Raw genomic sequence first — 144,179 nt, forward strand, 5'->3', positions numbered from 1 at the left:
AGGCAGCATATGGTTTCATATCCTTGAGCTCAGCCTTGTGGATGGCAGCATGGAGGGGACAGCTGGCGGCACTGCCCTGCCTTAGCTTCCTTCTGCAGTTTTGGAAGTCAGAGAAGACTCCTGTATTGTAGATTTGGTTGTAAATGATAGATTGTTCATTTTGCATTTATATTGTATCTTCTGTGCCTCCCTTGGGTGCTTCTAAGGCAGATGTTACTAACTGGTAAGCTCTGGATCAACTAGGGTTCTCATGATCCTCTCATCAGGTTGTCTGGGCACAATTTTCAGAAGGATCGTGGGTGTTGTAGTTGCAGGACAACTAGAGAAGAAAATGTTGACTATAACTGCTCTTTAGAAGATCTTATCAGTTTGCGAGATAAGTGAAGACCTTCCAGGGGCAACCAGTGCCACTGGTAAGGCTAATGAGGGTCAGAGGTGCCTATACAGGGCACTTAGTGAAATGTCTGCCAGAAAGCCTGTTGCTGAGTCCCCATGGACCCTTCCAGGGTTAGGCTATCCAAATAAGTCTGTTTTACTTTCCTCACCCCATGGCAGACCCCTTGAAAGCCAAAATAATTTATCTCAGGAAGCATGAATAATACTCAGCTGACTTCTTGGTTAACAGAACAAGTCCTGTTTATTTTTTATGGAGTGATGATGATGTTTCTCCTGAGGGTAGCAGAAGGGTATGGGCAATTTGTAAAACAAAGTATTTATTTGACAGATAGCACAGTGGACCAGAAGAGATGATCTGGAAGGTCTGTGTAGCCATATGTTTCAGATAGCAGAAGGGGGTCTGTGGAATGTTGGGGGGCAGGAAGCGGCTCTGCACTTCATCCGAACGCGGGACTTTACAGAACTGCGCTGCGATGATGACATAATGGCTTTGTTACGCCGTATGCTTTTACTGAAAATTGATCATCCTTGTATATATTGCAACACCCACAAGAAGAAACTTGTTATAAACTTACTATTGCCTTTAAAGGCGCTCGTCTTTTTCAAAAGGTTGAGTAAAATGTATAAATTATAACAAAAGTGCAGAGTCTGGCCCCTGCGCGCTACAAACCAGATACATTTTTCTACAACGGTTTACCCCCCCATAACTCTCTGTCCTTTTGAAGTGTCTCCCCTCTACTGAACAAATGAGCTATACACATATACAGTATCTACATACATTGGGGTGAGTCTCCAAACACCAAAGGCGATGAACAGATGCTGCTCAATATTTAATCATAATAATAATATTTAATAATACAAAACACTATATATATATATATATATAAAACATGTTGATTTAACCAGGTGCCTTCTGGTGATTTGCGGTCTGCCCTGTTACACCCCTGCCTTCTATACCTGCAGTGCTACCCCCTGCACTCTGTGTTGCCCTATTTTACCCCGTCCCCTATGCTACCCCTTGCCCTGATACCCCTGCCCTTCCACCGGCTTGCCCTCTATTACATCTTTCCCTCCATGTCTGCCCTGTGTTACCCCATTCCTGACTGTTACTTCTTGCTGCCCCCAGCCTGCCCTGTGTTACCCCTTGGCTGCTGTTTTTTCAATACCTATATGTTAGCGATATATAACAGTAAATAAAGTAGATCTGACGAAATATATGGACAATGCACATTTTATACCCACTCATCTTGCCACTTACATCATGTCTCACTTTAGACCTGATCTCAACCTACATCATACCGCCTTCTCATTTTTATAGATGTTACCGGTAGGATTGCTTAACTAACATTTTCATGACTCTTGCAGGGAACCTGTAGGCCGGTGCCATGGCAACCAAGAAAATCGTCTCAAACTAGTCACTGTAGGTCTGCGGCCCTTCAATTCCCCATCACTCTCAGCCGGAACACTGATGAGACTGCTGGGAGTTGTAGTCCTCAACACTGAGACGAGCACCTATTGGAATGCGCAGATATCATTACTGCAGAGAATATGAATGTATTGCATTGGGGGATGTTCTAATAATCCTAAACGTTACCCGGTTACCGGATATATAATTCAACACGGGGAAGCTGCAACCGTGGAATGTCAGTGTGCCCCCCCCCTCAGGGGCAGGAGGGGCGCCCTCAACATGTCTATCAGCACAGCCGATCGGTGCAGCTCACACTATACGGATATACGTGCGATAAACCAGCACGTATCGCCGATATACCGCGCAGCACGATAAATCTCCGCTCCCGGCGACTCGCAACACCAGGCAGAAATCACGCGCTAGCAATGCCGAGCGCTCGGTCACGTGATACACGATCACGTGCCCATTTCCCAGCCCTCCGCTCTCTTTACGGCTGACGTAAAGCACCGGTGGCTCTCGCAGACGGAAGTGGGTGAGTCTTTTGGATCGGTGTTTTTATGGCTGTTAATGGTTACATGTGAACGTTCGGGGCGATCTTTTGAAGGGGTCTATTTCGGGTTTATGCAGATATATATCTACTAGGAGCATCGGTTTCATGCCAGAGCTGGGGTATTCATTATTTATATGTGTGCGTATATAACTAACCCGACATACACAAGTACGTGTCCCTTAATATGTGTCTAATGTAGGCATATGATATATATATATTTATTTATATATATATATATATATATATATATATATATATATATATATATATATATATATATACATACACACACACACACACACACACACACACACACACACACATCTCATATCCCTATACATACATAAATACACACATTCCCTCTCTCCTTGCCTTTTAATTACAAGTTTGTTCCGTTTATGTGGATGCTCTGAGTCTGGGTTTCTGGAAGCATTATGTAGAAGAGGCAGAGGCAAATACAGTGAGAGAATTGAAATATACATGGGGCAGGCACGAAGCCACCCTGAATCAGAAAAAAGACCAAGGGCTGATTACCGTCCGAGTCTTTACATCAGGAAAACGGTTAGACCAGACGGGCCGGATGGATCTTATCTGCCGTCGGATTCTGTCAGGGACGGCAATTACATTCTACGCACTTTTGTGTGGGAATTATTATTTTTTAGTGTGCAAAGAACATAGGTATAAATATAAAACGTGCCGGATGGAGATTGTGACAGACGAGACTTACTGATTCTTTACATTTCTTTAAATGTGCACATCTTCATTAAAATATATGTTTAAACCTTAAATATGGCTAACATTAACAAGTGTTAAGACATATTGGTATATATCGGGAAGAAAGCCTTGCCCTTTGAGCTTACAATCTATTAGGAGGTTGAGAGGGAAGTTGAAGGTATTTCAGAATGCAGGTGTAGATTGTAAACTTCTGTGAATAGGTGGGATTTAGTGAGTGTTTAATGTGAGAATAGGTAGGGGAAAGACTTAGAGAACGTGGGAGGTAATTACAGAGAATATGTACAGCTCGGGTAAAAAGTGATAACGTGGGCAGGGCAAAGGGGGCAGTTATGAGGGTATTTGGATATGAGAGGATGTGGTGTTAAGTGTTACATATTCTGGAGCATCTGGGTAGCCAATGGTGTCACTGGCACAGTGGGACAGCAGATTAAATCCAGCATATAATCAGACAGAGCTTGATGTATGGAAAAGGCAGGTATTAAAATTGTTTCAAGATATTCCGTATGCGCCAGAAGGTTGGGAGAGAAGAAACAAAGTAAAGGTAGAATCTGAAAAAGCTGAAAAACAGTCAATTTAATTATCAATATTTAAAACAATATCATAAAAAAAAAAGGATCGAAAATGGTTTTTTGGTTGTTGTTTTTTTGGAAAATTGATTGGAATAACATCAAGATCAATGTTTAAAAACACTTTGGTAGCCACATTCATATATGTGCCCATATGGACTTATTGCGCTGTATGGCTCCACATCTGGGCTCGCTGACTGAGAAATCACAGAAGTAGCTCTGACACTCGATGGAACCAAAGTGAAGAACCGGTTAAGAATTGTGACAGCGATCGTTCTCCATCAGCTGAGAAGCTACCTGTTTGGACGCCAATTTCTATGCAGCCATGTATCGTGTTCAATGTTTTTAATGCCTATATCCTTTCTTTTGCTCAGGTTGTTCCCCCTCATGGCTATGAGACCACAGGCAGCCGTGGCTGGGAAGGTCTTTATCCAAAGGGACTACACCAATGGCACCTTGTGTCAGTTCCAGACAAAGTTTCCCTCTGAGCTGGAGAACCGGGTATGTTTCGAGAAGAGATATACAATAAAATGCTTTGGATTCACTGCGAGGACATGTGGTGTTAGAGCAGACGGTCTGTGCTTTTGGGTTGCGAGGTCTTTTGTCAAATTAAAATATGTTTATTAATGGATGGTGATAAATCTCTCTAGTTTGTTGAAAGTTCCTTATTTTTCCCACATGGTCCTAGTGAAGTTGGGCCCTTATGTGATACCTTTTTGGTTCCTTAAACCAACCATAAAACTTGTTCTTGGTCACTGTAATTTTGAAATAAATCACCCAGAGGTTGGAATCTCTGCCAGCTTTGGACTTTTATGAGATAGAGAGCTTGGAAACTTTTTTTTCCAAGTATAATTTATTTATTCCCCAAACAAGTCCTTCATTAAGGTCTCATCACAGAAGTTCAGCTGGTTTGTTTCCAATGTATAGCATTCAGGCTGTGAGGCTCCTTATCAAATCTGGAGGTGTTTAGCCACCCATCTCCTGCTTGGCGGATCGCTGGCAGTGGGGAAAATGGCAAATGCGGACCCCCCTCCCCAAATACATTTGCATCTATGGGATGTTTAAACCATGATGACAGCAGGTTATTTTTCAATGGGACACTTCATCCATTGTATGGACTTTAATACATATGAAAGCTGACTGTCCCTTTAAAATAGTTTTCTCCCCCTTGTAAGTGCAGGTAGGGATACATACCCCCTCCCCCCCATGCATTTTCCTTCGTTCCCTGCCCCTGCTCCTTGGGGACACGTTCAGGTGAAACCATTGGTTTCTTTTTTTTAAAGATCCTTTATGCATTCGAGGGGTTAACACACAAGAGAAAGTGATGTTTCTCTTTTCCAGTAACATAAGCCCCTGTTTCAGGCAGATGGTTGAATCATCTTGATTTCCAACCGAGGACAGAAATTCCAATTAATTAACATACTTTTCTAACATGCTCTTTTATCATATTATTCAGACTATTATTAAGTCTCCATGGAAGTAGCGGGCAGATTCTTCACTCCCTGTTGCGTTCTTTGTATTAAAGCAACCACTTGCATCTGATTAGAGCCGAAATGTCGCTCGGCGGATCCGAGTCCGTTCGGAATTAAGAGACAGCTTGGGGAGGTTGAGCTGCGATGCAGAAAGTTCATAACGGGCTGAAATCTGATAGTTTCCAAGTCCTTTCCAAGAAACCTAGCTAAAGAATTGACACAATCGTGGCTTGTGTGCTGCCCCGCTCTATCTGTGTGCGCTGAAAGCAAAGCTTCCACAAACCTGTCATTGTTTTAAAGAGACGGGATTGTAACCAGTAGCCAACGAGAGGGTTCTTCTCGCCAGTGAGACCGTGTTACATGTCGGTGGAAATTAAGCTGGAAACTCGGTGTCGGGTAACCACGGATCCTAGGATTTTACTGCTGGGGCTTATCTTGTATACCTGGTGTCTTATATTAATAATTGTGGAATTTGTCCCATGTTAGCCTGTAAAACTCAGAAGCTGGCTTCTAAATGATACGTCCTACCTACTGGGCGTGAGTTTCTAAAATAACGAAAAAAAAAAAAAAAGTGCGTAAAAACATATAATTTTATGGCAGGGGAAAACCATTTGATCTCTCATCTCTTGTGCTGTAAAACCTTGGTTTTGGGTATGTTCTGGCTAGCCCAATTCTTACCCACATAGCTTGTATTACCTACATGGTATTCCTGTAAAAACATTTCTGAATGGTGTCTGTAAACTGTATTACTCGACTGCCTGAACCCCACCATGTAAAACAATTCCTTTTACATTTTCATTACTAACCTCCTGTAGCTCCTTTTTTCGAAAAGTTTGGGGTCTAAAAACTGGGTGCGTCTTATACAGTGGTTGTAGATTGCAGTTACTACTTCCCAGTACCTCCCTGCAGTCACTCTGCTGATTGGCCCTGCCCCTTTCTGACTCGCTGCCGATTGGCCTGCCCCTTTCTCGCGCTTTCTGATTGGCCCACCCCTTTCCTGATAGCGTCCACACTGCTCAGCAACTCATCTAACGGTAAGTATTAAATAAATATTGGGCTGCTTATAGTTATGGGAGGTAGGGGTTAATTTAGAGGCCTTTATGGTTAGTGGGGTGTTTAGGGTTAATTTAGGGGCAGTTATGGTTGATGGGGTCTTTAGGGTTAATGGATGGGAGTGATGAGTGATTTTTATGATACTTTTGTTTTCAAATTTCGGGCCCCAAAATGAAGGTGCATCTTATACATGGGGAAATACGGTAAATATCAGCGGGTAACCAGAATTAACGGGATGGTTTAATGTCCCTGACACCCCTACTAAAGAATAATGTGCATTAATGTACTCTGAGTATATTAATGCATTCTTCAAAAAGTAAAAAAAAAAAAAAGACTTGTCTGAGGTAGAAGCTGCAGATCTGCAGCATTCCCCAATCCTGCGCAAGCCCCCGAGTGGAGGCAAGTATATCACATGCCAGAAGGTTCTTGTCCCCAACACATGCCCTCCATGGCAGATAGCTGGGTACGGGGAAAGGAGTAAATGTATATTACGGGGACAAGTTGGTGAACACACAACTTTGTAAGAGACTAAATAATTTCGTTTGAATTATTCTGAATAGTTAGACATAAATATCAAGTCGAGTTCATCGATTTGGATGCCGTGTAACTCGGGGGTCGAGAGTGGTCATTGCAGGTTGAGAAGTGGACAATGGCAGCTCCTTTCCTTTGGAATGAGTGAGAGGTGAACTTCAATGTTTCATTAAATGACATCAAACAATTCTATGCAAAGCATTTGTCTTTTTAATGAGCGTTGGGAAAGCTTTGTCACGCTAGCAGGTTTTCTTCCAGGTTGGGCTGAGTTGGGATCTCACTGGTGGATATCCTGGAGGTGGACATTCTGTGGACTCCTCTCTATCCAAACTTCTACTTTTTTTTTTTTTGCCAAAAAGTTAACCGTATTCCAAGTCATAACCAGTCACTTTAGAAATGATCTGCAGGAGGTTTGTGATAGTGAGTGAAAGCTGAGCGTATGGCATTTATGTGCGACATTTTATGCGGTTGGAAGAAGAATTTCTATTTCGCTGAAATATGGAAAATGTTTCTGTAATATTTCTCCTCTATAAATAACGCCAGTACTGCTCCTGGGCACCGTTATTTGAATTACTGTAGAGCTGCAGCCATTATCACCCTACTAGTATAGTATCACTAATTATTGGGGCTTCTTTATTGCCATCCCACCTTCATGAACCAGTCTACGTACCTCTGAGGGAGTGGAGATAGAGGGTTTAATGGCTCTGGATTCATGGGGGATATGAGCTTCCATTAGTATTTATCTGCTACCTCACCTTCTTGCCAGCCCACGCTGGTACCAAAGGCACAAGGTTATGACATCATAACCCAGTCCTAGTTCCTAGAATGTCATGGACCGAGGAGTATTATCCTGATGAAGGCCCACATCACACAAACCGAGAAGTAATGAGATCGCAGGCGTTACAGGGCATGCTGGAAGCCCCTGGCTGCGGTTACTGTTTGTCGCTGGGCGCACTTGTCTTTTCTCTTTACCTCCTTAACAGATCTGGTTGTTGTGCTGTCATGTTGTCGTGCTACAAAAGGGTAGATTGTCATGTCATATGATTAATGTTGAAAATTAACGTTTAATGTTTGGTTTTCTTTGAACTCCAAATCTGGAGACGTACTGAGCTGTAATTAAGCCAGGAAAGTCTCTGCGTTCCCAACATTCTGCGATGGTTTAGGAATTGGATATGTTTATCTGTGACGGGAATCCAGTGTTTTGCCTGAGTTTAATTGAGCTACAGTTTCTGACATACTTAATCAGTCAAGATCATTCCTACAAAGAATTTGATGGCAGAAAACCGCCTGGCCTGTGTATTCTTAGTCTATACAGCCCTCTCCTTGTTTGTGTTGCAAATAGCGTCTTCCCTACCCAATAAATTAATGTTTTCATTGACCTACGTTGGCATTGTGAAGGTCCTGACCCATTAGTCTTTGGGAATTACTCCTTGTGAGAATGATTGTGCGATGTCTGTTATGCTTTGTGCGGTAACTTTCGCCTGCCTCCCTCCTATCCCTCTGCATTCCAAGTTGCTCTCTTCACGCTGCCTCGGGGCTTCTCCATATCCCGTGCATAAAACTAATATTTTTTTTTTCTGTACGAAACCCTAAGTAGACTTGATTTCCTTGGCTAATCTTAACCTGAAAGCAAAGTGGCCGGTTTGATGATTTATAAATGGGTGGTGGCTGGGTGTGTGACCTAGGACATGGTGTGTGGAGTTGGTTTAGGAGTATGTGTGCCTATATTCTGTATATTTGGAATATGAAGTATATCCAACGCAATTACTACCTCTAATCCCGCCAGAAGTTGGGGTTTCCTCGTTACTCACTTATGTATCGTTAATTACGTTAAATGTTGCCCTGAAAATTCAGTTCTGGCTCCATGATAGTGGACCTTCAGACAGATCATAACCATGATTGCCTCCTAGGATCTCAGATGCCATGGGGTCTGAGATTGGGGTTAAGGACGATACAAGGCTGTCTTGGAAGACAGAAGAGGGCTTTATAATATAACGTAAGAGGTGAGACAAGCATGTTCAGATAGGGTCATGAGTGCATGTGAAACTTCAGAGGAATGCTCTTCTGGATGATGACCCTGCTCATCCTGTACTTGGATTTATTGTCATTGTAAACAATGCTTTTCGTTTTCTTTTTTTGTTCTCAGATTGATAGGCAGCAATTTGAGGAGACCGTGCGGACGTTGAATAACTTGTTTGCGGAGGCTGAGAAGCTTGGTGGCCAGTCCTACCTAGAAGGGTGTCTCGCCTGTCTCACAGCGTACACCATATTCCTGTGCATGGAAACGCATTATGAAAAGGTGAGTGGCTGCCAGGTTTTATACACACACACACACACACACAGATATTATATTATTGGGGGCTGCATGACAGTACTGGCTAGTGGATTGGTGGGGGCACAAATGAAGAGTTCATCCATGTGGATGGTCTGGAGCCAGAGAGCAGAGGTTGTCCAGGCCTATGTTACGGGCAAGCAAATGGTTCAGTTTGCTGGTTTATATATAAAAGCAGAGTCCAGATATAAAACAGCTCGTTTTTATCCCCGGTCAGCTGTGTTTAGATGAGGTTTTTAATTTTTTTTTGGGGGGGGGGTGGAGAATGAATTGAGACCTTTCACCAGCTTTCAGATGAAATGCTCTGCAATGTACAGACAGATCCTGGATTATTTATACAGGCAGGGCTGGCCAGCATCAAACTTTCTCCCTGCCGCAAGCTTCACTGAAGCTTCGATAGAGATGCGGATGCCCGCTTCTGCCCTGCACCAAAGGGGTTACGTGGAGACGGCATGTGTCCTCAACCCCACCTGAAGCGGACTGTAAATATTGGGCTGTTGGACAGCTCTGCCTAAGTGGTCGGAGGGAGCAAACGGTTTGGATGAATTCACCTCTGTGAGAGGTCTATGGAGCAGACACACAAACCTACTGTTAATAAAATTGGACATTTCTTTATTTACACATCACCTCCTTTCTGCTCGCTAAAGTTGGTTAACCCTTAATAATGCCCTTGGTAGCGTTCATGTGCCATTTTCTGTGCAGATGGCCTGCAGGAAGGTATCTCCTTCCATAGAACCCACTGCTGGTTTCATCCTATGAAGCGCTCGGCTATGGGCCTTATGTCTGACAAATGCTGTATGATGACCCTCGGTTGAGTACACCTATGGCCTCAACAGGCACGCCAAGGCCTCTGTTGTGGCGAGCGACAAGGTTGCAGTCTGCCCGGAGTCCGTTCTTTCCAGAGGCGGACTGGACTGCCTGCGGCTGGAGGAGCAGGTCTAGTTGGGGAGATCATGGATCTCCCACTAACCAGCCCCAAATTGGAAGGAGCGCAAAGTCTGTTCATACAGACCTCTTTCACTGGATATTGATGCTGAGCGCTGAGATATGACATCATATCCCAGCGCTCGGCACAGAAGCCGCATGCACTGTGATAGAGCAGTGATACAAGGGCTTTGCGCTTCCACCACAGACATGAGGAAGGTGAGTGATTGGTAGACATAGCAAGAAAATAAAGGAATATAGGGGTGATAATGAGAAAGAGGAGAGATGAGAAGAAAGGTGTGAGATAAGAGCACAGACAGGGAAAAAAGGGGGAAGATGATAAAGCAAAGGAAGGAAGATGAGATAAAGAGGAGGAAAGAGATGATGATAGAGATGGGGAGAAACAGATAATGAGAAGAGGGGAGAGATGGGATAAAGAAAAGGATAACGAGAGAGGGGGTGAAAGAAAAGGGAGAGTTAGAGAGAAAATGGAGAGATTATGAAAATGTTCAACATGTATACACACAGATTTTGTCAGCGAGAAACCACAAACCCCCAGTCATGTTTGTCAGCCTCTCGATGCCTTCTCCATAACACACGGCTATGTTGATAATCTAAGGTTCATTCGCAGGGGTGGAAATTTCCATTAGTCCGCACGCTTATTCTGAGCGAGAGAATCTAGAAAAGAAATTTTAAAAAAAGTTTCTTCTATTAACCCTTTCTTTGCTGGCTGTTAAGCCTCCGTGATCTCTTGAGACAAGCCTCACCTGGCGCCGTGGTTTGCTTTAAAGGAGCGTCTCTTATTTGGCTTAACTGAGTGGAAACCGCCATAACATTTTGGCGGTTAGTGGGTTAATACGTGAACCGAACGGATTATTGGTATATTTACACTAGTGTATGAGAAACCACTGTGTGTATTTATGTATAGATTAAATTAAAAGCTACATGTAGCAAACATCTCCTGCCGCTTGTTATCCTTACTGCCGGTCAGCTCGGGGGCTGCCTAGGCGAATGTCACGGAGGGATGGGTCTTATAAGACCCCCGCCATTTGCACATTCATGGAAAAATCTCTGATTTCAAATGGAGCGTTTTCCTGCTACTGACTGACTCTTCCGAGTAGTCAGTCAGTGGCAAGAATTGCCAGACCACGGAGAAGGGGATCTTTTGAAGCTGCAGCTTCTCCTTAAGGGAAGTTATTGAAGTTTTAAAGAACTCGTATTAAAGTACTCAAAGTATACATTCTTTTTTGATGAGACTGTCCCAGCAAGTGATCTGATCCCATGCTTCTCACACAACACAAGTTTCTAATACGGTATTCATTTCTGCATAGACATGTAGGATTTGGGGAAAGCAGATCCGCTTTACCTTCTTGTTTATCAGGATCTGCATGATTATTCCTCCCCGTTATGTTTTGCTTAGTTTTCTGCTCCTCTGAGTAGTCCCTTTTTAATGACTTCTAAGATCATTTCTGTGATTGACAGCATTACAGAGCTGCAGTCTTGCTAAACCAGAGACCTATACTTAAAGTTCAATGCAGCGTGCCGTGGGTTAGGCGAGAGAAGAGGAGGTTAATGAATTGTACTTATAGTATAGAGGTTCTCATACAGTAAGATGAACTATGTTGGACTGATAAAGCAGAACTGCCTTTGGCAATTGCTGGCTGGGTATAATGGGAGTTCTTCTGTAGCTGGTAGACAAATCTTGCCTCTGATAATTGTGGGAGAAAAATGAGTATGGAAAGTGTTAATGATGTTCTATAATCCAAGCCGGACTGGCTGGCGGGAGGCAGCTTGTCAGAACAATGGTTAGGGTTCGAGTTTCTCGTTACACCTTCATCCAACCCAACGGCTCCCATCATCTGCGCAATGAACAAAAAGCGTCCCGTCAGGTGCTTGTTTTTATAGAGCTGCTTCCACGTTCAAAGTCAAATTCTTCCTTCAATCATCAGCGCTATCAGCTCTTCAATCTTGGTTCCATAGTTTAGAAAAGGAGACAGTCACTCCTTTCAGTATTATAGGTAGTGCTGTGTGCTATATGTGGTTTTGGGTGTTAACCCCTTCCGTCCCTGGCATTTTCATAACCAGAGTTTTTTTTGCCATATGTTTGTTAAACGATGATCCCCTTTTTCCATATTTGATAAACCCGCACAAATTATACATTATTTTGTTCAGGAGAAGTAGGGCCTTCCTTTACAATCCTAGAAATACATAATAGGGATAATTGATAAAAAGCCTATTTTTTGCAGCTGTTCTTCTATTCTGTGAGCGTGGCGCTGGTCGTGTCCCACGTATATATATTTGAAGAGGACCACATGCATCTTTTACATATTATCATATTTTTTTATATTGTTGGCATAAAAGGTTTGGGGTTTTTAGAGTTTTTTTTTTTTTTACATTTTATATATGTAGGATTCGGGGGTAAAATGACATTCATTTTCATGATCCTGAAAGAAGATCGTCTAATTTATTCTTTCTGCAAAGACTTTGGTTCATGTTCCTTTTAATGATTTATTTCACTGGAAACAAAAATAGGGCAAGATCACCTGCCCTACCCACGGTAAAGGCATTGAGATGATTAAAACCTGTCTGTATAGCAATGTTATGTAGATATTTGGTACAATAACAAGAATTATAACAGTCTATTAAAAATGTACATTCTGTAAATCCCTTTTCTGTGTTGACGCCAAGATGAGTTTTCCTCTAATATTAAACCCTGGCTTCTTCTTGTTTGTTCAGTCTGCCGGATAAATAGTTCTCCAGAAAGGACCTTATATTGACCTTGAATATATTTGTACATAGTAATGAGATTATGTAGCGAAAATAAACAGTTTGGCTTGACGATATTTATAATAGATATCTTCCATTTCCATTTATTCCCCCCCCCGTCCCCTTTTCCCACAATGTAATGCTTATTCTCCGCTACGCCATTATCCTTCCACGCTCTGTAAATCAAGCTGCTCTCGTATAAAGTAGCTTTTTAAAAGCGATTAAAGAAGTGAGTAGATCACACAATTTTTACTCTGTCCCCCTGCAGTGGAAAAACATTTAAGTGCTTGCTCTGTAAGCAGACTCTCAAGTTCAGAATAATAAAAAAAAAAAAACAACATCACAATTTATTACATTTTTATATGAATAAAATAACGTCTCTGCAAGTCATGACATGATGAATATGGAGGAAATATTTTAGAATTTATGGAAAAAACGCTTGAGGTTGGTAACATATTTTATGAGCTTACACATTGGGGGGCTGTTACCTGTGAAAATAATGTAATACTCGGATTTAGTATTTGCTGAGCTGAAAGATCGTTAAACATTTTAACAAGTAATTCAGAAATAAACCAATGGACCCACACTCAGTGGTTCTAGTGAAGGTAACGAGAGCTTCTGTTCTCTTCCCGTTCGTCTTGCGGAGGTGAAGCCTGGAGAGTTGTAATTACGTTAAATTGTAAGTTAAATATAGCGATTACAACATAAATCTGTGTTTGTATCTCTATACATATTTTAGAAATGTCCACTCGATTCCAGTAGGCAGCAGGGTGGAAATGGAGTGCCCGTTCCTGAAAGCTTAGATGTTGCTGACCCGCGTGGCATGTTTGCATGGAGGTGATGGTGCTGATTCACGTCGCTACCCGTGACAGTGGCCTAATTATGCTTGTCTAGCATGGTGGTCACCATGACTCTATTAATATCTTGTACGTGGCCATAGTTAGAGGTGGGTGAGGAGGTTAAGCCAGACTTGCTCTCAGGATCCAAAGGCTCCGTGTTTCACAAGAGAAGAACCAAGCCAGGCATCCGGCTCAACCAGGTCTAATCATAAGGCGTTGGAATCTTCTATAGCCCGCATTGTTGATTTCATGTCCAAACGTTCATGGGACTTTTTAGTGTATATCAACATTGATGTATGGGTAATGCTGTCCAATTTCCTTGCAGTGTTTGTAATCTGTGGTCCCTTGTTTTCATTCTCTCTGTCTCCAGGTCCTGAAGAAAATTGCCAAGTATATCCAGGAGCAGAATGAGAAGATCTACGCTCCTCAGGGCCTGCTCCTGACCGACCCGATAGAGCGGGGTCTCCGAGTGGTATCCTTTGTACACAAGATCTTGTTACAGACAGTGCTGCTAATCTGAAATCTACTGGCAGGGCCTCTTCGTCTATAAAGGCAGTTTTATAAAAATGTTTTTTCACAGCACCTTCTGTGGCAGTACGTGGTTATAAGGATCAGTGGGTTATTTTGTGTGTGGGGCAGAGTGGTAAAATACCTGATAACTATAATTTTCAGAAGCATAGAACCTCCATGGAAGCTGTCGCCTACTATGAAGGCATACGTTGTGAACTTAAGTTCTTGGGTACTGTGAATTAAGGTTAGGACTGCTGTCTGTGTAGTTTTAAGTTGAACTCGGCATGGCTATAAAGTACAAAGAACCTTTGCTGAACATTATCCGCAAACAGCAGGATGACCCACTTGGTCCACCTCTGCTCTATAGAATAGAAATGCATTTTAATTTATATCATTATAGCAATACATTGGTATAAGGTCTGTGCCTTCCAGTAACACGCCTTTTCCCTAACAAGCATCATCTATAGATCGAGATAACCATCTATGAGGACAGAAGCCTGACCGGAAGATAGGACTCTGCAGGTACCTAGCGTCCCCTTACTCCTAAACCTTTACTGCTGATCTAATCTCTTTATAGGCACACGTTCCGGCCCCCGTGAGTCAATTCTGGCTCCCAAAGTCTAAAGGGTTTTTCCAGAGCTGTTTTTTTTTGTTATTGGTGTTATTTGTATCAATGATTTGTTAAATTACTATGTGACATATTTGTGCTTTGCGGGTAGTCATATCATATCCGGAGATAGCTTCTATGATGGGAGCACGGCTTTGGCGTGTAATAGACTAAGTGCTGTTTATTCTCTCAGAACACAAATCCATGTACCCTGGAGGAATTGTAACTGTTTGTTTAATGATCTGCCATATTTTGATAACCTGGCAATTTTTACTAATGTAGTTTTTTGGTAGAAGTAAGGCTTGGACAGCAGACCGAAGACTAATCTAAAATAGACATAAATTCAAGCACACAATGTTGTTCTCCTGTCAATACTTTATTCACATGGTGAAATGATGGCATCTGACATGCAGTGACTTTCTCTTTCCTAGGTCGTCGGTCCTTCTGTTTGTATATAACTTTTTCCGCTCCACGGACTGTCCTCCCATCATTCCTCCGCTCACCATTCCTGTATCCTCAGCCATCCTTTGATGAAACCTTTATGCTGTAACGGATGGCAGCCGTCTACCTGTGCCAACCTGTTCCCAGACCCTGTCACCACCGTCTGAGTGGGCGAGCAGCATCTTCTTATACTTACGGGACATCCATTCCCTCCAGGACCGGGGCAGGAATAAGGAGGAACCTCATCATGAGGGGGATTGGGGTTTGCTAATTTTGAGTAATGTATTTGGAGTCTTTTTGTTTCTCTCTTTGTGGCTGCTTCCCAGTGTACCCTCTCTTGTTAGTTTACCTAGTTAGAAATTGGGTGACCGAATTGGTATTACTGCAGGGGAAGAATCTTGACTTCCAATATTTGCCTCATGCGACCTCTTTTTCTTTCTTTAAATGGGCGGTTTATTGTCCCTGACACCCCTGTAGAGAAGAATGTATCTTCATAAATTAAAAAAACACTTCTGAAGTAGAAGCCCTGCAGCAGCTGCCATCCTTCATGGTCTGACTATTGACTCCTTCAAGCAGGACCCCCCACAGAAATTTAAATGCCTCAGATACATCAAATTGATGGAGAGCCCCTACCGTAAGAAATATTGTTTGCCGTTCTCCGATGTATATTTCTTCTTGATCTTTCTTGACCCAGCCAGTGCCCTGATTAGTGGGTTACTACCTTCGTATCTTCTCGGTATTAAACTAGTAAATCCTCTCTGTCCCCACCTCCGTTAAGGTGCACTGTCTTTCTTTCTTCTACATGGGTCACCTCTTCGATAGTCCCTTTTGTATATAACCTCTTTACTGTTTATATTTTTATTTTTACTCCCTATAATTAGTGGAAATAGTATCCTTTTCCTCCTTGCATTGATCATGTGCGTTACAGTCACCAAGGGACAGACTTTGATTTGCAGGATTGAATTTTGGTACTACCGATAGTATTATTATATTGTTTTTGACAAAGTCGGTGATAATATAACATGTTATGAGTTTCTCACTCTGCCCTCTGTGTGTGTATAAAAAGATTTAGCGCACATATCCTAATTCAAGGGCATCCTCGGCATCCCATATCCTATAATGTGCCTCTGCCAACAAATAGTTCATACCACCTCTATATTTTTGCTTCGTGGCACACCATGAAAAGAAATGTTGGATCTACAGTGTATGGTAATTGCTGGATGCGTTTCTGGTGTTGAGTATAATCCCGTTTATTCCTTCCTCTGGAACCACCTATCTTCTGTATATTAACTCACTGTAACAAACTATGTGCTTTTATGTATTGGATTTATTATGAATAAACCTTATTTATAGGGACACACTGCTTGTCTTTTATTCTTGGGTTAAAAATATGACTAAGATTATGAGAGTGACAGAAAGAATAGTGGGTGCCGCCTTTGATCTGATTTTGTAATGATGAAACTATACAGAACTTTCAGAAATATATTATGGTGTGTTCAGGGCAGCACCCATCGTCCATCAAAGAACATTTTCATGGATGGAGTTTTGCCTCCAGTTGCGCCCCAATAATTTAAGTAGAATCCCCTGTACGTCATAATGGAAGTATTGTAAATCAGCTTTAATGCGCTTTAACATTATATTGCACATATCATAGTTGATAAATATTGTATCACCCAAGTTAAAGTTAAGTTTACCACGGAAATTTACCATCTTGATTTGCTACCGAACATCATATATGGCCATTCATTAAAAGTGATGAAGGTTACTACAGAGGGGGTAGAAGCCTGCATGGGAGAGGCAGAATAGTATCCCGAATCTGAGGCCAAATCTGGTACTAGAAAAAAAAGAGTAGATTGTGGTAATGGGGCTAATCCGCTGCGATTTAATTCTAATTTATTCTCATGAGCGCTCTGTGTGTTTAGAAAATAAATCTGTTTCATCATACGGCTGCAACATACAAGAAAAAAAAAAAAAGATTAAACCCAACTTAAGTTTTATTATGTAAACTACTTGATTATCTAATAATGGAAAAAAACACGCAGCTGGATATAGATAAACCATCATATTCTGCGGTGCTGTACGATGGGAATTGTATACACTTCCAATAAATCTGACTTATACCCTTTTTTATATAAATGACCCGCTCTGTTTACATGTAACATGTATGTGAAGGAACAATAGTGCGTGGTTGGCAAGGCCCCCTATGGATAAAAATGGTGAACATGCAATAAAAGCCCAGGGCCGCTTCTAATGTAGAGTTACCGTGCGATGGGGACCCGTTCCTAAACTGTGTGCCGTGTTGTTGAGGTTCTGTGGCGGATTAGAGGAACTTTCCACCTTTTAATAAATCTGCCCCAATGTCTACACGGTGACTCAGGAGAAGTGGAATGTCGGCTGTGTATATGGCATCCGTGCCAGAACACATTTAATGCTTGGGCAGAGCAGTCGTTCCGTTTCCAGGCCTTTGTAAGCCAGAACATGTCTAGCCTGTATCCTAGTATAAGCGGCAAAGCCAGGCCAATACCCGGAGATCGCTCTGCTCCTCCTGGCAGCCGATGAGAAGCTCCTGCCAGGGAAAGTGAATGAGGAAATGGGGGAGACCAGGTTTAGAGCTTTAATTTCCTGCGCAATCGGCCGTTCCTGCTGCTTCCAGGCTGTGAATGTTGAACAGGAATCGTGAATAAGCTACGGTGACTGTGTTCATCTCGTTTGTGTGGGGGATGTGGCTAGCCCCAGCTAACAGAAAGGGTTGGAGAGTGGGGAGAGTCGATTCTATTCCTCCAAACTACCTAGCTGTGATGATGTGGACCCTCTGGGGCAAGGGGCTTCCTCAGCTTGAAGACCATGTTTAAAACATTTTTTTTTAAAAAGATAGCCTATGTGCCTTATGGACACCCACATCTGGAAACTGAAGAGTTTGTTACATCACATGTGGCCCTACCCACAATATATAGGCATGATAATGATGTCATACAACTTATTCAATCATACTCTAACCACAGACCTCCATATCTGGCCCTTTTCTCCATGCACTGCGGTGAGTGTGAACAGAAGAGCCCTAGGAAGGAAACCAATCTGGTCCCCCCTACATATATATATATATATATATATATATATATATATATATGCCTAGATTCTCCTTACTCTGCCTCTTCTCCTTGTGTGAGAAGCTGATAGGACCTCACATTTACCTCCAGCCTAGAAAAACACCGCAAAACGATCAATAAAAGGAGCTTGGACTATACGGCATCCCTATGTTTGCGGCTCAGTTATTAGCCGTAGTCAACAGCCATATTAACCTAAGAGAGAAATTGATTCTTTATTGGGCAAATATAGTAAGGATAAAAAGTTAAGTAAGCCTTAGGGATCTCAGAGGGTTCTGCAGGGGCCGTTCGAAGGGCATGAAGGTTGCCGGAAATCCCAGACATCCAGAGCAATGCCATGGCTGTGCCCCCCAAATTACTGGGGCCTTGACCGATGCCTGTGGTGATTTGTGAAGGTCTGGCGGTGACAGCAAAGGCTGCAAGCGGCCCAAATAAAGCGGACATTTGCTGGGACAACTAACTGCTTGGACATATGTCTAGCTTTCCAGACTTGCACGTCTATGACCTATTAATATATTATTATTATATATATATATAATATTATACGACCTATTAAATGGTAAAAGCATGATATATAAGAATCCCGACGGTGACATTTTACCCAGCCCTGTATAAGCACCCCCCATCGGTCCTGTTATTGGAGTTACTGGATAGTTTCCTCAGACCTCGACTTCAATTTCCTGTATCAGAATTAGAATCTGGCATTAAGATACAATGTCCTTTGTGTCAAGGTCACGACATTCCAGATGTCTTGCCTACACACAGCCCTCGGTTCACCCCCTTCCCTAATCTCCTCTTCTTCTGCTCAGTGTTAGGTTACGGTAACCATTATTTGGGGGGTCCTGAGAACCGGCTGTCAGGGGCAGTTTTGCTTCACTGAACACGGGTAACTTATATTGTTCCCCCCAATGTAGCCTGTGAGAACACACAAAGCACAATGTGCGTGTCTCAGCGACACATAAAGGGAGCCATTATTTCTCTCCCAAACTCCTTTGGAATCAGCAGGATCCTTTTACACGGCATGGTGTGACAGTCACTATACCCAAACCTCAGCCAGGCCACCCTTACATCGAAGCATAGACTTTGAGGGTACGTCCGCTTGGCTCGGATCTGCCCTTTGTCAGTCATTTATAATATAAGGATGGGTTGTTTTTATTAAAAACACAAGGTGCCATCTGAACCAGTTTTGGGCTATCACCGCGTTATCTGGGCTTAAGTTCCCTGCCGTGGTTCAGTATGGTGCACACTGAGGATCACGCGTTCCCATTTGCGTTCCAGGGAAAATTACTGATCTCCTTTACTTTTGTCTGATAAGTAAAGACTAGACCCCCATATATAGATGCCTAGGTCCTCCTCACACCCCTCTTCTGGGAGAAGCTGCACACCTGCAGGTCCTAACATTTCCCTCCAGACTGAAAACTAACTTAATTTCTTTTTTTTGACTGGGTAACTAAGAAAAAAGACTAGATTTCATTAAGCGGTCGACACTGTCGCCCATACAAAACTCTGGGTGTGGATGCCAGAATAGTTGAATGGATACGGCAGTGGTTGAGTGATAGGAGCCAGAAGGTGGTAGTTCATGGTTTATATTCAGAGGTAGGTTTTGTCACTAGTGGGGTACCTCAGGGATCATTATTGGGACCCATACTTTTTAATATTTTAGTAATATTACAGGAATGGTATGGTATGTCTTTTTGCAGATGATACAAAGGTCTGCAACAGGGTAGACTTTCCGCGTGTAAAAACTCAAATGGCAAATTAGAAGAACGATCGAGAGTGTGGCAGCCTGCATTGGTGGCCTACAATGTCTGCAACGTGGCCCCCGTGACACACGACGCTGCAGCTTCCCCTTTTGCTGCCGACAAACAAAGCTCAACAGAATGATGGCAACTGACACGTATTGTGGACTCACTGGCACATATAGTGGCATACTGGCATGTCCAAACAGGGTTGCCACCTTTGCCATTTCAAACTTGATGACTACACCTTACAGGACAGATAATGCCCAGCAATATGTACAGGACTGAATGCTGTGTATGGATTTACATTAATTCTGGGCCGCATTTGTCAGATTCTAACTCTATCCATAATTAACCGTTAAAAAACATTCAAGCGCTTTCCTTCTCACAGCCACTAGGTGTCGCTGCGGTAGCATCAAGACGCCAAAAACAAAAAAGAAGGAGCCAGCAGAGGGCGCTGTGCAGAAGTGGCTCTGCGGGAGAGTTAGGCAGCCCAGAAGCGCCGGTCTGTCACCGGCGGTATGATAGACACGTGAGCGAGACGGGAAGATTCTGCATGCGAAGAGACGGGCTGATAGTTTGCTTCAGTGATTGGCTCTCCGGGTCGGGTTACAAGAGACAGCCCGACTGCAAGAGACCGCGCGGGAAGGAAAGCATAGGCTGAGCGGGATTCCAAATTGTAAGAGACAGGCCCGCCTTGTGTAATATTATTTGGATAGTAACAGTCCAGAAGTAATGAAGACCCATAGTGACCATTACATTATATGCTGTATTATACTAATGTGCAGCCCAGGGCTCTGTCAGTCTCTGCACCCATACATTGATGGTTGTATAGTTATAGTTTTATAGCATATTTTAACCATATGTATTAAACCAGAATGCCAATTTCCATGGGGCAAGAGGGGCAGTTGCACCACAAGGTAAGGGGCACGAGCCGTCCCTGGGCCCATTTCTGTTTCCAGGAATAGATATAAAGTCAGCGAGGGCTTGTAAAACCGACACTGGCCTAGGTGCCAAGAGCCCCGTTTACAGTTCTGCATTATGGAGCTTCTTAGGAGTGAAGCTCTCATGGTGCAGCCCATCATAATGCATAGCGAGTAAAGACTGAAAGTCCCCCGCAAACTCCCGCTTTAGTGAATAAATCCGTTAAAGTCCCAGAAATTAATATATCAGCTCCCGTGCTGTAGGGTATGTATGAAAAGTGATCCTCGTGTAAAGTTTGGAAAGTGGTCTTATTACCGTAGCAACCGGTGGCATAGTCTCCTCGTCAGGAACATTCCATTGATTGCTGCGGACATACTGCCACTACTACTCTTTATACTTAAAAAAAATGTTTTTCCATATTGATGTGTTGATCGGGTACGGTTTCCATAAGCTTGATCTGTAAAAAAAAAAAATAAATAAATAAAAAAAACAGCTCAGTATCAATCCAGTGTCCATATATATATATATAAACATTAATAACTAATTTCTTGATACTTTGTCTGTAGGACAATTATTCATAGCTTCGTGGCAAGTAAACGGCATCCTGGAAGAGCACTGCGTGGACGGGTTGTATCTCTCCAGCTTGGAGAATGATTTCTACGGTCTGGTGGCCGCAGAGCTGGACCATTTTGAGCACGTGGGGGACCGCAGAAAGTGAGCAGTCTGTTAACTTGCATGTATTTATGGTTTGAAACAGAAATGACCACTAGTTTTTGACATTTGTTTACTTTAATTCAGGAGCAGGTTTGCACGATTTATGAATCGCCAACCCTACAAAACCTCTACATCAATAGCATAGAGCTGAGGTGGCTCTGTGTGATGATACGTTAAATTAGTGAGATGTTTTAAAAGTTACCTCACTTACTGAATGATGCACTTCAACAGCTGGTCTGTGCCATCATTGCCCCCAAACAACTTGTCTGTGCCTTCTTTGCCCCCTTTCAACATACAACATATGTAAACACACACAAATTATACACTTACTCATACTTACTAACACACTCTCCCCACTTACACATACATGCTCATACTCACACAAATTACACAGCCATGCTCACACACACACATGCAAGTACACACCCATGCTTACATACATACATACATATGTTTATGTTTTATGCCCCTGCTTACCTCTCACTGCTACTGCAGCTTTCTCTCCGGCTGCTTGCACTGTGCAAGCAGCCTCGGTTTCACCGCAGGGTCACACAAAGTAATGTGACCACGATACGTTCCTATCTTCCCGTGCTGGCTCAAAATACTTTAGAAAAGTGCCTTCTGACCTGGATCGGTGCGGTCCAAGTCGTAAGTTTCTAAACAATTTTGAATCGGTATGAGGAGACAGGAATAAGGGGTTGCTCCGGGCCCCCTAGAGGCACAACCCCTGTAGTTATGCCAGTGCAAACCTTATACGAAAAGCAGTGTTTCTCGATTACTTCCCGCCGTCTGTCTCTGACTTTATTGCCTGTCAGATCATCCCTTCCGACAGCGAGGATCCAACAGTGCGTCGTGGACACTGCTGGTGCCTGTGCTGTCGGAGAGAGGGAGCAGGCAGTGATATGCTGTAAGTAATGTGGATTTTTTACTCTTACTTTTCATATAAGTAAAGTTTACTCAATTGTTTTCTTAAAGGCGAAATTAAAGTTTATTGTTACTTTAAACATGTCATGCCCACAGAGTGGCAAAAGAAGATAAAGCTCCCTTTTCTCTTCCTTTATTTGTCCTCAAGGGGTTTAGCTGATCGAGATTTTCTGCAGACAAGCTGGTTGTGTTCTTTGTGTATTACAGGTTACCACCCAGCATCTGTCTTTCCTACTTGTTAATGGGTCTGACTCCCTTTATTACCGCAGGGTGCTGCTCTTCCCACCGGTCTCCAGCCGCCTGCGCTTCCTTATCCATCGGCTCACAGAGTCCCGCAAAACCCTAAGCAGCTTCTCGGTAGGCGAGGGGTGGCAGAGGCGCACAGTGATCTGCCACGCGGATGTACGGTAAGCGTATGTAGTGCCAACAAGTGTGTGCATCAGGAGTGTATTATTAAATGTTATTGCGAAATGTCTTACCTGTTTACCTGTCTGTGCCCTTCAGCAAGAGGATGTAGACAGGCTCTGCTTGCTGCAAGCAAGATTGTGGAATTAATTATATTGTTTCTGGAAATTTAGGTTTTGCATAATGAAACTTTGTTTAGGTGATTGTAAGATTGTCCAAGAGCTGAATATGAAGGTTATGATGCTATGGAACGTTTAGTAGAATCCTGTAGCTTATTCTACTGATGTATTTAAGGCATATCGAGTTTCATTTAGCTTAGACTCAAACGCATTTTATGTCGGCTGGCTCTACTGAAAGTAGGAAGCGTATTTAAGTGGTTTTCCACTAACATGCATGGTATTGGCTGCCTCTTCCATTATTTTCCATGGGAAGACTGCGGTGCATGTGCAAGAAGAGTACAGGAATAGTGAGATAAAGAAAACACATTGTCAATAAAAATATAAGGTTTTGGTGACTTAACCTGACTTAAGTCTACCCATATATAATGTATAGTGCCTTACATGTGTAGTTTAAGACTGTAAATGAGATTCATCACATCTCCAGTCCTTGAAGACCACAAACAAGCCTGCAATGTTATGTATATTTGCCTGAAAATGAGTAGTCTAATTAATGTTTAATTGAGATGCCTGTCCTGGAGATGGGATATTCTGAAATGATGGCTTTGCTTATAGCCCTATGGACTGGAGCTGTGCACCACTGATTTAATTCTTACGCATCAACTTTGGTTTCCAGAACAACTAAGTCTCTGTTGTTACGGTGTTTGTCATATATCTGTTGTATTTCAGTGCATTGTTGTAAATCTTGCCATGTCCCATCATATTTCCAGGCTGACTTTGCCCGAAGGAGATTCTGTACCCGGCACTCGTGAAACTAATCGCGGACAGAGTTGGTGGGGAAATTCATACAACAAGGCGGGGAGAGGGAGAGCAAACTACAGACAGCGAAAGAATGAGAGACCGGACAAGGCCTTGTATGTTCCGTGGGGGCTGAACGGGAGACGAGCGAGAGGAAGGGGCATGAGTGAGGATATTAAAGAGAGAAAGTGGAGAAGAGAGGATTTAGAAGAGGTGGGGAGATGGGGAGAAGGACGAAAGGGAAGCAGACGCGGAGAGGAGAAAAATGGAAAAGAGAAGAGCAATAGATTGGATGAAGGGGAGTATAGAAGTGAATTTGAAGCTGGACAGAAAGTGGAAGAAGAAGGTGGTCCTATGACAGCAAGAATAAAATGTAACGAGATGGTAGAGTGTAGTGCTGGTGGTTTGGAGGCAGTACAAACAAGCAGTTGTGGATTGGAGAACATTGAAGGTGTAGAAGAAGAGATAAAGGATACAGAACATGTAAAGAACAATGAAAAGACACTAGAAGCTGAGGTGGGAAATACAGAGAGGCAAGAGAGGTCGGAATTAGAGAAGACAGAGGACACTGAGCAGGTGAAAAATGAGAGTTTCAGTGCTGAGAGTGTTGAATCGGAACAAGTAAGGAAATGTAAGTCAGGTTCTGGTGAAAGTGAGGGTCAGGAGGTGGATTCAGGAATTGCTGAAAATAGGAGCCAGAGCTTAAATGTGGAAATGAAGGAGAAGCTGTTGGTTGAGGTCAGTTCTGCAGGATCTCTGCTAGATGATCGCATGGAACAAATCCCAGAGTTAGATGGCACCGGAAGTGACATTAAACCATCCCTTGTGGGCGTTGAGAAAGATAAGAGTTTAGCAGCGACTGATTATGCATCAACGCAAACTGAAGGTTCACAGAATACAGACAATAAGCAGATTGTTGAGGACCAAGAAACTGGGCTCGTTTTAACAGATCCCTTAAAACCTGACTCCCCTTACCACACTCTGGAGCCCAGAACTGATGTGGGTGAGTGTCTGGTGACCACAGGAAAACCTGCTTTGGAAATGGATAAAAGCAAAGAAGAAAATAACATGACGGAGGTGACAGGAGGGGGTCCAGCCTGCTATAAAAGCCCACCAGCAACAGAAAACCCAGATAACACAATTGAGCTGATCCTGAATGAGGTGAGATGGTGTGAGAAGGATGTGTTCGCTCTAGATGAGCCCAGGGTAGCTAAAATTGAGTAGAGAACCATTAGATGTGTGATTGTAACACAAATAGCAGATTATACAAAGTTATGGCAACTGTAAATCCTTAATATTGTGATGCCACCTAGTGGTAATGTTTGGGTAGTGCCAGTTGGCACCATATTGCATATTGAAGAAAATCTGTGTATTTCTATATTTCGGTACACTGTGTAAAATAAATCACCCCTGTTTACAGCCCTGGTCTCTGCATATAATGCAGTTGAGTGTTCAGGACACTATGGCGGATGTACAAGTGTTTGCTGCTGTAGGTCGTAACGATGTATTCTTTTAACTAGATCCGCACCCATTTATCTGAGAAAGATGTGCATATTCAGCCTCTCCTTGGGGATTTCTCTGAGTTTGCAGAGGTTCAGACCGACCATGGAAGATTCGGCCATGTTATTGAGGTGTATGGTTTTTCGCCAGATCTCTGTACTGACGATCTAATGGAACCGTTTGTGGAGTACAGGTAATTTGCAAGAGGATTATCCTCCCGCACATAACTGTTCTATGCAAGGAGTTTCTCAAGTCAGATAAGCCCATTACCCAATTTTTCTCAAAACCATCTATCAAGTGTACTATTAGTATTGTTTTATGTTACCTTTTGAGGTTTGTGCATTGTGGCCGAGGGTATGTAGTTATATGTATTGCCTGTAAATAGACTTTGCAGATAATTTACATTTTCTTTTCCCAGAGACCAAGGTTTCCGCCTGCAGTGGGTTGATAAGTCTCATGCCCTTGGAATATTCTCCAGCCCAGAAGACGGTAAAGCTTTATCCTAGCCTCTATGAATTCACTTGGCAAATTTAACAACTTCGTGTTATTTTTTGTTATAACTAGAATCTGTTAATGCAGATCATAAGGCACTAGTGAAGCCTGCTAGGCAGGAGCTGGCTGGGGGCAGCCTACACCCCCTGGGCACATTTAGGCAATGCGTATGGGTCATTGAGTGTTTTAGCAGTGTGTGTGTGTGTGTGTTACTGTGTGTGTGTGTGTGTTACTGTGTGGCTATGGGTGAATCTGAATGGCTGTGGAGCTGTCTTTTCCCTTTTCTCGCTTCCTGATACTTTTCTTTCATCGTCTCTCTTCGCCTGTTAGACACATAATCGGCACTAAGTCCTCACTCTATATCGTGAAAATGTTAACCGTCTGGCCCAGCTGAGTCTTGACTGTCTCCGTAGCTGAGTATTACGCAATATGTTGAGAAACAAAACAGGTCGGCCCCTTTAATATGAGGGATATTGGCCCTTCAGGTGCTCATTTTGCCTCTAATCTTTGGTTTAATGGTTGCGTTGCCCCTGTTTGTTCCCAGCTTATGCCGCCTCCTGCAGGACGCACTCCGCCATGAAGTTCCGGCCTCTGTCTCAAGGCAGCCGCCAGTCTAAGATTGTTGCACACGAGAAAGCAGGTAAGGCTGGATTTCAATTCAGGGACTTCTAAAAAGATTATCCTTTATGTATTAAGCACCTACATATCATGTAGAGCTGTAATTTAAATGGCGCGGTTGTACACATCCGTAACAAATATATATTTACACATGCAGACACGAAGGGCTGCCATCTAGCAGCTTACTTTTGTTACATTTACACAAGGTTCCTGGCAAGAATGGTGGGCTTACGAGGGCCACACTCGGGATCTAAATAAGGAATATATTAATGCTGTCCGGGCTAGCCTTGTGCTCCGCTGCGATCTCGTGGTGAGACATGCAAGGCAATGCTGTGCGTCTGCAGAGTGATGTCACGCCGTATGACGTCTAGGCGCACGCTGCCGCCCCTCGCTGATATTCAGCCGGATCGCAAGATGAAGCGGCAAACCTGGATTTTAAATAAAATTGGAGGCAGGAGAGGTGGAAATAGACTTATTCCTCCCCTTGTGTGGGTTGTCCAGACCGTTAGGATAGGACTATGATCTTTTTATTGATTCATGTGCAAAATTGAAATCTTTAAAAAAAAAAAAAAATAAAAAAAAAAATTGGAGGGAGGGGGGCAAGTGGATGCCCATGGGTGAGATCGAGGTTCGTACACCTAGCAATCATGCCCTGTTCTGCACCGCATCCACTACCACGCACTTTATGCTTAGCACTTTACGTAAGGCAGTGAAACAGTAAAACTATTATTATACTATAAAGTATTTATATAGGGAACTGCCTGGGAGACGGAGGCACAAATATTCATTCTCCTCTGCTTCCATCCAGTCTCGCAGATCCCAGCGGCCACTAAATACCTTTCTGGGTTTGCTACACATCTGTACAGACGTGGAAAGCTGCGGGTCTTTACTGTGTTCACATACGATGTTCTCTGTAGTAAAAAAATCTTACTAGCAGCACAAGAGCCGCTATCGCCACGGTCCCTGCAAATACGAGGCTGGTGATAACAGACGTACACTGAGAAAGCAGCCTTTGTTGGAAACTATTTCTCAATTTCTCAACATTTTCTGAATACTTTCCCTTTATTATAAGAAATAGGAGGTGAGGCAGAGTAAAAGATAAATTAAACACGTCCGCTTCCTTAACAAAGCTGAGCTGTCGATTAGAACGAGCTGGACCATAATGTATATATAGAATGTAGAGGATTTGCATGTATTGTTATAATAGTGTCTTTAACCCCTTAAGGACCAGGGCTTTTTTTTTTTTTATTATTACACTATAGGTTGACTAATCAACATGAACACTGCACCAGTAACTAGGAAGATTAGCTTTAAAACTTTATATATTCTGAAGACCAAGGACTGATGAACGCCTGAGTCTTTACATCAGGAAGAAAGGGGCAGATTAGACGGCCGAATGGGTCTTACCTGCAGTGGAAAAAAAATTGTAGGTTTCTAGGCGTTACAACGTGCTCCTTCCATAGCAATCTACGGAGGGATCATGGGAAACGGGGGATATTTTTCATGGAATGCCTTGGCTGAGATTTTCTCTCACTTGTGACGCTTCTCTTTAAGGACTGCCTTGTATAAGTGAAGCGCACATGGATACACGCCATAAACCCCATCTTTCTCTCTCTTTGCAGATATTTTGCTGCCCACCAAGGACAGACCTCAAACGGATGTTTCTGTCGCAAAGAGACTTTTGAACAGAGCCCTGGGGCTGCCGACGCAAGACCAACGTCTTCCAGCGGTGGAGTGATCTGGCACGTGGCTGGGAGTTACTTCTTCGGCCGCTCGCAAGGAGAGAGACGCATCTAGTTTCACTTAGCACTTTCTTCTAAAATCCTTTGTTGGGTAAGAGATGGGGAAGCGACCGGCACGTCCCTGATTTAGGAAGAAGGCAAGAAGAACTATGCATGAAAATCTATCAGCAAGTGATGCTGGGCGCGTGGCAGAGCAGTCCACATCTGCTAGAATGCAATATCTTCATCCTTTCTCTCTGTTTGTTTCGGCGTTCCCGTGTCAGGCTGCTGTTATTGTCCATGTTATAGCTCCAAAATTCTATATAATTACAGTTTCATGAGAAAATCTCATTACTCTCAGGAGGAGGGATGCCACTCTATACGCAGGAGAATCTTAGTGCAAAACTTTAAACGTAGTCTTATCGTCTAGCAGCCAATTAATCATCATGAAGACCCCACTGGCTGCTAGGAGGATTCGATCCGTTTGCATCAAAATAGCTGAGTAATCCGGTGGAATAACCGTATAAATGTTACGGTTTGTTATAGTGTTTGAGAGAGGACCAAGTTGTATATTTTGTACAATTTATTTGTGGAACATGGATTGCCCTATATCTGTTCTCCTCCTTCTGGATGAGTTTAGTTGAATTTTTTTTTGCTTGTTAATACGAATTATAGTCGGAAAGATATGACTTAAATTCTGTAAACAAGAATCTAACATATAAAGGACTGGCTTCTGTCTTCTCTTACGATAATCTTCGCTGCTGAGGTCTAACGACGTCTCTTGGCTCTGCTCCTTTAGGCTTGCCGGCACATTGGCCTGTATATCAGACTAGCAGAGCATTGGCGTGAATGGATGCCTTCAGGGACCGTGTCACTAGTGAATAAAGCACTAGGGGCATTGTGCATGCACACAAAGAGTGGGTCTGCCTGCTAGGATTGCCACCCCGGCGGCATGTGATTGACATTGGCACAAAGTGATTAACAGAACAACTGATAAAATAGTAATAAGTTATAATTTATTTCTAAACATACAAGGAGGCTTCTGTACCAGGTAAGAGCACCGCTGCAGCATGATATATCAGAGAAATGGCTCTTTAACCCTCTGAGTGCTACACAAGTATGGCTTGCAATGTACCTAGCAACCTTCTAGCGACATGAGGCTGCTCCAACACTTATAAGCAGCATGTGCCCCCCCCACACAAAGGAGGTACATGTTACAAACTGGGGCTTACAATGAGAACCCAGTACTGCCCCCCCAATCCAAAACAGATCTTGACCAGATTGATAACTAGGATAATTTAAAACACAAATGATATTTAAAGCACAGCATATAACAGTAATCTGTATAATAGCAAAGTGCGGTGGGCACCATGGGCAGGGAAGAGGTTTATAGCACCAACGACCAAGTGGATACCCATTTTGTGAGTAGGCAGTAAAGAGGGAGAGGGGAGCAAGACCAGCATTGATGTGAATGGGCCTAATAGATCCCTCCCGTAGATAAGATTCGCTAGCACCATGTTATTTGCCATTGCGCTGGGTCATGAGACCGTCTCGCGGTAGGGACACCGATAGTTAAAGATGGCAGCTCTGCCCCTTTATATGGCTTTTTCCTTAGAGGTTGTGAAATCAGCACATTCAGGGAGTGTGAATGAACTCCTGCTTAACCGCCCCAAATAAATTAGGGTTTTGTTTCCGCTGCAAAGTCTCCCTGGGGAAATCCTGGATCACAACATGTAATTAATGCATGGAACGTGTACGTTTAAACAGGAGATATATGAACGGTTACACAATGGAAACGTAAAGGGCAGAGAGTCTGCAGGCAGCCAACACGTATTCAAACTACTGATCACACCTGGGTCATTGTCTTTGGTGTCGAGGGAATGTAAAATGAGCTGGAAAAGTCCACTGCACATCTGTTCCCTGCGGTACAAGCAGGGGATAATGCCGTGGACCATGCAGTGGTTGTCCCCAAGGCCCTGCTGGTTGTGGGAACAAATTGATACTAGTTTTGTCCTCCCGGTAAAGAAGAGGTTAATTTTTTTTTTATCGTGTAGAAAGATGGTTATTGATGAGCCCGCTGTAATGCTCAAACTTCTCTTCCGTCTCAGTGCTGTATGATCCACCTAAGAGAGAAGCACAGGGGATAATGACATTACTATACAGAGCAGAACCTCACTGGGCTTTATTCACTAAGGCAGGGGAGTCAGTCTTTCAACTGTCTGACTTCGCTATACTGTTGTTATGAAGGGACCAGGTAGGTTGTACTGGCCTTTGCAGAAGCTGTACCCCTATGATCTACTCTGTATCTCTAGTGACCATGTCAGAAGCTACTTGTCAAAGTGTATGACGGACCTGTCTCCTGCTTCTCACAGACAGGGTCAGTAAGGGTCCTATAGGTGCTGATTCTATGCTTTTGGTGTGGGTTTCATGTTTGGTTCCGATTAAACCAAGGGGCTAATTAAAGACACGGGTAAGTAAGCTGCATCAAATAAAATAATACGTGGGGGAAAGAAACATGTCGATCACAAGGGTCGACTTCTCTGATTATCAGGTCGCCTAATTGTCCCTGGCACCGCGTGGTGAGTCTGAAGCCGTGTGGTATGTCTTTACCCAGCCCCAACACAACGTGATCAGTCTTTACCTAACCCTGGCGCTGTGTTGTGCATCTTTTACCCTGCCCTCGCACTGTGTGCGTTTGCAGCTTCTCACCTATATGGCAGTTGTACATCCATATTCGTTGGCCATCATATCTGCAGCGGCACTTCATGATGTTATTGGTAAAGTCGGACTCTGCCACTTCCTGATTGGGATTAATTATGACCTAAAGCGGGCAAGAAATGCAAAATGTTTACATGTAAAAGAACGCAGACTGAGCTGCAGTATGTTATCCACCTCTAGAGGGTGCTGTTCCTCCGCTACACTTTTACAAACCTTTCACATTGAAAGTGTAGTTACTAACAAATATTATTTATTGAAATGTGATTAATCTTTAACCCCCCCTCCCCGTTTTTAATCCTAAATAGCATCCAAAAACAAATTAAAAAATGACACTATATACTTTAAAGATTCCACAGAGAAATGAGAGGAGCCTCCCGTACCTGGAAGAAGTAATCCCCTGGAGCCACATCTGTGATATCGATCCATTGACAGTCAATGTCGTGTCTGTAGACGTCCCAACAGCCTACGCTAATTCCTTGCTCCCCAAAATTGGCGCATACGTACTGCTTCTGGGTCTCTGTGGAGAGATGGTTTGTGGAAGACAAAAGAGGGTTATTAAAGCTGCGATGGCGCGTTATATGAGTGCACAAAGGACATCAATAAAGTAAGGAGGTGAGGCATGAGAGACATAAAGTGAAGAGGATGAAGATGGAGAGTTAACATGAGGTTAATTAAAACCGGCTATAGGAGGTGGGATAGAAATAGAGTTGGAAAGGTTTGAGGATGGGAATGCAGAGAGAAGTATTTAAGGTTTAAAGAAATACATTCTTATGGCAGTTAAAAGAATCTCATAATGTTCTTTCACCATCGCTGAGCGATGTTTCTCTTACCTGATTCACACTCTGAATCCTCTAGACAGAAGCTGGCCTTGTGACCTTCTGCAACCTTGGTCCCATTTAGACTCAGCAGGTCGTAGTGGGTGAAAACCTCCATACTGTGGTAGTGACTGTATGGGTGAAGCGAGGAGACTATTACTATCATTCCGAGTGTACAGGGGAGAGTTACTATAATACTAACCGGATGGGAGCGTACAGGAGAGCGTTACTAGAATACTGATTCTATGGGAGCGTACAGGAGAGCGTTACTATAATACTGAGCCCAGCAGAATGTTAACACTGAAGGCTTACTGTGATATAGAAGCTATACATTGTCTATGTAAATATTCCCACTATTCATTAATCCTGGATCTGTAGGATCCACTGAGGATTATTATTTAAAGTCGCGGCTCCTGTTTAGCTAAACAACTCCACTTATGGGTAGCCCACCATCTCCTTATAATGCGGTCTCCTAGCCCTCTGTACACAATGTCCTCTCGAACCCAGACACCTCCTGAGTCCTGACTTCACCTATTTACAGACACCGGTACAATCTGAGAGCTGTGAAGTCACTTCCGCTACACAGAGTTGTCTTTATTTTAGGTCTGTTCCCCTTCCCCATCTGTCTGGGACACTCCATTTATCGGTTTCTGGTACATATAATTAGAGGCTAAAAATATTAGATACCTGACTGGTGCAACACCACTTGTACTATATTTAAGCCTAACATTTTAAATTTAGAATTTAGAAAACCTAATTCTGAACCGGCACAAATAAAAGGGAGGTGAATGCAGATACTTCCGAGACGGAGGTATTTTGTAACCAGAGAAGAAGCTTGGTTGAGTGAAATCCGAGCTATCGTCCCCTTAGATCCACAGAACGGCAATTACCCAGTTCGGAAGAAGATAATGGGGTTTATTTAACACTTTTGCAGAGGAGAGCTGCATTTCCAACTTAATGGCTTCACGAGAGACCAACCCAGTGATCTTCTGCTAGAAGAGGTTGGTTGGAGCTACACTATGCGGAGTGAGTGGTGACTTGCTTTACTGAGTAAACCCCAAATGTTTTATCATTGGTTTAGGTTAGGGCTTACCGGTGGCAGTCGTGCCATATCCATGAGTGGCGCCCATTCTTGGGCCGGAAGTCAGACTGTCCATTGTTGTGTATCTGAGAACTGAAACGCAGCAGGCGACGGAAGCCGGTGGTAGGACTGGTGCGGTCAGCAGAGGAGGAAAGGCAGCGTTCTTCGTGGGCACACAGCAGCATGAACATAGGCCTGTCCTCCAGGTATGTGGTCTGCTCCACCAGAGGGGCATTTAATACAAGATCAGGGGCAGCTGAGAGGGTAAACAGAACAACACATTACAAACCGAATACCTAGCGTAATCCACACAACCAAATAGGCACAATACTCGTTGGGGAGATCAGAGCTCTTCCTTGTAACCGGCCCATTGAGCAACAGCACACCAGGGGGCCTGATTGTGCAAGAGGGCGATCTGTCCCCCAGTTTTGCAGGCAAGGGACTGCCTCCTGTAGTTTGGCCTGGGCCAGGATGCGTCACTGTTTGCAAAGGCAGTCCATACAACCCCTTTTAGATTTCCCGTCTAGATAGAACCACACGCGTCCAAGAACACCCAGACAACATGGCTGCATTAAAGAAAGCCCAGATGAAGTCATATCAAACTGACCGAATCACAGACGGGCCAAATATCTGGTTTGTAAGGGAAACAGTGTTTCCTATATCCATATCAAATAATGATAATAATAATTAATGGTCCTAAACCATGCTATATTGTTTGCCATGGATTTAGGAACCACTGTTTCCCTTCGAAACCAAATCCTCTTCTCTACAGTCGGAATCTAGGATTACATTCTCTCTACAGCTCTGCAGATATGTTACCACTTAAATTAAGGCAGTGATATATTGTTTCATGTGCTTTTCAAACGCCCGATCATCTGGATTCCTGCAGCACTCCACCGACCTAGCTTTTTTAATGCGATATCTGGAAAAGTTGTTGATACCAGGAATCCCCCCCCCAATCCCTGTGCCTGCAGCTTTGCCTTATGCAATGTCTGTTAATGGGTCTGTCTTTTATTTAAGATGGTTTTATAACCATGGTATTGCTTTGTAGAGATTTAATATTAAGTTTCTTTCTATGTTATTGACGTTGCTCTGCATCTGCAGCGGTATTACTGAACTTGTGCATGTGTCCATGTGTGTAGATGTAGAACATGTGTGTGAAAACCTAAAAGAGACGGCCAAATACATTGCCTCGGCCACATTCCTAAAAGTTCTAGAATTTATCTGTTAAACAGTAAATTGATAGTCAAAAGTTGCAGCCCAACCATACTCAGGGCCCACAGCAGGCTTTTTCCTACTGACTGCTACTCCAAGATATAAGTGCTAGAGACGTAGAGGTAAATGTGGCGTATGTAGTCGCGTGGCGTATGTAGTCGCGTGGCGTATGTAGTCGCGTGGCGTATGTAGTCGCGTGGCGTATGTAGTCGCGTGGCGTATGTAGTCGCACTCAGGCAGGCTTCCAGGTGCTGGGTGGAGATGGTTACTATCAGACTTAATACAGGCTCCATTCTAAGGGGTCCCATCTCCACGCTCCGCTAGCCTTGCTTCCCCTACTTGACCCTGCTCCTCACATTTATATATGGAGAGCCCCAGGGATGAGCCTAGGGAGGCTCAACTTACCCACTAAACCAAATACAGAGAGGCAGCGCTGGACTCCTATCCCATACATGACGTATACAGCCAATAAAAAGGTATAACTGACTCACTCTCCGCACAAGACACTCCAGCAGCAAACCGTCCTCCACCTCTTGGGCAGTTAATGTTGGCCCCATCGTGTTTGCAGTGTGACAGTGACATCTCTGTGCCAGAGCACTTCACCCCGCTCATCATGACATCATCAGCCATGACATCACCCTGCCAATACCATGTCTCCTGCAAAAGAAATAGGAAGGGTGAGAAGTGCACTAAATAGCCCTACATCATGATATCATGTAGTGACCCACTTATCCACTGAAGGAGGGCTAGGAACCCTACTGTCAAACATTTTACACAGACGGTAGCTCTTCAACTATTGTAGAATTACAACTCCTATGGTGCTCGGCAAGCCACTTCTTTATTCTTAGGGTGCGGGTAAAGCACGGTGGGAGAAGTCATTCTACATCTGGGGAATTTTCGGTTGGGTAAACCCACTAACCCACTTATCCAAGTGTCATCTGGGGACACGATACTGCATGCAGACATTATCCAGAATTATCTTTTTCTACCACATACATTCTAGACCATAAAGAGGGTAAATTAATAAGAAAAGATCCCAGTGGATCCCAGCAGAAGTGGTAGATCTTAGTATGATGATGTAAGCTGCCATTAGACCCGACTTTCCAGTACAAAGTACCCTTGCTTAGGATCCATGCCTCGTTACACTGTAATCCTTGCACGCAGCACGGGTTTTAAACTGGGAATTTAGCACAAACCTACTAACCGCTGATGATCCAATAACTTTTTTGCCACATTCTGGCAGAATTGTCCTTCCCACATAAAAGTGGTAAAAGAGTCGCACATTCCATTGGTTTCTATGGTATAGACTTTTTGTACCAGCATTGCTCTTCATACATAACCCCTTTGTCTCATCCTCGTAACAGCTGTAATTTATGCCAAACGATAACTCTTCTCTTCCACGACAATTGTATTTTTTACCATGTGATTTATTCTGCTTATTTATGTTCCAATAAAACCAGACAAAAAAGTCTAGTTTATTGTTCGCAGAGAGAATCTTTATTTTCTACAAAAAAAAGTTTTATGTTGTCATTTCCCCTGAACAGCATGATGTGCTAAGATACCCAAAATACCCAAACCCTAAATTCTTTGACCAGGACTTGCCATTTACTTTTTTATTATTTTCTCCCAAATGTACGCACATCACACCGCAAAAGAACGGCCCTTATTAACCACACGCTACGTTTATCTGGTATATTTTCATTTTGTAATTAAGGGAAGCCCTGTTGGCTCACACAAGCTTTACTATCCTTGTAAACGGTCTTTTGCTTACCTGGAAAGCGTGGCTGGCGAAACCCAATCCCAGCTGGCGACACACAATCATGGCCTCCATCACGCCCCAGTCCTCGCTGCACACTGTCCCCCAGCGGAGGGTGCCATTCCTCTCCATCAGCACCTCCACTCGCCCCTCAGAGGGATTACGCCCTCCGCTGAGACGCACCTGTGATGGAAAATAATCGCAATGCGTCATTTTTCTAACAGGCTGGTCAGCGGCATTTCTTAAAACATCCAGGTTACGGGGAACGGGCGTACGGCCGATGCACGCCATATTCAGACTCTCCACGTAGGTCTCACCTGGTTCTGAAAGCCCATGGCTGGCACGTTGCACCTCACAGAGGCATCCTCCTCGTGGTTGCAGGACGGGGACAGGGCGTTAAATTTACAATCTGTGAGCGACTTCTCGAACCCGGTGCACTGAATCTCACTCATGTGGATGAGGCCCATGCCTAAGAGCACAAAATCATAATGTGATAAAGGCAGCTTCACCGACACCAATGTACATACGTGTCACGGTGTGAGTGCCAGGAGTAGCTTCACCGACACCAATGTACATACGTGTCACGGTGTGAGTGCCAGGAGTAGCTTCACCGACACCAATGTACATACGTGTCACGGTGTGAGTGCCAGGAGTAGCTTCACCGACACCAATGTACATACGTGTCACGGTGTGAGTGGCAGGAGTCTTTGACCTTACCTTGGCCCATCCGTGCCCCTGCAATGGCTTCCTTGGCACTGCCAAACCCAAGTTCCCTGCAGACCACGCTGGCCGTCACCAAGTTCCACTGATCGTCACAAACCGTTCCCCACTCTCCGTTTTTCAACACCTCAACACGTCCCTCTCCGATGTTAGCGCCTCCCCTGAGTCGCACCAGCGGCTGCTGTGGGAACAATAAATAATAAATAAACATTAAGTAGATCCCACTTTTGGCGTTGCCCAAACCACAGTGCAAAGCCCCTTGCGTCTTATTTTAACCCATTCTTGTCCCCACTTACCTCTTGACGGAATGCTTTCCTGAAGCCTGAGGCAGGACCCGGGGCAAAGGCTCTTCCGGCGGTGCAACTCACCACAACAGGGGCCCCGTCTTGGCACGTCTCGTTGGTTTTGGGATCAGGAGACAGAGTGCCCCCGATGCGGCATGAAGAAAGGTGGGCTTCGTTTCCCGTACAGTTTGGAAAGTACTGCCAATACGTGTGTTTCTTACGCAACGCAAACATCCTGAGATAGTGAATAGAAATCATTACTCGCTTGGCCCAAATGAACTACAGGAAAGGGAGCTTCGATATGTTATTAAATGTATGAAAAAGTGACAAATCCATATCAATAATTTTTCTGTAATAATCGCCATCTCTTACAAAAGCTTCCAAAACCAGTCAACAAGAATCAGGAACTTAACAATGTGGTGTACATGGGAGAATATTATATATATATATATAAATATATACATATACATATATAATATATATATATATATAATATACACTACTAACAATAAATTAGCTTTTTAAACTTAAACTTGGATCAGCAAACACAATGTGCCATTGGATTGATGGGAGTGATAAAGGAGTGATGGGAGTGATGGGAGTGATAAATGAATCCGCAAACACCATTGTATATTTTTAGTGTACTAAACTGTAAAATGTAGCATCTGGAAAAATCAGATCCGCTCTAAGAAAACATGTAGGCTGCCGGAAACTTGTGAAACTGCTTTGGGTCAATAAAAGAATTCTTCACAAAGTACACAGATTCCAAATTCTGATTTTGGCCGGACATAAAACCGCAATGTTCACAATAAACACGGGATTATGAGCACATGTTCTGTAAATGTACTCTGTGAGGTTATGTAAAGCTCGAGGAATTGATTTATGCGCAGTTATCAAAGACAAAAAATAAAGTACTCATGTAGTGTCATTACTGCCCGGGAGCATAGTATCAGATCATACCTCAAAAAGCAAGCTTTTATTATTATTATTATTATTATTATTATTATTTCATATTGACTATGTCATAACTAGGTTATCATAACTAAATCTACCATGGCAATGATTTCTTCATGGTTTTAGGTAACATCACGTGAGTGTAATTGGTTGGGCAGAGAAAGGCAGACTGAGTAGGCACTTACTTGTAAACCTTGTGGTTATATTTTCTCTCTCCTGGGAAGCCAAACATGCCACACACGACGCGATTGTTTTTATTGTTCCAGTGGGTGTCACATACTTGTCTCCAAACGCCATCTTCCTTGACTTCCACGTAGCCCTCCGTCACCGGCACTCGCTTGCGATAGGCGGACAGAATGGGACGGATACGCACATCTTCTACCTGAATGTTCAACTCCTGCGAGGTAAGAGAGGTGCAGGATAAACGAATGGAAGAACTAATGCCATTTCTAACTGCACTTACTCTGCCTGGCCACACGGGGGAGCTTTGTCATCAAATTACAATGCATTCAATTAATAACCAATCCCTGACACAAGACCTCTCCATCGCTTCATCAAAAAGCTGTTGCTTAACTACCATCATCCTCAGCCAGACTCTGTAATGCACTAACATTAACGGTCGTCTAACACCACTGAATTTATATTGTCCATATATTGCACAATACTTCATCACAACCCCAGTATATTTTTTTCTCTCCCCAAAGTACTCTTAGATACAGTTTCTTATGACACATACTTAAAGTTAAACTTGAAGTTAACCCTGGTATTGTATAATACCCTATTAGGCACGCTTCAGATTAACTGTTGAAGGTGTTCTGGGTTACCCTGCCAGAAGAATTTTTACAGCCTCAAGCCAAGACGGGGAAATTGGAAAGGCTGTGACACGCTGACCCCGGGGGTCATTAAAGGAACATTAGAAAGGGCTTTAGGGCAGAATAAGCAATAATGTTAATGAACTCTCTGGCAGGGTGACCAGTGTCAGTGCGGATATGATTTTTTAAGGAGTATGTAGTTAAAAAATGCGTACGTGTATGAAATCCGCGTATTAAATTGTCTTGGCTGCTATAGTATAAAGCAGTAAGGTGAGCTAGGAAGAAGAAGTGTATTTATGGAATGTCAGCTCTTCTGTCAAAGCTACACACAGCTTGCCCCATATGCACTTTGGTTCAAAAGTTTGGGGTCACTTCGCTGTTTTTATGGAAAATAAGGACATTTCAAACGATCAATTACCCTTTAAACTTTCAAAAAATTAAAAAAATAAAATAAAAATACTATTAAAACGTAATATTTATTATAATTATTCTAAAAAGAGAGAATACCAATGGTGAGTAAAGTTCTTAACCTGAAGTCCTAGGGTTAATCATATATATGAAAATAAATTTCCACAGTTCTGGACCTTCTCCCAGCAGTTTAACCCCTTGCCCTTCCCTGCAGGCTGTCTCACCTTGGGTTAACCTCCTGTCTATTCATATATCCTCCTCACGCCTCCAATTTCCTCAGTAATGAACTCGGTGCTATTACATTTTAGGTATTTAAGTTGTCCTTTATCTAATCTCCACATTCTGATTTCTAAACTATAATAGATATGAATTAAAAAGGCTAAAAATAAAAATAAAATCCCATGCACATTTCACAAAAGGGAAACGCAGCTTTATCAGGGAGACTTGGTGACAAGGTTTGCCCCTTTTAAACTTAAACTTGGATCAGTGAACACAACGTGCCATTGGAGCACAGCAGTGATGGGAGTGATAAGGGGCCTCTGTACGGCTATGAAGATATTCCATTAAAATCCAGCCGTTTGCAGCTACAATAGTCATTTACACCGTCTGTGCTAGATTTCTGATCCATTTCATGTTATTTTAATGGACAAAATTTGTTTTTCTTTCAAAAACAAGGAGATTTACAAGTTACCCCAAACCTTTTAACGGTGGCGTTCATGCACACCACGAATGACTCATGCCAAATGTTCCATTCTACGTGACCAAAGCAGTATAATGGGCGAGGCATGACGAGGGAAGGGGGGTATCCAGATGTTTTTTTAACACTTTCATTGCTAAAGATAGACCTAATACAACCCCCCCTCCCAAAAAATTACATTTCTTAGGAATGCTATCATCACAAAGAGATTTTTGCATACCGGAAAAGATGGAGTTCTGTGTCTAGAAGTAAAAATATTATTACATTGCAGTACTGTTACTTTTTATAATGAATCCCGATTAATTTAGTTCTAATTTAATTGCTCTATATCTCTATCAATTAATTGCGTATACTATACAAACCTCTAATTTACATAAATGACAAATTTGGCTGTAATAATAAAAGGTGACATTTCTTTTTCATTTTTTTTCAGAAACAAAGTACACTTTTGCAATCTATAAAATGAAAGCTTATGTTAAATAAGAAAATATATTACCTGTTCTGCAATATTAAAGTTTAAAGGAGATGGTTTGGACTACAGATTAGAGTCTACATGTATTTACTAAAGCTAGAGTTGTCCGGGGAGTCTGTAGGAGAGCCGTGATTTCAGCTTCTTGACTTCACTATACATGAAGCAGGGCCGGCTCCAGTGAGCTTTTGCAGCGGGGAGAGCTTGACTGTCCCTGTACAATGTATAGTTAAATCAGTGGGATGTCTTCAAAGTCTCCTCACCCATTAAATTATACATTATGCAGGGCCAACTCAGCCCTTCATGCTGGAGTAGCCTGCTAGTGTTTGCTCTTCAATACAAATAGTGAAGTAAGCAAGTTAAACTACAACTATCCTACCAACTCTAAACTTCCAAAGAAAACCATATGTTGGTGTGTGTGTGGGGGGCATATAAAAATACCCCTGCTTTTAACCTTGATGTAGATCAGTAATGTTACAAGCAGGATCAGAGAAATGTTCTAACCGCTTACCTCTAAAATATATTTACAGGGATGAGAAGAGCATTCCAGTGACATTCATCTTAGCCTACTGGGGACCTTCCAATTCCACACCAAGGTCGCCATATGTGGACTCCCCGTCCTAATTACACACCACCTCTACGAATAAATACCTCTCAGTGAAGCGATCTAAGCTTTGAGCTACGTAATACCACCTCCTCCTGGTCTGCACCCTTTAATCAAATGTCTACATGTCTATAAAACCTTATATTGTATGGGTAGGGCCAGAATATTGTCCAGAACATATCCTCACAGCGCAACCTCACAACATGCTTTAAAATCCTATGTGATATACATATATCGCCCACCTGTTTTTTTTTCCCCTTGTAACTTTTTTTTACTTGTTACATTGAGGGAAACTGATAGTTTGTAAACGTGGGTGAGAATGGTACGTTTCTATAGAAACATTTTGGGAATTTAACTTGACCGGTCATCCCACTGAAATGCTAACCCTTGGGGCTTCTGTATTTTTCCCAGAAAGAATGACAGGCAGTTTGATTTCTTCTATAGGGTTTTCCCGGCCATAAGCAGATTTTAAGCAGATTTTTGGCCATCCAGTAAAATAGCAGCTAGCTGGTTACCCTACACATGCCAGGATTTTATCCAACGCACTAATAAGATCACATTTGGAGTGGAATATCTAAAAGGGTTTCTTGTTGTATGTATTCTCTACCAGCTTTCCAGAATGACTCTCCCTACTGGCACTCAAAGAATCCATTGGAACTTTAATGACACTTGTAGAAAACCAATGTGTTCAATGCCCAGTCTAGTGGCCTTGATGGCCTCAAGCAGGCCACCATTTTTGGATACTGCAGACTGAGCACAGAGATCCCAATTAAAAAAGAATCAAACTCCCTTTTTTAGGCAGAATTCCTGACCTGGTTGCATTCCTCAGGGCCTGGAGTTGGGAAGAACTGGAACGGTCCAATCGCTGACCAATACAAATACAAATGGATAATATAAGTAGATCAGGGCATCAGAAAGACGTCTAATAGTCAATAGCTATCCCACTATATCTAATAGATAGATAGGTGGTCCCTGAATAACCACTGGAGTCACACAGGGCAGTAATTTAATAAACTCCATGAACTCAAAGATTCTCTGCTATTTCTAACTAAAGGTAAAGTCTTTTAGTGCTAAGAGGTTCCTCTGCGTGGAGGTACGGTCAGAAGCCAGTAAGGAATCAAAGGAGCTTTCATTACACTGCATGTGCCATAACTATTAAAACTAAGGTTATTTTAAATGTCTTAGAGGAACTTAGGGCAATGCAGGTCTGGTTAATATCTCACGCTGAAAATGTAAGTAGGGTGGAAATAATAGGCTATGTCTGGAAACAAAGTCTATCCAGGCAAAGATGGAACGTTACCCAGCATGAGCCAGCACTAAAGTCAGCAATTTAAAAGGACTGGGACTAATATGGAGCACACAGCCATACGGCTTTAACGCGTGCTAACATGGAGGCTCTTCTACATGGAGGCTCTTCTGACTTGGGGTTGGGAAGAAATTTCTGAATGAGTGGCGGAAAAAGTGAAAAGGCAAAAAAAAAAATTCAATGGGAGACGCAACGTCTACTTTACTTCCCGATTACCTTCTTCAGGACATAAAGCTCTAATTTAGAACACTCAGCGCCTACGATTCTTCCAAAGGACCTGTCAGTTTGTCTAACCTCCCTCTCACCTCACACTGTACTGTCATAAAATGAAGTGGGTTTCTAGTGTTTGTAGTGGGTAACGGATAGGTTTTGTTAAATCCAACATTAAGTTTTCACACAAGCACTTAAAAGTGCAGTAAATCATTATTTTCCTGGATAAGAGACTATAACAGAAAACTAAAACTTTTTCTGATGGATATTTTTTTATGGGATTAAATCAAACTATTGACTACTGGTTTTCCCATATATTCAATTACCAGTAACTTTGCACTCTAGATTAAAAAAATTGCTGTCAACAAAAATGTTGTAACATACGGTAATTCTTATGAGTATCCAGCACAGTGAGAGAATATATAAGATTTTTTCATTGTTTTTGATAGTTTACATTTTTTTTTTTATTTTAAAAATAGATTCAAATTAAACATTCAGCACTATTTGTTTTCATTAACATTCAAATATAAAATGTTTTAATGTAAGGTAAAATTCAAACACTGGAAGTGATATTCTACAGTTCCTATATAAACGCCCAAGCCCTATGCGTTTCAGTGGAACTGATTCTTTACAAGTTAGAAAATAACTCTCTACATATGGAGATGGGTCAAGGTTGCCCTTAAAAAGTAATAATAAAAATAATAGCACTCAGATATATAAGATGGTAAATCATACTTATAATTTTACCCATTGGGTACTACTAAAATAAATATCCACTTAACCCCTAGATAACCAAGGTTTGATGGAAGATTGCTCCATCTATACCTCATAAAAAATGTCAACAAGTTTAGTTTATAAACCCCCGAAGGTTAGGTTTTCTAACAATAAAAAAAAAAAAATGCCACATGAAATAAATTATGGGCACACCGGAACACAAACTTAAATATAAATGAAATCAACAGTCAATCCTCTAGTCACAAAATGAATATGTTTAACCTTTAGGCTTCTGGTTGCGCTCTCAAAATACCCTACTGCCTGTACATAATGCACAACGTGCAGGTGTTTTAGAGGACACACATAGACACAGCTGCTGTGCGGATACGCACACATAGTTTGCGGGATGTCTGGTAAATGCTAGTCCACATTTAGCTTTGACCACACACTCAGTAAACACGGCTCCTTCATGCAGAACAGACAGTGAACTTGTGAACCAGACGCTTCCCAGGGCATCCAAACCAACCATTCCGGGCACGCCAGACACTAAAGTCTGCACACAGGGTAAAAGAACCACGCATGGGCACACACAACAGTGACACAGCGCGGGCACAGAGCAAACAGTCTGTACAGACTGGGAACAAAGCATACTGACCAGGCTCAGCTTGGGCATGGAGAGGAAGGAAGAGGCCATGCATAGACAGGGATGGGAAAGATGAAACAGTATTGTGCACGCTAGATGTGGAGCACACTAGGTGTGGGAGATACTGGGGTGAGGAGCACACTGGGTGTGTGAGATACTGGAGTGAGGAGCGCACTAGGTGTGTGAGATACTGGGGTGAGGAGCGCACTGGGTGAGTGAGATACTGGGGTGAGGAGCACACTGGGTGAGTGAGATACTGGAGTGAGAGCACACTAGGTGAGTGAGATACTGGGGTGAGGAGCACACTGGGTGTGTGAGATACTGGGGTGAGGAGCGCACTGGGTGAGTGAGATACTGGAGTGAGGAGCGCACTAGGTGAGTGAGATACTGGGGTGAGGAGCACACTGGGTGTGTGAGATAATGGGGTAAGCAGCACACTGGGTGTGTGAGATACTGGAGTGAGGAGCGCACTAGGTGTGTGAGATACTGGGGTGAGGAGCACACTAGGTGTGGGAGATACTGGAGTGAGGAGCGCACTAGGTGTGTGAGATACTGGAGTGAGGAGCGCACTAGGTGTGTGAGATACTAGGGTGAGGAGCACACTAGGTGTGTGAGATACTGGGGTGAGGAGCGCACTGGGTGAGTGAGATACTGGGGTGAGGAGCACACTAGGTGTGTGAGATACTGGGGTGAGGAGCATACTAGGTGTGTGAGATACTGGAGTGAGGAGCGCACTGGGTGTCTGAGATACTGGAGTGAGGAGCACACTGGGTGTGTGAGATATTGGAGTGAAGAGCACACTGGGTGTGTGAGATATTGGAGTGAGGAGCACACTGGGTGTGTGAGATACAGCAGCGAGGAGCACACTGGAGGTGTGAGATATTGGAGCGAGGAGCGCACTGACAGTGTGAGGCACTAGAGTAAAACGCCCATTTAGTCTACCCACTATCCCTGCTGTAAAGAATTAAACCATAATCATCCCTTGGTTTTGTCTTAGATTCGCCATACGCTGACCCCATACTTACTGAACTCCCTCACACTATTAACGTCTGCAGCTTTAATCCCAACACACAGCTCCCTCCACCATGTACAAGTCTGAATGTGTCATGTTAATGATGATGATTAACGTGAAGCAGTGCTTTATGGCTATGTGAGGGTAATGATAGGGCAGATGAGCGCACGTTGGGTGGATGATACAGAGGCAGTGTGTACCGAGGGTGTGTGTGTGACAGCTGGGTGTTCAACGGAAAAAGCTGACATTACCGAGTGATTAATGTCAGAGAGTCTAGACGAGTCCTGGGGGTGTAACACGGGGCCCTGCAGTCCTAGAGGACCTGGGGACATCTGCAATATTTGGACTATCATGGGGCAGCAGTGCGGCATTAATCTGCCACCTTGCAATATTTCATGATGTAAAATGCGCTACAGGTCTTAATATAAGCGCATACTCTGCAGGTATATTATGGTCTACAAATATGTGTATAGTATATGCAGTGTTCTGCCAGATAATGCCCTGGTATCTGTTCGTTGTAGGGGCAGAAACCAGCAGACCGATATAAGACCTTTATATTGATTGTGAATTTCTCTGCAGAGCTTTGCAGACCCACATATTTAATTTGCAATGTTTTGTGTAATTGCAATGCCCTGCAGACATGTATATTAAATCAATTAATTTATGCCTTTTATGCCTCCTGCCACGCAGACGCCTCATTAATGGGGTCCAAAGAAGGCTTTAAATCACAGGAGTCTCAGTGTGTTAAATGCAATGCAGGGCAGTCCCACTGATTCAGCTCCTTAGTAAGCAAGATAGCCATGAAAATGTATTTAGGACTCGCCAAATATGGGGTACTTTGACGTGGCGGAGGGCTAAGCAATATATGGCCGTATAATGTGGAGGAATCCTGAATATTTAGGCCTCAGGGTATGCTCCAAATTCATGCTTTGTTTTATCTGTAGTGCTCTACAGATTCGTATATTGCAAATATAGTCCTGCTCAATAGTCCTTTGCCAACCCCTTCTTCTTTGGATCCCACCCGTCACCTCACCTCCAAGCGTCCCACCAGATCGTTGTTGAATTTGAATCCCGGGAGCCGTCGATCACTGCACTGCACTCCAACATCCTCACTGTGTTTGCAGTCCGTAACCCCCCATCCGTTGGAGCTGCAGGACGCAATGCTGCTTTCTCGCCCCGTGCAGTGTACATTGTCCAGCCAGATCCTGCCTGTGAAGACATCACCAGAAATATAAGAGTACCGAACGTACATGTCATGGTATAACCCATTCTGGGTCACCAAGTCCTCCTTTACCTTTCATTGGACTGCAGCACCTAATAGCTGGGGTTTATAGAACATCATGGGGACTGCAGTCTAACAATAGCTAAAGGGTTCCAGGCTGCCAGTTGCAGCACTAACATGAAGCTTCATGTATGTAGATACGGTGCATACGTTCCTCAGGGGACGTCCTACTCACCCTCTCCTTTGCCGTACTTGGAGCTGGGTGCCCATGACACCGCCTCGAGGTAGCCCAGTTCTCTACACACTATGTGGGCATTGTACAGGGAGAAATCGTCATCACAAATGGTTCCCCACTCTCCGTTGTAGTAAACCTCCACTCTCCCCTCGTTGTGCTTGCGCTTCTCCCCTGCCAGCCTGATATGGATCTTCGCAGGGCTGCTGGGTGGCTGAGTGGGTACGGGCTCGGGGGCTTGAGGCTCATGATATTCAGGGTAGTAGAGCCAGTGATCATACTGCCCCAGGGTGGGCATGCAGAAGGAGAGAAAGACAAGGAACACGTGTGTTGCCAACATCTTCTAACGGCCTTGGGCCCTGCAATGAAACAGAGAAATGATACTGATGACAGCAGGAGCTTTACATATACACTGCAAAAGTAGTCCGCCAACCAGTTACTCATATATGTTATTAACAGCGGTACATGCGTGTGATCGGGTACACAAAACAATGACCGGCTAGCTGCATTTTCATGGGTGGCCCCGGTTAAAGGGGACAATCTGGTCACCTTAGCCTAAGAATCACGGTGTTAGTGAGCTTCTCGTGGAAAGAGAAGGAGTGGAAATGAAAGCTGGAGGAGGTATAAAGAGAAAGAAATGATTTGGTCTCCTGGATCCCTGGGTCAATAGATGGGAGAAGATGCATTCCCCAGAATGTTGGAGACAGAATTTAACATAGAATTGAATGGCAAATAAGAAGCATTCGGCCGTCTAGTCCGCCCATTGTTCCTGATATAAAGACTCAGACCTTACTCAGGATTGTCATATGTCTGTCCCGTGCATGTTTAAATTCCCTTGATGTATTAGCCTCTACCCCTTCTGTTAGGAAGCTATTCCACGTATCTACCACCCTCTCAGTAAAGTAAAACTTCCTTACATTACATCTAAGCCTCTGATTCTCTAGTTTTAGATTATGGCCCCGTGTTCTAAATTAAATGAAATGTGTTCCTGCTACAAAACGGATGGATGTCCTGTCTAACAATTAAGACAAACATAAGTATTGCTCAATTATTTTTTTTTGTGTGGGATACTTTGTGTTGTTTTTGGTGGATTTATTTTATTGTCACTTTATAAGTTCAATATATACATTTTTGTGCAGCACTTTACTTCACACTTAATTAAGTGTGTGCTAATTATTATCGGGGGGGGTAATAATTATTAGTGGTCTTATGACAATAATCACGAAATGTCCAAATCATCAGGAACATTCCGCTGGTTGTTCCAGCGTGTTTTCACATTATGAGGGTCTAGGATCTCATCCATGAAAGTGCGCGTAAATATCCAGCAATACGAACTCCTCTGTAACTCCAACCCCCCCCTCCCGAGACATCCAGGACTCTCTCCCTCTCCCCTCCCTGTCTGACTCTCCCAGACTCCTCTGTGTACGGAGCGGAGGGGGGGGGGGTGCTGTGTGGGCTGAATATTTCCAAGGTGAAGTCATTCACAAATGACATCATTTAGGTAAAGGGATACCCCAGCATTGACCCTAAGCTGCCATGCGAAAAACTGCACAGCACATCCACCTGAATTCCTGAGAGCTGCAGACTATTGTCTCCACACTCGCCACTCAACTCGCTGATGGCTGCTAGACTTCTACTCATTTAACCCCTGCCCTGCCTGAGTCCCACATTGCATATATATATATATATATACAGTATGTGTATAAATATATATTTGCAGTCTAATAAATTTCCGGATACCGGTTACACAGCCCGCACCGGTTCCTCTGTTCCATTTCTACTTCTTTTAATCTGTTCATCTCGTTCCCCATTCTCTCCCCGGCCACAGACATAACTGGTACATGAGATCAGACATGTATGAGGTTTTGGGAGGAGGGTTACTCAGACCTGTGCCTTGAACCCAAGCAGAAGGAAACCCTGTAATGGGGAAGTGGGATTCAGACCAGTAATAAATCCGGCGGGATTCTCAAATATCCACATAAAGAGGCTCATTGTGTCCTTAGGGCTTTATTAAGACTTTTTATGGGTCTTTGTCTTCTAATGTTTATATCATTGAGTTAGGAATAAAGAAGAAGACAATGTGGTTGTTTACACAATTAAGTTTATAAACACAGATTATGTGACTTTTAGGGCTCTAGAACCCTGTGATACTCTCATAACCAGCAAACATTCTGAGATCCTACAAAAGAGAGACATCAAAGGCGGAAAGAGGGACAGAAGGAGTTTGGGGGGCAAAGAAAGACTCTTAAAGAAGGACACTTGGGAGATATGAAAATATGTCCAGAACCACGGTCTTTACCACCAAATAAGAACCATTTGACACGTCTATTCAGTTTATATTTCCGTTGCAGCCTTGTGTCCTGTATAGACGTATATCCCACACTCATGCATACTTAAATCCCCTCTGTGTATTAATCTAGAAGCAGAGATCTCCAACTCTGGTGTAAAAAGCCCATAAAGTACCAGACTTGAAGATGTCCCATAAACCCCGGGTGCTCTTCGGTTAGTCGGGGATTTAGGGGTCCTAAGTAAAAGGACGTCTCACCTCTGCCACATCCTCTGAGGGGGCTGCTTTGACCAACGTTTAGTCTTCCTTGTGGATGTGACAGAGAAGCTGACTATCTGGTTGAAATTCCCTTGCTTATGTTCAGTGATACAGTGAGAAGAGATGATTCCCATCAGTGAGATGACTCAATAATTCCCTCTACACTAACTATGCATTATACAGGGCCAGCTCGTCCCTTCTTACAGGAGAAGCTCACCAGGGCTAACCCTTCATCCTGCATAGTAAAGTGAGGGAGTTGAAAAGTTCATTGGATAACGGTAATAATTACTACTGTATGTTCCTCTGTTCTCCCCTATTCCCTATTCTCTATTCCTATCTCTGCACAGTCCTTCCCCAGTCATGCATGGATTGCAAAGCATTGCTGTAGGACATGCTCATAGCGGGGCAGCAGACTGCTCTCTAACCCTCACCATGCTCCATCAGCCACAAAACATACAAAACCGGCTAATGTTACACCCGCCTGGAGCCCCCGGTAATCTGCTTCCATTCCAGAGCTGACCTGGGGTATTATTACGAGTAAGACTGTTAAAGTCCTAGCAGCCTTAAAGCTGTATGTCCCATCTATTCATAGTATTTGACTGGATACCTGATTGACAGCTGTCAGACAACTAACTTTCTGGAACTGGCCATTAGAAGCTCTGTACCATTTATTGGGTTTAAAGGGACACTCCAGCCATCATATTCACTTTAATGTATAGTATATCCTTTAAAGGGTCCTACGGTGTTCTCCATGGTCCAGGAATTGTTGGACCATGGAGAAGGCGAGTAGCTCCAGAGCTCCGGTATCTAGCTTGAGGAGGTGGTTTTATTGTATTTATTTATTTATTTTTTAAAGGGGATGCATATCAAAGTATTCACAGATACACTTTCTAGGGCGGCAGGTCGAGGGGCGGCAGTCCCCCACCGCAAAACTAGGAGCTCCTCAATGTGCAGCTATTCAATACACCGGTCACAAGGGAGATCTCTGATCTCCCCAACCGGCCTATTTACACTATGGAGGCTGCACAGAGCCAGCACGACCTCCATAGACTATTTTAAAAGCATAGACGCCTTTAAGAGCCGGCATATGACATCATGTTTCAGCACTCTGCAGCGAGGATGGCCGCTGTGGAGGGGGTGGTTGGGGACGCTGCCTTGAGTCAGGCCTAGGGCATTGCCCAAAGTAAATAGTGAGGAATATAGCAGCCATTTTTTCCAGTTCATATGAGGTGCTCTCCTGCAATATGTCGGATGTCACTGACTCCTTCTATGAGTTCGCCAGCATACTGTGGGGCAGCACTTTATATGTGCCCCGGAAAGTGTATATGTGTCATAGTGCAGTCGTTGCTGTAGAGGGTTAAAGTTGTTTCAATTGATTCCTCTGTAATAGATTTTTTGAGCTAAAAAAAATAAATACATAAAAAAAAAGTATAATAACGGTTATACAACGACACTCCCAGGAACAAGAAGGCACAGGCTCGGTCACATTATAGGGGAGCCGTAAGTGCGCTCAGGCCTGGGGCAGACACAGAGGTATCTGTGATCAGAGGCAATTAAAGAATGTACTTTGCGCAGATTTGGAATCCAGGTGGTCTGCCCCTGCAGCACTACGGACTAAATTTATGAAACGCCATGAAAAAATGTAAAATTCACATTTTAGTACCAAGCGCCCATTTAGCCTCGTCGGAGAAGGAACTTGCTTCCCGGGGAAAACGCTATCAGAAGGAACATTCCAAAATGTAGCGTTTAACGGTAACCCGGCACAGGGTGCTTTACTTTAATTTACGGTGATTATAGAAAATGTAGGGGTGAATACAAAAAAATGTGCCGCATTTCACAAAAACAGTTATAACTAAGAGACTGAAACATTTTCAAGCCATGTTTTTGTTGCAAATGAAGCTTCAAGCTGCTGAACTCTAAGGAAGATAACATCTTTTGTCAGTTTATGAGAAACAGACACAAATTAAAAACACAGGAAATCAACAACACTATAATAAATAAGTGAACTTTATGCGGTTTTTTTTTCTGAACAGCCTCCTCCATAGTGTCAAGGAGCCCCCGATAAAGATAAGTTACTCCACTGACCATGTCCACCACCCTACAAAGAAATACAGAACTGGTGCAGAAAGGGCCTAATTTGTAAAAGTCTACTATAGATAGCAAATATATATGGTATATATTTGCCTCTATCTGCGTAGACATAGGCCATATAGTTTTAAATAGAAAATCTTGTAGAGGTTGGTGCATATATTTTTATATATCTCAAACTACTTACCTATGTAAGTTAAATAAATGACACCTGTGATTCCCCCAAGAGTGAGAACCACGGTAGTTCCGGTCCTACAGGCGACATCCACTGACTATCTCTGTATTCTGTTTAATAACTCCGGTAACAAATCAATCTGGCACATGCCTATTCTGTTTAATAGGAAACCGGCATATGTAAAGTTAACAATGATCACCTTTTTTGCCTCCATATCCACTTTATACGTGGATCCATTGAGGGCAAATGTCCGCGATACCAGGCAGTCTATAAACAAAGCCCAGGAAAGAGGTACAATAGCCAGATCACCACATACTCATATAGTATAACTACCCTGGGGCTTGTTGCTGTGCTCAGTGTTCCCTTGTTAGTGAATTTGACTGTCCTCACGCGGTCTTCTTCCTCCTACACAGCTGTTTCTCTTTCATTTAATGATTGTGTTCCAACCTACATATTACTTTGATGATCATTAGCACCGCTTTGGCATAATTGTTCAACTAACTGTATGCCTACAAAATCCATGACTCCATGTGCAAGTGTATCTGTGTATATTCACACCTGTCTAATACTTTTGCACAGTACTGTGTATATATATATATATATATATATATATAATTTTTTTCCCCATAACATTATAAGCAGGATGTATTGAAATATGTACCATATTCATGTAAGCGTAATGTCATTGTCCACGTGTTTTTCCCATTAACATCTGTTACACAACTTTTATGAGGAAGTCATTATACTGTGTATGCCGATCCAGTTTTCAGTAAGGGCAGATGTTGTTACAGTTTGAACGCTTAAATACAGTGGTCTGGAAGAGACTGACTCCATACCAATAGTAGCAGTAATAGTAGCAGTGATACTAGCAGTAGTAGTAGTAGTAACGGTAGTAGTAGTAGTAGTGGTAGTAGTTTAAGTAGTTGTAGTAGTATTAATAGTAGTGGCATAATACAGCAGTGATTATTTTTACATAACTGTTCCTTTTAGGTGAGGTCAAAGGAGAACTGGAATCCATTTAGTCTCAGTAATACATTTAGTGCCAAGTGTCCCAGTAATAAGTAGCCAAAAACATAGATGTCGGACAGAATGCTTAGTGTGTACTATAAAACCGTGTACAGCACAACTCTTTCCCCTCTTCTAGCTTTCCTGGAACACCACAAACCCCCTGCTAACCACAATCTTAAGCCAGGCAATAAACCACCTTTATTCATACGTTCTATTTCTCTTTTGACCCCTCCTTTTCTTTCAATTCCCTATATAATTCCTTTAGATCATGAGAGGATCCCTCATAAGCCCACCATTCTTGTCAGGAACTTTATTCCTGACATAAGTATTGTATGTACAGTATTGTACAGTACAGTATTGTTAAAGTATTGTACATCACTACATAATATGTTGGCGCTTAATAAACAAAAGATAATAATCCATGACAGATGTGCACAGAAAATCCATGAAGGAATGCTAAACACCCTGGGGGCAGTATGTGGTATGCACTTATACAAAATAATTGCCCCTCTTGTCCTATCAGAAGTGCTTATATTTTTTCATTCATCACTCTACCTACTTATTACACACCAACTGCTTCCCCCTATAGATTAAGAACCAGCCACTGTTCTTTCTTCCTCTCACCCATCAACCTGTCCCCCTGACCCTTCTTTTTTGCCTCTAAGTTGTTAGAGCGGATGGTGTACAATCGCTTAACTAACTCCCACTCCTCTTCTTCTCCTCCTTGACCCTCTACCGAAACAGCTCTTATAAAAGTATCCAATGACTTGCTCTTTGCCAAAGCCAATGGTCACTTCTCCCTTCAGAAACTCCTGGATACTTTCAATCACCACCTTCTTCTTGACTCGCTTTCTTCTATAGGAAAATGAGATACTGCTCTCTTCTGCATCTCATCACATCTATCTGTTTTCCAGCATTATCTATATGCAGATGATACCCAGAGCTTTCTTCCCCTGATCTCTCACCTTCTCTCATGTCCCATATTACCAGCTGCGTGTCTGCTATGTCTTCATGGATGTCACAACACTCCCTGAAACTTAAGCTATCTAAAACTGAACTCATTATCTTCACTCCTTGTATCCTCACTCCACTGCCTGATTTGTCTATCTCCATAAACCACTCGGCTATCTCTCCCACTAACCAGGCCCGATGTGTTGGGGTAATCTTTGACTCAAACCTCTCCTTCATCCCTCATATTCAGTCCCTCACCAGATCCTGCAGTTTCCACCTAAAAAATCTCTCACATCCGCCTGCTCCTTACTCAAGAAGCCACAAAAACCTTTGTTCATTCCTTATCATTTCCCGCCTCGGCTATTGCAACACTCTTCTCATCTTCTGGTTAGCATTTCTCGAATATGCTTCTGCTAGGCTTATCTTCCTTACACAACACTCTGTGAAGCCCTCCACTGACTCGCTATACAAAACAATAAATAATAATAATAGTAATAACATAAAGCCCCCCATAATACTGCTCCTCCCATACATTTCTGCCCCGTAGAAAAAAATAGTCCCCTACTCAATCCTTATGTTCTTCCTGTGGGTTAAGGCTTTCCTCCTCGCTTATAATATCTTCCTTTTCCTGCTTACAAGACCTCACTTGTGCTGCCCGGTACCTCTAGGACTTACTTCCACCGTCCCTCTCAATAATAAAGAAAAATCTCAAAACCCACTTCTTCAGAGAAGTGTACAAACCTTTTAGCTAGAACCACTGGTGCTACCGCCACTCAATCAACCTCCTTACCACCTCTTCTTTCTCCATACCTAATGTTTTTCTTTACCCCATACCCTCTAGATTGTAAGCTTGCGAGCCGGGCCCTCTCTCTACCTAATGTATCAGTTCATCTTAGTAACACATTAAGAAAGAAAGGATTCTGCAATTACACTAATAAAGGGGTTGCTGACCTCTCCTCAGGGTGCTTTACAGGTTAAGGGAACTTTAAGTGCTTGGAGGGTAATTAGAGATAATTTTGTTTCTATGGAGAGAACATAGAATGTGCAAGTAACACGTTTACTGAGAGTCCAGCTTGTGGCTCAGCAGTACCAGGTGTCAACAGGCAGACCAACAATAAATTAAGGCCCGGTTTAAGACCTCCAGGGACCCATAACAGCTTCCTGAAAAGTCAGAGACAGAAGGGTGGAGGAAGGGAGAAAGCAAAGGGAGTGCTGCTGAAAGGAGGTGAAAGTTAGTGGAGAAACCTGATATGGAGAAGAGTGGGGGGTTTGTAGTAAATGAAATGCCCCTTGTTTAGTTCACTAACTGTTATGTGTACTGCGCATGCACACACGTTCGCAGTTGCTCGATGCGCGTTCTCGATGCATTGAAGCCTGCCATTACGGTTCTAGCTTGATGGCACCCTTGTCGTTAGACAGGCTAATTGGCCATCAAGCTGAAAGGAAAATGGCATAAGCTCCATGTAGTGTCATCAAGACTATCCTAAACACGTAGCAATTCTTCACCATTTCTTTGTAGGTTACATTTAATTTTATAGACATGTTTCAATAGTGCTCAAAAGGCCAACACCTAATGTCAGTGTTGTGTTTATGAGGTTGCTGCTTTAGGCCTGACCTAGAGCAGTGCTCCAAACCATTCCATAGACCCACCAAGCCAAGGAGGACCTTCTCCTCTACTTTTTCAGTAGAGCGCTGGGGCCTCAGCATTACATTTGGGGCAGTTTTAAGAGGGATATCTAATTTCTCCAACTGCCCCATTAGGAGCTGCCTGCACTCGTGAAATCATTGGCCCAGGGGTTGCCTGCTCCAGGCCAACCAGCCAGAAAATCCCATATTTGGGAACCGTTAGGCTCCCGGAGCCCCCTTTACGGCATGGACTACCTGCAGACGTCAGTGGCCGTTCCAGTTGACGTCCTGTATGGCCCCACTGATGTTGGTGGAACAGCCCCTATTTCACTGGGAAATGAGTGTTGCCCATCAGGAACCCGCTCCAGCGACCTGGAGAGCCAAAGAATCAGAGCTACTGGGTATGAGAAGTTTAAGGACTTCTTAAAGTGGATCTGTCATATTCACAAATACTAAATGTAACTGTTATTCTTCACAATGTCATAAAATGGGAGCTTAAATATTAAAATAACCTAAATGAGCATCACATTATCTCTAAACCAATGAGGACAGTCATTTGAACATTCTATAGGAACATTTGAATGATCATTCCTCCCACTGGTGTAAGATGGTGGCTTTAGTAGGACAAATTAATACACGAGGCAAGGTCAGGACAGGGATGTATTTGGTTACGCAGGTTTTGCCCCAAAAGAGAATGACATTAAGTAACCAAAGGGTGTATATCAACAGCAGCAGACACGACAGCACTTTTCAGAGTGCTTGGTAATAATGACATGTTAATGACATGCTTATTAAGAAGATCTTATTATTATTATCTTTTATTTATATAGCGCCAACCTGTGACTATATATGTGTACTAATGCATACACTCATGTATATTGATGAACCCGGAATGATCATCATATACATACACAAGCTGCGTGTCCCTTTCAAGCAACATGGGGAAATCATAGAGGTTCTGTTTTAAATGGGCCATCTGGGTATCTATTTTGGGAAAATTAGTGGTTTCCAGGTGCCGGCACACCTTCATCTAGAGGTAAATTTTTTTAAACCATGTAGCTCAAATAATAAGGATTTAAATAAAAGTCTCCGCCTGTCTTTTCTGCCTGCCTGAAATCAACGGGCCAAATGTTGTTTCGTTAGGTCAGATCACTTTAACTCCTTTACACCTGTAATGACTGTAATATATATATATATATAATATAAATGTTATCTGACATAGTCTGCATGCTACCTCCACAACCAGAACTTATTACACCCCAGACAACGTAGGCATTCTTCAGCATTCTATAATACACATATTTTAAAAAAAAAGTTAACTAATATTAACAGAAATACTAGAACATCTTGTGGAATTAGCTAGTTCTTGCTATGAGTTCTGCTTGTTTTAACCACTTCTCCAGCAAGTTAGTGGTTATCGTTTACCAGATGTGTCGGGCTACCAGCACTCCTTTTAATCCCGAAAGAGAATTTCTAGCCGTTATGAGCTGATGAGAATTACAGAAGCTGTTCTGGGACAAAGTCTGATTTCTTTTCCAAGTACATTGTTCCTGCGGCGCAAACATCATATAAAGGAACATTGTAACCCTTTGAATGCCTAACCCTGCTGCCATGACTCTACTTGAGAAGATGGGGTTCTAGCACATGTGGCATTACAGCTACCATCATTAACAGAGCCTTAAGTGTGATGGGAGTTGCGGTTCCTCAACCATGGGAGACGCCGCATGCATACATTCTGAATTTCTCAGTAATGAGGCGGTTAACATGGAAAAAGTCAAGTTTGCAGGAAAATCCATCAGAGGCAGGAAGTAACCCAAATGGAGAAACCAGAGGTCCATGTATGTGTGCCCAGGGAGAGACATGAGGAGATCATGAATTGTTACCGTATGATAGAGAAGTAATATGGCACATTTAAGAACATTCTGCACTGATTAATGGTGCCGAGTATGACTATACTCTAAGATTACAGGACTCATTATATATATATATATATATATATATATAACGAACACACTGGGCTGCACAATGACACTAAGTTCTCACATGCCTCATAGGATTTATATTGAATATTTAGTGTTAGTGGAATGGTCAATACCCTGGTGTCACTGAACTACAACTCCCATGATGCACTCCCAAACAGCATTTGGCTGGACAGACACCCCCTGAACAGCTGGAGCAAACAAATGACCTCCAATCTAGTACAAAGGATATCAAGCTGGCTATCCTACAGCCCACCAGTCAATTGTAATAGACTCATGGCAGGCTTACTGCACTCTATAGCTCTGCTGAGTATCTCTAACCAGTACATAATCCGGCATATAATAATAATGCCAAATACATTTGTAGACCCAGAATGAAATTGTTGCACTGTAGAATAGTTCTTATATTTTTCAGTTTTCAGTGTTTGGCTTTATTCTATAACACTGTGCACTATATATATATATATATATATATATATATATACATATATATATATATATATATATGAGTGAGGAGTGCTTAGTATCTCTACAGACTGCTATGAAGATAAAGCGCTGCACAAACTCACTGACTATATAACTGTATTTCTATAAAACACAAAGTAACGGGAAAATGTGCAGTTTTATATGTTTTGCTATTAAATGCTATTTTCACATCTCTCATTGCTGTTTTTTTAAACACAAAACGCTCTGTTGTGTAATAATAGGAATTGTCACCGTGCCAACAAGATTTGTACTTGTACATACAAGCAGACGATTTCATTGTGGGGAGTTTAAAAAAAAATCTTCATAACTTATTATTCAACGCTGTCTGCAGGCTATCTATGGCTGGCTCAGCATGATAGGGGTTATAAACAAACTGCTCCAGGCTGGAATTTTAAAAAATAGAGTGCTATATGGATAAACAGTCCAGTGCTAAATATGGAGCAGTCACCATGGGAACTAAGAGAATGTTCCTGTTGATTGCTTCACATTAAGCAGTTTACACCAGAGCTTTGACCTGAAGTTTATGTATTATAAAGCTAACAAATAGCCTTCATCTGGCTGAGGGTGATGGGCAGAGCTGGGGATCCCCTGGCAGACCAAGCTATTAGAACACGGAATGTCAGATTCCACGTATTTGTGGAGTTGAACTCCAACAACAAAAGAAGAAGAGAAGCTTCTTGGAGGTAAAAGTGGATCTCTTATGAAAGAGCCTGGTGCAGAGTGACAGTGATCAGATCAGATGCCAGCACCCAAGCACCTCCATCACAATGACCTGTGCAGCATCACTAACAGGACTGTCACTAAACAAACCCCCTTACCCACCCATTACCCGGCAGTAATGAAACACAGACCCCCAAAGCACAGAATCTACCCCCTCCACTCCCAGTATGAATCTGTTCCCCCTCTAGGTATGAGTGACACTTACAGGTCTGCAGTTCCAGGCTGAGTGCGCCCTCACTCCTGGTAGGGACTCGTTCTTCCCTGAAGTTGGCTGCTGGCTGGAGTCTCCCTGATGTGCGGCTAGCGCTTCCCTGCACACTTTTTGAACACACTGGATTCCCTCCCTCCCTCTGTCTGTTTCACCCCTCCACCCCTCCTCTCCTCTCCAGCCCCCAGCAGACTCAGACATCCCAGCTATTGAGGGTGAGCTAATGGATATTATGTGCAGTGATCCCTGCCAGTAACTGTGAAATAGCTCAGCCAGCAGCTAAATGGTTAATTGTTAGCCCCCCTGTTCTCTCTGGAACAAAAGCCACCATTGTGTCTGTCTGTAGCACATAGTATGGCCCCTATAGACTGCAATACAGTGCATACTGACCATGCAAGCACATATACACACAAACACACAATGACCTGTATGTGGCAAAGGAATGTTGGTGAGAAAGAATGCATTAACAGTCAATATATAAAATCTGTACATGCTAAACTATAATACAAAGACAATATATGCTAAACTATAATAAAAAGACAATATATGCTAAACTATAATACAAACACAATATATCCTAAACTATAATAAAAAGACAATATATGCTAAACTATAATACAAAGACAATATATCCTAAACTAGAATACAAATATAATATATCCTAAACTATAATACAAATATAATATATCCTAAACTAGAATACAAAGACAATATATCCTAAACTAGAATACAAAGACAATATATCCTAAACTATAATACAAAGACAATATATCCTAAACTATAATACAAAGACAATATATCATAAACTAGAATACAAAGACAATATATGCTAAACTATAATCCAAATATAATATATACTAAACTATAATACAAATATAATATATGTTAAAATAGAATTCAAATGTATAACACTTTTATAAAGATGTACTATGTGGTTGCGTGTATTTATTTATGTATCAGTGTGGCAGTTTAGTTACCTACCTACTGTGTAAAGTGCTGTTTAAATTCTTGGTGTTATTATTATAAAATATGCTAACATACAATAAATAAAAGAGTTGCGCTGCGAGTGAATCAATCCCCTTCTACACAATACACAGGAATACGCGGCATGGTGTGTGCTGCCCACCTGCCCAGGTAGTTCCTATAATCCTGCCTGGGTAAGTGGAGGGGCCATAAAGAGACATCATTAGAGTGTGTGCTTATGGCAGCCCTATGGATTAAAAGGACAGCTATTATGAGCGCTTTAAGGCATATGATAGCTGAGTGGCCCCTTATGCATTCCCATATGCATTTGCCCCTTTCTCTGCCCCCCTGTCCACAGCTCTTTGGTATGTTGAAGATGTCTTCTGCTGCTTGTGCCAGGGACGTATTTATGTTCCCCCAGCTGCCCCCTTCATGGCCGCCATCTTTTTTGCGGAGCGCCGGGATATGATTTTTTTTTTTTTTTTAGTAGTATTGGGAAGCTGTGCCAGTCATGCACAGCCCTTGTTTTGTAAATGGACAGGTTGGGGAGATACAAGATCTCGCTTGTAACCAGCCCATTGAGCAGTGGCAGTGGCACACCAGCTGGCTGGCAGTGCCCCGGTTTGGTGCCCATGTGGTATACTCACCGCCAGTCAGCTCCACTTAAATGTATTTTTTTTACAGGTTCAATGTATACATATTTTACATATTAAAGTAATTCATTCTTCGCTAGTGATACAGCACGGGAATCTGTCCCTTTAAATCTGCCTGTACCGAAAGACAGGCCCCTCTTTTGGATGCAAATCCCCCCCATCCTTCTTTCCTTCCCTGACGTCCCTCAATTCCTGGAGCTCAGAATGTTTACCGGGTATGAGTGTATCCCGTGTTCTACAGCCATAAAAGTCTATGTCTAAAAACCGCAGAAAATGCTTTTATAAATAAAATTGCATAAATAAAATATGTTCTTAGCCATCAATAGGTCTAAAGGCTGAATTAAAAAAACACTAAACCCATCATATGCACTTCTGCTGAATCTCCCGTAATCATTTGCCCCTTTGCCCGCCCCCGGGTACTTTCCATGATATATTTACCACCAACTCCACCCCAGGCTCAGCGAACTGCGTGGGAGATTCTAATGAGACCCCCCCTGCAGATGCGCAGAAAGCATTCCCATTGATTTCAATGGGGGGGTGCTTTCTTGCCACTGATTGGCTGCTTCCGTTCAATGGCGAGGACCATTAGCCTATTGAGGAGGTGGATAGCTGCAGCTCCAGAGCTGCAGCTTCTACCAAAGGCAAGTCTGTAAGAAGCGATTACGCTGCCGAAGAAAAATACATTTTGTTTTCGGGGAGGCGGAAAGCCCAGGACAGAAGTTTGCACGGAATCCGCCGGAGAACAGGCTGTGTAGATTATCGCTGTCAGATTCTTTTCTGGGCTCTTATAAACACCACATGTGCTCTGTGTACGTGAGACACTTGAGACAGGAATTTTTTGTATTTTAAACAATTGCAGTTTTCTAGGAAGTCCATCAGGATATTTTGGAGAGAAATGGCTTAAGACCATAGAAAGTGTACGACGGGCTTTTAATGAGCACAGGAGGCTATCAGAGAATGAGGGGCAACATGACATTCATGCAGGGCCAGACTGGACAGGGACCTATTGAGTCCTCCAGGATACATAAATGTTGTAGCAGCGGAGATCCTAGTACCAAGCTGTCTGGGACACTTAAGGAAGGAGGGAGTAGGAAGGATTTTGCTTGATGCAGAGTGCGGGGCATTGAGGGTCAGGGCTTATGGATGAGTTTGGTGATTTAACACTTCAACGCTGAAACATCTGGACATTCCATGGACCAACATAGAGAAAGACACGCGGCAAAGCCTTGGGAGAGCCTCCCGCTCCTCGCACAGCACTGCGAAAGCCGTCCATGTATGAAGCATTCTCCCTGGCATGGAGGGCTTGGGTTCGCCAAACACAGAGTGGAAGTAGAAAGATGCATGCGTCTGGAACACGTAGAGCTGGAGCAAGCCTCTATAATGAGCAAAGCGGCACACGTGTGAACCATGCAGGGCGTTATTTGCCAGTAGGTTCCTGAAACTTGATGGAGTGCATTCTTCTGTCACATGGTCTCAAGGGTGGGATAAGTGGTGGATAAGTGCAACAGCCTCCCTGCAGAAGTGGTATAGGCTGATACAGTGAGGGAATTTAAATATGCATGGGATAGACATAAGGCTACCCTGAATCTTAGACGAGACTGAAGGACTGAGTAAAGTCTTTGCACCTGAAAACAAGCAGCCGGAAAAGATGGGCTAAATGGTTCTTATCTGCAAATTCTATGTATCTATAAGTATATAAGTTTTAGTTACTACAAGCCTATATTCTGACTCTCTATAATTACAATGGGAATTGTTACTACGATGAATTATTACATTACAAGGTCTTCAGTTGAGGGATTCATTTCCACCTCATGTGTCTTATAGCGTGTTCCTGTTAGTATCTCTGTCAGGCCTGGACTGGCCATCTGGCACAATGGACACATGCCCAGTGGCTTGCTGGTCAACAGCACCCCACACTTACTCCATCTGCCACTCTGGCTGCAGATATGGTGCTGCGGGTATGCCCAGCTGCGCCCTGCGTGAGGATAGACGTGTAATATGAGGCAGCGCATATCCGGCCAGCGGCCACACTTACATCATTTGGTGGCAAATGGCCTTAAAGTGGTAGAGGCGCCTAGTCATCCCTAGTCCAGCCCTGACCTCGGTGCATTACGCGGACACACAGGACGTCACTGTAACAATGCCAGCTGTGAAAGGGTTAGTAGTTGTCTGTGCGTAAAGCGCAACCAGTGGAAACTTGGCAGGGGAGCCGGAAGAAGAAGAAGATTGAGTGTAGAGTTGAAGATAAACAGGTTTCAACAAGGTTCAGACAGCTGCCTCTCCTCATCCCTCCTCTGGTCCCCTGGGCTCCTCGCTACTCAGCACGGCCTGGGATGGGTGACAAGGACACATTCCATCGGAATAACTTACTAGTGCTATGTACTCCTTTTGTAACCTCTGCTTGCTCTGTGACTCATGTGGATTCGACCAACTTCCAGGCTTTCCAGTCGCTGCATTTATTTCTGTTTAATACATAATATACCTTGTGTTTGGCTAACAAGCCACATGCCTCTGGTCATCTACATTGATGAGTTCGACTTTCCACCAAACAGAAGCACCAAGAATGATCAGCCAAAGATAAGAGCTGAATTATTAGATTATACAACGCCGGCAAGATCCATCATAGCATATTTACGATATCAATTACAGAAGAAAACAAAATTAAAAATAATATTAAAATGGATAATATCCGAAATTCACACTACCACGAAAACGCTCTGCTCTTTAGAGCTTACAGTCTATTAGGAGCTCGAGGGAGAATGGGAAAGAAGATGAGAGAATGTTTGGGCAAGAATGATTTGATTATAGCAAAGGTCAAGTTGAGAAGTCAATGGCCTGGAGATCTCTAATGTGGTTTCTTATTAGAATGCTGGTTATGGCATATTAAGATGATTGATTGTATACTTCTCTCAACAGTTGGGTTTTTAGTGAGCATTACAGTTACAATGAGTAGGGGAGATCCTGAGTAAGTAAGAGGTTAAGAATATCACGGTAGGTTCTATAACACATGGAGACTATAAAAACGTGACACAGAAGCGCAGATCAGGAGTTTGTCCTAAGGGTACTTATTTTATGAACGTCGAGATAGTATAAAAGCGCACCTGTGATTTTACATATTACGGTGTCAGCAAGTGACGAGTCGCGGACTCTGTATGGGAGCGCGAGTCTGCGATGGGAGCGTTTAGACATCCTTTTTATGTGCTAGTGGTCTGAGTACCTGTGGCTGAAAAATACCAAACGGTTTAAAGGTTACACGCAACTGAATGCAGCACTAGCGACGCCATCCCCCGTACTACTTCATGCCCAGAAATAACACTTTCATTGTGTAAAATTGTGCTACATTCAGAATTTGTGACATGATGCAAAGCCAGACACTGACAGGGACTTTCAAAAAGCTTTTTATAGTTTCTATGACAAAAACCTGGGCCGTTTTTAGGTGATTAAACCATCAGAGGTAAGAGTAAAGTGACAGATCTAGTATTATTGGCATTCATGAGAATTTCCCAACGCTGGGCGTAGGGGGCAGCATAGCTGCATGTAGGCATAAGGCTAGCTCCAGACAGCCTTTAGTGGGTGAGGAGCGGGAGGAAAGTTGGTAAGCAGCAGGTGGTGGTGGGGACTTCGGAGAGTTTATAGTTATGTATGTTGTCTCACCAGTGTAAACCAGAATTATTTATTTAGGTAGATTGTCCTCCATTGCACCATTGTTGAAACCCATAATAATTCTCCGTATACCTGCGTTTCCTGGCTGATCATCCTCTGCTTGATAAAAAGGACATTCTCACGTCTCATACAGCCCACCAAATGAAGAATGGATATTAAAGTACTTACACCTTGTCTGGTGTCTGTAGATGAGTGTTTAATAATGCTTCTACTACCCCCCTTATTTTAAGTGGAAGGGTTTTCCATCACCTTTACCCACCATAACTTTTGTTATTGGTAGTAAAGTACTTACAAAGCATTCATTGTTGAGGAGGATGTAGAAGAGCCGGAACTTTAGAAAAGGAAAGTTGGTGTTATTAGTGCATGAGATATCTGGAACACGCAACAACGTCTTCAGTATAATGTTGTGAATTATAGGTGATACCTAGAGTATTTGGCACCTGGGGCGGATCCTGTAAGTGGCACCCCCCCCAAATGTAAAGACATCTACAAAATTATGTTGGCAAGAATATTTATTGCACCAATTTGTAAACTGTATGTCAACTGTAAACAACAAGAAATCTGGAAAAATAAATTAATAACTTATAAGTAAAATAAACACGTTTAAATAACATTTACTGAACATATAATAGTGCTTTCTTTAATAACCCTCCAAAAAAAAAACAGCGTCCACATTGCCCACATAGAACCTGACCAGCACCCAAATTACACACACATAGGACGTGCCATCTTTGCCCCCAAACAGCCCAGCATGAGTCAGCATTGTTCACAAACAGCCGAGTGTACGCCATCTTTGTCCCATAAACACGCTACCTGTGCCATCTTTGTCCCATAAACACCCTGCCTGTGCCATTTTTGTCCCATAAACACCCTGCTTATACCATCTTTGCCTTTTTGACAAATCAACTATACACCTATGATTAACACAAACACTTTTACAGTCACTCACTAATTCACTTACATTCACACAATTCATTCACACAATCATTTATTCTTTCACACAAATTATTTACACATATTCATTGATGCATTCTCACAAATTCATTAATTCTCTCACTCATTCACACAATTCATCCACACATTAATCCATTCATTTTCACTCTCTCATTCTGACTCTTTATTTCAATATTCTTGCTACCCTCCTTTCTCCCTATCTAACCATTCTCACCCGCTTCTGCCCTATCTACCCCTTCTCACTCCCTTCTCCCTATTTACCCCCTATCCCCCCGTCTCACTCCCTTCTCCCTATCTACCCCCTCCTAACTATCTACCCTCTCCCCCCTTTAAAGTTCACTTACCTTTCAGGAGTCCTGCGGTGGGGGTGCAAGGCCTCTGTCTCCCAGCTCTGCCACTGTATGGAACAGCATAGAGTGATGGGAGTTATGATGTACTTTAGAGCATAATGAAAAAGACATTGGAAATGGTACAGCATAACACCCATCACTCTCACACATTTACCAATCCACACATATACTAATCCACACATATATACCAATCCACACACATACCAATCCACACGCATACCAATCCACAGATTCCACATTTACCAATCCGCATATTCCACACATACCAATCCACAGATTCCACACATACCAATCCACACTTACCAATCCACAGATTCCACACATACCAATCCACTCTCACTGTCACTCTCACTGAATGATTTCCTACCTTTCCTCTTTTCTTCTAACAGCAGTCAGCTCCTTTTCTTCCTCTTCGCTCCTCTTCTTCTATCTTCTTCCGGGTCAGAGGGCACGGACGGCGGTGGGCGCGGCTTCAGTGTTGTGCGCCGGGATCTGACAACAAACCCCGGCGCACAGCAGCAGTTGCCGCGCGGATCGCGAGGGAGCGGTATCGGAGGTCTTTAACAGACCTCCGGCTCCCTTGAGTGATTTTAAACCGGTTCCCGGCTTAAAATCACTCAAGGGAGCCTGAGGTCTGTTAAAGACCTCCGATAACGCTCCCTTGCGAGCATCCTCTCGCAGCGGCGGACATTACTGTCCGTCTCTGGAGGGGTGCCGGCAAGTTGGCACCCCCCTGATGACCAGCACCCGGTGCGGACCGCCCCCCCGCCCCCCGCTAGGTACGCTACTGCAGTAGAGATAACACTAATTATTGAATTGCAATGTCTAGTATGAGAATAACCTGACTCTTATCAGCATCCTGAATTTCTGGACTTAGGATCTATACTCTCTTAATGTACAATTATGCTTTTGGTTGGTCCAAGTGCATTGTTCCAACATTCTCACCAGGGCCATAGTGGGGATAACATGGTAGCCCTAATGACCATACCTGGGAACTTGTGGGCTCCGGCTACCAGGAGCCTACCCTTGCGTGACGTAGCCAGAACTGCCCATTGACGTTGGGGTTTTTTCCACTGATGTAAGTGGTCGTTCCCGCTGACGTTGCGGGAAACACCTCCCTTTAATGGGGAAATGGGCAGGGAGTGGGTTCATGGCACAACTCAGAGGAATCTGATGTTGACCCGGAGAACCGGTCAAACCCGGAGAGTTCCCAGGTATGCTAATTAGGTCAGCTCAGCCAATGGCTGGATATGCGCAGCCGCACATTTTGATGCTTATTCGGTTTGTGACTGGACATATCCAGCCGGTTTCCGCACATTACACGCTTTGAAGGCCCACCTGAAAGCTTTGTTGACTGTCCCCCTTCCCCGTGTTTGTATCTAAACGGCCACAACTTAGAACATATCACTGAGCATGTGTGACGTTTCCCAAACGTGCATGACCCAACATTGCTTCCCTGCCCAGAGAAAGGTAATCCTGAGACCCCGAGGAAACTCCACACACGATACGCATGCTCACTCCTTCAAAACCATTAAATGGAGCGCAGAAAGCCTGCAGCCATCACTGTAAATGCTGCCTAAAAGCCTTGTTACTTTATACATACACTGGTGGCTACATCTAGAATTACAACTTAAAGACAAGTAGTGCTCAAAACCTTTAGATCAGACCAGCCTTCTCCTCAAAGACACTTTATTTTAAACATTGTAACATTGTTATATATGTATGTTATATAACTGCCTGGTGAGGAGGCATTACTGTCTGTCCCTTAATAGAAGGATTTATGAAAAGTAATGGCCCAGTCAAAAATAAAAATTCACCCTCAGTTTCTTTGGCTGGTCAGAATTCTTTTCCTGCTTCCCCGAATCTTTTTACATGATTTTACGTTTCACATTTGCCACAGAGAAGGTTATTTTATTGGCTATGATTTTGTATTTTGTTTGCTTAATTTTATAGGGTTCTTCAAGTGAAGAGAGCAGATTCAACAAACAGAGTTGGGCGTCCATAAAGGGACAGACCTCATTTTAATATATTCAAAGAAGAAGAGCAACCTGAAGTTAGAGATTTTACTTTAGTACATCTTCCCTAGGGGAAAGACACCCAGCAAACATTGGGTATTAATACAATTAGGTAGAAAAGATGTGTTTCCTAAATATGTTGCCGTTCATTGGCCCTCTTTCCGTTTCCTCTCCTGGTGTTTGCAGGGTAGGAGTTACCTGGGAACTTCCCAGGCTGGGCTACCCAGAGCTCATCTGAAGGAATGGCTTCATGAGAGATTGGCTCCAGCTGTGCAAGGAGTGGGAAAAGGACTGGGCAGATCGATGCCCCGGAGAAAGAAGAGAGTGACCCGGAGATCCCGGGAAGCATCAATTCACTCAGAGACTCCGAGTCAAACCTGGAGCGTTCCCAGGTACAGGCACGAGGATATCACCGTGTTTTAGAGACCTAAAACGCATAATAAGGTGTATCGCACCTTATTGTTTCTAAACTATTGTACATTACTCACCTTCCAAATGTAAATCTGTTACATAGATAGCTATCAATAGATAAATAGGCCAAAGGTCAAGTAAAAAGTATCGGTAAGGTCCATACCCTTAAAACCAATCCTTTGCACTTGTTCATGTAAAATGTCAGTGGGGCGGGAGTACGTATTTTTTCAGGACATTCTAAAATTTTCTTTAACAAAATATGCTACCTTTAGGCGATTAAATCCCACAAAGAAATACCTAATTGTAGTTTTGTCCTTGTTACGGAGTGATACGTTGGAGACCTGGGGTATTTCAGGCAGGGTGGATGCGAGAGACTGGGTGGGCCATGTGGTTGTCGTCTTGCCTCTACACAGCTGGGTTGGGGGTTTTACATTAAAGCCCCACATATCTCATAGGGTACGTTTGTCCAACACATGCGCTATGTTCAGATTCAGTGTTTTGTAAGCATGTGCGTGTTCTTTTGTGAATTATTCCCAGAGAGGAGCTACCATAGGAACAGTGGGGCCTGATTCTGGGTTGTCTTGGATAACAATAACTGCATGTTAAAATATACTGTAAGTACGTTAATATGCATTCTTAAAAAAAATAAAATAAAGTGCTTACCTGGCACAGAAGAGACAGCCCTGCTGTAGAAGCTTCCCTCCATGGTCTGAGTATTCTTGCCACTGATTAAATGCATTGAAGTGTAAAGGAGTATCCCTTTAATAGAGCAATTTACATTTACACACAGTGAGAACTACTGGTACAGAAAGAAACAAAGACTCTACCCTCGGAAGCTCACACTCTATTAATATATCGGCAGGAATGCAACTTTCGACCCAATCATATTTTCCCTTTCTGTCCATTTTCGAAGATGGGTGATTTTTTTTTCACTGGGAACTCTTAGAATCTATCTTGGAGTCTGTGAGTTATCACAGCTAGTCACCAGACCTCCGGGTAGCCTTGGTTAAAAAAAAACCCCATAGCTTCCCACAGTCTCAACCTTGCTGGGACAATCCTGAAAACCTGGCTCATGTCCCATCCGTTGATTTACCTGCACAAATTAGGCATCGTGTATGCTGAAAAAGACGAGTGGCGGTTCAGGAGCTGCGGTGTGCGGCCAGTGGCTAGATATACCTGGCCACGCGCTACGCATGGGTAAATCAGGTTTACCTATGACCTGATTTCTATAGACATTCGTATATTTCCAAAGAGCACAAAATGTAAAAACACAAACGCGGGAATCTTAGCTGCCATTTGTTCTTTTTGTAATAACTATTGCCACCTTGTGGACGTGGAAACACGCGCATGGAAAGTGGGAAAGTAACAAATCCAAAATTCTCCAGACTGCAAATAAAAAATAAAAAGTCCTCTACACAGATCAGTAACATCAAAAACAAATATTGTATATATTTAAATGTGTGTCACTGATTTTTGTGAGTATTGGGAAAAAGCCAAACTGGCTCGTTCTTTATCTCAGTCCTATCAGTCAGATAAACAGATTCTTTTATATAAATGTACAAAGTTAATGTGCGTTTTATAAAGAATTATATTCCAACAAGTTACCCCAATGCAACAGGACGTGTAGATTTTATTTGGTGCACTGATTTGAATGGGTTATTTGTAAGGATAGTTTTCAATACAATAAATTAGTTGGTAAATATCTATAATGGTATTTAAAACAGTGATTTTCAAATATTTTAACTTTAGGCTTAAGGGGGTTTCAGGAGTCAATTCTGGAGATAAATAGAAAAGGGGGACAAGTCTCCATATGATGCCCTTGTCTTTTCCCTTTGTGTTTCGCCCTTGGATATTGGAACCACATGCTGATAACGTCACACGCAACGTTGTGTGTGATGTCATTGCGTAAATATGTCCAACATGTCATTGGGAAGTCCCATATTGTCAATAAAGCCAGTAAATACAGCTTTATGGTTACAAAGGGCATTGAGAATGACCACAGTATAGAAATAGATAGCCAATGAAAGTAGATATTTTTTAAAACACATCAATGACAAAAAATTAAAGAAGGCAACTGATTGAAGTCTGGAACTGGTCAGTTGGTGGAGATAAGAAGGAGGCAGAAGTCTTAACTCTTCTTTTTCCCCTTCTTTTGTATACCAGTGAAGGACCAATGTCTGCAGATTTGTGCAATAATGCTACAAAAAGCTTGCGGCGATCATGTGATTGGCGGATGCAGGATAGGGTGATAAAACTGCTCAATAAAGTAAAATAGATAAAACCGAGGGCCAGATGGTATACATCTTTAGGTACTTGGGGAACGTTGCCAAGAAATAGCCAGACTGTTGCTTTTGATCCTCGGGGATTCGCTCATGTCTGGCACTGTCCTAAAAGACTGCCGTGAAGCAGAAGTGGTACCGATATTCAAAAAAAGGTATTAAAGTCTCAGACCGGTGAGCTTGACATCTGTGTTTGCGAAAGTATTTGAAAGCATAAACGATATGTTTCTTATTGACATAATGTCACAGTGGATTTGGTCAAATTGGAGTGCCAGATGAGATTAATTGCTGACAAATGCAACGTTATGCATTTGGGGGGAAAATATATGTGTAAATTAAACCTCAAATGGAGCTGTGTTAGGAAAATCATTAAATGAAAAAGCATTTGGGAATAATTGTAGACAATAAACTTGGCAACGTGGTTCAATGTCAGTCAGCTGCTGCAAGAGCCGATAAGATATCACCATGTATAAAAACGGGAAGAAAATATCATTTTGCCTCTATATGAGTCAATGGTAAGACCCCACCTTAAATATGCAGCGCAAAAATCGGCCCCTGTTCTTAAAAAGGACATTATGGATTTTTTAAAACAAATTTAAAGGTGGCTACAAAGTTAATTAGAGGAATTGAACCTCTTAGTTATGAGAACGGAGCAGGAAAAAAAGAAAAAAAATCAACGATTTAAAAAAACAATAAAAAAAAGTTGAGTCCGAATATCCCTTAAGTTAAGAAATATTTTTTTTTTTAAAAAATAATAATATAGAGGGATGCATGTGGCCCTCTAGAACATTAAAACAAACTATGTGTGTGGGGTATTTTGGTAATCAGAGAATTTTGCTGACTGTAAATTGAGTCATTGTTTAGCAGTGACACATACCCCTTAGCCTACGCAAAATAGCATTAAAATAAATGTTTTTGTGTTTTAGTAAATATTTTTTACATAGTAGAACTAATAAATATTATGTTTTAGGTGCTACTATGGCTTTAAAAGATGACCCTGCTTATCCTGAAAAAAATGATCTGATCTGTGTGGGTTCATCAAACATGGAAAAGAGAACCAGAACTTGGTAAACAACTCAGTTATTTAGGGTATGGAAAGCCCTACGTCCTGAAGGGGTTAATAAGGCATAATAAATTGCACAGTAGGAGGTTAAACAGAACCTTTATCAGGATAAATGCATTTCGGGAAGAGAACTGGTGCTGGCCATATGAATGTTCTTTCAGCTAATATCGTTTTAATGAAGTCCAGCTGCCATTAATACCAACCCTAGGAAAGCAAAGAATTTTGGGTGTTACCAGGGAAACGCGGCACTTCGCAAGCATTCTACATTTTTCTACACGAGGGCATTGACGTGAAGCAGTGCATTCACTAACATAAACCTATAGGGGAAGGACATGGTGTAATAACGTGGTTATGCGTTGAGTAAGGTAGATGCGGAAGGAGAACCTTTTGTGACAATTCTTCCTACGATAGTTTAGCTGATAAAAAACTACTTTGAGTTTCTATTCCAGCATCTTGCGGAACTGGAGATCTCTCGGTGCTTGGGGGGGTCCAGGAAATCCAGGCAGAAAAGATCACGGAGGGCTACCACCAGGGTATCACCTGGCACCTTGTGGCTTGGCAGGGGGATCTAAAAGCAATTGACCCGCTTACCTCTGCAGCCGACCAAAACCAGCACACAATAAACACACATACAAGCACAAATTACTCTAATACAATTGTTTTAACACAATGGCACAAATGCACTCACACCGAGAAATAGGACATCCATTGGAGCTCCCGCCTGGCCACCTCGGGACCAGCCGAACACTGTGAGGGGGCTCCTTGGGTAGGGTAGTCGCGTCTCTGACCCTGACCATTCCCACCGCTGTCCCCATCCCTTCCCACCTCAACAGGGTGCCTGATTAATGGATCTTCACCTTGAATGTAAATGAGATCATGGTATTAGTAATGTTCGAAGTTCTGTATAAGAACCGTGACTTTATGTGCTACTTCTAGCCAAGGTGAGCTTGCCAGGAACTCTAGTTTGTATCCAATCCATGTTAATGTATGTGGTATGAATTTCCCACTGGCCTGGCTGTCATACATGGCTTATATTCATTTGCCAACTTTATTGTTGAAAAAAGTACAGCTTACAATTAGTAAATTACTACATTTACCATAAATTAAATCTTATTTTAACAAAATGAAACTTCCCCAGGCCAGCAAATAGAGGTCTGACTACGAGACTAAGATCCAGATCCACCAACAGCCAGAGGGTGTCCGCACAGACGTCTACTGGCTGCCCCCACTTGACACCAGGGAGTCTGGAGGACGGGGGACAAGTCTACGGATGCATTGGTAAGTCTGGGGGCATATAGGGGGTTATAAGGCATATTGGGATGGGGGCAGACTGGCAAATAGGGAGGAATAAGGCATATCTGGGGGGCAGAGTGGGATATAGGGGGTATAAGGCATATCAGGGAGGCAGAGTGGCAAATAGGGGTGTATAGGGCATATCTGGGGGGGCAGAGTAGCAAGCTGTGGGGCAGGTTGGCAAATAAAAGGAAATAAAAACAAAAAATGCATTTTCTCAAATTATAGTTTTTCTTAAATATGAAAAAATTGTTTACATGAATTAATATTTACTTCTAAAACTATTTTCCTATATGGTAGTCTTATATCCAGGCTTTTTCTATTTTTTCTACATTAATATTTAAATTTTGAGGGGTCGTCTAATAACCGAGCAAATAGGGTATATATGGTGTGTATATATATATATACATATAGTTAAAAAAACAACATTGAAAGATAATACCTATTTATACAGCAAGTCTCCCGTTGCAGCTAGACAAAACAAGCTATTCACTGATATATATGATATGTGTGCACGGCGAACATCCTATACTCAATTACACCGTCTGGAACCACTGATGTTTATGTCAGAGAGCTACTGACTTAATGGGGGGTTTCCAGCCACTAGCGGCAGGGGTGAGATCACCCAAGCAATAGGAAACCATTGTGTCAGTGGGGCTGGATGTGTTCTAAGCTCCATAGGGATACAAAAGTGAATATTTCAGCAATTAGGCATATTTCCACTGTAGGAGGTGCTTTCGTTTAACCCAGAAAGGACTGCGGATTCTTTTTTAGAATTTCTTTTCTAGTGCTGCCTCTAGAATGAAGTCATTCCACGTGTTTCATCTAGTGCTGGGTTCTCAGACAAGCCCCATAAACCTTCTAGACATCGCAGCTGGGAAAGATGGCAGTCAGGGCCAGACTGGGGATGACTAAGCCACCATCTGGATACCTCAGGCCGCATTTAGCATTGTGCCATGCGTATCCAGTTGGTGGCTGCGCACTACAAGACCAATCTTGCTGTTTGAGTGTCAGTATAAGTAAATATAAGCCCCTATGGACCACCGGTCATCGGACAATTGTCCAGTGTGCTAGATGGCCAGTCTTGGCCTGATGGCAGCGCCTTCAGAGCAACTCACGGCTTGGCTCGTCAGAGGAATGCCGGTCAGAGACATATCAAGTTCATTTGATCACTCAAAGGAGATACATCTACAGTAAATGACCGCTTGGGTTGAGGTCCCACTTGTGTAAGATACAAAACATGAAGGATTTGGGGAGGAAAAAAAAGCTAAGGAAAGACAAAAACAGTACTGAATATACAAGATTAGCAAGGATCAAATAACAGCTGTGGCATTCCATGAGGTATCTACCAGGTAGACTGGGAGGGCCAAACCAATCTTATCTATTGTCTTATTTAATGTCTCAGCTCCCCCTCTCCTTGTCTCCTCTGTTTGCGTTTCAGGGACCTGGGTAGCTGCTGACTGACACATTCAAGCAGCCGTGACGATGAGGGATTTTGGGTGTCACAGAGTCCCTGTGAGGTTTTGGGTATGGGGTCAGGGGTCAATACCTCTTCCATTGTCTGGCCCTCCCGTACTCTCTAATTAATGGATCCAGGGAGCCTGTGTAGACCTTGTTCGGGCATGTAAATAAACACAAACAAACAAACATAGCCTTTGTGAGGATCAATGCAAGATGTCTTTGAGAGGATCACTGTCAAAGGTGTGTGCTTTCACACAGGTAAAATACCTGAGGGCTGTGATGGCTGGGGCTGCGGCCGGATGGGACACAGTTCACAAGGATTACCGGAATCCTCTCAGCTGCCACTCAGCTCCTCCGAGCTGCCCCCCCATACCTGTCGTCCAAGGAATCAGGCAAAATCCGGGTGGGAAAAGACACACGTCAGGAAGGATAGACTACAAAGGAAAAAAAGGACTATCAAAGGGGCCGGAGATAAATCACCTCTCCGCGGTGTAATGTTCTATTCCCGTACCAATAGACTCGGTATGTTTTACGTGTATGTACAGGGCTCTGCCAAACACAAAAGCCTAATCTTGGTAATAACACTAATCTTCATAATTGGTAGAAAACATGTCGTTGCTAATCTTGCAAAGTTTGAAGACAAATAAAAAGGAATCATATCATGAAGTCTGACGACTCTCTTATAAAAGCCTCAGAATGTCATTGTGATCTGATTAACTTCTCTGTATGACTCAGCTCTGGTGGAACTACAACCCCCATAAATCTAAGCCTGTGGCATACTGAGTAGCATGTGTGGGCTAGTTCTGCACTAGTTACCTGGTAGCCCTATGTAATGGTTTTATATTGACAGAAGACAAAGCAGGGATCCAGCAAATACTATTCAAAAAACACCTATCTAAGGCATTGGGGATTTCGGCACATTATACGACCATATATTGCTTTGCCGGCCCCTACGTCAAAGTACCCCAAATTTGGCTAGTCCTATTTTTTCATGGCTATATTGCTTACCAAGGAGCTGAATCAGTAGGACTGCACCGCATTTAACCCACTGAGACTCTCAAGCAATTTAAAGCCCTCTCTGGACCCCATTAATGAAGCCCCTGCATGGCCCTAAGGTCAGAACCTGAACAAACATTTTTATATTTATCTGACTCAATATTTACCCCTAACATCTGAAGGGGCAATAATTTCTGTAAGCCTGCGTCCCAATGCTGGACGCTACATTTTCCAATGACTACTATAGGAAATAAAAAGGGGAGCGTGAGAGGTTTAGCAAGAAGCGGGATGAGGAACGTTGGTAAAATAGTTTGGCTATTGGGAGGTGGAGTGGATGACTTTTGGACGTCTTAAGCTCCTTTTTTTTTAATAAGTTCCGTTTTCTGACAACCAGTACATTCATTTCAGACGTTTGCATCCTCAACAGCTACCAGCTGGGAAGTAAATTGTCAGTCACTGTGACACCAAGGCTATGAAATGCTTTAAAAACCATCACTGGCCTTGGGCCTCATCTTTTCCCCCTTCTCCTGGGAATCCGTTCCTTCTTCCAGAACAGCACCAGGAGCGGCACGTGTTTCTGGACAGCGCCAGCGCTAGGGCTTGATCCAATAAATGACATTTTTCCCCCCGCAGCCACAACGCAAAGAAAAACTGATCTATTAAGAGATGCGAAGGCAGGTAATAATAACGCTGCAGGCACGCGCGTTTCCCCCGATTCCAGAAGCTGCTTGTTTTATGTGAAGATATGGAAAATCTGCACCAGTTTCTTCTCCAAGAAAGGCTGAGTTGGCCCTTAATATTGCATACTTTACAAGAGAATTCTTATTCTGGTGACTCCAGCACATAGCGAAAAAGGCTGAGCAAGTGTCCTTGGACACCAAGGAAAAGGACCCCCAGAAAGTAATGCAGACCCCTAGAAATTTTGAACACTGCCCAAGCAATCAACATTTTAAGCACCAACGAAGCTCTTAAAGAGTTAAGAAAGGAGCGTTTGAAATGTTGGCGTTATTCAAACATTTCTTCATTGCTTCGCTGGAATTTCTCTTTCCGACTTACGTCAGGCCCATCAGAAGCAGCTTCTCGGAGCATAGCAATTAGTAGGAAACAGGAGACAATTTAAAGCTGCGTTCTGTTCTTGAGGCTCTTATTATATGAGAACTAAATACCATTGAATAATAACCCCCCCCAACCCTCCATTCATTTCACGATTCCTACTCTGGAATCCTTTCAAAGAATCGGCTGCTTTTCTGGTTTTGTCTGGAAGAGAAATGTCCACATTGCAAAAACAGACCATTAAAAGATTGGAGAGGAAGACGTACAAGCCAGCAGAACGCTGAAGGGTAATAGCGTGCGGAGGATCAGTTTTGGGGACTGTAAAGGTGCAGTCATGCCCTAAATGTTCTATTAAGGGTTCCGTGCAGCAAAGTGTTTGACTTAACGCATGATAGCCGAGGAGTCCCTTTAACCACCTCCTGACATATGGCTTACGTATCAGTCAGCTCCAGTGCTGGGTCAGCAAACGTGATGGGGAGGGAGAATCTAATGAGTTCCCCTTGGCATGGGGGGCACTTGGCCGCAAGCTCCCACTGCTTTCTCCCCTTGTAGTTGGATTCAACAAAGCAAAATATAATTTCTTTCACCCATCAACCATAAGCATATTTGCCTGCTACAGCGTCTAGGGTAGAAAGCATTCTGTTAATCATACGCATCAATACTTGAATAAACCCTACAGATCAAACTTGTGCATCGCTATCTATGAAGGTCTCGCCAAGTTATGGGGGACACACGGTGGGGGGGGGGCAAAGCATCGGCTTGCACTTTGCCCCTGTGCCTTTTGGCTAAGATCAAGTGAGCGCCTATTATAGAAAGCTTGGTCGTCTGGCCTTAAGGCATTATGGAGCCTGAGTGATGCAACAGAGCCCCCCGGTTTGCTCCACCAGGGAGCTCGGCACAGCGGAGCGTGTCCTAGAATATCTGGCTTTGGTCGGCCAGGGAGGGATGGAAGGGGCTGCATATCCCCCTTGTTGGTAATGTAGCCCCAGAAGACAAAGATCGGGGGCCCATTTATCCACTGTGGCCTTATCACTTTGGAGCCCTGGAGCTCTGCACCTTCACTGATACCAGGTGAAGCGCGGGTCGCTCGGGCTTCTAGAAATGAAAAGAAAAAACAAATCTGCTTGCACTTAAACGAGGCAAGGGGAACATTTTCAAGCCACACAGGCAGATGTTGCTATAAATTGTACAAGTTCACCATTCAGTGCCATATGACAGCGCTGCAGGGGTTAAATTACACTCCTTTGATCCTAGCATTTATATGACATCAGCCCATGCCCAAAGCTGAGCACTAACATAAGAGGAATTAAAACATTGCTCAGCTTTAACAACGTATTAAGATATATCGCTCTGATATCTGTGAACATCTGTTTAACGTTTTTGATGTTCCGTGGACGATCCACTGTCGTGGCACTAAACGGGCTGAAAAGAACAAGTTTACCCATGTCCAACAAGAAAAGGACAACTTCTGGGGGGGGCATAGTATTTTAATTCCACTTAAAAAGGCTTGTGCTGCTTTGTGAGGTTTCAATCTCAATTTTCTTGCACAAAACAAAGACTTGGATAACCGTAGATCTTTGTTGGAAGGTGCGGACAGTGGAACCCTTAGTCCAGATCCGTGTTGTTGGGCGTGGGGAGTTGGGACCCTTATTCCAGATCCGTGTTGTTGGGATCCTTAGTCACGGGGAACTACTCCAAACAGAAACATTTGTAGGGCAACATTCTACAGAGAGCTCTTTATGGCCACAGTAGGACTACTTTTTACAACAAGGGCATCAGTAGGACTTTATAACATGCAAACTACACAACTCCAGCCGCAGTGATCTGATTTAATGCAAGCCGTCTCTTGTGAGCGTAACAATCCCAGTTCTGCTGTGTCCTCCATTCAAATTAAGACAAACACAACCGCAATTACTGCTTAGGGATGCAATGGGGACCCCTGAGGTAAAAAAACAAAACAAAACAAAAACCCTAAAAAAAAAACCCAAAGAAGAACAGAACATGGCTTAGTCTCCCCTCCAGTCAATTATGGCTGCTCCAAGAGCCAGATCGACCCACACACTGCCAGCCTTCACCCTCCATCCATGGTCACTGCTGGACAGGGGAATGAAGAACAGATTGAACCCTTCCGACCTGCAGACGAGGAGGCGTGCGGGGTCCGGATGGCAGTTTATCACAAAGGGCTTGGGAGCCCACTGGGCTGCAGTCCTTGTTCCACCCACAGAGCAGAGGAAGAGGTATTGCGCTGCATGCGACGGTGGATGCGTCTAAGCCTCAGTAGGTAAAGCACGATGGCGAGCAGGACAACCAGGAAGCAACCCAAGAACAGGTAGTGGTTGTAAACGAAGGATGCTCCTCGCCAGTGTGGATGGCTGCCACGGAAGTGATCCTGCTGAATATCCCTGTGAGAAGTTCATAAGAACAATATTTATGATGTCAAGACACAGAAACGCCATATTCTGCGATACATGATGATTTATATAAATCTCTGCTAAAAGGCACTGCCCTGGTTACACTACTTCTTTTATGATATTGTTCAATGCACAAAACCCTGCTCGTAAAAATGCTTTAATAATGTGAATTTACCCCACTTCCTGGGTTAATGAATATTCCCTCTAGTCTCTGCATCCCAATATACCCGAGGTTACCTGTCCCCGGCACACCTTTGTTCAATTCTCCAGGTATCGTTCATAAGCCGTGGTAGCGACACGACATGCCAGGATGGCAGGTATTTGGATGGTTAGAGTGTGGCGCACACTGTGCTGCACCGTAGAACGTTGTGGCAAAATATTTCTATAACAAGCGGATCAATGACCACATTAACATACGTCAAACGAAGACAAAAATTGTTCTCTACCTCAGGGGCAGGAACCTGGTTCGGTACAAAATGGCTCCCAGCGTCCACTGCACTTCCTTGTCGTAAACCTGCAGCACAGTCTTCAGATTGCTGTAATTAGCCGGGAAGGAGAAGCCTGTATGGAAAACCTCATACATCCAGGCAGACTTGAAGCACTGATATCTGAGAGGAGTCACAAAAATACCAACTTTTAGCTTTGTTACTCGGTCCTTGACTCTCTTATTTTACCCGGGGGGTGGTCAGGCCGAACAAGTTTGTGGTAACTATTAGTAGTCTAACTTTAACTCAGTAATATACGTTACTGAAGAAGGTACCTTTGAGACCACTAACACGTCCAAGTTTAGACTATTAGAGTAATTTCCTATGTAATACACCAAAAAGTGGTCTAAAAAAAGCGCTATCCTTCATTAACCTTTCTGCCCCGATTTCAAGGAAGTCTTTGCCGGTTCCCGACACTCACTTAAGCCTATGTAGGTCAGCGTGTGATGCATAAAGACGACGGTCAAATCTCTCCTTGAGCACAGACCATCTCGTAGAGCAGTAATCCTGGAAATACAGAAACAAAGAAGATGGAGACTCAAAGCAGCTGCTCACAGAGATATGGTGCTTGGCAGGTCCATCCCCTATAAATGCCACGTGATAACTACCCTCAGCAACCGTTTACCTGTGCTGCCCGCGAGAAGCGCGCGGAGCTGTAGTCTCCCCCCATGCGCAGTACATCCTCTGTGCAGTAGTAGAACTCCGAGAAGCCGTAGAACTCGCTGTTGTGGTAGGGGAGCGGCGGCTGGTAGATGCCATTCAGAGTGGTCTGAGTCTCATTGGACAAGTTCATAAGGGGTTGGATGACCCGACGGCACAGCTGGAAGTCTCCTGTGCCGCGCACATACAGGGTCTGTCCCCCCTGCTGGATTGTGTCGGAGATGTCCAGAGGAAGACATGGGTCCAAGTAAGGAGCATCCGAGGACATACCAAGCTGCTTGCCCAAAAGCCTAAACCGCAAACAAAGACCTGTGAGCGTGAGATCTAACGTGGTCCTTGGTGTACACTGAATACGACGGAGATTTTATAAAATTACACGGTTAATTTGGTTCCGTAAAAGCAACGCAGTTAGATGCGGAATCACTTAGGTACCAGTGAAGATTATCTAGTAATACTAAAAGGAACGCCGGTGGGAACTCACTGCGGCAAACAACCCTATCCAGCGGCATTGGAAATCTATCTTTTACTTTAGTTGTGGCTGCGTGGCTTTCAGTATTGGCTACTCAACTTGTTATCAAACATGTCACTGACTAAAGACCAGGAAAAGATAAGAGTTAAAACCGGTCATGAGGTGTCTGTTCATTCCTCACTAATCAGTTGTGTTTAATGGTCACACAGTGACACAGAAGCACGAGGCCCATGTGATCTCAAAAAGCGAGCGGTTAAAATCAGGACTGGGGCTCACCTGTTCTTTTCCATGGTGCTGGAAAAGATGACCCCCTCGTATCTCTGGCGGGCAGCATTGCCCCCAAAACCCAGGAAAGTGGCCACGTATACCCTATATACATGCTGCGTCTCGTGGGCATCGCAGCCAAGATTGAACTCTGCCAGCAAGTTCTTAGCCATCTCTTCCTGCGGGTATACGAGACGAGAGGGGAACATCCGGTAAACAGAGCAGAAATGAATAGCCACATCCAGAAAGCGGCAGCCAAAGCCAGAACATGCATGAAACTTTACCATATGTACAGTATAATCATATGTTTATTATATTATATATCTATATATATATTCACACATATACTGATTTCCCATGGGAAAGAACAGTCGACCTGTCTGAGCCGGAGGAAGGGGGGGGGGTGTTCAAACCGTTTGGGGCTGAAAAAGGAAGCTTAACTAATAACTGAAAATAATGAAAGCCGTCAAGCATGAAGCGTGGTTAGGTTTGATTACAAAATTCAGACAGGGGTTTATTAAGAAATAATCAGGACATAAATGAGAATGATTTATTCCTCCAAACCAGCCATAGCCCTGAACTGAAACAACAGTGTTTCCTAATGGCTTTTGGACGAATACCACCAGCAAACAGATATCTTAAGCCTTCCTATAAGCCCCTTAATAATGGTTTGCTACCAAATTCTTGAAGTCCCTGTCATTGCTTGGAAGTAACTCATGGGGTACATGTTCAACAGATCAAAAACTTTACGACAACAAAGACCCTTGTATAGGAGGTGAGTGTAACTCGTTTCTTCTATAACATTTTAGAATTACGGCTTTCAATAAGAAGCAAAGCGGCTATATAACATTACTCGGAAAGCAGCCGCTTATTCTAGAGCGGCAGCACCATGTCCCAGCGCTCGCGGTGTGAAGACTGCAAATTGGTAGGGTTTATTTAAAAAAATACCAAAAGGTGATTCCACCAGTACACAGATTCTGTACTCCACACCGCATAGGCTTGGAAGCTTTGGAAAGTAAAAGCTTAGACCCCCGTGTTTTATCATATTCTTGCTTACAGATGCAAGGACATATTCGTGGCACCTATCTCCTAGGAGAGAGAGTTACTATCCCAGTTATTAATGCCATAACAAGTTTAGCACATGTTCACAGAACACTTCTTCCTGCCAGAGGGGTTCTGATATATTATATTAATAACAGTAGCGATGGCTGCACCGAAGAAGACGGAGCAAGTCACTCACCAACCCGCAGGTCAGGCAGGGAAACGGGACAAAATGGGGAAAAAAGGGCTCTGGAAACGTGGTCTTGAGTAGGACACGTAGACACAGAAAGCTACGGTGGAAGCCTATTGCAAGATCTGTTACTAGCTGTTCTGCATTCAAAACTTTTCCTATAAATCAAAATCCTGAATATGCTTACAGAACAGGGAAGAGGGAGACGGGGGCTGTAATGTGAAACGGAAAAATAATAACCCTGTTTTCAAGACACCATTCTGTGTACTCAGCACAAAAAAGGTCTCAGTTTCCCAAACTACCATTAACTTGGCCTTATTTCTGGTTACTTGCCAGGGAATCCTAACAGACGTAAATTCTCTCACATTAGATAAGATCCTATGTATCAACAGGGTGTATATATATATATATATATATATAATCCTTTTAATTCTTCTTACATATTACATTATGGGATGCTGGCCTTGTAATATGTCCATGAAGTTATTAGCTAGCTTATCTGATTACATTAACCTCTACTACCGGTGCAACGGGTAAAGGCTATAAATTCCACGCGGTTCATGGAAAATAATGTTCCCGCACGCTTCCCCAGGAGCCTGTTACCCACAACTTCACAGCACGACCTCTGCCCTGTACTGGGATTTTCATCTGGAAGATGTTAAATCTAGCCGTTGCTATAGTGAATAAACAGGCTTTTCAGGCAAGGGGGGGGGGTATAGGTACAGTAGCTGGGATTGAAGCAATGGAAAAATATCTTGCGTGATTCAGTTACGCCAGCCAAAGATGGGATAACACAGGCAGCTTGGGATGGAAGGAACACAACTGAAAATAAAAATAGGAGCAAATTAAACAAAAGGAGTAAGATTGTACTGATAATGACCTGCTGGGAGGAGGTAAAGCTTACACTTTTAGGAACTTCGTATGCGATTTGGGTGGAAACCCCACCCATGTCCAGGATGCCGGCCGTGCGCTTGCGCAAGATGGCTTCCTTGTCTTCATTACCAGGTACGTTCACCTCTACCACAGCATCGTCTTCTGTAGGGATACACAGAGTGAGCATAAAAGGTATGATGATAAAGAACACGCAAACGCATTATTTATTAAGAATAATAGTAGTTTTTTTTCCCACTTGCCACTAAAACAGCAATTAAAATACAAGGAGCCAGTGCGACCCGCAAACAGTCGCGTGTTATCACGTGCTCACCGTCATCAATATGATCAAAGCGGCCGAGCACGAAGTTGATGCCGATCCAGGCGTACACACCTACAATCAATTACACATAATAATGTCAGCATCCTAACAGCGACGGAGCTACACGTAGAAAACTGTGTGACCACAATGCATGTTGCTATTAACAGAACCTGATGGACTGTATGAAGTTTTTTCGCATGATGCCACGAAAAATATACCCAAGAGCGTACAGTGGTTCTTGGGTTAAAGGGGTGGAAGAAAGGCGGTATTGTGTTGGTAAAGGACAGGCTTCTGTGGTGTGAAGTACGGGATGTGCCGGCTCACGTACCCTCCTGCTTCCCTGAGATGACCTCTGCGTGGGAGTCAGAGAAGAGAAAGTCGTAATGTACCGGGATGTCCGTCCTCAAGTCTTCCAGGATTGCCTCCTGCTGGCTGAAAACAAGAACTACAATCAGTGAGGAGGAAGAAGAGCGTTTTGACATGTCATGGATTCTGTACCTGTCTGTATGGCAGGAAGGAAGACAGACGAATAATTTCCCCTTCGCAGCTTACACTTGGCTAGTCTAAATTACCTCTCAGTCAAAATGCGAAGACCTGCTGTGCAGAGAATATACAAGGGGGTCTCTTTGTGCTTTTCCCGGGGTATGTGGCCAGCCGCAAACTCGAGCAGAGGGGAGATATAGTCACTTGCTTTCTCTGGGGTGGTTGCTAGTTCTGAAATGCCTGCAAGAGAAAAGCAAAGCGTTAGAACGTGCCGAGCTAGAAATCTGGTCGTCGGCAAGGCCCAAATACCATTCTGTCTCAGACGTGAGAACTGCAAGAATTAGGATTGTGTACCAGCTGTGCAAATACAGTATCAAAGAGCAATTGTATAAGGCTCATCGCCGCTGGAGGAAGCAAGTATACGTCAGCAGGGGTGATGCACTGACAATACGTAAAACATATGGTCTACAGAGTACAAGAGAAAGCACAGTCAGCCCACATACATGTGGAGTACCAGATGCGGCAATGGGTTTATGGCTACTGTATCTAATAAGAGACGGGTATCCGTACTTGGCCAACTCCGCTACGAATTTATGAAAAGGGGAAGGCCAAGTATTGGCAACCATTCCGGATTACAGTAATGGGTAGAATTTTACATATCCCTTGTTATGTGCAGTCAGCATTAACACTCACATACGAGTGAGATCATTTTACGTTTGCTTTCAAGAAATATGTAATTTTTACAGGGCCACCCAATGTACCCTTGGAGAAGAAGCTCATTGGCGTTGGCTTCTGCCAACATCTTCTGAATACAGCATCGCAAAATCCGTAAGCCGGTAGAGCAGGTTTTCTCGTTAACCGGTATTAAGACACACGGCTTTAGTAAACTCTTTAAAGCGGCGCCAAGGTTTCTAACACAATACCGAAAGGACCTGACAATTCATAGGACGCAAGTTGTCACGGCTGTCACAATATTACCGCTTCCGGTGCCTCATTCTTGTTCTATCTTGTCCTCGGTGTAGGGACATCTTCCAGCATTTCAAGTGGTCAATGGGGGACAACCTATTAACAGCCATTTCATCGACTGAGTAAAGCTAATAAATAACACATTTTATTCTGTGTAGAATTGTGTCTTTTAGGTCGCTGTAATATAGTAATAACCAACACGATCTGAATTTTACAAAAGAGCATCTGAGAAAAGAAGATGGGAGGAATTTGGCCTCTGAACAGCCTGGGGTTTAAATCCCTGGTCGACGTAAGCAAAAGAACACCAAGTGTCAATCAGTCCAGTCAGAGGAACGCATGAAACAGAAACTGAAGAGATAATCGGCAATTCCAAACTGATAGCACTTTTTTGAGACACAACAATCTGGTTTCGGAGGCAAAAATGGTTAGAGAACAAAATCATAAACCTCAGTTCAAAAAGAGGTCGCCAACATCAACGCTTTGAGTGGAATGTGAGCTCTGAGATAGAACCCGATTACGGCAATGCGGGATAGAAGGCGGGAAATCTGGCTTTCCATTATCAGGAGATGTATGAGACGGAGAGAGGCCCTCCACAGGCATCTTCTGCTGACAGTTGGATTAAGTCAACCATGTTTCAGTAATAGCAAACAGGTTTGGAGAGAAAAAAACGTGAAAAAAGCTCATAAAAAGCATGGAATTTTAACTCAGAAGGGCGCATACCACAATGCACAGGAGAAAAGACCGGGATTGTTCAGAGATTAGTGGGGTTTACCCAGAACGGAGCAGAAAAATGGAAGCAGAAAGGATATGGGCAAGTACAACAAGAGAGAGAGAGCCCACAAAACATGCATTATCACATGCAAGACTACGTGTTTACATGTTTGTGAGAGATCGCATGATGGCAGCATGTTTAGGCTACAACTACAGCTTTAAGCGCCATGAGTAAGTACCATGGTGCCATATGCCATTAGAATGTCCACCATCTTTAAAGAACTACCAACCACCCTAACTGGTGCATATAACACTGCACCCAATCTTGTACATACACCACCCCTCAAAAGTTTGGGGTCACTTAGTTGTTGTCATGGAAAACAAGGACATTTCTAGCTGTAACATAATTGCAAAAGTGTTTTCCGATGATCAATTATCATTTTAAACTTAAACTTGGATCAGTGAACACAGGAGTAATGGGAGTGATAAAGGGCCTCTGTACACTTATGAAGATATTCCACTAAAAATCCACTTTCCAGCCACAATAGTCATTTACAACATTAACACCGTCTGTGCTGGATTTCTGATCCATTTCGTGTTATTTTAATCGACAACATGTGCTTTTCTTTCAAAAAACAAAAAAACAGGAACACTTCTAAGTGACCCCAAACTTTTGAATGGTATTCTCTGTCATTTATAGATGGTTTTCAGCGCTGCGTTCGATTATGGTTTCATCAGACATACGGTGGTTCCTAAAAGTCTAAATCGGGGCAATCCAATCCAGGAAACACGAAGCACATGGCATACGGAAAGGCATTTTTAATTGTGTCATCATGCATTTGTTAGAACACTCTGGGAACTGGATCATAGCCCACAGAAGGATTTATTTTTGCTGATTGTATCTTGCTCTGCTCAATAAACCCGCCAAGGCTCCATTCCAGCAGACCGGCCGGATCGTAGTACTTCACGGGATCTTTGGGTAAGCGACTGAAGAAGCTCTGTGACTTTTCCCAAATCCTACACTTTACTGCCCTATACAACTAAACCGTACGACACGACTCCAGACTCCACTCCTCGAATGCCAGGAATCCTGCACACCCTTGCCTGACATTTTAGTTTTTTTTTATTTAAAAAGACATTCAGATCGCTTAGAGGAGACCTTTAAATAAATGAATGGACTTGGCACGGCGCAGGAGGGAAGTTTATTTCAAAGATGGAGAAATGTTGGAACAAGAGGCCATTATCTAAAACTAAAGGGTCAGAGGTGTAGATGTAATGCAAGAAAGTTTTGCTTTACTGAAAGGATAGTAGATACATGGAACAGCCTCATACTAGAAGTGGTAAAGTAAATCAGTGGGGGAGAATTTAGACATGCATGGGATAGGCATCAAGTTATCCTGAAGACAAGACCAAGGACTAAGGTCTGACTTCTTATATCAGGGAAACCCGACAGGGCCAAATGGTTTTTATTTGCTGCCAAATTTGGTATTTCTATGGATTACCAAATGTGGGTTACAATGTAAATCATGCTAAACCGCATTACAAGCCAACACACCGAATACACCTGTAATTATCACAATCTTCTGCATCCTATTCCTTATGGATCGCCCCCATACTTTAAGTCACACACCGGGCTGGCCGCATGCATGCCAGCAACTGTATAGCCGGTACGGCAATAATACGATCTAAACACAGTTTTGGCAGAATTTTGCACAGACTGAGCTTCCAAGTCTCACTTTGAAGGGAACCCTTTTTCACATGGTTAAAATACACAGACTTATCACATGGAATCGTCTCCCAGCAAATACATGTTTACACAATAAACGTGTATTCCTGGCCTGCATTCACATCAATAGGGGTCTCTAACAGCTACAGAGCTATACCCTCTATGACTGTTTACATTAAAGAACTCCCTGCCTCTCCATCATCACTCTCTTTTTTTTCTCGTTTTCTCCTCCATTCCCGTTACCTCTCTGTTGCTAATCCTCCCTAGTGGACAGGAGGGAGAGCTGTTACTGTTACTGAAATTACAGTTTTTATTGCCTGACAAAACGTATATTTAAACCTGTACGTTTGTACCAGTTTTCATCCAATGAATAGTTAATTTATAAAGAACACATACTGAATCGATAATGCTGTTATTTAAAGCCTCGGTGTAGACACAGCCACCTGTACGCTTCATGCACACATACAAAAGGGCTTTAAGTGGAACTGGGAGATTAATATCTCCACCTCGGTAATTACTGGCCTGGGGGAATTTGGCTGCGTTGGAGTAATGGAGCCCGCTCTGCCAGTGATCGCTGGGCCTGGAATTCCTTTGTTCTTCTAGATTTGCCCCTATGGAATCAGCCTCAGAGTTCACTCTCACCTGAATACCTTCTGCGCTTTGACCGTCTACTTCTGCTACACTGTTTCTCCAACATAGAGCGTCTTCCTTCTTATCCTGCACCTAATGACCCCTCATTGTTTTTAATGGAGAATATATTTGTCCATCAGACAGCATATTGCTCTATGACGGATAATTGTATATGAAATAAATGGGAGTAGCCACAGCCGATGGGAGAGTTAAGCGTTCATGGAACTCCCACTGGCTTCCATAATAATGCTTCAGTGCATGTATACAGGAGGTGTACTTAAGTATGCTTCCTGCTTTCAACAGAGCAGCCAGGGGGAGGAGGCAGCAGAGGTCTCATTTCCTAATGTCTACACTCATCTGTTTGCAGTAAAATTCACCATAGTCCATGCACAACGGACTCCAATATACTTTGTACATGAAAAGGGGCTGGGGTTGTTTAAATTTTTTTTTTTTTTAAACTCAACATGTTTTGGCAGGATGCAATCCCCATCACCCTCATCATAATTTTGGCTGAAGGTGATGAGACACGTAACAATACCATGTCCTTGATAACCCCCATCCTCTGTAAACATGGTAGCAAGTAGCCACATTAGGTTGCCTGTCAACTGGCAGATTGCTGCCTTTAGGAGATATATATTTATTCCTAAATATATACAAAATGCTTACTATTAAAAGTGCAAGACTTCCTCTGGTTACTGGAAAGAAGACTCTGAAGCTGATCAGCAGCCCCCATCCCAAGCCACAGGAGAGGCATCAACTTCACTACTACTTTTCTCATACCTATGTTACCTAATCCAGAACGTATAGCTGTCTAAAGGTTCAAATTCAATGAATATTTCAATAAACAAACGGAGAAAGTGAAAACCCTTCATCTACACTGCCTATGGGCAAGGAAGTCTATATACCAGGGGTGTCCAACCTGCGGCCCTCCAGCTGCTGCAGGGCTACATATCCCATACTCCTCAGCCAGCCCCTTAGCTGAAAGAACATTAAGGGAGATGTAGCCCTGCAGCAGCTGGAGGGCCGCAGGTTGGACACCCCTGCTATAAACTGTAGTTTTCCCTTATTGTCGTGTTGTGCTCTCCTAACCTGCTCAATCCCACAAAACCTCAACCCCAGGGATTATTGTTGTGGTATGATCTAATTTGTCTTGCTATAGAAGTATATTTGTATTTCATGGACTGAGTTTATATGTATTCTAAGGATCCTTCAATATATACATGTACTAAAATGCATGAAGAGACACACAATTTTATTCCTGACTGTTCTAATGCTCCACCAGACACATGAAATCAAACACAAACAATGCATTTAACATCTTGCATAGGTTTAGGATTCTGCAAAACTAGATATCCGTAACCAGGACAACTTTAGTTGTATTTGCAAATGCTGTTTCAGTAACTAAACACTAGGTGGCAGTGTTTTAACACAGTTACACAAAATATGGCACACAGCATAGGGTAAACGGCAAGGTGTTATATATTATAAGAAAAGACAAAATAAATCTAAAAAGATAAAAATCAGAAAAATACAGCAAGTGTATACAAATAGAGGGGAGATGTAATGCAAATGTGTTAATGGTTGTCATGCAATGTTGTATTAAAAACAAACTGGTCAAAATCCTCTCCAATCCTTTTATTTAAGTTTTAATTTTAAACCCCGTGCCCTGGTTTCCAGTATTTTAGCTCCGTCCCATCACGTACCTGGCTTGATCTTCAAGACCACAGTATTTCTGTTCTGGTCTCTCATTTGCTTGATGTCCAGCAGGTCGTGTGGATTGCCATTGTGACGTGGCCAGAAGTACACAAATATCCGTGATCCACTGCTCCCACAATCCACTACCACACCGTAATTTAAGTTGGGGTTGCTTGTGTCAGTGGCTTCCATATCCGTCACACGACCTAGATATCTGCGGAGGAAGGAAAAAAAACAGGCTATCCAGTGGGTTTGGCATAAAAGCAAGATTAATATATATATATATATATATATATATATATATATATATATATTTTTAATTGAGCCTAAACCTTTTCTAATGTATCTAGCATTCCACAGTTAAAGCGGGACTCCCACTACTTGTTTGTCCAGCTCGTCTCACAGATGCTCGAATGGATCGAGATCTGAGGTAGTTGGAGGCCAAGTCATCATATTGAACTCGCTGTTGTGTTCCCCAAACCACTTCAGAAACATTTTTGCTTTGTGAGCACTACCCTGCTAAAACAGGCCAATGCCATCAGGGAATACCACGTCCACGAAAGAGGGACAGCCGACAGGAGCTGCAGTTTGGAGATGCTCTGACCCAGTGGTCGAGCCATCAAAATTTGGCCCTTGTCAAAGTCGCTCAGATCCTGCTTCACATCAACTTTGAGGTCGAAATATTCACTTGCTGCCGAATATATCCCCCCCCCCTGACAGGTGCCATGATATTCACTTCACCTGTCAGCTGTCATAATGTTATGGCCGATCGCAGGACAATATGTAAATGGTATACAAGCATGGTGGGAGTTTCACCTTTCATCTTACAAGCTATGGTGCCCATCGTAGTACCAAAGGTAGTAAAACATAAAAAGTACCAAATAAAAAGGGCAGTTCCCGAAATAGAAAAGAAAATAAATGCGAATAATTTTAGCACAAGGAAAAAGAAAGCCTGAGCTGAACATTTAATTCTCTCACTGAGGTTCTTTGTGCTCTCAGAAAAAGTACAAAGGACGATTTATTTAATATCGATATTTCAGTAAACAATGAGCCTTTGTGCTTAGGTTTTACTGTGCGTGCAAGCGATTCAATTACCTGTGATATTTTCTTTCTCGATGTGTTCGGCTGTACTTGGTCCTCGCTAAGAGCAGAGAGTAGATAAGTAAGAACAGAACGGCGGCCGCCACGCTGATCATCAGCAGCTGACGTAGGGTGACATTCAGGACACGGGGGCAGCTGGCAGGAGAGAGGCTGAAATGCCAGGAAGCCGGAAGCAGGCAAGCAATGTTTATCCTGTGATTTAAATAAAGACAGAGTTCGTCAGCCGGACATTACTAATTTCACAGTAGAAAAATGTAAAACGTAACATATGACAACAACAACATACATGATCTAGCAAACCTTACGTCCATGCGTGTAAACAATCACACGTCATCCAGTCGTTTAGGAGACATACCAGGTATAGTAGTGGACAGACTTACTTTACATTAACCCTGATGGGCAAAAGTGAAATGCAGTACTGCAAGGGCATGGACATGCATCATATCCCATAGGCTTGAATCCCTCGCAGTTTAACCAGGGAGTAGATTCATCCACAACATACTTACAGAATGTAGTAATGATTCGAGAAGCCGCAAGGTACAGTGCATAGCCGATTGGCTGATTTGGTTCAGGCGGCAATAAACTCCAGACTGGGGTCATATCGGAAACGTGTTGGTCCCCGAAGTTACGGACCGCTCCTCCCTCACCTATAGGCCTAAATTCATATTTTTCTTTTTGCCTCCCTCCCTTTATCACATTATCCCTGTGCCTTTACCCCCCCCAGCCCCCTATCTGTTGTGTACGCGTCCCGGTTATTTGCATGGCCCAGATCGAGCATCAGGAAGAGCAGCGCAACACAAGCCGATGTCCTGAGGCACTACAGCAGTAAGATGATCTGCCACGCTACCTGTCCTCCTGACATCAGCATGCATTACAGAGGGCCTCACGTTGCCGCATCCAGAACATGCCCTAAGCCTTTGAATGTCATCGGTAAAAGGGTTCAGCAGTATGGCACAGAAAGAGGACCCTGGGCACCCCCAGTGATCTGGCCTCATACAATTGTAGCTGCCAAACTATACTGATGGTAGCCCTGAAACTCCCATATAAGACACATATTTTATTTTCATTCATTCTGCTGGGATAGAATATCTCATTCTTGGGTAATATTTCACCTGCCATTTAATGTCTACTACTTCCGGAACCCCTTCAGGTGAATACCTGGCCGTGAAGCTCATCTCCTAGAGCCCTGCGTCACAACAGCAGCAATGAGCTCATTTAAATGCTTGTCACTGTAACAAAGTCATTCTAGTTTTGGAGCAGGGAACGCCGCACTGCATCTTGTTACTTTTTTATCACTACTGATGCTGGGATTCTTTTCTTTTTTTTACTCACCTTCCCATTTTTGGAATTCTACCAGGAACAATCGCTCAGAAAAGAAAGGAATTCACCCCATAATGCCATCATTTCTTCTCTCTCAATGTAATGTTACCAACGCATTTCACCTGCCAACACAAGAAATTAGATATTTTATACATTATAATAACTACAGAGGTACAAAACACAATACAACAAATGCTAGATAAGTCCCCAACAATTTACATTCCAGCCGAGGGTCTTTAAAAGCCCACCACGGAACATCCATACACTTTAAGAACTGTCAGCGATGAGCTGTGGCTAGTAGTCACGGAAGGGGAATGGCCATTAGGCTGCTGGGTCACATTCCCAAGACATCCTGGTTTAGTTACAGGTTTATTTGCTTCCCAGGAGGCCGATAAAAATTCAGTGTATTTATCTTTCTGATAAGCCTTCTACTAGGTGTGCCTACAATAATCTGGTGAAAGGGACGGTCTACGTGTACAGCGCACTGCTTAGTGGACCTGTTCCCTTAATAATGGAATGCCCAACTTGCAGATTTCTGGGAATCTAATCACGAGAATGGCTATCGTCATATTTATCTAAGAAAACCGCCTTTGGAGGTCTTCTCCTCAGATGGGGGCATCTTACTCAATGAACTTCAGTCTGCTAAAAAGTACGACAAGTGTCTATCCATAAACCACGAGCGTTGATTCAATAAACAAAATAAATTAAACAAAACCAGAGATTTTGTTTTGATGCGTGTGATCATTCTCTTGCTCCCATATAAAAGTGGATATAAGGAACAACCCCCAATGTTTTACCTGCGCAGCCCAACCCAAAATGTTCTATGGATTTAGAAAATTAGAATATTTCTGCTCTCGTGGACTACGATAAAGGGCGATCCCAAAGCCGATGTCTTATGCATCCAGGAGGACACAGCCGCCTCTTTCACAAAAAAGAAAACGGGTGCTGGAACGCTGGTGCATGTTCTACATACATGATCCCTATCATGTATGACCTTCGACGTGAACCCTTTAGGTAAACACAGCACATCCAACATCTATGATGCCATCACAATTTCTGATAAATGGGTGCGGGCGCAGAATGGAGGTCCAGCAGTGCCAGGAACACATCCTCTCAGGGACCCCTATGCTGCAGTCCACTGAATAAGATTCCTGGAGGCCCACAGCTGTCACTAGAAGCCCTGCCAGGGAATTATCATGCTGCCCCCATCATACAGACCCCCAACCTCCACACACATGGTGATCAGTGTGTGTCTATCTATATACGTATATATACATACATATACACATACACACACGTGTATATAATGCTTGGGAGCCATGGATATTCAGGGCTCGCTTCCTGGTACTGAGAGTGAATGACAGCTCCGATCACTGCAGCATACAGAACACACCGCAGGCAGGGCTCTTACCTCTAGCTGGAGATCCCGCACCTTTAGCTGGGATCCGGTGCCCTCACCGGGTGAAGGACACGTCAACGCGAAAGGCTGTCCCCCTGGGAGGAGTTGGACCCGGCGATTAGTACATCGTCTGTCTTTGGAGACTGCCCCTCTGTCAAAGGCCCCGGTAACCAGGCGGCCCTAGCAACCGGACACCTGTCTATGTATCGCGAGAGTGAATCGTGGCCCGCCGCGACAAGGGCTGTGCGTCATTACTAGGAGAACGCAGGTGCAGGAAGCCATGTTTGTTTCGGGCAGGTTTCCCTTTTACAAAATGCGCATCTGTAGTGAAATACCAGGAAGCTACTGCCTACTATTTGAAATGGCCAAAGAGGGACGCTGTTGTTTTAGGGGGCGGGGTTAGAGTTGTGGCTGTGGGCCGGGCTTTACCAATTATAGCTATTTTTCTTTTTGTTTGTTATGTTTTTGCCTGAGGTGCTTCCTTATAAAGTGTAGCAAAGTGAAGGTAAAGTGCCACGGTGGGTCACTGGATTCCCAAATCTTCATCTTCTGGAGGCCTAACCCCCTGCTGGGATCTGTGACCGGAAGGCTGGAACTTTGTGGTTCCCACCAAAAGGGGCGAAGCTACCTCCCCCGCCGAATAAAATCGAATTCATCCAGGGATATGGCTCCAAAAAACAAAACATGTTGAAATATATTGTTTTAACCCCTTAAGGACAATAGGGGTTATTACTCGTAGTATATTGTGGGACAATGGCTATTTTAACATTTTTCGGTGTTCCTGTTTAGCTGTGATTTTCTTCTTTCTCATTTCATGCTCCCACACATATTATATATTGTTTTTTTCAGGACAAACAGGGCTTTCTTTAGATACCATTAATTTTATCATATCATCTAATTTACTATAAAAAAAATGATAAAATATGGGGATTTTTTGTTAAAAAATTACTTTTTCTCACTTTTTAAACAAAAAACTTTTACTCATCTGCAAAAACGAATGAAAAAACCTGCTAAATAGATTCTACTATTTGTCCTGAGTTTAGAAATACCCAATGTTTTTATGTTTTTTTGCTTTTTTCTGCACATTATGGGGCAATAAGTACAGGTAGCGTTTTGCTATTTCAAAACCTTTTTTTCCAAATCTGGTAATTCTTCCCCCCATGTGCCATTTCGGGTATCTTTGAAGCCGGCCAATGCAATTTACCCCATCAAGTCATATATTTTTAAAAACTAGACACCCCAAGGTATTTCACATGCTGGTAATTTAACCCTTTCCATGCACTAATTTTACCACCAGCCTTTGTGAAACTTTATGGTAGTAAATTTTTTTGTATTTTTTTCCACACACGTTGTACTTCAGGTATAAAATTATCGCTCCTGGTATATGTCCGTGTCAAACAACACCCCAATATGTGTTCAGTAACATCTCCTGAGCGCAGTGATACCCCACATGCATGGGTTTGTTGGGTTATTTGGGAGGTAAAAGGCCGCCTTTGTGAGGTGTGTATTTTTTGGCCATTTAGACATCTGATCCTACTGCCCCCATGTCCCATATTTGGGACACCTTTGAACCCGGCCAATTCAATTTATCCCATCCACTCATGCATTTTTTAATACGAGACACCCTATGGGCATTTGTAATGCCAATATTTTAACTCTTTCCATGCTGGAATTTTTGTAAAGATAAAGAATTTTAGGACTTGCTTATTAATTTTTTTTTTTTTTTTTTTTGGTGACAGTGGGGATTTTTATATGTTACCATATTATTTTTATTTTTTTAAACATTTTTAAAAAAATTTTCTTTAAATTTTTTTTTATTTTTTTTTTTACTAATCACTCATTAGTGAGCTGGGCTCCATTGACCTTGCATGGTTGGATGCAGTACCTGCATTCAACCTGCAGGAGGAGCTCGAGAGTTCTCAAGAGGGTCTGGATAGACCCTCTGTGAACTAAGATCTATTGTTAATTCCATCCTGTGAATGACGGCAACGTCATTCATAGGATGGCACTTGTGGTTGCTCTTCGGAGCAATCACAAGGTGATCGGGGGTCGGGGGCTAGTGTTGCTGATATGCCTCGATATCGAGGCATGTCAGTAACACCATTTATGCTTAGGAAGCGATTCAGATCGCTTCCTAAGCTGTTTTAGCCGGGCGCCGCCGCGATCTTTCATGATCGGTGCGGCGGCGGCCATTTTTCTTCCGGGGAGGGCTGCCGAGGGCTGCCCTCCCCGGATCCACGGTCAGCCTCACTTGGGAGGCTTCCGTGGATGCTGCAAAGCCGCCGATCGCGGCGAAAACGCCGCGATCGCGGCGATGCAGCTGTTTAACGGCAGCCCGTACATGTACGGGCATTGTCGTTAACCCGTTGCACGGCAACCCCGTACATGTACGTGGATTGTCGTTAAGGGGTTAAAATGAAAATTCAATAGGCACGCGCGTACTGTGAAGAAAAAGTGTAACTGTGTTGGCAATATAGGACTTGGCATGAGGCTAGTCAGACGCCATCAACGGCAAATGGCCTCTGAAATCCCACACAGGAGCCACGTATTGCCAAAAGGCCACAAATTACGGCTTAATTTTCAGTAATACACGGTTTCACGCACGGGGCCTCTGATGACATCAGAGGAGATCACTACCCTGATTGGTCAGAGGTTCAGGCGGTTTAGGAGAGGAGACGCTGGAGAGCTGTGAAGACTAAAGAAACCATCCTTTGGGGGGGAATAAGGAGGCAATGACATCCATGGAGAACTTGTAGGCACCCTAATACTTACACCCGGGCTTAGCATTACGAGAAACAATCAGTGGCGTAACTACAGGGGTCGCAGCGGTTGCAATTGTCTCTTTTGTGGACAGATCACATGATTAATGAATAATTCCTAAATGTTCCTCTTTAAAAGGCACAGTCCCCTTTTTGGAGTAGAGTTCTTCAGTCCCTTATTTATAGGAGCCTTTGTTAGGAGACTTTTTATAAGTCTTCTGTGTTGTGACTTGTGCCACTTAAAGGGACTCTCCAGCCATCGTATACATTTTAACGCATATAATAGCTGGGTTTTTTTTTGTTATTATCTGTATAAAGCGTAACATTAACTTTAAATCAAAGTGATGTCATGTAGAATGTTTTAGTGTTACTGAACACGGTTGAACATGTCCTTTGACCTGGGATGTTGGAAGCTTGAGTACATGAAACTAACGACATGAAACTAACGACACAATTACTGAACAATAGTTATTGAGAATGATCACATCAGATATTTCCATAGACCTTCATGTATTACGATATAAATGTGGGACCCTTCCAAGCGTCTTGCCCCGCAGCCCGTCTCTGGTATAGCTTTGAGGGTCTCCCAGTGCAGGACAGGACCTAAGCATAATCTGTTCCTTTCTTCAATGATTGCTGATTATTATTCATGTAATAAATATATATTTATATTAAATACATGTAATAAATATATATTAAATAAATACATGTATAAATATATATTGATCAAATATACATCATTTTATCCATTGAGTGAAAGTGTCATCTCTGTTGCCTTGGGCGCGTTAACCTCTGCCTGACCATGCAGCCATGTGCAGTCCTGGATTATAACAATATCTTAGTGGTCTCTTTAAATATTTGTGCTGCTCCACTTATCCATAAGCATTTGCCCCTTCACCCACCCCCCAGCTCTTTTCAATGCGGGTGAAGAATGAAGAAACACATCTCATCGCACGTTGTCTTTTACTTTTTTAAATAATGCATATTAAAGTACCCAGAAAGTACTTTATTATTTTTGGAATAGCTCCCTGGGACATTAAACTGTCCCTTTAAAAGTGACAGACTGTGTTACATATGTAAGTACTTCCCGTTTATTGTATCTGCTCTGCAGCCCATCACCGCACAGCGGGAGGTCATGTCATATATCAGGTCTGTCTGTCTGACCCTCCCAGACCATAAAGAAGCTAATGGCTGCTATTAATTAGAGCCCCCTTGCCACCTCCGGTTGCAGGATAAACAACACAATGTTGCCAGATAAATAAACTCTCACTGTTGCCTGATGATGGATAAAACATATTGTGTCCCAGGGGTCTAATACATGTTCTGGGGCTCCAAGATCTCTCAATGTATGTCTACTGGAACCTGAGTGAAAATCGTAAGAGTTGCTCTGCAAGGTGGTTGCGCCATTTCTCAGCAGGCATGAAAACTGCTGGTATATTTAATTTCAAACATTTTTGGACGATCGCCAGTGAGGGAATGTAGCCAGCCAACGTTTACCTTCTGAAGCACACAACACATTGGTATTAGGGTTTTGTCAACGCTTTCAGGCAACTTTCTTTAAAGAGCCCACAAAGAATTTCAGAAGAAACCAAACACTTATTTGGGTGGAATAATCAAACCTTAAGGAAAAACTGAAAAACCTTTTATTTAGTTTAAAAATAGTTTAAGATGTGGCTTATGGGGTTTCTTTCAGCAAAAGGGGACTAAATTATGACATTTAAATCTAAAACACGATTCACGATATGTAAATCAACTTGAATATTCGTGGCTATGTAATCAGGCAAACCATGGCAAAGGGCAAAAGGGGGTAGTTGCCCCTCCCTAGGAAATCTCCTGATAATGCCACCCTGTTCTGCGTACGTAGATGTCCATGATTCTACTCCGGCTTAATGATAACTCAACATCCCAGATGGTGCTTTTCTCTCTGCTATATCACAAGAAAACACTTGCTGGAACAACGGTAACTTAATACGAGACTTTTATCTTCTGAAAGGTCAGGGTTTTCATAAGGTATCAGAACCATTTGGTTGGCACAATCAGTGAACCGCTGGAATAGATTGTGTTGATTGTTCATGGCATTTGGGATGTTAAAGGATTTAACGTTTAAAAACTCTCAGGGTCAGTTCATTTAGGTTATGTCTATAAATCAAAGAAAAGACAAGGTGGGTATGTCATTTATACCTACTGCCCTGATGATTATTGAAATATTCCATGTCATCTCAACTAACCTGCAAAGTCCAGGTTTACTGAATAAACCCCAATGCTGGTCCACTCCTAGCTTAGATACGTCCAAAAAAGATGATGAGACGCTCCGCAGAGCTGCACAGAACCATAATCAAATAAACTTATAGAAAGACACCTTCTTATATGACCACGAGTCACCTACAAAATACTGTTTAGTGAATAAGCCCCACTGACATCACTCAAAAATCCTGCTTCGTGTTTATGCCAATTGATCAGCTGTAAAGCCTGCACTTGTTTTGTGTACACAATACATCTGTCAGTTACAGATTTCCCGGCTCATTCCTTTCATCGTTCTTCCTAATTCCCCTCTCAGCCGCTGGAGACTCCCTGGCCTGATGCTGAGACATGGTAGAACCATTAATGGCTATGGGTGGTCTTTTCTCATTACCTCCTGCAGCTTGGAGGAGCCCTTCCTGGAGGTGGGGGCATAGAGAATAATTGTAACCTAATTGCTAACAAATGAGGCTGTTAATCCATTCAGCACCGCACTTCCCATCGCCTCCTAAAAACAAACCTAACACATAGAGCCCGGCTCAAAATGTTCTCGGCACAAAGACATCAACCTATTCTGCAACTTACAGTAAAACAGGAGAACACTTCTTGGCATCTAACATGTACATGGATGTTTTTCTTCATCTGCCGCATAGCTGTTACTTACATATCCAGTGACATATTCTAGCCTAGACTGCTTGGGTGGCGGGTACAGAAGGGTGGCAGGTACGAGGGGGGGTGTGCGGCAGGTACGAGGGGGGGTTGCATGGACAACTACAGTTGATCTACAGTTTCAGATTTCTGAAATATACAACCTTTATCACCGGCAAGCAGTGTCAAAAACTGTAAAAATGTAGGATTTGGGGAAAGTGGCTGATTCACCCTATGAACTAACATTGACTATTTTAGTAACAAAATACATGTTTAATCATGGTTGCCGGCTCTTTCAATTAGGATAAGTAATGTGGACAGAGCTTCGCACAGAACTATACCACATCCACATTGCAAACATTCTGTCCTGATGTTACTTATAGAATTGCATAAAAATGGTCATGAATATTGCCTAAAAAAATCTGGTAAGCTTGTTACTACTCCATGGTCTATGTATCTGACCAGGAATACTGTTCTGATCCGTTTGGGCTTGGAGCCTTTCACAGTATATTCATTTTGGTCAAGGGACTAAAATAAATCACTGTTTAGAAGAGAAAATCCCTCTTTCATACTTCCCAACAGTCCTGTTGTTGAGAGACATTGCTTAAACCTCCTGTCCTCCCCTTGCTACACACTCAACACTCAAATCTCTCTTCTGTCCCTCTCTCCTCCCCTGATTATCCCTCTTTTATAGCAGCTAATGGTGCAGTAACACATATTGTCCACAAGATGTCAGTAAACGTGTGAAAGCGATTTGTATATCCCTTCTGGACACCCTTGAAACTCCTGTATTTCATTTATTATTAATTAACCACTAATTGTGCTGCATGTTACTGAAAGCAATGTGAAATCAAACTAATACAGTAAAGAATTACTCTTTTATTTGCTGTGACAACTATTTCACAGTTAGGACCCAATTAAATCTTATCGTTTAGAATGGCAAATTAGGGCACGATTTACTAATACTATTAAGGATGCCAAGTTGGCCCGAGAGTATTTTTGAGATGACAATTTTTACCTACTGGATTTAAATGGCCAGCTCCCCGAATCATTTACACCCTCAGACCTCAGCAAATCTCACTAAAGCTCCATTCAGAGCTGTTGTTCTGTTGGGTAGCAACTCTCTTGAGGGAGTTTTTCTACCTGGGGAGAGCTGGCACCATTCATACCCAAGGGATAGGCCTGAGAATGATAATACGATACTGTTGCAGAACATCTAGCTAACAATGGCAAGGGCGACAGTGCCCACAACCTGGTCCTGTCAATACATGTTTGCCAAAATGGACTGAATAAAAGGAGACCTGGAGGGATAAAGTCAGGGTATAAATGCGACCCAAAGCCCTTCTTAATGTAGGCACTTTTTTGGCTCTTTGTGGTCCTGAAAGTAAAAAACAGAATGTTGCAGAATCTTGTAATTCCTTTTTTATTGGACTAACAGTATTTAAAATAATAGACGAGCTTTCGGGAGTCCTCCCTTTATCAAGTCAAAAGCATTTCTGACCAAGCAAGTCCTGAAAGTGAAACATATTGAAAAGTCTTCAGACATTAGCCCAAGATCTTAAAAGCAGAGCAGCCCAGGGGACAATTGCCCCTAGGGCTGCCCTTAGGCAGAGGCAAGAAGGGCTCTCCCTCGTGACATCATATCCCAGGGATCCCCTTTGCTCAGCGATGCAGAGACAGTGAGAGATAATGGGAGCCCTGCTTGTCCCTTCCAAAGGACAGAGAGGTCCCACAATCCCTCCTTGCTCTGGGCCCTGCAAACCCTAAGGACAACCCGTGACAGGTTGCTACTGTTTGCTACTGAATTCAGTGGCAGTTTAACTTGGTGCTAAAGGGGTTTGAAGATCCGTGGTGACTACTGATTTTTTTCAGAGCACACCAACACGGGGCTAGGGTTGCCAATATTTGACAAAAACATAACATGGCATTAATGTAATATATTTCCTTGTGATAAGGGATTTGTATAGCTGAGACATATATTCATAGTAAATAGACACATAGTGTCAAAAGTTTCTGCTCCTTCAGATACATTAGTCATACACGTAGTCAATGTTGCTACTTTGTTTTGGGCCTCTCTGTAATGCGAGCACAATTTTTGTTTTCGCCGGACACATACATGTTTCACATGACCAGCTCATACATAGTACTGTATGAACTGCAGGGCAGCACTTTACACATGCTGGTCAGCAACATGTGAAACGTATCCGTCGAGGAATAAATGACTGTTCTGCAGAGTAGGTAATCCTCCCCTGACACCTTTCAGAAACACAGAGCCTGATGGGCAGATGTCAGCCACATGTAAGGGTTTGGTGGACAAACGTCCCTTTATCTCTAGTTCCCAAATTGTGTGAGTGTGTCCAACCCATCCCTCTCAGTGTTATCTGTGGAACCAGGAGATCTGAAGAAGGCCTACATTGACTGTCCCCAGCCCGCTCCACCCACATGCTGCTGACACAGGACCTCTAGGAAATGGATAAGTAACAGATGACGCTAACATTTTAAATAAACCCGACTCATCTTTTGTAGCCTCAAAGAATATGCAAAATGTGTACTATTAGAATTAGAGAAATGCATCATATTACTCAGTGTTCTAAAGGTCTTGAGTTCGGAAGTCCTATTGTTATGGCTTCTTTATGAGGAATGCTGTATTGATTTCATGTTTATTGAACGTATGAAAGTTTGCTGAGTGCAATCTAACCTCACCCCCTTTTTATCTGAAAAATACACCTGTCATTGAAAAATTACACTGGTACATGTTATAAGGGTCAACATTTGATCTATATGGTATCCTAGCCAAACAGGAAAGGAAGACATATTATATCATCTTTATATAATAGACAAAAACATTAGGTCATAATGCTTACATGTGTCTGCTAGAGCTATCAGAATCTCGGTATATAGTTGAATTCTTTTGATCTGAAGAAAAATGTGTCCAGCTTTGTCAATACACATTTGTGTTGTTGTTAAGGACATATTTTCTGTCTTTTAGAGTTGTATGGCCAGACTTGAGACCGGAACCATGATAACTAAATGCCTCTTTACAATCTGTTTTGCGCCTCAGCATGTGTCCAGTAATAGAGCCCACGTTTCTTGTGTTCCTCTGCGGCTGGTCCCCCTACCCCTAGTGTCCCCAACTATAGAGTAGGTGCGGTCACCAAATGCATCGCATATCAAAGTATATTTACAACCTTTCAGGTACTTTACTAGTGGTATTTTCGGAATTCTTGGAGGTGTTGGGTTGCATAAAGCTACATTTAGTACACATTTAGTGAATAAATCCCAAAGGACGTCAGCAGGAAGGGAATATGTAGTCTATCAACAGCAGCGGGAAGGTCAATGACCCATTCACGTCAAGTAGGGTTGTCAGTCCTTAGCAGTGGCTCACATTTCTTGTATTTCTTCATTTACGATGTAGTTCATTGAATATGTTTCCATTACTCACAGTGTATAGGGCCTTCAAGATACAGATTGGGGCTCAACGAGAAAATGAGTGGTAGTTCTACACCACAGATTGAAGAGTGAAGTGACAGACTTGGCCAAGGTTTGAGAGCCAGCTCCTTTATGATGCAACTGGCCGGGAGGACCTTTAGGCTCTTTAACAGTCTGAGGACACCAGTAGTCATCTGTAGGATCCTCATTAGCGTAACAGTGTACTCAGGAGTCCTCCTTCACTGAGGTGGGGTTGGCGCCCAGTTTGTGTTTAGTGAGGTGCTCAGGAGTCAGGACACTACTGATTCTAAAACTGTTTTATCATTCGCAGTCTCCGTCCCTTTCTGGGATGCTGGTTGAATAGCCCCAACAGAGTTCACGTCTCTCTATCAAAAATGCTATATTGCTTTCCTAAGAAATGACAGTCCATTGAATCTATGTACATATATATATATATATATATATATATATATATATATATTACACACTATATATATATATATAAATATACGGTACTTTTCTGCCAGGTTCTCTGGGGAGCATGTCCCGCCCATGTTATCTCCATGCACAGGAGGTACACAGTGAGATATCAAATAGCTGTAGTAGCCGTAGACACCCATATCTGTGTATTTAGGGAGAACCTCCTCCTATACTCAGCAAGTTATGACTTGTATTTTTGCGAACTAGCAAGAACATCCCCCCCCCTCCCCGAGTCCTTTCCCTATTTCACTGCTTTGCCATTTTCAGGGCCCATTCCTGGTTGTGGTAGTGACATTGGTCATTAGCAGCAGTGCAAAGAACCAGGGCTTTTTTTTTTGTAGAAGACGAGGTCTGTTCCCTCTGTAAAATATAGGGCCATTGCTCTCCAATGTCTGTTAGAACCCAGTGTTCCTTCTCCCTCTCTAAATCCATTCTTGCTGTTTTATACCTATTATTTCTTTGTTAACTCTCACTAACCCCACCACATTATGTCCTCTCCTCAGATTTTATACCAATGTTTCAGGGAATACATGCCATGCCATGGTCAACGAGGGGCAGATGAAAGGTATGGCAGCTGTAAAATATAAGAATTCAGAAAGAGGGTCAAGTTGCTCAGTCATCATACAGTCCATTATACATGTTGACTTCTATGACATTCACATAATGTGAAGCAGTTTTCTTATATTCTGAACCCCAAGCCTCAACTATTAAGCCAGTATCACAACCTCATGCTGACGAGTCCCATGAAGGACGAAACAGCTGTCCATGAGTGCTGATCTGGCTATTGTACCTCTTCCTGAGTATTGTCTAAAGGCTGTCTTGTACAGCGGGCAATTACTTTCCAGGGATCCATGTATAAAGTGGATATAGAGGCAAAGGTGATCATTGTTAACCTTATTTGCATGCGCCTACCCAGAATCCCTTGTGGTTGTGGCAGCACCATGAGATTTCTGAGGGAAAAACAAGCCTTCTGGCTTGTCTGGTGTCTGTAGATGAGTGTTTCATAATACTTCTACTACCCCTTAAATTTAAGTGGAAGGGTTTCCATCACCTTTTACCCACCATAACTTATGTAATGGTATGGAACCTATGGATGCATTAGAACACCAAGAATACTATGTAATAAAACGTTGTGGTGACTTTCACAACATGAGACTATGTAAAAAACAAGCTGTGCTGCAGCATTAATGACATCATATTCTTTTCTTCAACTTTAATATGAATCTAGTTCTATATAACAACTCATCCCTTGCATTGGATTAATAAGCCTTGTGTCTCTCTATAAAAGTCAGCAATGCTAAGTAAGGCCAAGTAGGGCAGCTCCAGTGAATGGAAGACCTTAACAGCAGAAGCTGCGGTTGGCAAGAATGTGGGGGGAAAGGATGGGATTCCTGGGAATTGGGGTTATTATTAGAGGTCGAGGATTATAATGGTAGTTGAGAACCTAGGCAGGGGATGAATCGGTACTAAGGAGAGTGTGATGGTTGAAGGGGAAGCTGGTTATGTAGAAATAAACTACATGGGAGTTTACTGCACCTGACTGAATGAAAAATGGAAATAGGTGTTTTAGCCCAAAAGAAAATGTTCCAGCCTATTGACCACTTAATTTGTTTTTATAGCAATAACACCACTTTTCACTCTTTTAAGACGAATAACGTACAAAAACCCCAAAATATGGAATTCCAACCAGCTTCTTTTTTTTGGTCGCTACACGTAGGTGTACACATATCACATGCTGTGCAATTCGCACAGAACTGTAATATCGGCATATATCAACACATTCCAGTACTCGTGTCTGACGGGCTCTTTACTTGCCAGCCCCAAGGTAAAAAAAAAAAACCCAGGATTACCTAATCGTGCCGGCAATGGGGAAACAATACAGCATTTCAGAGAACGTCAGACCTGGGAGTCAAGCCCAGCAATTACATCTGTGTTTGTGATATACCGGTAATAACATAAGGCAATCCGGTTCAGACACTTTTGTAAATATGCTCTCTGTTGCTTCCTGTTTATTTATTTATTAAAGCAAAGAAACAAAAATTCTACCAATAGAAAAAATATTTGGAATACTAATTTATTCTGGGGCTATCCTGGTGATAACAATTTCATTTATGAAAAGCCAGTAAGGGAAGAGGCTGAGTTTGAAGGTTGAAGGGATTGTCCGTCAAACTTTAAGATATGAGAGATGGGACTGAATAAATCTCGCTGATTGAACTTTACATCCTACAGGGCCAGCCAAGGTCTGCCTGCAGCAGAAGCACGCTGGGGTTCATAATGTATAGTGAAGTCAAGGAGCTGAAACACAACTTCCCTGCCAGCTGTCCAGTCAACTCTCCCTTTAGTGAATCAAAACAGTAATAAAATGGAAACAGTACCAGGAACACACAAACAATGTGGGATAATGGCAGGGGTGACACCCGGAGTTGAGGGGTGGTGTGGAGGCTAGTCTTGCTCCTTGAGACAATGATGGAGTAGACCTTAAGCATGCTGAGGGTCAACTTGTTCAGGTTCAGGAGGTCTCAAGCAAACCACAAAGCTTCCTTAACACGATGAACTAGTATTGTGACAGCGGACACAAAGCGATGCGAAGCGATGTATGCTCAGTTCCTCAATAAACTTAATCAAGGGCATGAAGCACCCAAGTCCAGCAACAACAAAGGGACAATAATGCACTCCCAATGTATTCTTCCCTATGAAGCCTGTCTGCAACTGCTTGGGCCAGTGGCATGTTAGCCTTTTAGACAGGTGCCATCAAGCTGGAATGGACGCAGAAAAAGTTGATCTACAAAGTGTTTCATAGTGTAGGAATTTCATAAAAGACTTTTTCGTCTTTAAAAAAATAACACGACTCTTCCTTCAAGTGTGTGTTAATCAGGGCTCTGTTAATAATGTGTCATATATCTTAGTATGTCACAAAGTTACATAAGTTTTAATGAAGCCACTTCTCGTTAAACACATAAGAAGTAATAGGAGCTACGCAAAAGACTGATCAAGTATTTACCTGTGCTTCCGTGTGCAGTTATTCCTTAGGAATTGGCAAAAATGAGTCTGAATGTAGTTTAAATATACATTTTTACTTGTCACGTGTTCCTGTTTGCCCGAAGACTCAACGGCTGCATTCCTGCGTGAATCAATATTGTGTTCTACAACGTTTATACGCTCTATACTTCTTAAACAAGAAGAAGGGCTGTACGGCACCTCTTCACCGTTACCCCTCTTTCTTTCTCTCTCTCTGGGGCATTGTGAGGATCATTCAAGATTAGAACGATTGAGCAGAAGTTACATTACTCTTCTCACACATGAAAATACATTATATATATAACTCTGCTTACACAGAGTACACGCCATGTGCACACATTGAAAATCCTGTGCATACAAATTACACAACCCATAGACATACACTGTAAACTTGGGAGGTTGTTTTTGTTTTATTTTTGAATTGGGCTAGTAATACTTTGTAACTACTACTGAAAGACTCTCGGACCTACATTAAGATCCGAAGGGTCCCTAAACTGTTTTTTTGATGTGAGTGTTTCTGATAGAGTATGAGAAGTAATCTTTAGAGGTTCATAATAAATATTTTCTTTGTTCTTTATCGCTATATTCACATATGGGTGAAACACGAGTGCCAGGAACATGTGTCTGATTATCTGACATAACTGTTAGAGGGTCTTTCTGGAATGCTAGTGTGCATACCTGGGAACTTTTAGGCTCCGGCTACCAGCAGCCCCCCTTATGCGGGATGCGCCCAGGGCTACTCAAGCTCCGCTGTCCTGTTTCTGTCATCATTTAGTGCTGTGTGTATAAGAAATAAACTAAAATACATAGAAGCTGTGTTTTGAGACATTTAGATTTTCATACGATTCAGCCGTTGACTCTGGGCCTAGTTTTAAGGGGCAGAAAAAATGTAATCGTTTAAACTGTGGGCTAATGTAATTAATATAATTAATGTATGGTAATTAACGTACCCTGGCCTATTTTTTTGTTTCAATCTGCCTTTAGTCCCTGAGATCTAATTTCATAACACATATTTAAAATTCACACCCTTTAGATTTATTCAGCGTATGTGTTAAAAACCACCTTACTGTATATTACACCATAATGAAAAAAAAGGAACATGGTTATGCCTATATTGGATAAAATACATCTGCATTTATTATGATAATTCTTTCCATGTAATTGCATGATACAAAGTCAGGCATGACCGCAAGCAAGGGGCATAGGGAACATTTATTACTCTTTGGATTTTTACCAGATAAATTTTATTTGGGCAGAATGTCGTCGGGTATTTTTTGAGGGTGTAAAGTAAATTGAGTGAAGTTTACGAAACGAGGAGGCTGTGGTTTAAGAGGAGTAAGTGGCAGAGAAATAATGGAGAGGAAAACGTAAGGCAAAGCTTTGACCCCTGGGAACTCTTCTGCAGACCCGGACCATGAAAGTTAAAGGGATATTACCAAAATAATTTTCTCATTTTATAAAAGCCCTGCAAGGGCGGTCCTGCGATTATAAATTTTGTTTCATGTTAGACGTGTTAAATACATATTAATTTACAAGAGCATGCGACAGCTTGTTACATGGGTGTGACTCCTACTGTAATCAATTGCAGGAAGCTGTATAAAACCTTTTTCATTTAATACATTCAAATAATTTGTGATGGGTTGTCTTTGATTGATATAAAAAAGTAGCACCAAGGCCAGTCTCGGTGGCAGGCAGATACCTAGGGTGCCTGAAGCGCAGGGGAGGGCTGGCACCCTAAGGCCTGGGGGGTAAGTCAAGTGAAGTGGCTCCGCCCCCTCGCACTCACCTTTCACCCCTCACGCTGCTCCAATCACTATGCGGCCATCAGGACTGCTGGAAAACATATCTAAACGGCGCTGGGTGCTAATGTCACCGGCCGGAGCTACTTTAATCCTTTTTTTTATTTATTTAATATGCCGGATCGGCTTGCCATATTAAAAATAAATAAATAAAGTATTAAAGTAGCGCCGGCCGGCAGCATCAGCACCCAGCGGTCCGTTTAGATTCGATTTCCAACAATCTGATGGCCGCATAGTGATGGGAGCAGCGTGAGGGGTGAAAGGTGAGTGCGAGGGGGCGGAGCTTTCACCCCTCACGCTGCTCCCATCACTTGGCGGCCCTCGCATATGGCTGCTGGGTGCCGATGCCCGCGGCCGGCGCTGCTTTAATACTATTTTTTTTCCATTTAATAGCCGATCCGGCTTGCCATATTAAATTTTAAAAAAAGTATTAAAGTAGCGCCGGCCAGCGGCATCAGCACCCAGCGGCCGTTTAATTTAGATTTCGGGCAGCCTGGGGGGCAATTGCCCCCCGGCCCAGCCCGTCCCTGCTGAAGCAGGGGGTCAAGCCCAGGAACAAAGAGACAAGTCACAAATGAGGACTTAACTCTCTCATTTACCCTGTACAGTGTAAGGCCAGGAGATGGGTGCTCTGTGAGAGAGAGAGAGAGAGAGAGAGAGAGAGAGAGAGAGAGAGAGAGAGGGGAGAGAGAGAGAGAGAGAGAGAGAGAGAGAGAGAGAGAGAGAGAGAGAGAGAGAGAGAGAGAGAGGAGAGAGAGAGAGAGAGAGAGAGAGAGAAGAGAGAGAGAGAGAGAGAGAGGAGAGAGAGAGAGGAGAGAGAGAGAGAGAGAGAGAGAGAGGAGAGGAGAGAGAGAGAGAGAGAGAGAGAGAGGAGAGAGAGAGAGAGAGAGAGAGAGAGAGAGAGAGGAAGGAGAGAGAGAGAGAGAGAGAGAGAGAGTTCTCTGTGACAGGTGTGTATGTGTGTGTTGGTCAGTAAATGGGCATATCTCAGGGCTTGAGTAACTTGCCTGGAGTCCAGAGGAACACTGTTAACTTCTCTACATAGTTTTGGACGTCCGTGATGTTTGTTTTGCTGTGGTGTGCCCATCTCCTCAAAGTATCCCTACCTGGCGATCTTTTTTTTTTACCACAAATGGTACATAATTAGTAGACTTGTGCATACCTTATTCGTACAAATTTACATTTTAGCAACATTTGTCAGTTGTGTCAAGAATCTCTGAAAACAAGTGAAAATGAAGCAAAGAGCTCAGAATTGTGTAGGTTCCCCCACTATCTCATTTACTTTCTCTCACACTCTTGTTCACGCTCTCTCATCCCCTCTCGGAATATCTCCCCACCTTCTCCACTTCCATGTCCCTGTCTCTTTTCCCTGATTCTACTCTTCCCTCTTCTTGTTCTTCTGTCTTCTTTCGTGGTCCGCTTCTCTGTGGACATGGCCTCTCTGTGAACTTCCCACAACGGTTGAAGGGGAAAAGGTGTGCCTGGAGGCTCTGTGATTTTACAAGAAGTTGCAAGAGAAGAAGCGGAGAAGCGGGGCAAGTGGACAGGGGGCATGGAAGTGGTCAGCGGAGAAGAGAGTGAATTCAGCATTCAGAGAGTGAATGAGGGTAAGTGAGAATGTAAAAAGTCCCCAATTTTCATCCGAACCCAAATGAAAACAAATGGACCAAAAACCAAACGAAAAATGAATCTTGTTTTTTGTCCATTTGCAGAAATCTCATTAGTACTTTATAGCATTGGAGTATTCTGGCATTGGCCAACAGCACTAGGGGCAGCAGCTCCTCTGTCACATAACTGGGCGCAGGTCACTCTATTGGGCAATCAGGCTTCACAGCTGGCCACTGCTCTGTAAGCACCAGCAATCTCCCTTGTGACTGGCCCATGTACACTATCAAGAACTGTGCCTAGCTATTTCAGATTCCGTAGCAGGTTCAGACCATCTGGCACACTGGGCAAATGCCTGGTTGGTTGGTAGTTGACCGGTCCACATACTTACAGTGTAATTCTGCTCCAGGAATTCAGCATGCACTGGAACATAAAATGTAACATGTGTCCATGCATATCCAACTGGGTTGCTGCATGCTCGGCACTTGCTGCCAAGACCACTTAGTCATCCCCAGTCAGGCCCTGAGCCATAGTGAATTTACCTTGCACAGCATGGCCTTAAAATGCAGGGTGCAGGGATATGATGTCATATCCCATTGCTCAGCATATAGGACAGCGTCCAGTGAGTTACGTGGGTGGGGGGCAGATAGGATGCTGAGTCTAGATATATCACTGCTTTCGAGATGACCCATAACTGGACTTAAAGCACGTCTTGCTCTTTGGTTTTCATTGTATTGTTAACTAGGAGCTACACCTGTTAATTAACTATATTATTAAATAAAACAACCATGTACTCTATAGGCATTCTCTGTATATGACATATCTAGTTTCATGTCCGGTCTATTTGCATAATGTCACTCAACTTTTTACAAAAAACCCCTTCTGTCAAAGATGCAAATTACTTTCCTCTAATCTTAAAGCCTCACAAAGAAACTAGATTCTTTTCCTTCAAGCACTAAATAATGCATGGTAAAACATAGCATAGCATTGTACCATTTTCTGTCAAGGTATACAATGTAGGACTTGGGGGAAAGGACCTGCTTTAACCTACAGAATGTATACATTACATTAGGTTACATAAATATGTATTTTAATCAATATTGTTGGTACAACTCCTGGAGCAACTTGCATGTGGACAATATGGTTATTTATATATTAAAGTCATTCTTTATTTATGAGTAAAAATCAGTTTTGCATTATGTCAGTTTGTTTAAAGATATTTGTGATAATAGTTTCATAGACAAACTATATGAGTGTTTTAATAAAATTCAAGTAGAGGCCTCTCTATGTATGAAATGTATAAAAAAGTATAAATGTAAATAACTTATAAAACATTAGATAAAGAGATATATAACAAATGGTCCTCTTCATATTCATGGCGTCTGTGGTGGGGAAATTGTTAAGGGATAATATCAAGGAATACATTTTGGCAAACAATTTCATTACTAAGAGAGAACAGTTTTATGAAGGCCACAGTTTTATGAAGGACAAATAACGTCAGACTAACTTCTGTAGATATGAGCAATACATAGGTGAGGACAAAATAAGTCAGTTCAGGATCCCAGGGTTCTGTTCTAGGCCCATTGCTATTTAACTAGGTTACAACATTAATAAGGGGAATACAAAAACCTTAGTTGTGAAGAAAAGCTACAAATGTTAAAGGATTTCCACCTAAATCAACAAAAATGTTTCTTTACAGTGAGAACAATAATAACGCACCTCCTACAAAGGTTGTGGCAGGCCCAGACTTGGAAAGGTGGGCCACTGACCAATAGTGCCCCAGATTTACCAGCTCATGGTGTATGAAAATGTAGTGTATGTCACTTGGCCACCAGTGGCCTTGACATGTCATCCCCAATCAATCAGGCTCTGGCTGGATGATATTTTAGTAAAGAATATACAGGCATACAACGGGTTATAAGTACATGATTAGCTATAGCTTGGTGATCCAGTGAGAAATCAGATTGCCATTTTGGATTCCAAATTCCCCCCTTTTTGGGGCACAAATTCTTTAGAAGGCATTCTCCTTTAGTGGGGCTGTCAGGGGCAGTAAATTGTCCGTTTATGTCAGAAGTCTTATTTTCCAACTGCAATTTGCATACCATTATATATATATATATATATATATCCATGCATGGCAGTGTCTATTCAAGTAAGGCTATCTTCCTTTACTTATGGTAGTTTTCATAGGGAGTTTTTGCCTCCCTCCCTCTTCCTATCTTCAATGAAAAGGGTGTAACCTTGTAAACTGGTAACCAGTTTTGAGTAAAACACATGTTTCAGCAATGCCATCAGAAAAGGTTCATTTATGAATAATATACTCTCTTGACCTACGTTCATAAACAAACCTATTGCATTCTGACACTTTTATTATTTTTTTTTCACAAGTATTGCACCATTTTTGTACCTCTGATGCACTCGGTTTTGTGGACTACAACTCCAATGAGCCATACTATCATTCTGGGTCATGACAGCCGTCATCTAAGGATGCTCGTTTGACAAAAAATGTAATATGTGATTGTGTTTTTTAGTTTTTTTCTTATTGGTGGATGATTGACAGAAGGGTGGCACCATGAATGTCACAGTCCTATTCATGTATATTAAGAGTTTTGACTTTTTTCCTGCACGAAGACCAGCTGATCACAGAATAGATCATCATGCAGCCATTTTTTGTGTGGAAAAATTATTTGGTTTTCTTTTTACAGTCAGTGAAGCTCACAATTAGTCACTGACTAATGAACAGCATTGTCTTAAGTGCAAACGTGAAGTGTCCACCATTAACGGGCATAACCAAGCCAGAAAGAGTTGGATGTTATTTGCAGCAATGTTTTTCCTTGTTCACTTATAGGAATTGCATATGGTGGACCCTAAAGTGCCACCACATATGGCACTATGTGATTGTATCATAGGGTCCATTTTGCACCTATGTATCCCAAATGTGGTTAACACTGAAAGGGTTAAAGAGGACTCTTTATGAAAAGGTTTTTCTTTGGTATTAAATAGCGTTGTATACAATACTAAACAAATCTCCATGCACATGATATACTTATCCTTGGGGGTTGAGACGGCACAGACCTGTACCGTGACTGGGTACACCCGCCAGACATTGCTTCCTTCCCCCCATAACCAGCAGGAGCTTGCATCGAAGACAGAAGGAAACACCGCTCCTCAGGAACCTCGTGACACACGAAGCATAGCAAAACAGTGATTTATTGTCCTGACAAGGACAGCACCGAGACTTAGCCCAATAACAAGACAGAACTCGTATTGAGGTAAAACAGGAACAGACTTCATTGGGAACAGCACAGATATTTTTACAGACAACATAATTGGGTCAGGAGTATAATCCCATCAACTACCAGACAGCCCGGTGCCTCCATGCAGTTCTATGGCCAGCAATGCCCAATTGACAAAGAGTCAGTATTTCAGGTTTATCCTGAGGTGTAAATCCTGGAGTACCAATGGAGAGCTCCGGGACAGAGGATGCCATGTTCCAAAAAGCGACTTGATCTAACATCGGGACTCTGAGCGTCAGAAACGTCGCCAGGAATAGTCCCTGTGGTAGCCGGGCCAGAGTTCCATAGCCATGGCTGCATAAACCCTGATGCTAAAGATGGGTAATAAAACCAGGGTTCCCAAATGAGGAGCTCATTAACCACCTCACGAGCATGGTGTAACACCGAAAGAGCGGAGCCTGAAAGTTCCCAGGTATGTTAAACAGGCCAGAGGACGAATGGAATTTTAGGTAGACAGCAGCTAGCAGAGTTGTTGAGGGGGGGTTGTAATAGTGTTTCAGGTAAATGGCAGGTAGAATCTGCAGAGATATGGGGAACAGTTATGATTAGGCTATTTAGTCTCCTTATGAATTAGGGAGATAACTAGAATTAATGAATAATTGCAGGGCCTGCTAAGCTGCATGTAGCTAAAAGTAAATAACATGTGCTGCCGTCATGTGATCATTATTTACAGCCGATAAAAACACTCCATAGACAGCAGTCCAAGTAGAATTAGGTATAGATGCCTACACACACATTAAAATAGCGACTGCTAATACTTTTTCCCGCCTTGTTATCACGTGACGTTGCTTACGGGTCACTAGCGTAAAAGGGACTTCGAAAGGGGCGGGTTTGATTGGAGTATCCAATTAGCGGCGCCCTTTTCCCTCACATCTCCAAGGTAGAGGGACGCTGTGGTCACCGCTGGTTGGTTTCGAGTAAGCCACGCCTTCAATGTAACGTCAGGCTGGACTCTGAGGGCTGGTGTGTAGCAGTTTGGCTTCAGTCAGCGGGTAGTGCTTGGCCTGCTTAGTACGGGTAGCCGCGGTGCATTAGTGCATAGCTAGCCGGTGTATGGAGTTGCGAAGTACCGGACTTCCCGTGGAGGGAGTCACCGCCCTTCCAGGGGATAATGACGACTACGAGACCTTACCGGCTGGGGCATCCCCTGTTACGCATATGCTGGCTGGTGCGGTTGCGGGGGTCCTGGAGCACACCGTAATGTACCCCGTGGACTCGGTCAAGGTGAGAGCGCTAGGGGGCGTGGCCGTAGTGACAGGTGTCATGGCGCAACACATGGAGACATGGCATGCATGGGATAGGGCATAAGGAAGCGGATGCTGTGCAGCTTTACAGACACTTTATGCAAATCCCGGCAATGCGTTTCATAACACAGACCTCAGCTATCTTACATAGAAAACTTTGTGTGCACGTTTATTAATGCTTCCAGGAAGTTTGTGTATCGATCCATAGATAAATATACAGTCTCTTCTCTGCTGAAACTATTTCGCTAAAGAGTATTTACAACAATTTCCATCCTAATGCCTTATTTAAAACTGTGACCTCATAACTTTTATTATTGCTTTAGAAGCCGATTAAATTCTGCTAAAATCCGACCTGTGCGCCTGTGCGATAGTCTAATTTATTATTTACTGTGATTACGGGTCGGTCGCTCCCAGGTATGTGAAGTGAATTGATTATTCTGCTAAGTGATATCGCGCTCATCCCCAGCTTAATATAATGGACGGTTATTCAAACTCTATACGTTTTGTGTGACCTCTACCAAAGCGTATAGAAGATTTAATTCACCGAGCAGATCTGTGGCTTCCGGTTATGATCTCGTATATGTTCTATATAGCAAAGCTTTATGGGACTTAAACTTTATATGTAGTTTCAGGTCATGCTTAGTTCTGGCAACTGAATATCACCTTTCCCCCCCATTCTGACCTTTGTCCCTGGCTGCCCTCTCTCTATCTCTCTTTACTTTTCTGTTCTGTGTACTCTTGCGCTTCATTACCACACTTCATATCAGTGAAAGCAATAGAATTTTTATTAAGTCCAACAATTGGCCATAAGAGCTTGCAATCTAGTGGTTACAGTGCCTGGGTTTAAAGGGACAGTTTAATGTCTCTGGCAACCCCAGCAAACAGAAACCAAAAATAAAGTACTTACCCGAGATAGAAACTGCTGTCCTCCTTCTCAGTGGTCTGAAGATTCTTGCCGCTGATTGGCTGCTTGACATTGGAAAGCGATCCCAAAGACGTCAGTCATTCGATAGAACCTGTTGGGGTTTCCAACCAGCTGGAAGTTAAACATGAAAAACCACTTACTGTGGCATGCGGAATGATTGCTTAGTATGAAAACTCTGCTGTGGAGTTTATTCACTAAGGTGGGAGATAAGAGAGTAGTTGCAGTTTCATCTGCCTGACCTCTGTATGCGTTATAAAGGGTTATCCTGGCAAATCACCCCATAAGAAGGGCTGAGCTGGCCATGCATAGTTGGGCCAGTGAGGGGACTTCCTAAAAATCCTAATGATATTAGGCTTTGTGCAGGGCCATCAGAGGGGTTCTTGGTACGTAGGCTCCCTAGGGTTGGCCCTTCGGAATGTAAAGTGAAGCCAAAAGTTTAATGTCTGCATTAACAGCCTCGCTTTGCACCCCGGCAGAGTGCGTCGCGTTCTCTAACCGTTTCATTAATCCAGTAATATCGTTGCTCTGCCGTCTGTGTGCAGACGTTCCGTATTCTAAATACATGATCCAAATCGTCCGTGCTGATTTTAGTTGTAGGGTGGTAAATAATCATGTTGACTGCTGTGAACCCCACATTTTATAAAAGAGAGGACTTTTTTTGTTTTAAAAACTTTATCTCATTTGACAAGAAATGCTGATAATGGCCAGTTTCATCGGGCTGGTATGTTTTGTAGAAGGAGAGCTGTAGGCCAGACATGTCCCTAAATATACAAAGCAATGTTCTAAGATAGATTTATCGCTGTTCCAAGTATTCTGCGTTTGGCCCTCTTAACCCCGGAATTGATAGCCATGTACTTTCATGCATTGTTAGTCTTCTGCAGTAAACACTTCATCATCTTTTTTATTTCTATAGAGCCAACAGTTTACTCAGCGCTTCTTACAGTTTATACGTTCTGAGGGTCTGACAGAACTAGAACCGACAGACTAAGGCGAACCAATACGTTGGGTAAAGAGAGCCCGGCTCAGGAGCTTACAATCTAGAGATTTGTTACATCCCTTTACATGGTTGTTGACTGGTGTTGATGGAATAATTTTGTCTTCACCCAAAATGTGGATAACAAATACTATGTTTAGGTATGGTAATGCAAATGGTATACTCGCCTTAAATTTTACTCCATGGCTGTGTTTGTTTAATCCGGTTGCCAGTCTCATAGCCCAAGCCTTCTTTTCCTCTCTGTTTTATAAGTACCCGTGTTAATTAATTGGCCGGCGCATGTATGGATTGCATTTAAGTCTTCCATTTTTTTTTCTTCAATTTATGACCTAATTTAGAGCGTCAGCAAGTTTTATAGCAGTATTAAAATGAGAGAGAATACACAATTAAGGAATTAACGCAAACGCACGTAGGAGGTGGGGAGAAGAGAGACCCGCTCTTGTGAACTGGAAGTCTATTTGGAGGTTGAGGAGAACTGAGAGAGAATGTCAGAGACTGTTTAAAGGACACTCCAGCCATTGTATGCACTTTAATGAATATGAGGGGGCTGCATGGTCTGTTTGTAGAAAGCTTTTGCCCCTTTCCACACCCCTAACTAAATGAGGGGCACACCTTCAGTCGGCTCTCGCGCTGGCTCGGGTGACCCCTGCATGTAGACCTCTTTAACATGCATTCTTCATGTATAGGTGGTGTCGGGGACATTAAACTGTCCCTTTAACCAAGGATGCTTTACTTGTAGCAAAGGGTCACACACAGGGGTCGGTGACCTGGAGAGCTTGAAGGTGTAGAGAACAAAGTGTTTCTTTTCAGAATGCAGGTTAAGGGGTTAGAGGGCTAGGTGGCTTCTCTGAACGGACTGGTTTACAGTGGGTGTTTGAAGCTGTAATAAATAGAAGAGCGTGACCAGTGTGTGGCTTAAGTCATGGAGATGCGAGTGTGATGAAGTGCTAGGTCCGAGCCGCGCGTGTTTAAGAGCATTTGGAGAAGAGCGCGCAGGTATAGGGCATGCGGTGTTACGCATTTACGTTTTATTCCGCGTGATACATGGAGCCAGTGTAGGGACTGCTACCTTGGGGCAGAAGATGAGTAATGGCATGATGGGTCCCTCCAAAAGATCCCTCAGGACCAACTTCTTCAGGGAAGCCCGTCCACCTACCTCTCGCCCACCCTTCCTAATCCCTCCGCTGCAATGCTGTCTAGCAATATTTTTCCATCTAGTGTTTACATTGGGGTACGTTTACGCGGCTGGTCTGTCAGAAAGCTTGGCACTTCTGCTTTCTGTGTGACGTTCCTTAACTCCTTCTATAATTCCTCTTCGGAATTTATTGGAATTGGAACTTGTTTCTGGAGGTTCTTGTCTCCGTAGGCCTTTTTTTTTTTTTTTTTTTTTTTTTTTACTTTTGGTGGTTTGGAGAACTTCTATTGTACTGCTTTTTAGGAATAATGGTGGCTCCTTGATTCCTAGGATTTGGTAGCCGCTGCTCATGTGTATCTAATAGCTGGGCCTTCTCCTGTGTATACCATTTTTCTCTTTTTCAATTTATTTTACTTGCACTTTTCCGGGTCCTTATTTAAACATTTATTATTTTTATGATACTAAGTTGTTCTTATTATAATTTTTTATTTTATTTGACCTGCTGAGTAGTTCCTCCTCCTTGCTTCGCCGGAGCCTGTCTAGCAAGCTGCTGCCCCCATGGCCTTTCTTATCAGGATAAACCTGGAACGACTTTGGCATGAAGTGTGAGTGCACTAAAAGAACGAAAATGGTTGAAATCAGTAAGGTGAAACTGCAACTTGCAGACTATCCTGCCAACTCCCTCCCTGTTGAACCCAAGTGCGTTCACCTCAGCACAGGTAGTTAAAGGGGAGCTTTCACAGCTCTTAGCATGACTATATATTATTTTTAACAGTACCTGGATTGTGTCCTTTTGTGTTCTTAATCGATTATAATTAATTTTATAGACGTTACATTAAGGGGCTGTTTTGCTCGAGTGAAGCTGAGAATGTAACAATGTGTGGACTGGTATATTGGTAATCACCACCGCGCGTTCATTTAGTGTCTCAAATAAAATGTTTGTTTTAAGTATCAGATCTATATTAAAACTGTCTAATCTTACATGGGGTGATTTAATTGGTGACTCGTATTACAGCTTCTGTCTGGAACATGTTCCTTTTCGAGGGGCGTACAGATGCTTTGTTTATTAAGCGCAGGTCTTTTTTGTTGTTGTTGTTTCGGGGTGGGGGGTATGTATTAGCAGTAAGAGTGGCGCATTCAACCAGAAGAGTCAATTGGTTGCTATGGTAATAGCATCCCGTTGATCATTTAGTTTCAGAATCCGGATGTACCGTATGGCTGAGAGGAGAAATGCTCTGGAGTCAGGCTTTTTGGTGTACCTGAGTCTTAAAGCTCCGTCCGTTAGTCTGAATTCCCCTCGTCCTCCGTTTAATCTACCTGCCGATGCCGGGTATCTCTTTGGCAATATTAGGGTTAAAGGAGCAGCGGAATGTGTTAATGGCTGACTTTGAGGTTTATTTGGGGGATAAATCCAGTTGTCGCACGGGAAGTATGCCAGACTCGCTGTTTGGAAATACCAGAACTTCCCTAGACAGGCATGTAGGAAGCGCTTGCAATGTAGTGGATTTCCACGGTTAGCTTTCCACGAAAAGGGAATCAAAAGAAACTCGTCAGAAGTGTTTAATCTAAATGGGTCTTGGCAAGTCTCACGTCTCCTGGCAGCCGTTTTAATTGTTTGATGCGTTCTGTAACGAGATCATTAAATTCCGGTGTAAGAGCAGATAAAAGTCTTAACGAGGCTTGTGCTCCTAAGTGCTTAAGTCTCGCTGTGATCCCGCTAAATACCGGTTTAATAACACGCGCCTTTTGCGTGGAAGGATGCGTCGTCGCTCCTGCTCTGACACCACTCGGGGAAGGTGTGAACGTGAGAGCGGTTCGTCTGCGTGTGTTTAATGGGCTGGAGCGTTCCAGCTTCTCTACGCTATGTGGCCCATTTACGGTGGATTTACTGCCAGGGGATCAAGTTATTGCCCGATGTTCTTGTGTACGGGCACTGTGGGCAAGCTAATGTCAATGGTCTGGTTACAAGGAATCTCGCCCCTCAACCTGCCCATTTACACCGTAGGGGGCTGTGCTGAAGCGGAAGTGCCTTCGTAGCTCGCTGTACCTGGCGCTGCGGGGATTTCTGAGTTGGGCTGTGACATCATAGCTCCCTTGGGCAGTGGTGTCGGTGCCTGGCGCACGCAAACTGCTGGCTGCTATGATGTCAGGAGGTTGGATGAATATCTTGGCGTGCTTCGCTGACCCTTTGCTGCTTGACTAGTTACTTTCTGACGGATCTAGATGTAGGAACGGGTGTTTCTGAGGACGCCCTGAACCCTTGTGCACTTTTGTATCTGTTCTTTAACGTGGTGTAATACTTCCTGTGTGTAACATCCTTTAACAGAAGGAAGAGCTTCTTTCTTCCCCCAGATCGCCCTCCCTTCTCGGTTTGGTTGATGGTTGGTTGGCTCACATTAGGTTCCGCTGTAACTAGTCCTGGAGCCAGTCTGTAACAGGCAGTGTTTGACGTCTCGTTGTGATGGGATTCACCTGGAGTAAAACTCCCATCATTCCAAACCACATAGAAACTAGCTAGAAACTATTACACATTTTTTTTTTTTCTTTTTCCTTCTTTTGTTTTTTATATATTACTAGCTGCTGTGGGTTTGATTGCGTTGCGTGGGCCGCACCAAAAGAAAAGTATAGAATATCAAATTCATTTAAAGCACAGAACAGATAGCATAATAATCTGAATAAAAGGTGTAATGTGGGCTACCTGAACATTATGTCTTTCTTTTTTTCCTCCCCTCTAGTTGTTGAATAGTGAATAGAACCCCCCCCCCCCTGGTCTGAGAGGATCTGTCACTATGCTCTGTTGGGTATAAACATGCTTGTAGGCTTTGTGCCAGCTGTGTCTGTTTGGGGTATTTCTTTGCTGTGTTCTTGCGCGCGGGGCTTATGGGTGGGGTAACTGGTTCTTATCGGCTTGTCGCGTTCAGTATGTCAGTTCCTCGGGCAAAACCTGGCCTGCTGAGAACATCGGGCATTCGGAAATTAATTTTGGGAGGGTATGTATTGAGCACATCGTGTACAGACAAGCCCAGTAACGTGAATATACAATAAAGCAGGAACGACGTCTGTGCCCGTTTCACCTATTCTGGCCAATCTGATTTATGCAACACGTCCCTGCCAAGCCGTGCCGTGCTTATACTACCACCTCGGAATGGGTCTCCTTTCTCAGTTTAGATGTTTTAAACGCAGTGAGGGCTAAACTTACTTTTTTTTTTTTTTTGCACTGTTTTCCAGACCCGAATGCAGAGTTTGCAGCCAGACCCCAAAGCCCAGTACAAAGGTGTTGGGGAGGCCCTGAAACGCATGGTGCGGACGGAGGGTTTGCTGACGCCCCTAAGGGGGATCAACGTGACTATGCTGGGAGCGGGCCCGGCCCACGCCTTGTACTTCGCCTGCTACGAGAAGATGAAAACCACTATAGGAGGCATGATCAATCACGCTGGCAACAGCCATGTGGCTAATGGTAAGGCAGGTTTACGTGCTTTTTATTGGCGCGTATTATGACACGTATGACCGCGACATGGACTTCGAGGAGGCTGCTTGTAAATCCGCGGTGGAATCTGGATACACGCGTCTCTGGGTTCTGCTGACGTAGAGGTTTATAGAGGTCAGCAATGCACAGTTTGATATTGAAATGCACTTGGTTGGTTTTTCCATCCTTCTGCCCTTGAGTCCTTGTATTTCCTTGTGGTTTTGCCCCGGATGGCCCGCTATTAACGCGTGTGATGAATGTTTCTGCCCAGCGCTAGGGTTTTCCCCGAGCTCTGTGACTAATGCTGTATTTGTTCACAGGGGTTGCAGGAAGTTTGGCAACGCTTCTTCACGATGCCGTCATGAATCCAGCGGAAGGTATTTCATTCTCAATCATTTCTGTTTTTGTAGCGATCGGTTAACCCCTCCATGACAATGGCTGACTCTATTTTTGTACCCTTCGTGACAATGGCTGTTTTAACATTTCTGTGGTGCTCGCGTTAAGCTGTAATTTTCTTCTCTCTCATTTACTGAATCAACACAAGTTAATATATTGGGGTTTTTTTCAGGACAAAAAGGGCTTTCTTTAGATACCAGATCACTTCCTACACCCGTTTTTAAGTCATGACGTGCCTGGCACGTCAATTGTCATAAAGGGGTTAAGCATACTGTTACACTATTGTATCTCCTTGTGCCTCTTCCCAGTAGGTGCTACCTACCCCCCCCCAACACTTTGGAGTTTCTTTTAGAACCTCGTTTACTTTCTCAGCGGACTTCTCCTAACGTAAAGCAGACGGCACTGCTGGGCGTCTGGGTGCTGCTGCGTGTGAAATCGCAGGGTTTTTCGGGATGGATCCCTGCTTTGTCCTGGCCTTGCTGACGTTCGGTTGCTAGTCAGGCCAACGTGCAAATGATCTGAAGGCTGTAAAGCCTCTGTAGAGTCTTGGAGTGGGGGAAACGATTATGAATAAACTGTTCCTTTTAAGCTTGCTTAATATAAAGCTGATTTCAACATTAGTATGTTAATCATTGACTAATATGCTCTTTTCTCTCTTTTTGCTATGTCATCTTCTGGATTTGGTCCACGTGCTCTTTATCCGTGGTATTCAATCAGTGGTAAAACAGAGAATGCAGATGTACAACTCTCCCTACAGAAACATGCTGGACTGCATTCGGACCGTTACCAAAACAGAAGGAGTGGGCGCTTTCTATCGCAGCTACACCACTCAGCTCACCATGAACATCCCCTTTCAAGCCATTCACTTCATTACGTATGAGTTCACTCAGGAACGGCTCAATCCGCAGAGGCAGTATCACCCTGGCACACACATAGTGTCTGGAGCCATTGCCGGGGCAGTGGCCGCTGCAGCCACTACTCCTCTGGATGTGTGCAAGACTCTACTCAACACACAAGAATACGTGGTCGTTAGTTCTGCTCACGTCAACGGACACCTCTCTGGCATGGTCAATGCTTTTCGGACGGTGTACCAGTTGGGTGGCGTAGCAGGGTACTTCAAGGGAGTGCAAGCCCGGATCATATATCAGATGCCTTCCACCGCCATTGCGTGGTCTGTGTACGAATTCTTTAAGTATTTTCTAACCCAACACCACTTGTAGGCCTCGGACTGACTGTACACCGGAGACTCCGCACTAGATGGGCAGAATCATTGCGCGAGAGGGTGCAAAGCTGCCATATAACGTTATTCCATTTGGAGCAAGTCACGCCGGATACCAGCTAGTCGCAATGTGGGCTTCATTTCAAGATTATGTAAGACCCCCAAGGTGTGGCTTAGGGACCGGACGCGTTGGGTCGTATTTATAAAGAGCAGTCCCGGTAGTAAAATACTAAATATAGGCGATCAGAATCATTCCATTTCTTTTCATGGTGATTGTTACTCAAAACTGCTTTTTATAAATATGGTCTGTTGAATGCCCGCAGGGGGTGTTATGAAGTATATTGCGTCTCATTCGTACCTGACATCGTTACATGCAAAATGGGGGGTAAAGGTGTCTACCATCAACTCAAAAGCTCTTGCTAACGCTTCTACGGATAATGCCTCAATGAGTGATTAGCGAATGTGTTGGCGTTCTTGCTGTAATGGATTGTGACTCCAGCAGTGCTGTGTAGTTCTTCCGCTGTAACGGCAGACTGTGCGATTTAAAGAGATTCGCCGTTCACGCCGTTGAAAAGTTGTGCACGCGGCGCCCTTTCCCAATATATATTTTATTTACATATTTAATATTTTAATAGAATTTTTAAAATGAACTCCGCACAAGTCCGTTGATTTTTTGTTCTTTTTAGCATCGATATTATTGTTGAACAAATAGAAGCTGCACATCAACGCTGAAGTTTATATTCTCGCTCGTGCGACCTTGGGGTTGCATCTCATTCAATGTAAAAATGTTCGTAGAGATTAAATCTATATTTTTATGTATATAATATACAGTATAATCAATGAGTGTAGACAGGGTGGTCCTGTTTTGCAATTAATTTTTGTTTAAGTCAAGTTTTGATATGTTTTATTACCTAAAACAAGTAACTTTTGATAAGTTCTCATAAGGCGCATGGTAGAGAGGATCACGTGTCCATTTAAGAGCTTTTTGTTTTTTTTTTAGCCAGGCTGTGAGCTTTAGCTGGTGGGCTTCTTCCATAGACCACCAGCCCAAGTCGACGTTGGTAGAGATTATATTCTAGGAGCTGCTCATGGACCTTACGGTGCAAGCATGTGGCCCCCGAGACCCCGAACTGGACCTGGGTTCATCTTGGTGAATACTGGAAGTTATTACAAAAAAAACTGCCTAATTTGGGTAAACTTTGGGTTTAACGCTTAGACCCATAAATATGAATTACGTCAAAGTGCAGAATATTGTGCTTTTAACAAAAAAAAATATTTGCTTATTTAACTCCCGTTGAATGTATGATTGCAGGGTTATTATTGGCCTCTGGAAAGCCTATCTCATGGCTTCTAATAAAGGAAGGGGCTGCTTTTAAAAAGGATGTCTTAAAACATACAAGCGGCTCTTATGCCAATTAATATATACATTAACCGATAAGAGCCGCGCTGCGCCTGCAGGTCCAAGTACGTCTTCATTCCTGATGTAGTTAAACTGAATTTAAACCCAAAAAAATGTGCAACGGAGATGACCGTTAATATTGTAAATGGGGGTGAAAAGTCCCCAAAGGTAGTGATTAGAGTGGAAATATTTAATCCCTGGTGCCTTGTAATGCTGAAGACACAATGAGCAACTCTGCATGTACTTTCCTTACTGAAATGCAATATAATTACACAGAAATATGTATGCCGTTGTTAAGTATGCTGCAGCTCTGTTTTTTGTTTTATATGTAAATCTTTACAGTCTAATTGTTTACTCTCTCCTGTGGGTGACAATTCAGCAAAATCATAACATGAAACATGGCTGGCGTCCTTCCTAGCTGTGTGTAGATTATTATTTATATAGTGCCATCATATTCCAAAGCGCTGTACAATGCGCGTGGATACGTAGGCTAAGGGGGGGGCAATTGCCAACTCGGCATAATGTTTGCCATATTAGCATTCAGGGCGAAGGGGTTTCTTTTATTATAACTTATTAGACAAAATAATTAAAACAGAAAAGCCAAACTATACATCCCTCTCCGCATGTGTGTGATGCTTTTCACATGAGGGAAAGATACCGCAGCACACAATACATCCAAAAGAAGACCGTCCACTCGCTTATATTGGGATATGGGGGGACCATTAAATATCCTGACTGCAGGAAAGGAGCCCTTCGCAAACAAATAATCATTTATTTCTCTTCTGGTACCGAGAAGTGGCCTTTCACCCCCGCTGCTTTCTCCTGTGCTGGTGGAGGCGTCTTTATTGCCGCGTATGCGTCGCTTGGTGTATACAGGATGTTTACAGAACGCTTGTTACAACGCAGGCCATAGGGACTAAATATAATGTGCTAAGCATAATATAAAACCTGAGGTGTTTGTTTTCCTTTTCAGTAAGTAGTTAAATTTTATATAGAAATATAGGAACCAATGCCAGTGCCGACAATTTTTTTTTTTTTCTTACATTTAAATCTACGTGACTTTGGTAATGAAGTAACCAATATCCGGATTGTATCTCGTGCACACCGTTGAGTTCCGTTCAGGGTTCAGTACAAAAACTCATGTGATGTGAACGATTTCAATAATTAATATCCATACAGTTACAAAGGAGTTAAATGTATTTTTCTGACCCCTTTTAGCTTGCAATCGTTTGCATGTTCATCTAAAGAGATTTAAATACACACAGACGCGAACGCAATTGAGAGAACGTCTGCAGAATCCATTTTATGCCAAGTGTTTTTTTTTTTATATATATATATATATATATATATATATATATATATATATATATATATATATATATATATATATATATATATATATATATATATATATATATATATATATATATAATATTCAGGTTGGCTGGCTAGTCTGGGACTGCCTTTTCTGCATTTATTGGTTAGCACATTTTCTAAATACTCCTAAAGCGATATATAATAAACGCACAATTTTAAAGTAATGTATATAAGCAAGTGTGAAAATTCGTATAAGGAAAATTTATATAAATTGGGTTAGTTATTTCTTTTCCATTCATTACGATGCTTTAGCGTATAAGGACCTGGCTGCTGCTGTATCGGCCTCTGACATTAATATGTTACATACGTGTTCTCTGCTATGACTTAAGGATGCCATCTGGTGGCGCCGGCTCTTACAAAACCCATGCGGCGATGTCTAAGGTGGCTTTAAATCAAATGCAAGTTAACCCCTTCATGACAAAGCCCGTACATGCACCGGCTCACAATGCATTGTTTTTAATGGGTTTAAAAACTGGAACCGTTGCCAATAATTTGTTTAATTCTGTGTTTGTTCCAAACGGCTACATTCAGGTTTTCGCTGTTTCTTTCCTTTGTTTGGTTATCTTAGTCAATGTTTAAGTAGAATTTAATATAAATGTATATTTGCTTAAAATGCTCGCGAGTGTATTGAGCGTTTTGTGCAGCATCGCTGTTGGTATCCTCGCCACGCAGCCAACTTGCTGAAAGCCTTTCCTGCACCAGGCTGAGAACTGCGGGTATTCTCCATATAGTCTGACGATCCAGGAGTTGTGTTTTTTTTTTTATTTTTTTTCTTCCAGTTTTTAGAGGCTCCTGAAATATTTCTTACTTTAACAAAACTTGACAAAAAGTAGATCTCTTGTGTGCATTGCGGGATGAAAAATGCCCCCCGTGAAATATCTTGTCATATGAATGCTACCTAATAAAAGGGAAACACTGAATTAAGTATTAGAATTCTATTAGCGTTAGAGCTGCATGACAAACGATATGCGAGGGCCTTTATAACGTATGTATAATGCTCCAATTTATCTTGACATGTATGGACCCTGTATAGCATATAGGGGGTCTCCTCGCCAACTTTACTAGCATTGAGTGGGGCCAGCCCAGACGTTGCAGGAAAAGCTCCTCGGGGGTTGGGAATGCTTTATTTAATAATGGAATCTTAGGAAAAGCACATTAGATTCTCCAAAAACTTAGACTTTTTATTGTAAATAATAAAATCAAAGTATCTTTTTTTCCACTGTTCAACAATCATGCTTTTCTTTTTTTTTTTTATATAAGAAAACAAGCCCATTGAGACATTTTGCTTAAGATTGTTGTTCTAAACCAAAGCACGCTAAGATTTCTGTTTGTAAAACACGCACAGTTTTTTATTGCTTAATAAGATTTTTTTGTCAGGGATACATCTGGTTTGCAAAGTGCCTTATTGCTGAAATGTTTACACTTTCAACACTTTGGGCCACAAATATTATATTGGACTCTGGCGCTGTCCTACCCGATCATTATGGAATCCGATGGAATTTCCCGACCAGATAGAGATATTATATATATATATATATATATTATATATAATTACTGTGTTTTATATGGCCCCTGGTGTGTACTGGAGAACTACAAACTATGGATATTTTAATATTTCACCAATGTAGTAAAAATTGTATTTATTTTATTGTCAATTGCAATTTTTTATTCAGCTTGAATTAATTTAATTACGTAAACTTAGCGCTGTCATGGACTACCGGATTCTTGTATCCTATTGTACTAAATCTTTCCCAAAGTTGTTTTATTTTTCATTTGTTGTAATGTGATGCTGCTTCTCTGAATCGTTGCACATATGTATACATAACTAATGCGCTTTGTTTTCCAATCATACTTTGGGCTGGTATAATTGCACCTATATGATAACGTATAGGTTTTGACATGGTGCGTTTACATAGATAATAAAGGGAAATGCTGCTGCGGCCAGAAACACTGGAGCTTGAACATTCCAAATAAAAATAATGGATTTAACACACCGGTTACTTCGGGCGTCTGTTTTTTCTTTAAACACCATTTACCCGTCACAAGCGAGCGTTGACTGAACGAGGCACCATTTGTCGGGAGCGAAGAAGCTCTCGTTCTCCCACTACGTTCTCATGTTTGTTTTTGTTTGAAATGCTCCGTTCCTCCACTAGGTGGCCCCCTATTTACATTTATTTTACAATTTTATATTACATCACGTTTATTTACGGAGCGCCAGCAGATACTGTTATATACTAATAAGGGGGCAGTGAAAAGGAATAACATTAAAATAGGCAAATAATGATTTGACCGTAAGATTAATAGACGTTAAGGTTGGTACATAAGGCGAGGAGGGCCCTGTTCTGGGAATTTAGGCTTTAAATAGGCTATTTCTTGTTCTGTCTGCTGTCTGTCATTGTGATCTGGTAATAAAATGTCTTTTTTTTTAAATTATACTTTACATCAAATTATTTTGGACTTTACTCTGCATTCCTATTTTCTGTTGGTATAAGGAGCAGCGTTTTGGGATCTGTACCTGGTAATTCTATTATCGGTTGGGTTGAGGAGCTCCAGAAATGGAAATATGAATGCTGGAGTGGTCCCACAAGAGGTTGTTTCCCCCCCCCCCCAGATTGTAAAAAAATTTAATTTGCCATTATAGTTATTTTAATTAAATATTAAGCTGCTTGCCGGAGAACACGTTACCATCACACGCACCTGTATGGAGAGTAGCTGGCAGGGCTGCCTACACACTTCTGGCAATACTCAAAATGTAGCGGGGTCCCAGCTTGTTCATGGGATGGAAAGGTGTTGAGTGGTCAACAAGTTCAACCGGAGAGATAAAGTGGAGGTCAGAGATTACAAGATTCTAACGATTACCAGTTTTTGTTAATTAGTTTTAATAGTTGCATAATTATGTAGACTGAAAAAAGACATGCGTCCATCAAGTTTAGCCTTCTCTGAATTAGTCTGAATAGTTGGCTTATTAATCGGTTATACTGTTAACTAAACCTTATCTCACAGCTGTGAGCGTGGCCTATCGGTTCAGCTGCATGATCTGGTGCAAGCGGCGGCTTAGCGGGGCCATCTCAGCCCATCTTGCATAAACATGTCAGGAGATGGTCCTACTTAATTCATTCTCAATTCAACAAATTGAGTTTCATTCTGTTAGCCGCCAGCAGAATGAATAAACGCCTTGATAGTTGCAAGTATTTTTTTTTTTCATGTATAGCACCAACGATTTGCTCAAAGCTTCTTACGATACAAATATTCAAGGGGAATGACGAGACTAGAGAAGACTGACTAAGACAAACCAATAGAGTAGGTAGCGCTGGCCCTGCTTACAAGGTCAAATCAATTCAGGTGAGACACTTTCAACAACTTCTACAACATAGCTTCTGTGCTACACCACACGTGCAAAGAATCAAGTTTTCATTTTTTCCCCCTTTTAATTCAACAATCATGCTTTTCTTTGTCTTTATATTAGAACCTTTCAAAACAAGACAACTGAGCTATTTTGCTTAAGATTTTTGTTCCAAACCTAAGGACGCTAAGATTTCTGTTTCGTAGAGCATGTAGTTATTTATTGCTTAATAACATTTTTCATTGGGGATAAATCTGCTTTGCAAAGTGCCTTATTGCTGAGATGTTAAGACTTCTAACACTTTGGTGTATATATATATATATATATAAAAAATATATCCGATTCCGGTGCTGTTCCACGTGATGATCATGGAATCCGATGGAATGTCCCGGCTTAGCACCGTGCTCGGTTAGCACTTGCCTTGCAAGCTGAGCTTACCTTTTTGGGGATATTTTGCAAGGTCAACTAATACCCGCCTCAAAGCACAACACCCTATTTCTCTTAGTTTTTGACCGTAATCAGTGTCTCGGTTGCTTTTAAGAATATTCAGTCCGAGTAAGAGCTGATATTCACGGGCTGAGCAGTTGGCTGCTCCCCAGAATCGCTCAGGTTGAGTGACACGGCTGATTAGTACATTGTTCCTTTCTGCTTGGCAAGACAATGAGCAGGACTCTCTCATCGCCCGCTGTGCTCTGTTTGCATAACACAATGTTCAGTAATGGATCTCCTGCCATGGGTTCTGCTACTTTCCGCTGGCACTTAAGCCATCCTCGGGCTGCCGATCTTCCATTGCCCTCTTCTCGTGAGAACGCACGACATCCTGTTGGCCAAGTGTCCTCTAAGCATGGCAGCTAACCTTTTCACAGCGCCATTAAAACATAACACAGAGAAAGAATAACACGACAAGCCTGGTTCAATGTTTCCAAAACTATTCACTTCAGTCCCTTTCTTGAACTTCTATTTTATTTTACTCAAGGTTACCCAACCCTCTGGTGACAACCTGCATTTTTTTTCCCGTTGTTGACAATAATCATATTTAAGCGACGTTTAACAACATCTCTGCTGATCTTCTCTCTTTCTTTCTAATTTGTGACAGACACGGCGTTTCTTTGTTTTTGCACATTTTCTGTTAAAATTTATTCTTTTTGGTTTTTCTGGGATTTTTTTTTTTTTAAATGAGCCAGCCCTGAGAATTTTCTAATATTAACCCCTTTACAGCTCATTACAAAGATTCTGTTTCAGTGACTCACTAAAGGTGGCAACCAAATGGTCCTTATGAAGTCCACAACATGTCAAGCAGTGATGATATTGTCATTCAAGCAGGGATTTAACAATGGGGGGAAAAACTTATTGGTGATGCCCAAATATAAAGGGGCATTCTAATGTCACTGACGCATCTCTAATGCATATTAAAATACTCTGTAGAGTAAATGTCCACCATGAGCAATGTTGGTGCCAACCCCTGTGCCTGATCTTCTGATTTCTGAGATCTCTTACCATTGGTATTCAATGATCTCAAATTGTGTTTAATTTGACCTGTCTCACTAGCTGAAGTTACTGGAGTTCCTTGGGATCTCAGTCCCTGCTGGGTTCAATGAGAAAGGCAGCGATAATTGCCTCAAGCAGCTTCAATAAGAACAGAAGCTTCCTCAGTCCATTGCACCAAGTTGGATCCCAGGTTATAATCTATGGGATTCCAAAAGGGTCAACATTTTAGAGATCTGAACAGCTTGGTGACCATGATCTTTCCCCAGAGTAGGCCGGGCTCAATTACACAAGTTTTTCTCAGTGTCACCCAGAAGATTGACCTTTTTCTTGAGCACAGGTGGATCACTCACTGACTTGATTGATGAAAACCTCATCAATAAATGTGTCCCACGGACGATTGGGGGTTAGATTCCCCACATGGGTCTTAGGTGGTTCCCCTTTCGGTTTGTTTGTTCCGAGAACCTAAAGTAACATTAAGTGGACTCCATGCCATTCCATGCCATTGGTATTAGTATGTCAGATATTTTATGCTAGAAAACATGTATTCTATATATTCTGTATTTACATGAGCACAAAATGGAGTCAGAGCCATTTTATTTTATTTAATCATGTAGTGATTATTTCTTTTTGTCCTTGTTCCCTCTATAATTGAGAACAAAGGAGTATTCATGTAAAATGATGTTTCAGCGTATATATGATCCAATTAATGTTATCTTCCATGAGAAAGTTAAGGAGTAGACACTGCATATCCTTAGGAATGTAAATTGGAATGGGGGATACGTCGTAAGACCACCAAAACCTAATTTACTACCTAGGAGGCAACATCTGGAGATATGGGTGACTACAAAGACCTGATTTACTACCTAGGAGGTAACATCTAAAGATAAGGGTGACCATGAATGAATTCCTAACACATATGTAACGGTCTTAAGTTATTTCTTAGACCAGAGCGTCTCTCGCTGGTAAATTAAGAAATTACAACGGTGTAAATATGAGTAGAAATCCTAATTATAATGGGTAAAACCCACCGTTATGATTGGATAATTCCAATCAAGAGGTGGAGGCTATGATAATAAGCTATGTCTTTAAAAGCTTATGTCTTTAATAATTTAGGGGCGCACCTTAGAAACTCACCTTAAGGACTGACCCTTAAAAAAAAACGGACCTTAAAGACTCACCTTAAGGCTCACCTGAGAAAAGGCACCCTGAAACAGACAGACCCTGAGGACTGATTTCATTTAATTTACCCCAAAGAATTGGAATCTCAAGATCCTGGCACCATAATCTTACTCTTAGAAATACTTTGAGTCCCAACCTATATAACTTTTAGTAAGTTATATTTCTTTCCACTTAATTTCTTGCCACTGAACCTGGATTAACTTCTACAAGGACCAGTTGGACAACAGCAACAAGTGGTGGTAAATATAATTTTTATTATTCTAAATAGAGGTGAATTTTGTCTTCTTCGTATAGAATTCCCTGTTTCTGGGAAGTAGTATATTGCATTATTGTATATGACGGCTTGTGAGACTGCAGCTTATAACCCGTGATAATGACAATAATGAAAAGGTACTTTTACCTGTAGATGAAGTTTGACATTATTTGCATCTATTAGGAATTTCACTAAACACTTTTAGACATTATTAAATTATTTTTAATTGTCATATTAGTTAAACTAATATAATAGAGTTAGTGATCTTTTTCTTACCGCCCTGATTATTATTTTTGGTTGCTGAGTGGGATGGAAATTAATTGTGTGTTAAACTCATAAAGTATTAATTCATATTGATAACTTTCGATAATATACCGTATTTGGATATACTGCAATTTGACATGTTTAAGAACTGTGTATTTTGTATTCTGCACTGTGTGACTTATATATAAATTTTATAAATTGCCTTCACAATAAATAATATTTTTGATTGATTATCATTGTGATATATATCTAATTTGAATTATAATTTTCGGCGATCTGAAAGGATTTAGGATCGGAGATAAAATATAGGGTATCTCCTCAAATTTATATTGTGGATGTGGTACTACAATATTTGGTAGCGTCGTTATTTTGCGTGTGTGATAAAATATTGGTTTTGCCTATTTTGTCTCATTAATATCCCTAACAAGTATTTGTATTACTCCAAGACGTGCGCATTCACACCAGGGACGTGTTGAAATCCAAGACTCTTCACGCTGCATTGCTAATTTCTAGCAACATTCAGCCGCTATTCCGGAAAGTCTCACCTTCCACCAGCGTCCTTCCACGCCTCTTGGCACTGCCATGGTACAGCTGGTGTTCCTCTATTGATTGGAACAGGGTCTGATACAGATTTGATAAACAAATAACACTTCTCGTAGGTGAAGAGCACTTAATTACTATGTATCCTGGTTACATAGTTTAGAACATAAACACAATCCCCCGGGCCGAGTTATTACAGTCAGGGCTTGGTACTGTGTGTCAATGCCAAGGGATGCACGTGAACATGGGCATCACAGGAGAGGAGGTGTAGGTGTAAATATTGGGGATTTCGCCAAGTTCAAGAGAGAAGTCCATACTTAGGGACACCTGTTCTTCACCAGCCGTTCCTAGACTCCGGGTTGTGTCATAGGCAGTCATGGTCTTAGACGTGTAAAGCATCAAAGACGGTCCTCAACTTACATCAAATCCATCTGCACTGATTCACTCGCAACATGTCTTACGGAGGAAGTCCCAGGGAGTACTCCACAACTTTACAGCCCTTACTGTGAAACATCTTCCAGATGGCTCCTTTATTTTAATACTTTGTTCATGGGGTGAAGAGTCTTACCTACAAGGGCCTCATAGGCAACTTAAATATGTTTTGACCTTTGTGATGAGGTGAGCCCATAGGCTCTTGGAACATCCTACCAGCAGAGGTGGTAGAGGTTAATACAGTTAAAGAAATGTAAACATGCTTGGGATAGGCATATGGCCCCTGAATCTAAGACAAGACCAAGGACTGGTTAAGGTCTTTACAGCAAGATAATCAACAGGCAGACTAGGTATCTTATCTGTCTTCAAAGCCTGTTTTTTGAACCATTACGTGAATCCCGTTTTCCTATTGAATCCCAGGCTTGGGCTGGACCATAATCATCGGTATTACAGATGTTGTGAATTCCTCGGTATCAGTATCTGGCAACTCTTTTTTTTTTTTTTTCTCCCCTGAGTTCCGAGGTGATGACAAAACCAAGAACGGGTCACAGAAACACTTGTCCTTAAAATGGTTCAGATGCTTTGCAATTAGAAAAGTCAGTTGTGTAACAGAATTTTATCCCCTGAGATTTGCTGCCCAGAAGAGAGACTCAGAGACCTTTCAAAAGCTTAGCTGGAATTAGGGTTTTTTCACGGCAGAACGGCACAGCCCGCCTCCTGCGTGGGATCCTAAACCTTTAGGTCCTACGTTCTACAAGATTAACCCCTTGAGAACCTGGAGAACGAGTAGGGTATGCAAGGACGTCTTGATACAGGGCAGTGCCCACAACCTCTACGATGAGTAGCGCAGAGCACGGTACGCCAGGCTCGTAACATTTACTACCGCGTCTTAATCTGGTCTGAGGGCATTTCTGTAATTGTAACCCTGCTATAGGGTGGGGGTAACATAAACGGGACTTGAAAGGTCACATATACTTTTTATGGAGTTTGCCGCCCAAGGTACGGGAATACAACCTCCATGCAGTGGTGTTACTCTGATGACATCCTATTGTAGTAATAGCATCACAAGGGCCTAATTAGAAGGTATAAGTACATATGCTGTGCAAATATCATCACATCTCCTGGAGGGAATAAATATTTGGCCCCCTGTCTGAAGGATTATTAAGTCATTCGTTGGTAAATGTGGCTGCTAATTGCACATTCATACTTTCTTGGGTTGGATTACTCAGCCTATCGAGGCTGCCAAGCACAACCGTACATCAAATAGGATTTGAATATTAACCAAAAAACAAATATTGGCTTGCTATTTTCAAAGAGGGAAATTTAAGTTAGCATAATATTTCCCTTTGACAGCACATACATGGGATGGGTTAATACATTTAACCTCAAAACCGGCATTAAAACAACGTTTCTAGTGACCGGTGCGGTGGAGTACAGGAGTTACAACAGGTGTAATTCTAAAGTCTAATGTAAGGAGATGTGACTGCAGATTATCAGGACAGGCTCAGACAGTGCTGGGTTTGTATGTAATGTAAGGGATGTGACTGCAGATTATCAGGACAGGCTCAGACAGCGCTGGGTTTGTATGTAATGTAAGGGATGTGACTGCAGATTATCAGGACAGGCTCAGACAGCGCTGGGTTTGTATGTAATGTAAGGGGATGTGACTGCAGATTATCAGGACAGGCTCAGACAGCGCTGGGTTTGTATGTAATGTAAGGAGATGTGACTGCAGATTATCAGGACAGGCTCAGACAGCGCTGGGTTTGTATGTAATGTAAGGGGATGTGACTGCAGATTATCAGGACAGGCTCAGACAGCGCTGGGTTTGTATGTAATGTAAGGGGATGTGACTGCAGATTATCAGGACAGGCTCAGACAGCGCTGGGTTTGTATGTAATGTAAGGTGATGTGACTGCAGATTATCAGGACAGGCTCAGACAGTGCTGGGTTTGTATGTAATGTAAGGGGATGTGACTGCAGATTATCAGGACAGGCTCAGACAGTGCTGGGTTTGTATGTAATGTAAGGTGATGTGACTGCAGATTATCAGGACAGGCTCAGACAGCGCTGGGTTTGTATGTAATGTAAGGGGATGTGACTGCAGATTATCAGGACAGGCTCAGGCAGCGCTGGGTTTGTATGTAATGTAAGGGGATCTGTTAGAATAAAAATGTCAGCCCGAGATAATAGGTAAATACCTAGAAATTAATATAATTTGTTAAAGTGTAATTAGAAGTCATAGTAATTTTATAATTTCACTGCGCTATTTAAATACAAACTACACCAAATATTAAAGAGTAAATGAATTAAAAAATTGAGTTATTTGAATTTGATTTGTATTCATAGAATTATTATATTAATAATAAAAGTATTATTATTTTTCACCCAATTATATCTCTCCCGCTGTTGATTTATACATTTAAACTATGCCAATGTCGATTGCTCTGTTCAGCACAACATGGAAACCATTGTTTGTATTACTTTGACACTGCATAGGACGAGTGACAAATAAGAAAAGCACACTCTGTGGAGAAGAGTTTTGCAATCTGTACTCGGCTTTATCTTCCATCAAGGAAATGCAGAAGATCAAATAAATGAAAGGTTGTGGTGTCAAAATCTCTAATTCAGGTGTCAAAATCTTGCAATGTTCTAAACGTCCTACTTAATGACTCTGAATAGAATGTTCTTGACATTATTGTCCACTCTTCTGGACTCCAAAATAGCGTACACTTCATTGCTTGCTGACTAAAGTTGCCATGCTTTACATATACATATATTAGAGGAATATTCTCGCCAGGAGTCACCACTTCCATCGACCATCATTACACAATTCTCGTAGTGCTCCTTGTCTCATTGGACCTTGCAGACCATTATGTTCCTTCTGTCCCCATTACATGGATATTCACACTATTAACATATATCTACACATTTTGGATTCTAAGTGGCATGGATATCATGATCATCCTACTTTTATTGTCCATCGTGGCATCAGCCCTAAAAGAATTAGATTATTGCATTCACCATTAATATTTCCACACCGTCCTTTCACCTAATGCCTGACCTTCATCTGTCGTCTGTATTCTGAATTCTTGCCATACCAAATCTTACCTTGCCGCATGTGCCAGTGTTTGCAGGTATAGTTGGTGGAAGGTATTGAGTGTAATCCATATGAAATAGTACTTTGAAAAGACAACCTACATATGAAAGACAACCTAGAAGCACTATGGCCAGAACATCTACATGTGTTATGTTCCCGCTGGTGGCTGTTGTATTGGGGAGTCCCATGGAAGAATAAATATATTTTTATTTGACTATTAAATACAGCGTTGTATTCTGTGATGTAGTTTAGTACTGAAGAAATCTATAAGATGTAGAAGAACAAATATCTGATCTTTCTAACTGAATTAGGTTTTCTTTGATAGTTACCCTTTTTAATACTAACCTTCTTGTCCACAATGCTCACCAATTTCCCAGTTGTTGCCAACAAAAACCATCCCCACAGCATGATGCTTCCGCCATCTTGTTTTGCTATGTGGGTGGTTTTTCAAGGGTAATGGGCAACGTTGGCTTTTGGTGGACAGCCTTCTTTATGGTCGGACCACTACTGTTTCAAGAAATAGTCAGCCTTTGGTTTTAGATTCAGGATTTATGTATATTTCAATTCTCTCACTATTAGCCATTACCATTTCTGCTGGATGAGTGCTTTACTTATCTTCCACTGTAGACCCTAAAGGTAAGTTGGACATTATTTTTCTCTAAATCTGTATGTAGAAATGTAGAATTTCTTAGCTACTTAGTGGAGCACAGTGACAAAAATGGTAATGAACCCCACATAAATTCCATGAACAAAATAAAAAAAAGTCAAGCAGCAACGATCTTCTGCTGGCTGGCTGTAAGGGTGAAATATTCCCAAGAGGATGATTATCATGAAAAAAGCAGATTAACTCCTTCCTATCAAACAGATCGTTGAGAGAGGTGGGGTGGGGGAGTATTTGATCAAAAGCCCTGTGCGGAGCTGGCTTGTGTGTCTTGGACGGAGAGGACTCCTTGATGTGAATGGAGAGCCGGAGAAATTGTTATTTTTCCCCAGGGCCACACCCTGGTGTCAGTCTTGTTCTGCCATAGCTGTCAGCAGGCATTGCCTACAATAATATGTCAGGATTAGTCTGCAGAGGTCTATGTAAATTCTGACCTTTCTTCTCTATTGCTTTTCAAATAGAGGTAAACTGCCAGCAGGCAGTGGTTTGGCAGGGGAGCGAGAGTAGTGCCAGCCTTTGGTACCTGCTATTAGCACATGCTCTTTGTGTGCGTTTCCTAAATCCTTAATTCAATTAATGGATTTCATTTTGCATAGAGAATAAATGATTATTCTAGAAGAGAGTCTTAGGGACCCCCCGGTTTTGTTCTGTTTTTCAAATATTGTGCGCTTGGTGAAGCTCCTGGTTCTCTTTCGGGTACTCCGGAGAGTTTGGCGCACATGCTTGTTTCCAACACAGGTGACAGGTGATAAACCCATTAGCGGATGACCCTAAAAAGTGGGCAGATATGTCAGAAACCATGATCACAGGTCTAGATAGCAGTGACTGTCAGGCAGTGGTGCCCAGGACCTTTAAGGGGGTCCTCAGAATTAAGCCCAATCAGAATCCCTGAAAATCACTGAAAATGAGACGATAGCTAGAGGCATCAAATTGCTCTTTCTGTAATGTTCCATCACCACTATCTGTGGCACCCAGTCCAAGGGGGGCAGTAATAATTACTGATCATCTACCCCAGTGCATCAATGAGCTGGCCGGAGAAGTCAGAGACATCCCTTGTCACCGTCCCATTTATTTCCCTGCATCAGGCCTAGGGTCGCTTCTCACCTAAGTACACGCTGGTGATACCCCTTAATACTGAGACAGAAAAACATACAGGAAACACGCTCTAGGAAAAAATCTACAGCTCTTCATTCAAACCAGGGATTGTAATAAAGTTGAGAATGCTTCCTTTCTCCTCCTCTCTCAGGCACTTACACATTAACACTGTCACTACATATTCACCAATAGGACACAGAATAGGGATAACCAAAACTGAACAGTGCCATAGAGAGGGGAAAGAGCAGTAAAGCAGGACAGGGACTGCTAACCCCTGGATTTGCCATCATATGGGTAGCCTCTGGATGTCACAGAACGTTGGGAAAATCATCATACGTTCAAGGAATTAATAGAAAAAAAGTTTTTGGGGTTAAGGTGCAACAGATTAAATGATTGATCAATCTGATCAATAGAAGAACAAATACAAAGTAATACAAAAAATAAACTGTGCACACTTTCGTCAATGTGAGAAGAAGAAAAATAATTACTAAGCCAGTGTTTTGGCCCTTTGTAGTACCTGTTTGTGGCTGCTTTCAATAATGATGCAGGAAAATACAATGAATCAATGGGATTGGAGGCACCTAGCAGCTTTTCTTAATGCTTCTTATGTGACTTATCTTCAGGAATGGTTGGACAACTTTTTTTTAATCACAATTTGTTATAAAATAAAATAAATATTGCCATGATGGTCCCTTTTAAGCCATAACGGTGAAGTTTAATGGGATCGGTAGCATGGCTCCTTATCTCCGCTCTATCTGCGGTTGTACTACTAACACCTTGTTAAACAATTCCCTGTATCCCAGGCAGGAGAGCTGGTAAGGGAATTAACCTCTGGTGCCCCTGGCTTTGTGTAGTGTGATAAGACCCTTTCCCATAGGGAGATCATCATCTGTCTTGGATCAGGCTGCTGTAGGGAGTCCAGGCTTAGTGTAAACACACAGTATACATTCTGGGGAATCAAAACATATGTCCCCTTAACCCATTGACTGCTGGAGCTTCTTATGGGTCTGCTTGTTCAGGTTCAGTGGGGATTTTTTCTGTTGCATTACACTCTGTAGCTTATTCATGTACAAACATTCTTTACACAGTCTTAACGATGCATCACTTTGACCATTTATACCATCCTTCATTTCACCTATTTGGCTATTTTTTTTGTTTCATTTCAACCTTTCTCCCTTGCCCTGTGGCTTCAAATACTACTATATGGGCTTTGCCACTATGTGAATAAATATGAGGGGTGGGAGACAAATTCCTTTTTCCCTTTCTTGTTTATGCCATGTGCACAGGGAACAGGTTCTGGAATGTGAAGCTTTGGAATACAAGGCATTTCTAAATTGGTTAGGGGAAGGCTGGCAGAATTCAGCCTGATGCAAGTCCAGTAATAAATCAGCCCAAAATGTATCTGCCAGACAGCAAATAATTAAAAGGCACACAAAAGGAATCCAGTCAAGGCATAAATGCTGCATAAAATCATTGTTATGCTAGCCCCCCCAGTGGGTACATGTGGAATTACAGGTAGAACATAGTTTCAAACAGTAGCCCTAAATGTTTGTCAGAGCAGCTAAAGGGGCAATTACCCTCTGCTCCTCTTGACAACTTGTCTAAATAACCAGCAACCCTAAAAATTAAAGTTAGTTGTATAGACTGCAAAGCATCTTTATTTAGCAAAGTAAATTAAAAGTACGATCCTAGTGTGGCTCTGAGTAATGGGTTTTAATGGGCGAAACATGCTTTTAACTGCTTCAGTACCGGTGCTCATGGAATCACAGATTGACAAGGCTGATAAGGACCAGCTGGCCAGTCTATGAATAAAGAAAGGTTTCAACTAAAACAGGTGTCCTACAACATCAGGCATATGGGATGGAAAAAGTAGTCATAAAGTTAGCCCATATGCTGTAAATACATGATACCATAAATCAATATTCATTCTTCAGCATGGCTTTATCATATTTACACCCCAACCATTCCTGCATTTCTTTACCTTGCCAATATTTAGTACTTCTACTGGTAAGTGTTTCCAGGTATCTACTTCCCTTTCTGTGAGGTAGATAGCTCATTGCATAATTATGCTTCCCAAACTATGAAATACATATACAATAATAATAATAATAATAATAATGTACTATATGCAAAAAAACTTTATTAAAAAAAAGTTTATTAAATGATCACATCTAAGATTCTGTATAAATGCACAGTCTTAATTGAACTATTTTTTTTTTGCAGTTTAATTAAATTAACATACATTAATCATGGCAGGGTGTATCAAATACAGAAGCACAAAAGTCCTGAAGGAGGCTTGTTTATTGGCATTCATGTTATTTTCCGAGGAGGACCCAAAATATTTGGAGCCGAAACGTTGGTCATGTGTAACTAATGTGTGTTTTGCATTCTTATTCTGTGGCATTCCTATTCTTCATCCGTATATTTCCTATCCAAAAAACGTAACCATGCATCTTTAGGTATTTATCTTGGCTGGCTGTGCCTGATAGGAGTTACACACAAACTGAAGATATGCTTATCCGACTAACTAATACTAGCTAGGTATTCTATGGCTGTTACCAGTAGAACTTGCTGCCTCAATAGGGTTAAATGCCTAATCTTATTACAATTTTTACAGCATTTTTTCGTTATCTGAGAATGTGTCTGTTCCGCAGAGACCCCCACCTCCTGCCAGACCCCCACCTCCTGCCAGACCCCCATCCAGAGCGCATCCTAGCCTCAGATAAGATGACAGGTCCAGGTCTTCTCATCTCTGTCTCCTTATCTTGAAGATCCTACATGTGATGGATCATAAAGATGCCCCCCAGCTCCTGGCTGCCCCTGCCCCACACAATGTCCTGCATGACCCCCCCTCTGTTTATACATATAGCCCATACAGAGCGCTGTTTGATTGATCGGCAGGTTGATGGGGCAGTTATACAGCGAAAGGGCAGATATATACAGTTATTGAAGTCGGAGAATGTGTGGGGAGCGTGGGAATATGTGAGAAAGACCACTGTAAAGGAGTAGTGGGACGCTGAATAGCATCCCAGTGGAGATGGCAGTGACATCGATAAAACGTTTCAGATTTTCTTTAATTATTTCACGAATCCACCCACTTGCTTTGCAACAAAGTGTATCTTTATTTCAGAGACATTTGTAAATGCTATAAGGGTGCGAATACTACATAGATTATGGTAAATCCCTTTGTTTTTCCCTCCTAAACTATATTTACGGTTGATTGATTTGAGTTCATCCAGCCATCAATGCAAATGAGACCATCAGACTATTCCATGTGTATCACAGATCATCTTTATTCAAACGTTCTACAAATATTAAGACAGATTAACCGACGATCATGTAGATTTGGCATTGATAAATGTACCGTTTAAATCATTAACCTTTTGGTTTGCCAAGAGGCTATTTATAAAATATACAAATTTATACAATAAGGCAGTTTGGGTCATCTTTATAAAGAGCAAGTTTGGGGCAAAGATCGAAATTTGGAATTATGACCTTGGACACCTATGGGACGTTTCAACTGATTGATCCATCATTATATTACCGTGGGAGATGGAGTAAGTAGTTTGATCTGGACTACAACTCCCATCAGGCTGCTGATTGAGCAGCAATGTAACTTTGCCTGTCTGGAAATGATGAACAGATAATATGCTGCGTCTGGATAACAGCCCTTTTACCACAATAGAGGAGGCAAAGGAAGGTGTTACAGGGGTAAAACAGTGAGATTCAGTCAATTTGCTGTAATTCAGGAATATCTATTAGTAAGTGATCTATTGTGAACCATTGTATCAGATCAGCTGTGATCATCTCCCCACTGGGTAGATCGGATTTGTAAGTGCACTTGTTTTAAGGAGACAGAGACAATCACTAATCCCAGAAATCAAAGGGTTAAAAAACGACACCTGAATTAGGCTGCCCCTCCCTCCCTGAGAGAGTCATTAACTTAATTATACAATATTAACAAAAGCAACTTCCCACAACCATTCATTTAAGCTCCATCCCCTCATTATATCTACTTGTAACCTTTCCCCTATCCCAGAACTTGCTATTCTACACCTGAGGATTTTGGAGCTGAAGCTGCCATTTATTGATTGATCCAGGCAGACATTGATCCTTATCAATTTATTAATTATACATTTATTGGGTGCCTCATGGAGATGGCTATGACATCACACATACTCTGATCACCAACATTTTCCACCCACTTGTCACTATTATTGTTCACCAACTCCCATCATCCTCAGTAAAACACTTGGATTAACCCAGACTGTTTAACTCTTCCTGGAACCTGCTAAAATAATAAATATATATATTTCTTTCCCTTTTATTTGCCAAAAACAGCCACTGGTGAAAGAAGCACCCAGCTACCAGCTACCGACAAACCTGATAAAATGTCCAACCTGTATTCCCTGGTTTTTACATATTTCTCAAAATTATTACATATTAGAAAAATATATTTATATACATATATTATAATCTCACAGTCCCACAGCTTGGTAGGTTTACCAGAGGGGCGAATGCCACCCTGCCAGGTAGTACAGGTAGGGGTAGTAGTGGTAGTTCTGGTAGAGGTTGAGCAGAGAGGCTCTGCTCATGTCTACATCCCTGCAGAGCACAGGGAGTGGAGGTGTCTTCTCCATGTCCTCCCCATCTGAAGCCAGTTGTTTCCTCTTAGTTTTGTACCTTCTGTTCTGAAACCAGATCTTCACTTGAGTCTCGGTAAGTTTCAAGCTCTTTGCCAACTGGGCTCTCTCTGGAGCTGACAAATACTTTTGGTTGGAGAATTTTCTCTCCAGCTCTATGACCTGGGAGTGGGAGAAAGCAGCTCTGGACCTTTTCTGTTGGAGTTTTGTTGGACTTTCCCCATCAGCAGGGACTTGTGGAGATGTTTCCAGGACCTGCTGTTCTGTTTCCAGATGTTCTTCTCCTGGGGGGGGGGGAATAAAACATTAGCAGTGTTATTTCAAGCTTGAAACTAAGAACATGGAGGTCTCCTCAACTCCTGATCTCCTGCAGAACAAATGGCTCATCACCAACCACAGAGTTTGACACATTGCCTTGTTGTAGGTGATACATCAATGTCTGCAGCTACTGTATAATTAAACAACACTTCTAGAGGTCACACAACCTATAGCCAGCCAGTAGCTGTGGACTACTACTCTTAGGACCCTCAACCAGCTAATTAATTGGAGACACGGTATACCATCTTTTGGAATACCAAATGTTGTCTATTACCATTTGATGTGTCAGGGATAGCATGTAAAGAACATTCTATAAAACATGTTAATAATCTACAGAGAACATTCTACACACGCATACATATATGGTATTATGGATGCATTTCCCCCCCCAAGACATTTTCCATCAATACTGTACTGGTGGCCATGTATTCCTAATCCAGAACAGACAGCATAACCCCTATTATACATCGCTCTGTTTGTGCTAATGGCCCACCCCTGTGTTTAGTGTCTCTATGGGACCATAGACCTAGTAAGTTTGTGTATATAAGCGTATGGTTGGATAATGGGACTGGTTACTGCTGAGAGGGGGAGAGAAGTTAGCATTGACCCCTCTGCTCGGTTCAGGTTCATTAAACCTATAAAAACACTCACTGGAGTAATAGAGAAGAGAGATAAATGGGGAGGGGGGGGGGTAGTTGACCATATGTGAACAACAGTAGATCTATCATTGTCAAAATATTGTGGCGCCACACAGCTGTAAGGGTTAATTTAAAATGATAGCTATTGTGCTAAAGAAATTCTTATTGATATGGTGGAGTGGAGCATGAAGGATAAAGTGGGTCACATTTGGGGATGTTATAAGCCCACCTGTGATTTAATGTTTGTAAAAGTGAAATGAAGCTAGTGAGTCATGGTACATGACTTTACAATTAACACGTCTCCTGTCCACTAACATCAGACCACCAGAGAAGACACAGTGTGTAGGATCATCAAAACTCTACCCCACACAATACATTAAAGGAGTACCCAAAGATACTGGATCAGTTTCAATCTTAAATTATTAAACTATTGCATGTCATATATATCCACTCACCTCTGTGGAAGCTGTGTTTGATCTCCAGGAGGTTGGGGTCTGATCTCTCTCCTCTGGAACTGGTCATCTTCTGGGACTCAAGTTCCTCCTTCATTTTTTCTTGGGATGAAGCAGTGTCCTGGTTGCCCATTTGGACCACCAAATCCCTGCCTTTACTCTTGCATCCCAAATCTGACAGTATGTCCTGGATGAGGAAGGATTTTAGGGGCTTGGTGGAGAGGGACATGTCTTCTTCTGTGCCTTCCTTTGGCATTCAAAGTGGAATTTATCACCTACTGGATACCAGCAAGTGGTAGCAGGAGAATGCTTAGCAACGCGGGCAACCACTTGCCAAGAAGTATACAGTGTACAGCTCTCAAATAAAGTCCTCTTAGCAATGGATGTATCCCACGAAAATCCTCTTCACACTTTATTCCTCCTTTCCACCTACGCTATCCACCCTACATATATCTCTCAGTTTCCCAGCTTGCTCTGTGCTGATTGGTTGCTCACCCACCCCTTTTCACAGGCCTCCTGCTGATTGGCTGCTTTCACACCCCTGTCCACCCCACTTACTTTCCCACTCAGGTAGAGAAGCAATCAGATAATAAGAATGCACTAAAATCTCACATCTCCTCTCCCAGGATACTGCCAGACCTGGCAAAGGTATTGTGTACACATCAGCCATTCACACACAGAATATAGATACACTATATGTGCAAAATATAATATTTCAGTATGTTTTATGTTATTTCAAATATATATCATCTATATTTTCTTTTATTTTCTTTCTTTCTTTCTTTTTTCTCTTTTACTTTCTCTTTCCCTTCTTTTTCTTTCTTTCTTTCTTTCTTTCTTTCTTTCTTTCTTTCTTTCTTTCTTTCTTTCTTTCTTTCTTCCCTCTCTCTGTATCGAATATGTCTATTTAATTATAGTTTTTTTAAAAAAAATAAATATATTAATATTTATTGTTACCAAACCACTATTATCTTTCTTTCTTTCTTTCTTTCTTTCTTTCTTTCTTTCTTTCTTTCTTTCTTTCTTTCTTTCTTTCTTTCTTTCTTTCTTTTTCTTTCTTTCTTTCTTTCTTTCTTTCTTTCTTTCTTTCTTTCTTTCTTTCTTTCTTTCTTTCTTTCTTCCCTCTCTCTGTATCGAATATGTCTATTTAATTATAGTTTTTTTTAAAAAAAAAATATATATTAATATTTATTGTTACCAAACCACTATTTTCGGTCACTTTGACCACAGCTTCCACCATGCCCATCCCTGCGTGAAACTCATAATCCAGCATGCATCGTTCCACTGGGTTCTAAGAAGATAATTGTATCCATTGACGATAACACTGTTAACACTGTTTACTCCTCAGCAATAATCATTGTCTTTAGCAGAGTAATTAGCCCTCAGGCCCTTCTATACCAATCCTCATATGCATTTACACTCTGCTTATCTGATTTGTTTTAGTGTCCTCCTATAATCTTAATACCAACCGGTACCAATCAGAACCAAAGGGGCACTTTTCTAGCATGTGATAAAGGGCAGAAATATGCCCCTTGATCCAGGGGGCTTGTGGTTGTGCCAGGTGAGGTGGGCATCACCCTTAGTGTTTCCACTAATGTCTAACATGCTCTGCTCCATCTGGAGAGAGCTACAACTCCCATCACGCTCAGTAAGTATGTGGGGCACCAGAAGATTCCTACACCTGATGAATGCTCTTTAAGACTGATATTTTGGCTAATGTTCCTCCTAGCCATTTATCACCCAAAAGCCTAAGTATAGAGCTAATATTAAGACTATAAATGACTGAAATCCCTTAATTTGGTAGCAGTCAGCCACCTCTCCTCCTATTCCTACAGCTACTGTGATCTCTTCATGGATTCTAGAGCCCAATAATCACAATGAACAAGTCAAATAGATTGGGGTTTGCACCCCCTGAGCACTATATGGGGTATATCAGGGGTGTATTATTTGGATGTTTTGGGGGTTACCCCTCTGAACATGCGCGTTTCAGTTTTTAAACTTAGAACGTTGAAGATCATTTTGCTGGCTCCATGTCTAATTTCAGGGACGGCAGAAGTTCCATATTTCAATTTAACTCCATAGATGAGGTATTTTTGAAAAGTAGACAACACAGAGAACCTGACTTGGGGCAAATTGGCATATTTTATGCTTCTGATTCCACCCCAGCGCCTTCCAAAGTCAGTGTTAAAAAAGAAATGTGTTTTTCACATCCACTTCGCAGTTTCACCATGTGGATAAGTAAAAGAAGAGAAAAGGTTCTTGCTTTGTATATTGTATTAAGTGCTGAGTAGATTGTTGGCGCTATATAAATAAAAGATATTAATAATAATAATAATTCAGGAACACCCTGTAGTATAGCTATGCCCCACATGCAGGGTATTATTTCAGACACTGCGGGGTCAACATGCGCATTTCAGTTTTCAAACATTGAATTTTGGCCGATCTCTTTACTGAGGCAGCGAGAGATCCCATATTTCATTTTAACCCCCACCCACCCGCATTTTTGCATCTGATTCCATACCAATATCTTCTAAAATTGGTGTTAAAAATAAATGTATTTTTCTCATCCACTTCGCGGTTTCGCAACACAAAAAGGTTCTTGATTT

At 42.5% G+C, this 144,179-nt stretch overlaps 6 protein-coding genes across 7 annotated transcripts; 3 read left to right on the top strand and 3 right to left on the bottom strand.

The window, feature by feature from the left end:
- The first annotated feature begins 2,248 nt into the window (after window positions 1-2,248).
- GOLGA7 (golgin A7) lies at window positions 2,249-15,597 on the top strand. The gene is made up of 6 exons (XM_053462848.1): window positions 2,249-2,336; window positions 4,030-4,156; window positions 8,858-9,010; window positions 13,943-14,044; window positions 14,550-14,604; window positions 15,121-15,597. Exons 2-5 carry the CDS (start codon window positions 4,043-4,045, stop codon window positions 14,592-14,594), a joined length of 414 nt encoding a protein of 137 aa, XP_053318823.1. The 5' UTR covers window positions 2,249-2,336; window positions 4,030-4,042; the 3' UTR covers window positions 14,595-14,604; window positions 15,121-15,597.
- A 2,560-nt stretch (window positions 15,598-18,157) lies between these two features.
- Window positions 18,158-28,908, top strand: R3HCC1 (R3H domain and coiled-coil containing 1). Its single transcript, XM_053463807.1, has 8 exons — window positions 18,158-18,167; window positions 21,464-21,611; window positions 22,805-22,942; window positions 23,827-25,015; window positions 25,375-25,547; window positions 25,773-25,843; window positions 26,391-26,486; window positions 28,087-28,908. Exons 1-8 carry the CDS (start codon window positions 18,158-18,160, stop codon window positions 28,200-28,202), a joined length of 1,941 nt encoding a protein of 646 aa, XP_053319782.1. The 3' UTR covers window positions 28,203-28,908.
- Window positions 28,909-29,902: 994 nt separating this feature from the next.
- Window positions 29,903-57,971, bottom strand: LOXL2 (lysyl oxidase like 2). Its single transcript, XM_053462795.1, has 14 exons — window positions 57,841-57,971; window positions 46,061-46,416; window positions 45,637-45,812; window positions 37,914-38,125; window positions 36,787-37,009; window positions 36,488-36,671; window positions 36,088-36,239; window positions 35,786-35,953; window positions 34,506-34,671; window positions 32,812-33,055; window positions 31,734-31,849; window positions 31,284-31,420; window positions 30,895-31,006; window positions 29,903-30,308 (listed from the first exon to the last, which is right to left on the bottom strand). The coding sequence occupies exons 2-14, from the start codon at window positions 46,395-46,397 to the stop codon at window positions 30,229-30,231; spliced, it is 2,307 nt and encodes a 768-aa protein (XP_053318770.1). The 5' UTR covers window positions 46,398-46,416; window positions 57,841-57,971; the 3' UTR covers window positions 29,903-30,228.
- Window positions 57,972-76,718: 18,747 nt separating this feature from the next.
- Window positions 76,719-91,961, bottom strand: ENTPD4 (ectonucleoside triphosphate diphosphohydrolase 4). Of its 2 annotated transcripts, none has more exons than XM_053463630.1 (13): window positions 91,753-91,961; window positions 90,354-90,463; window positions 89,016-89,213; window positions 87,929-88,134; window positions 82,282-82,432; window positions 82,038-82,141; window positions 81,722-81,781; window positions 81,422-81,552; window positions 79,299-79,465; window positions 78,519-78,843; window positions 78,315-78,400; window positions 77,855-78,016; window positions 76,719-77,399 (listed from the first exon to the last, which is right to left on the bottom strand). In XM_053463630.1, exons 2-13 carry the CDS (start codon window positions 90,359-90,361, stop codon window positions 77,171-77,173), a joined length of 1,827 nt encoding a protein of 608 aa, XP_053319605.1. In that variant the 5' UTR covers window positions 90,362-90,463; window positions 91,753-91,961; the 3' UTR covers window positions 76,719-77,170. The 2 variants fall into 2 exon arrangements, with proteins under 2 accessions (XP_053319605.1, XP_053319604.1); XM_053463629.1 differs by having other exon boundaries at window positions 81,398-81,552.
- Window positions 91,962-111,979: 20,018 nt separating this feature from the next.
- Window positions 111,980-121,239, top strand: SLC25A37 (solute carrier family 25 member 37). Its single transcript, XM_053462417.1, has 4 exons — window positions 111,980-112,236; window positions 118,539-118,767; window positions 119,097-119,153; window positions 119,890-121,239. The coding sequence occupies exons 1-4, from the start codon at window positions 112,066-112,068 to the stop codon at window positions 120,390-120,392; spliced, it is 960 nt and encodes a 319-aa protein (XP_053318392.1). The 5' UTR covers window positions 111,980-112,065; the 3' UTR covers window positions 120,393-121,239.
- An 18,446-nt stretch (window positions 121,240-139,685) lies between these two features.
- On the bottom strand, window positions 139,686-141,829 carry NKX3-1 (NK3 homeobox 1). The gene is made up of 2 exons (XM_053465326.1): window positions 141,589-141,829; window positions 139,686-140,449 (listed from the first exon to the last, which is right to left on the bottom strand). The coding sequence occupies exons 1-2, from the start codon at window positions 141,827-141,829 to the stop codon at window positions 140,025-140,027; spliced, it is 666 nt and encodes a 221-aa protein (XP_053321301.1). The 3' UTR covers window positions 139,686-140,024.
- Between the last annotated feature and the right edge of the window lie 2,350 nt (window positions 141,830-144,179).

The sequence above is a fragment of the Spea bombifrons genome, chromosome 4, assembly GCF_027358695.1.
Source record: "Spea bombifrons isolate aSpeBom1 chromosome 4, aSpeBom1.2.pri, whole genome shotgun sequence".
Classification (NCBI taxonomy): domain Eukaryota; kingdom Metazoa; phylum Chordata; class Amphibia; order Anura; family Pelobatidae; genus Spea; species Spea bombifrons.

Excerpts from the sequence above, each read along its gene's own strand:
- NKX3-1 (XM_053465326.1), bottom strand. The coding sequence starts at position 141,829 with ATGCCAAAGGAAGGCACAGAAGAAGACATGTCCCTCTCCACCAAGCCC. Across the intron at positions 140,450-141,588 it reads CCTCCTGGAGATCAAACACA|GAGAAGAACATCTGGAAACA; the intron begins GCTTCCACAGAG and ends CCCCCCCCCCAG.
- SLC25A37 (XM_053462417.1), top strand. The coding sequence starts at position 112,066 with ATGGAGTTGCGAAGTACCGGACTTCCCGTGGAGGGAGTCACCGCCCTT. Across the intron at positions 112,237-118,538 it reads ACCCCGTGGACTCGGTCAAG|ACCCGAATGCAGAGTTTGCA; the intron begins GTGAGAGCGCTA and ends ACTGTTTTCCAG. Across the intron at positions 118,768-119,096 it reads CAACAGCCATGTGGCTAATG|GGGTTGCAGGAAGTTTGGCA; the intron begins GTAAGGCAGGTT and ends ATTTGTTCACAG.
- R3HCC1 (XM_053463807.1), top strand. Across the intron at positions 25,016-25,374 it reads TTGAGCTGATCCTGAATGAG|ATCCGCACCCATTTATCTGA; the intron begins GTGAGATGGTGT and ends TCTTTTAACTAG. Across the intron at positions 25,548-25,772 it reads GAACCGTTTGTGGAGTACAG|AGACCAAGGTTTCCGCCTGC; the intron begins GTAATTTGCAAG and ends TTCTTTTCCCAG.
- GOLGA7 (XM_053462848.1), top strand. The coding sequence starts at position 4,043 with ATGGCTATGAGACCACAGGCAGCCGTGGCTGGGAAGGTCTTTATCCAA. Across the intron at positions 4,157-8,857 it reads CCTCTGAGCTGGAGAACCGG|ATTGATAGGCAGCAATTTGA; the intron begins GTATGTTTCGAG and ends TTTTGTTCTCAG. Across the intron at positions 14,045-14,549 it reads TAGAGCGGGGTCTCCGAGTG|ATCGAGATAACCATCTATGA; the intron begins GTATCCTTTGTA and ends CATCATCTATAG.
- LOXL2 (XM_053462795.1), bottom strand. The coding sequence starts at position 46,397 with ATGTTGGCAACACACGTGTTCCTTGTCTTTCTCTCCTTCTGCATGCCC. Across the intron at positions 33,056-34,505 it reads TGGAGTGTCTTGTGCGGAGA|CTGCCCCTGATCTTGTATTA; the intron begins GTGAGTCAGTTA and ends TTACCCTCTCAG. Across the intron at positions 31,007-31,283 it reads CAGGGGATTACTTCTTCCAG|GTCATAATTAATCCCAATCA; the intron begins GTACGGGAGGCT and ends TGCCCGCTTTAG.
- ENTPD4 (XM_053463629.1), bottom strand. Across the intron at positions 82,433-87,928 it reads GGTCTTGAAGATCAAGCCAG|GCATTTCAGAACTAGCAACC; the intron begins GTACGTGATGGG and ends TTTCTCTTGCAG. Across the intron at positions 82,142-82,281 it reads CTTCGCATTTTGACTGAGAG|CCAGCAGGAGGCAATCCTGG; the intron begins GTAATTTAGACT and ends TCTTGTTTTCAG.